This window comes from Elephas maximus, chromosome 11, assembly GCF_024166365.1.
Source record: "Elephas maximus indicus isolate mEleMax1 chromosome 11, mEleMax1 primary haplotype, whole genome shotgun sequence".
NCBI classification, from domain to species: Eukaryota; Metazoa; Chordata; class Mammalia; order Proboscidea; family Elephantidae; genus Elephas; species Elephas maximus.
In genome coordinates, this window is record NC_064829.1 from 87,825,357 (window position 1) to 87,945,593 (window position 120,237).

The window sequence follows — 120,237 nt, forward strand, 5'->3', positions numbered from 1 at the left end:
GTTTCTTTCCCTTCCATATGAAGTTGGTGATTTGTTTCTCTATCCCCTTAAAATATGACATTGGAATTCGGATCGGAAGTGCATTGTATGTATAGATGGCTTTTGGTAGAATAGACATTTTTACTATGTTAAGTCTTCCTATCCATGAGCAAGGTAGGTTTTTCCACTTAAGCATGTCCTTTTGAATTTCTTGTAGTAGAGCTTTGTAGTTTTCTTTGTATAGGTCTTTTACATCCTTGGTAAGATTTATTCCTAAGTATTTTATCTTCTTGGGGGCTACTGTGAATGGTATTGATTTGGTTATTTCCTCTTCGATGTTCTTTTTGTTGATGTAGAGGAATCCAACTGATTTTTGTATGTTTATCTTATAACCTGAGACTCTGCCAAACTCTTCTATTAGTTTCAGTAGTTTTCTGGTGGATTCGTTGGGGTTTTCTGTGTATAAGATCACGTCATCTGCAAATAGAGATAATTTTACTTCCTCTTTGCCAATCTGGATGCCCTTTATTTCTTTCTCTAGCCTAATTGCACTGGCTAGGACTTCTAGCACAATGTTGAATAAGAGTGGTGATAAAGGGCATCCTTGTCTGGTTCCCGTTCTCAAGGGAAATGCTTTCAGGTTCTCTCCATTTAGAGTGATGTTGGCTGTTGGCTTTGCATAGATGCCCTTTATTATGTTGAGGAATTTTCCTTCAATTCCTATTTTGGTGAGAGTTTTTATCATAAATGGGTGTTGGACTTTGTCAAGTGCCTTTTCGGCATCAATTGATAGAATCATGTGGTTTTTGTCTTTTGTTTTATTTATGTGGTGGATTACATTAATGATTTTTCTAATATTAAACCAGCCTTGCATAAAAAAATTTTTTTTTTTTTTATCCTTGCATAAAAAATCCCACTTGGTCGTGGTGAATTATTTTTTTGATATGTTGTTGAATTCTATTGGCTAGAATTTTGTTGAGGATTTTTGCATCTATGTTCATGAGGGATATAGGTCTGTAATTTTCTTTTTTTGTAATGTCTTTACCTGGTTTTGGTATCAGGGAGATGGTGGCTTCATAGCATGAGTTGGGTGGTATTCCGTCATTTTCTATGCTTTGAAATACCTTTAGTAGTAGTGGTGTTAATCTTCTCTGAAAGTTTGGTAGAACTCTGCAGTGAAGCCGTCCGGGTCAGGGCTTTTTTTTGTTGGGAGTTTTTTGATTACCGTTTCAATCTCTTCTTTTGTTATGGGTCTATTTAGTTGTTCTACTTCTGAATGTGTTAGTTTAGGTAGGTAGTGTGTTTCTAGGAATTCATCCATTTCTTCTAGGTTTGCAAATTTGTTAGAGTACAATTTTTCATAATAATCTGATATGATTCTTTTAATTTCAGTTGGGTCTGTTGTGATGTGGCCCATGTGGTTTCTTATTCGGGTTATTTGTTTCCTTTCCTGTATTTCTTTAGTCAGTGTAGCCAATGGTTTATCAATTTTGTTAATTTTTTCAAAGAACCAGCTTTTGGTCTTGTTAATTCTTTCAATTGTTTTTCTGTTCTCTAATTCATTTAGTTGAGCTCTAATTTTTATTATTTGTTTTCTTCTGCTGCCTGATGGATTCTTTTGTTGCTCACTTTCTATTTGTTCAAGTTGTAGGGACAGTTCTCTGATTTTGGCTCTTTCTTCTTTTTGTATGTGTGCATTTATCAATATAAATTGGCCTCTGAGCTCTGCTTTTGCTGTGTCCCAGAGGTTTTGATAGGAAGTATTTTCATTCTCGTTGCATTCTATGAATTTCCTTATTCCCTCCTTGATGTCTTCTATAACCCAGTCTTTTTTCAGGAGGGTATTGTTCATTTTCCAAGTATTTGATTTCTTTTCCCTAGTTTTTCTGTTATTGATTTCTAGTTTTATTGCCTTGTGGTCTGAGAAGATGCTTTGTAATGTTTCGATGTTCTGGATTCTGCAAAGGTTTGTTTTATGACCTAATATGTGGTCTATTCTAGAGAACGTTCCATGTGCGCTAGAAAAAAAGTATACTTTGCAGCACTTGGGTGGAGAGTTCTGTATAAGTCAATGAGGTCAAGTTGGTTGATTGTTGTAATTAGGTCTTCCGTGTCTCTACTGAGCTTCTTACTGGATGTCCTGTCCTTCTCCAAAAGTGGTGTGTTGAAGTCTCCTACTATAATTGTGGAGGTGTCTATCTCACTTTTCAGTTCTGTTAAAATTTGATTTATGTATCTTGCAGCCCTGTCATTGGGTGCATAAATATTTAATATGGTTATATCTTCCTGATCAATTGTCCCTTTTATCATTATGTAGTGTCCTTCTTTATCCTTTGTGGTGGATTTAAGTCTAAAGTCTATTTTGTCAGAAATTAATATTGCTACTCCTCTTCTTTTTTGCTTATTGTTTGCTTGATATATTTTTTTCCATCCTTTGAGTTTTAGTTTGTTTGTGTCTCTAAGTCTAAGGTGTGTCTCTTGTAGGCAGCATACAGACGGATCGTGTTTCTTTATCCAGTCCGAGACTCTCTGTCTCTTTATTGGTGCATTAGTCCATTTACATTCAGCATAATTATAGATAAATAAGTGTTTAGTGTTGTCATTTTGATGCCTTTTTATGTGTGTTGTTGACAATTTCATTTTTCCACTTACTTTTTTGTGCTGAGACGTTTTTCTTAGTAAATTGTGAGATCCTCATTTTCATAGTGTTTGACTTTATGTTTGTTGAGTTGTTATGTTTTTCTTGGCTTTTATCTTGAGTTATGCAGTTGTTATACCTCTTTGTGGTTACCTTAATATTTACCCCTATTTTTCTAAGTAAAAACCTAACTTGTATTGTCCTATATCGCCTTGTATCACTCTCCATATGGCAGTTCTATGCCACCTGTATTTAGTCCCTCTTTTTGATTATTGTGATCTTTTATGTATTGACTTCAATGATTCCCTGTTATGAGCATTTTCTTTTAATTAATCTTAATTTGTTTTTGTGATTTCCCTATTTGAGTTGATATCAGGATGTTCTGTTTTGTGACCTTGTGTTGTGCTGGTATCTGATATTATTGGTTTTCTGACCAAACAATTTCCTTTAGTATTTTTTGTAGCTTTGGTTTGGTTTTTCCAAATTCTCTAAACTTGTGTTTATCTGTAAATATCTTAATTTCACCTTCATATTTCAGAGAGAGTTTTGCTGGATATATGATCCTTGGCTGGCAGTTTTTCTCCTTCAGTGCTCTGTATATGTCATCCCATTGCCTTCTTGCCTGCATGGTTTCTGCTGAGTAGTCTGAACTTATTCTTATTGATTCTCCCTTGAAGGAGACCTTTCTTTTCTCCCTGGCTGCTTTTAAAATTTTCTCTTTATCTTTGGTTTTGGCAAGTTTGATGATAATATGTCTTGGTGTTTTTCTTTTTGGATCAATCTTAAATGGGGTTCGATGAGCATCTTGGATAGATATCCTTTCGTCTTTCATGATGTCAGGGAAGGTTTCTGTCAGCAGATCTTCAACTATTTTCTCTGTGTTTTCTGTCCTCCCTCCCTGTTCTGGGACTCCAATCACACGCAAGTTATCTTTCTTGACAGAGTCCCACATGATTCTTAGGGTTTCTTCATTTTTTTAAATTCTTTTATCTGATTTTTTTTCAGCTATGTTGGTGTTAATTCCCTGGTCCTCCAGATTTCCCAGTCTGCATTCTAATTGCTCGAGTCATGCAGCTGTTTTTGAAAACATCTGGCAGTTCGTCAAAAGGTAAAACATAGAGTTACCATGTGACCTGGCAATTTCACTCCTAGGCACATACCCAAGAGAAAAGAAAGCCCACGTTCAAAAAAACCTTGCACATGAATGTCCATGGTAGCATTGTTCATAATAGCCCAAACTTGGAATGTGTCAATCAGGCTATGAATGTATACATAGAACACAGTGTATCCATACAATGAAATATTATTTGTTGGTAAAAAGAAATGAAGTACTGACACATGTTGCCACATGGAGGAAACTTGAACACACTAGGCCAAGTGAAGGATGCCAGACACTAAAGGCCCTGTATTACTGCATTGGTATAAAATGTTCAAAATAGGCAAATCTGTATAGACCGAAAGTAGATTAGTAGTTTGCTGGGAGTTGGGAGGGTCAGGAAGACTGGGGCATGACAGCTAATGGGCACAGAGTTCCTTTTTGGAGTGAGGAAAACATGGAATTAGATTGTACTGGAAGTTCTGAATTAGATTGTAGTGATGGTTGCATAGCTCTGTGAATATACCAAAAACCGTTGTGCTCTATACTTCCACAGGGTGAATTGTTTGGCCTGTGAACTATATCTCAATAAAGCTCTCAAAAACATAGGAATGCAAGGAGAAAGGGTAGCACTTGGAGAGACAACCATCATGGGAATGGCCCCAAAGATCTGAACTTTGGGAAACACTTCAGGGTACAGTGAGGCTGGTTGACCTTGAGCCTGGCTGCCTGGGTTGAAATCCTGGCTCCAGCCCCTCCTGGCTGGGTGAGCTTGAACCCACCATTCATTTTCTCTAAACATGTTTCTTTATCAGAACAATGGAAATTGTGGTTTCCTCATGACAAGGCATGGCAAGGAGTGAGAATATTGTCAGGCATGCAAAGTATTACCAGGGAACCTGGCCCTGTGGAATCAGGGTCTCAATATCACCATCACTGGTGGCATTACCATCATTATTGTTAGTGAGGGAAAAAGGCTTTGGCAAAGGAGACTCACCTGGGGGAATTTGTGGAGCCCCAGCAACCTGGCCAAGGGGATGGACACGGCAGACCGTGTGTCTCTGACCAGGGCAACTCGGGGAGGGCTGGCCTGACACGTGTAGTTGGGGATGGGTTCCTCCTGGCCCGTGAAGAAGGCCATGGCCTCGTGGAGGGCTCCAGACACCAAGTCCCCGGAGTTCCAGATGGAGAAGCCCAGTGTGAGGTTGGGCAGCAGGTGGGAGTCTCTGTTGATCTCCTCAGTGGCAAAGACCAAGCCCTGGGACACCAGGTAGCCCCATATGTTAAGGCTGAGGGAAAGAGAAGTTGATGTTCAGCTTTTGCTACTAGTGCAGGAGGTGATAAATGTGAAATCTTTTCTTCCTTTTTCAGATTCGCTGGTCTTATGGATTGAATTGTGTCCCCCCAAAATGTGTGTCGACTTGGTTAGGCCATGATTCCCAGTACTGTGTGATTATCTATCATTTTGTCATCTGTTGTGATTTTCCTATGTGTTGTAAACCCTGCCTCTATGATGATGTTAATGACGCAGGATCAGAGGCAGTTATGTTAATGAGACAGGACTCAATCTACAAGATTAGGTTGTATCTTTTGTCAATCTCTTGAGATATAAAAGACAGAAGTGAACAGAAAGACAGGGACCTCATACCACCAAAAAAGTAGTGCCAGGAGCAGAGTGTATCCTTTGGACCCAGGGTCCCTGCACTGAGAAGCTCCTAGACCAGGACATGGATCTTCCTCCACAGTCAACAGAGAGAGAGAAAGCCTTCCCCTGGGGCTGGCATCCGGAATTCAGACTTCTAACCTACCAGACTGTGAGAGAATAAACTTCTGCTTGGTAAAGCCATCCACTGGTGGTATTTCTGTTATAGCAGCACGAGATAACTAAGACAACAGGAAACACGGCTTGGGCAAAGGAGCCCTGACTGCCCAATGGTTAAGCACTCGACTGCTAATCAAAACATTGACAGTTGGAACCCACCCTGTGCCTCCACAGGAGAAAGGCCTGGTGATCTGCTCCAGTGAAGTTCAAAGCCTAGGAAACCCTATGGGGCAGTTTTATTCTGTCATATGGAATTGCTATGAGTTGGAATCGACTGGATGGCACATAACAACAAGGGCTTAGACGTATTCACAAAGACGCCGCACAGACAATAACCCTGTCTCTTCTGCCCTTCATCACATATACAAAACATTTTTACTGACACTTATCTTTAATCTGTGCAGGTGCTCCAATTTTCTAAGTTGACTCTCCTTCTGATAAATTTAAGTTTTAACTGCTGTGTATATTTTGCCTCTGCCTGACTTGATAGAATCATAAAATGAATGACCAGCTTCAACTTCAAAGTAAAACGGGAAAAAGAATAAAAATGATTTGTTCTGTTTCATTTCTCCTTATTTTCTGTTATGAAAAAATCCTAGCCTGTCTTTTGGGGGAGAAATTTTCCTAGTTACAGGAAAGTTGCTGCCCATTCGTAGATCCGTAAACCAAATGAAATTTCAAATTATAACATAGCACAGATTTTCTTTTTTTTGACGGAAGAGAACAGAATGTTGTCAGTGATTCCTAGGTATATATCTAGGGGAATGGAGAAAAATGTCCACATAGAAACTTTTATGTGAATGTTCATACCAGTGTTATTTATAATCATCAGAAAGGACTGCAAAGACTATCAGGAAACCCATACAGAAAAGGGTGCCATGGACAGAAGGGAATCCTGGGGCTGACTAGTTCTTGAAGAGATTTGTTCACTCAGCAAACATTTTTTGGAGACTACCATGTGCCTGGTACTGTTATAGGCACTGAGGGTCTGGCACTGAACAAGAGGGAAGAGCATTCTGGGTCTACAGTGTGGGGACAACACTGTTGACAATTAATTAGCCCATGTTTAAACAGAGATAAATACGAGCAAGAAAACACAGAATAGGAGATGAGGTAAGGTAGGGACCAAGGGATGGACAGATGAGCAATCTGACAAACAGGATAAACCCTGACCATCCAGTTGGGATTCTGAGAATCAGCAAGTGTCTGAGGTTTTAGAGAAAGACCTCTGAAGGTGCCCCCAGTCTTCAGAGACTCCCAACCCACTACCCTAGCAGCCAGTTACTTTGAGGATGCCAAGGCAGCTGGTGGAGAAGTAAACTTGAGCAGGGAGACTTCATCAAAGTAGAAGATGGCGAAGGTGCCTCCAACCACCACATCCCCAGGCTTTTCAAAGCAGAGCCTCTTCCCTGCTGATCCCCAGCTTGTTGGCTTAGAAAGTGACACCCCAGAGAAGGACTCCATGATGGCAAGGAGCAGGGAGTACAGCCACATGCCTGAGAAGGTGGCTGAGTAGCACCTGCAGGTGGCACCTGCATTCGCCATATTTGCCATGCCTCAAGAAGACTGGGCTTTTATCTGGGAGTTCACCCTTCACTCCTGAGCCTGGGGCCATGGACACATCTGGACTCTACCCAGTCTCAGAGGAAACCCAGGCAACCAGAGTTTGGGAGGAACAGGGGTGGTGGGGCCGGGACTGAGCAGCCACTACATCCCAGGGCCATTAAAGGTTTCATCTCTTGCCATTTGACCCCTTTTCCTGCCCCTAGGCCATAGCTAACAGCTCTGAGGCCTCATCTGTTGTCTTCAAGGAGGGGTTGGATTGGTCCTCAGAGGCTCCTCAAGCCTAGAAGCAGCTGTGCTCAAACCTCCTGGTCAAGGTGTTTAGAGAGAGGCCCTGTGTGGGGATAATGGTAAGGAGTTTCCTGACCCACTCCTGCCACGACTAACAGTGTATAGAGATGGAGAATATCCCTAGAGCTGCAGGTGTCCATGAGCAGGCACCTCCCATGTTAGGGACACCGTTTTCACTGAATGGAAAGCCCCAAGCAGAGACAATGCATTTTCAACTCCAGAAGGTGGCTCGAGGATTGGCACAGTTATTTGTCAGGAAGGCTAGTTCCAGGTATGAGAAAGGGCTGGGCTGTGCAGTTTCACAGAGGAAGCAATGTTGGGGTTCACAACCCAAGACATGTGACTGTCACAAGCTGTGTAAGAAGTAAACATGCTCAACATCATTAGCCATCCCGAAAATGTAAATGAAAGCCACAATGGGGGACCACTTCATACCCACTAGGATGGCTATAAGAAAGTCAGGTATTAACAAATGTTGGCCAGTAAGTGGAGAATCATGAACCCCCGTAAACTGCTGGTGGGAATGTAAAATGGTGCAACCGCTGTGCAAAACAACTTGATGGTTACTCTAAAGTTAAACATCGAGTTACTACATGCCTCAGGAGTTCCAGTCCTAGGTATACACCCAAGGGAAATGAAAATGTATGTTTACACAAAAAAGTATATATGAACACTCATAGCAGCATTATTCATAATAGCCAAAAAGTGGAAACAACTCAAATGCCTATCAATGAATGAATGGGTAAATAAATTGTGGTATAGTCAAATGAATATTATTTAGCTATAAACGAATGAGGTACTAATACATGCTGCAACATGCATGAACCTTGAAAACATTGTGTTAAATGAAGTCAGTCACAAAAAGCCATTATGGCTTTTTGTGACTGACTTCATTTAGCACAATAAGGATTCTATTTTGGGCAAAATAAACAAATCCATAGAAACAGAAAGTAATTATTGCCAGTGTCTGTGGGAGAGGAGAATGGATACGAGGTTTGTTTTTGGGGGTGGTGAAAATGTTCTAGATGTAAACCACGATTGTGTTTGCATAAATCTCTGAGTATACTAAGAATTGTATACTTTTAGAGAGCAAATTTTATAGTATGTGAAGCCTATCTCAATAACACTGTTATGAAAGGAAAAATAAGAAGTAAAGACAAAGCAAATTGAATTAAAGATGAACATTCTAGAGCTTACCATGTTGGAGGAGACATCTGCACTGGAGGAATGATCTCCAGTAGGACTAGCCACCAAGGAGGCACCCATGAGGCTTGCTAATTGTCTGCTTGCCTATTTCTGCTGCCTCTGTTAGTATCTGGGGACAACACGTCTGTCCACCCCAGAGGAAGCAATGGGGTCCAGGGAGATGATTAGTTTGTATGCAGAAGGCATTAGTTACAATTCAGAAATTTTACACTACATTAAGGTTACTCAACCTCAGCACTATGGTCATTTTGAAACGGATAAGTCTTTGTCATGAGGAACTATAGAATGTCTTATATGCCAGTTAAAATCATCATCGCCACCACCACCATCATCATTATTACCATGAGAATCAGAATCATGACCACCACTATCACCATCACCATCATCACCACCGTCATCGTTGTCATTACCACCCTGATCATAATCATAATCACCACTGTCATCATCACCACCACCACTACTGTCATTCACACCATCATCATCATATTATTGCCATAATTGGTCCAACAGTGCTCTCATTTCTAATTTTCCAATGTTGTAACGTTGCAAAAAACACCTTCACACTTAACACACATACTTTCTGTATGTTTTTTCCATGAACCATTCTAGAAAAGGTCTTAGGAGAGTCACAAATGGCCTAATTAACAACTCAGAGGGAAAAGCAACACAGGAACCAACAGAACTGCTTTACAAGTAAAACTCGATACTTATGTCATAGTGATTTTTTTTTTCTTCACCATTAGCCCTAAATTAACAAAGGGTATAGCTTTAGAAGATAATTCAAAAATGGTTGTAGAAGTACACCGATAGGGAACTGCCAGAAACTCAAGTCAGATTCAGAAGAGGTCATGAGACAAGGGATATCATCGCTGATGTCATATGGATCTTGGCTGAAAGCAGAGAATACCAGAAAGATGTTTACCTGTGTTTTATTGACCATGCAAAAGCATTCGACTGTGTGGATCATAACAAATTACGAATAACATTGTGAAGAATGGGAGTTCTGGAACACTTACTTGTGCTCTTGAGGAACCTGTACATAGACCAATAGACAACTGTTTGAACAGACAAGAGGATACTGCATGGTTTAAAGTCAGGAAAGGTGTGTGTTAGGGTTGTATCCTTTCACCATATTTATTCGATCTGTATGCTGAGCAAATAATCTGAGAAAACGGACTATGTGAAGAAGAACAGGACATCAAGGTTTGGAGGAAGGCTCATTTACAACCTGCAATATGCAGGTGACAAAACCTTGCTCGCTAAAAGTGAAGAGGACATGAAGCACTTACTGATGAAGATCAAAGACCACAGCCTTCAGTATGGATTACATCTCAACACAAAGAAAACAAAAATCCTTAGAACTGGATCAATAAGTAATATCATGATAAAGGGTGAAAATACTGAAGTTGGTCAAGGATTTCATTTTCCTTGGATCCATGATCAATGTCCATGGAAGCAGCAGTTGAGTAATCAAACGACATGCTGCATTGGGCAAACACACTTCAAATGAACTCTTTACAGTGTTGAACAGCAATGATGTCACTTGGAGGACTGAGGTGTGCCCAACTCAAGCCACGGTGTTTTCAATTGCCTTATATACTTGCAAAGCTGGACAGTGAATAAGGAAGAGAGAAAAAGAATTGATGGCTTTGAATTATGGTGAAGAATATTGAATACACCATGGTCTCCCAGAAGAACGAACAAATCTGTCTTGGAAGATGTATAACCACCATGCTCCTTAGAAGCAAGGATAGTGAGACCTTGTCTCAAGTACTTTGGGCATATTATCAGGAGGGATCAGTCCTTGGAGAAGGACATCATGCTTGGTTAAGTAGAGGGTCAGTGAAAAAGAGGAAGAATATCAACTAGACAGATTGACACAGTGGCACAACAATGGGCTGAAACATAGTGATAATTGATTGTGAGGATGGCACAGGACCAAACAGTGTTTTGTTCTGTTGTAGATACAAGGTAGCTAGTAGTCAGAACCTCCTTGATGGCACCTAACAACAGTACCATTGTCAACAACAACAATAACAAGAACATACCTTTAGAGATATTAACTTTTGATGGGGAGGGACGGTGGGCTGAACCCAGGCGCTGAAGGCAGCAGTCAGGTCAAGGAGTTCACCAGGATAAACTCTGATGCCTTCTAGACAGTTATCGCACCAAAGGGCTCTCCAAGAAGAAATGTCGTCACCAGGAAGACCCAGGTCTCCAAGGTTCCAGGATGGTTCATAAATCATCCTGTAGTAAGGAGTGGTATCAGCCAGAGAAACTCAGAGATGTAATTTCCAGAAAGATTTTGGTTTCTCATATTGTTCTTAGACCACTCTGGTATTGGGCTTTTCTGTCCTAACAGAGAATCAGGCTAAAAAAAAAAAAAGCTTCTTCACTTTAAGAAGATGCTTGGTTCAGAGCAGTGTGAAAGCTGCCAGGCCTAGGCCTGGGAATTGGGAGGCAAAGGACATGGTGGGGACAATCCACTTAGGCGCGACTATGACTCACTCCCAGCCCACGTCTGTGTGAGCAAGTTCAAGCTCACCAGTGCTGAATGTTCTGAGCTGGGGGACAAGTCAGATATCCAAATTCTCTAATTCAGGTTCTTAACTGAAGACAGTTTTACTCCCCAAAGGACACATGGCCATGTCTGGAGACATCTTTGATTATCAAAACTGGGGCAGTGGTGGGCCAGGAATGCTGCTAAACATTCTAGAGCTGCTTGTGTCAAGGACTTATCTAGTCCAAAATGTCAATAGTGCTAAAGTTGAGAAACGCTGATCTAATGTTAAATTTCCCAGTTTGTAAGTAATGCCTTCTATAAGTAATGCCCAAACCAATTATTTCCGTGGGCCTCTTTTGTTACATCTGAGGTGGAGGGACACGTGGTCTCCAGATACTAACAGGGGCATCAGGGCAGGTGAGCAGGCAATTAACCAGCCTCATGTGTGCCCCCTTGGCAGCCCCCTCATTCTTCAACTGCAAATGTTTTCTCCAACATGATAAGTTCTGGAATGTTCTGCTTTAATTCAATTGTCTTCTCTTTACTTCTTATGGAAACCCTGGTGGCACAGTGGTTCACTGCTAGGGCTGCTAAGCAAAAGGTCAGCAATTCGAATCCACCAGGCACTCCTTGAAAACGCCAGGGGGCAGCTTTACTGTGTCCTGTACGGTTGCTATGAGTCGGAATTGATTCGACGGCAACAGGTTTTTTGGTTTTGTTTTTACGTCTTCTTTTTTCAATGACAGTTTTACTGAGATATATTTAATACACATAAAATTCACCCTTTTACACCAGACTTAATGGTCTGACTGAGACTGCAAGGACCCTGGTGGTCATGGCCCCCAGATCTTCTGTTGGCCCAGGACAGGAACCATTCCCAAAGCCAGCTCGTCAGACATGGAATGGACTGGACAGTGGGTTGGAGAGGGATACTGGTGAGGAATGAGCTACTTGGATCAGGTGGACACTTGAGACTATGTTGGCATCTCCTGCCTGGAGGGGAGATGGTAGGGTAAAGGGAGTTAGAAGCTGGCAAAATAGACACGAAAAGAGAGAGTAGAAGGAGGGACTGGGCTGTTTCATTGGGCAGAGAGTAATTGGGAGTATGTAGCAAAGTGTATTTTCGTTTTTATGTGAGAGACTGACTTGATTTGTAAACTTTCACTTAAAGCACAATAAAAACTATATAAAAAAATTCACCCTTTTAAAGTGCAAAATTCTTAGTATATTCATAGGGCTGTGCAACTATCGTTAGTAGGCAGTTACAGAAAGAAACCCTATACCCATTAGCAGTCACATGGATGGTCACTGACTCTTTTTATATATTGCTGAAAAATTTCACAGTTAAAAAAGTTTGAAAAAGACTTATCAAGGCTTAGTGAAGACAAAAACAACAGATAATAAGTTTCGGTGATGACCTGTAAAAGTGGTAACCCTCATCCAGGGCTGGTGGAATGTAAAACGGTGCAACAACTTTGAAAACAGTCTGGCAGTTTCTCAAAAGTTAAATCTAGAGTTAGGAGTCACAATCAAATCATCAGCAATGGGTTTTGTTTGTTTGTTTTTATTTAGAGTTACCATATGGGCCAGCAATTTCACTTTTAGGTATATATAAAAAAAAAAAAAAATAAGAGAAATGGAAACCTATGTCCACACAATACCTTATACACATATTGCCCCATATGATTTTCTAGGCTGAAATCTTTAATTGGAGCAGATCGCCAGGTCTTTTGTCCTGCAGAGCGGCTGGCTATACAGAAACAAAAACTTATTTGTGATTACCAGGTGTGGGAGAGAGGGGGAATGAGGGCGTTTTGGCTTAGGAGGCATTGAGTGTATGTTAATGGTGGTGGAGTGGTTTGGAAGAAGTTAGTGAGAATGGTTGCTCAACTTGAAGAATGCGGTCAGTGTCACTGAATTATAGATGTAGAACTTACTGAATTGGTGGATGTCTTGTTCTGTACGCTTTCGCCACAATAGAAAAAAAAAGTTCTAAAGTACTAGCACATTTACCATAAGTCATTTTTAGTATAAGCATGTCCCTTAGTATAAGTATGTCCCAGAATAAGATTGCCAGATTTTCAAATAAAAGTACAGACTCCCAGTTAAATTTGAATTTCAGATAAACAACAAACTTTTTTAGTATGTGTCTCATATTTAGTGTATTTTTAATGCTTTTTATGTAAACATATTTAATAAAAGTATTATTTCATATATCTCTAATATAACCAATAGTATATCTGGGACATACTTATACTTCTTATACTGCATAGTAATACTAAATAGTAGTAGTGTATTTTTGTATGCATATGTCCCAATAGCATGTTTGGGACACTCGTACTGAATACTAATACCAAACGAAGTACTATAGTATATTTTAGTATAAGTGTGTCCCAGTAGCAGATTTGGGAGATACTTGTACTAAAATATTATTTATTGTTTAACTTAAATTGAGATTGAGGTGAAATAATGTGTCAAGGAAGTGCCAGTTCCCTGGGACTGAGCTTCAGGGTGTCTTGAGCTGCCAGTGCTGAGATGGGGAGGTGGGAGGCTGTGAGAGTGTGGGGAAAGGTAAGGAAAAAGATGAGTACCCCACTTCCAGGGCCCGGGATTGAGTGCCATTCATCCACTGGACAGCTGTTTATTGAGCGCTTTTGTGTACCAGGCACTGTTCCAGGTACCGAGAGTGGGGGCTACTCCAGGAAGACTGGTGTGATTTTGACCCTCGGGAGCCCACAGTCTAGTGGGAAAATACAAGTAAACAAATCAATTGGTTCCTTACAGGAAGTATAAATGCTTTAAGAAAATAAAACTAGGTATGGAAATGGGAAGTCTCAGGAGCGGCCCAGAGGGTCTACCTTAGTTTCGTACTAGGGGTCTCATTTTCCACAGCTTACTGGTTCCTGGAGTGGCGCGTATGATCGCCCACTGTGTGAAAAGGCCACATGTGGGAAACTAAAATGAGGGTGCTAAAGCTGTGGTATTCTCCTTCTTGTAAATTGGGCACTTGTAATGATACAGGTACCCTGATACCTTGGTCTTGGTTTTAGTAGCTGAAATTGGCCTGGCCTTCTGGGGTAGCAAAGACCCATTTGTTTGTTCATAACTGTGACTCAGCCAGGGAATTGTCCTTGAGAGACTGTTCATATAGGTCATCTCTAGAGTCATCATGAAAGAGGCCGGCACAGACCACTTGAATTCTGGATACACAGGAGCCAGCCCTGCACTAGACAGAGAGCTCTAATCTTCCTGTAAGCAGTAGACATCTTTGCCCTGAGTGAAGTCTTACTCAAAACCTCAATTTTAAAAAGAAATCAGAAAAAGAAGAACTGTGCAGTTTCAAGGGGCTGGGAGGAAGAGAACAAGGAGAGTGACTGCTAATGGGTACAGGGTTTCTTTTTGGGGTGATGAAAACGTTCAGGAATTAGATATTAGTGATCAATGCACAACACTGTGAGAAACCAGGACTGTGCCAACTAATTCTGCAGTGAGATCCTTAATGACAGACAAAGTAAATTAACCTTTAAAAGGTTTTTAGAGTGACATTGGTCGCATAATCATCCCTCCATGACTGTAGGTTAATATTATCTTCATTACCAGTACCACCACCACCATCATCATTACCATCATGATCAGAATCATAATCATCACCATCATCATCAGCAGCACCACAATTATCATCACAACCATCTTATCATAATAATACCCACCACCATCTTCATCACCACCACCAGCATCGTCATGAGCATCACATCATTGCAGTAGTTGCTCCAACAGTGCACTCATTTTCAAGTTTTTGCCATTATAAACGTTGCAATAAACATCTTCAGACACAACATGCATATTTTACATTTAGTTTTTCCATGAACCCCTCTAGATAAAGGTCTTGAGAGACTTAAAAATGGCCTAATTAACAACACTGAGGAAAATAAAACAAACACAAATAAAAAAAGCCCTCAAGAATCAAAAGAACTTGTTTAAAAACTTAACCAGGGACTTTTATAGCAAGAATTTTTTTCCTTCACCGTTAACCTGAAATTAGCAATGGTATATCCTTAGAGATGTTGTCTTTTTAATTGACAGTGAAAGTGGCATAGTGGGATCCAGAATTCTCTTCTTCCTCATGGGCTGAATTAGGCACTGAAGGCAGCCGTCAGGGCAAGGAACTCACCAGGGTAAATAGCCTCTGATGCCCTCTGGACAGTTATCACCCCAAAACGGCTTTCCAGGAAGAAATAACACCACCAGGAAGACCCAGGTCTTCAAGGTTTCAGTGTTGTTCATAAATCATTCTGTAGTGAGGAGTTGGATCCTCCAGAGAAACTCGGAGAACAAATTTCCACAAAGATTTTCATTTCTTCCATTTTTATTAGACCTCTCTGTTGTTGGGCTTTTCTGTCTCAGTAGAGAATCAGGTAAAAAAAAAAAAAAAAAAAAATTATTGGCTTTAAGAAGTTGCTTGATTCAGAGCAGTTTGAGGGCTGCCAGGCCCAGGCCCCACTGTGGTACAGGAGCAGGAAGGCCATCCAGGAGCCGCAGAAGAGCAGCATGCTGAAGGTGAGGAACTTGGTCTCATTGAAAGCAACAGGATGTGGTGAGCCAAATAGCACAGTCCACTAAGGGGGAACTACGAATCAGTCCCAGACCACGTCTGTCTGAGCAGGTTCTAACCCAGTGGTGCCAAAACATACACCACTCCGACAATTTCTAAATATGTCATTCAGTGACACTGATTACATTCTTCAAGTTGTACAACCATTCTCACTAACCTTTCCCAAATTATTCCACCACCATTAACATACATTCAATACCGCCTAAAGCAGAAACTCCCTATTTCTCCTTCCCTCCCGCTCCTGTTGTTGTTAGGTGCCATGGAGTCAGTTCCAACTCATTGTGACCCTATGCACCACAGAACGAAACAGTGCCCGGTCTTGTGCTGTCCTTACAATTGTTATGCTTGAGCTCATTGTTGCAGCCACTGTGTCAATCCACCTTCTTGAGGGTCTTCCTCTTTTCCACTGACCCTGTACTCTGCCAAGCATGATGTCCTTCTCCAGGGACTGATCCCTCCTGACAACATGTCCAAGGTATGTAAGATGCAGTCTCACCATTCTTGCTTCTAAGGAGCATTCTGGTTGCACTTCTTCTAAGACGGATTTGTTTGTTCCTTTGGCAGTCCATGGTATATTCAATATTCTTCACCAACACCACAATTCAAAGGCGTCAATTCTTTTTTGGTCTTCCTTATTCATTGTACAGCTTTCACATGCATATGATCTGATTGAAAATACCATGTCTTGGGTCAGGTGCACCTTAGTCTTCAAGGTGACATCTTTGCTCTTCAACACTTTGAAGAGGTCCTTTGCAGCAGATTTACCCAATGCAATGCGTCTTTTGCTTTCTTGACTGCTGCTTCCATGGGTGTTGATTGTGGATGCAAGTAAAATGAAATCCTTGACAACTTCAGTCTTTTCTCCGTTTATCATGATGTTGCTCACTGGTCCAGTTGTGAGGATTTTTGTTTTCTTTATGTTGAGGTGCAATCCATACTGAAGGCTGTGGTCTTTGATCTTCATTAGTAAGTGCTTCCAGTCCTTTTCACATTCAGCAAGCAAGTTTGTGTCTTCTGTATAACGAAGGTTGTTTATAATTCTTCCTCCAATCCTGATGCCCCGTTCTTCATATATCCAGTTTCTTGTATTATTTGCTCAGCATACAGATTGAATAGGTATCTTAAAAGAATACAACCCTGACACACACCTTTCCTGACTTTAAGCCAATCAGTATCCCATTTTTCTGTCCAAACAACTGCCTCTTGATCTTTGTAAAGGTTCCTCATGAGCACAATTAAGTGTTCTGGAATTCCCATTCTTCGCAATGTTATCCATAAATTTGTTATGATCCATCCACACAATCGAATGCCTTTGCATAGTCAATAAAACACAGGTAAATATCCTTCTGGTATTCTATGCTTTGAGCCAGGATCCATCTGACATTAGCGATGATATCTCTGGTTCCACGTCCTCTGCTGAAACCGGCCTGAATTTGTGGCAGTTCCCTGTCGATATACTGCTGCAGCTGTTTTTGAGTGATCATCAGCAAAATTTTGCTTGCGTGTGATATTAATGATATTGTTCTATAATTTCCACATCCGGTTGGATCACCTTTCTTGGGAATAGGCATAAAAAGTCAGTTGGCCAGGAATCTGTCTTCCATATTTCTTGGCATAGACGAGTGAGTACCTCCAGCGCTGCATCTGTTTGTTGAAGCATCTCAATTGATATTCCATCAATTTCTGCAGCCTTATTTTTCACCAATGCATTCAGAGCAGCTTGGACTTCTTCCTTCAGTACCTGATCGTATGCCACCTCTTGAAATGGTTGAACATCGACTAATTCTTTTTGGTATAATGACTCTGTGTATTCCTTCCATCTTCTTTTGATGCTTCCTGTGTCATTTAATATTCTCCCCATAGAATCCTTCACTATTGCAACTCGAGGCTTGAATTTTTTTTTCAGTTCTTTCAGCTTGAGAAAAGCTGAGGGTGTTATTCCCTTTTGGTTTTCCATCTCCAGCTCTTTCCACATGTCATTATAATACTTTACTTTGTCTTCTCAAGCTACCCTTTGAAATCTTCTGTTCAGTTCTTTTATTTCATGAATTCTTCTTTTTGCTTTAGCTGCTCGACGTTCAAGAGCAAGTTTCAGTGTCTCCTCCAACATACATCTTGGTCTTTTCTTTCTTTCCTCTCTTTTCAATGACCTCTTGCTTTCTTCATGTATGATGTCCTTGATGTCATTCCAACTAGTCCAGTCTTTGGTAACCAGTGTTCAATGCATCAAATCTTTTTTTCAGATGGTCTCTAAATTCAGGTGGGATACACTCAAGGCCACATTTTGGCTCTCATGGACTTTCTCCGATTTTCTTCAGTTTCAGCTTGAACTTGCATATGAGCAATTGATGGTCTGTTCCACAGTTGACCCGTGGCCTTGTTCTGACTGACGATATTGAGCTTTTCCATCATCTCTTTCCACAGATGTAGTCAATTTGATTTCTGTGTGTTCCATCTGGCGAGGTCCATGTGTATAGTCGCCGTTTATGTTGGTGAAAGAAGGTATTTGCAATGAAAAAGTTGTTAGTCTTGCAAAATTCTATCATTCAATCTCCGGGATTGTTTCTATCACCAAGGCCTTATTTTCCAAGTACTGATCCTTCTTCTGCATTTCCAACATTTGCATTCCAATCACCAGTAATTATCAATGGATCTTGATTGCATGTTCGATCAAGTTCAGACTGCAGGAGCTGATAAAAATCTTCTATTTCTTCATCTTTGGCTCTAGTGGTTGGTGTATAAATTTGAATAATAGTCATATTAACTGGTCTTCCTTGCAGGCTTATGGATATTATCCTATCACTGACAGCGTTGTACTTCAGGATAGATCTTGAAATGTTCTTTTTGACTATGAATGCAACACCATTCCTCTTCCAGTTATCATTCGCAGCATAGTAGACTATATGACTGTCCAATTCAAAATGGTTAATGCCTTTCAGAAGTAGATTGCCGGGGCCTTCTTCCTAGTCTGTCTTAGACTGGAAGCTCAGCTGAAACCTCTCCTCCATGGGTGACCCTGCTGGTATCCGAATACTGGTGGTATAGCTCCTAGCATCACAGCAACACGCAAGCCCACACAGTATGACAAACTGACAGACATGTGGGGGCCCACTCCTGGTAACCACAAATAATTTTTGGTTTCTATATATTTGTTTGTTTCCTTTTTTTTAAATATATTTGCTTATTTGACGTAAGCGAGATAATGCAGCATTTGTCCTTTTGCTCAGTGTAATGTTTTCGATCTTCCTCTGTGTTTTACCATGTGTCATGGATTGAATTATGTCCTCCCAAAAACGTGTGTATCAACTTGGTTAGGCCATGATTCCAAGTATTGTGTGGTTGCCAGCCATTTTGTGATTGTAATTTTATGTTAAGAGGAGTAGAGTTGGATTGTAATGAGACAGGAACAGAAGGCTGGACAGCCTCAAGACCAGAATAACAGGCCCACTGATCTAGGACAGTATCTCGTGGGTAATGTTACAAGACAACCCACACAAGCAGCCTGTGACTCACAAAGTCCTACATATCTCTTTCAAGTTGTTTTTTAGGACCCCACTATGGGGTTGGGATCTTACATCTCTCTCTCAAGTTGCTTTTCAGGACCCTACTATGGGGGTGGTGTCCTGCATATCTCTCCTGTAAGTTGCTTTTCAGGACCCCACCAGAGGGGGTGGTGTTACAAGATAACCCAAATCCAGGACTCTGACACATGAAGTTCCACATATCTTCCCTACAGGCTGTTTTCCAAAGATGAACAGAATCAGCTGATGCCCAGGGCGTGTGCAGTGAGAATGGGTGGAACCTTACACTCTTGTCAAGTGGGTACCAAGACTGTGCAGTGGTGAAGTGACATTGTCCGAACTGACTCCACCTTGGATTCCAGAAGCGCAGGCACCTAATTTCTTAACCCCTGTATTTCTTAGAAAGCCCCACCTTTTTCTCCAAAAAGCAATGAATAAAACATGAGATCCTTCCTGCCGAAAAACCCTTATAAACTCCAGGAAAACTTCCATTCAGGGAGAGACTGGAGGCTAGCGTGGGCAGAACCCCCTGTCCGTCCCTCCCTCGAGAGCCTTTGCTTTTTTTTTCTGCCACAAATAAACCTTTGTTCCTGTGGAACTGAGACAGATAGGGTTAACTGTGCTGGCGGAACAAAAGAGCTGCTAAAAGATTACCATCTAGAAGTTAGGTAAACAGGAACCATGCCCTGTCAACATGAGATATGGCTGAAACAACCAGTGAATTACTATCTCCTTCTTACTGTTTTTCTAGTCCCTTCCCACTTTATAGGCTCCCAAATGTGCAGAACAAGTTGTGACCACTGTTTAACCTTCCTTAGCCTTCTGAAGATGGTGATGTAGTGCCAAAGATCAGTGCACTTGCGCTATATTCCATGATAAGTGATGCCAAGGGCTGCCGAGAGGACTCCATCTTGAATATTAGCGGGTTCCATCTTGGATTCCAGATGCATGCGCAACCTAATTAACAAGCACTGCCATTCTGAGAAGTACCCGGTCCTTGAAAGAAGCCCACTAAATATTCATTACTCTGTTGTCTCCACTGAACCCATATAAGCCCTAGTCTTGCTTCCCTTTTCCAGTCAGTCTTTTGGAGAGGCTTAGATCCCCGCTGACACCTTTTGCTTGACTCAAGCAAAATAAAGCTTGCTGAAGATAAAGTTTGTCTTTTGCGTATACTCTTACTTGGGAAAAGACAAGGACTCTTTGTGTCAGACTGGCAATTGATAACAGAACCTCTGAGCCTCTCCTGGTCATTCTTGGTCAGTAGAAGAAAAGAACTTAAACAGGACTTGGTCAAAGCTGGGAAGTGTTGCCCTGCAACATTAACACCACCCTTACTCAGGTTGCCTCCCTGATCCAAATGTAAATGGAGTTTCCCTGGGGGGTGGCCTACACCAAGTTTTATCTCTCAAGAGATAAAAGGAAAGGGAAGCAAGCAGAGAGTTGGGGACCTCATCCCACCAAGAATGCAGCACCGGGAGCAGAGAGCATCCTTTGGACCCAGGGTCCCGGCATCTGAGAAGCTCCTCGACCATGGAAAGATTGAGTACAAGAACCTTCCTCCAGAGCTGACAGAGGGAGACAGCCTTCCCCTGGAGCTGATGCCCCGAATTTGGGACTTTATCCTACTTTACTGTGAGGAAATAAACTTCTCTTTGTTAAAACCATTCACTAGTGGTATTTCTGTTATAGCAGCCCTAGATAACTAAGACACCATGTGTCAGTACTTTATTTATTTTTATGGCCAAATAGTACTTTTTGTATGGGTATACTACGTTTTGTTTACTCATTCATCAATTTATGAGTATCAGGTTCCACTTTTTGGCTATTATGAATAATGCTGGTACAAAAATGTATACAAGGTTTTGTGTGGACATAGGTCTGAATTTCTCTTTAGTAGATACCTAAAAGTGGAATACCTGGGCCATATTGTAATTCTGGAGCCCTGCTGGTGCAGTCCTTAAGCACTGGATTTCTATCTTAAAGACTGACATTTCTAACTCAGCAGGCATTCCACAGGAGAAAGATGCGGCAGTCTGCTTCCTTGAAGAGTACAGACTTGAAAACCCTATGGGGCAGCTCTACTCTGTCTTTTAGGGTTGCAATGAGTTGGAATTGATTCGATGGCACAAGGTTGTTTATGGCAATTCTAGGTTGAACTGTTTGGGAACAGCCAGACTTTTTCAAAGTGTGTGCACCATTTCACATTCCTACTAGCCCTTGATTGGGGTTCAAATTGTTACACATTTTCACCACAACTTGTTATTTTCTGGTTATTTCTTTAAATAATAGCCTCATAAGTCTTTTTCAATTGTGAAAAATTTCAACAATACATAAAACAAGCCAGTAACCATCCACGTGCCTGCCATCTTGATCTAACAGCTGTTAAGGTTTTGCTCAAAGTGCTTCATTTCTCTCTTGCTCTGTCTTTTAAGTCTTTTTCAATCCACAGGAAAACAATGAACATAGATTCTGTGGCTCGAATGTCTCCAGTCAGACTGACTATGAGGCCATGTGGTGATGGCCTGGGAGAAGCTTGCCCTGGAGCTCCTCACTCTGTCCCACTAAGTCTGGCGTCTACTCTTCAGGCGGGCTGGAGTGTTCCACTCAGGCCTCAGCAGGATGATGTAGCACTTGGGCAGGAAGATACCGCACAGAAGCCCCGCGGTGGAGGCCAGGATGGAGAAGATCTCCACAGCCACGGTGGCCTTGCCGTGGGCACTGTGGTAGAGGGGCAGGAAGGCCACCCAGACGCTGCAGAAAAGCAGCATGCTGAAGGTGAGGAACTTGGTCTCGTTGAAGGCATCAGGAAGACCTCTGGCAAAGAAGGCCACCAAGAATGTGCCCCCAGCCAGGAGGCCCAAGTAGCCCAGCACATAGGAGAAGGCGGCTCTGGAGCCCTCATGGCACTGGACAGTGACTTGGCTGGGCTCAGAAGCCATTTCCCTGTACGGGAATGGTGGGGAGGTACCCAGCCAGACTCCACAGAGAATCACTTGGACCAAGGAGGCTGTGAGGATGACAGAGGTGGAGGCACCAGGTCCCAGGCACACCTGCACCCTGCCCCCTGGCCTGGTGACCCTGAAGGCCATGACCACTGTGAGGGTTTTGGCCAGGACAGAAGAGACAGCCACGGTGAACACGACTGCAAAAGTGGTCTGGCGGAGGAGGCAGGTGGCAATGGTGGGACGACCAAGGAAGAGCAAGGGGCAGATGGCACAGAGAGCGAGAGAGGCCAGGGAGCGTGTAGCTGAGAGCCCTGTTGTTGGCCCTGACCACAGGTGTGTTCCTGTATTTCAGAAACACCACCAGGACCAGCAGTGCCAGGCTGGCTAGTGTGACTGCTGCTGAGATCATCATGAGCCCCAGGGGCTCATCAAAGGCTAGGAAGTTCTCAGTCCTGGGGAGGCAGTGGTCTCTGGCACGGCTGGAGTACTGTTCCATGGGGCAAGGAAGACACTGCTTCATGTCTGTGAGAGACACAGGACCCATATTTATAATGTGTTCTTAACACCACCAGCTACTTGAAGGGATGAGTTCTATATAGCAGCACTCTTAAGAGCATTGCATGTGTATTAATTTATGCACGAATTGTTAGTACCTATTTTTTTGTACTAGTGCTGGGATGGGCCACGCTAGAGCCTGAGGCATGAGGAAATATGTGTGTCCCTATATACATGATTTTATGTTGTTATCATTTTTTAAAATTCATTCTGGTGAAAATATACATGACAAAACATGCTATCTCAACAATTTCTACATGTACAATTCAGTAACATTGATTACTTTCTTCCAGTAGTTCGACTATTCTTGCTATCTTTACCCAAATCATTTCACCATCATTAACATAAACTCAATGCCACCTAAGCAAAAACTTCACCTTGCCCCTCCCTCTCACCCCTGGAAACCACTACTAATCTTTGCTTTCTATGTATTTGCTTATTTCATACAAGTTAGGTCATACAGTATTTGTCCTTTGTGTGCTATTTATTTATTTATTTTTACTTTTGCGTGTGCTTTTTATTTTAATAGCTAATTTTCTCAAGAAGTAGTAGTAGCTATTGTTATTAGCAAATATCACCAATTCTGTCACCCTTCCTTTTTTTGAATCGCAAGAGGTACAACCAAGCCCTGCCAGAATGGCTGAAATGGAAAATCCTGACAATCTCAGGGCTCTTAAGGATGGGGACTGTAGTAGGCTGAATAGCGCCCCCAATGATGTCCATGTCCTAGTCTCTGGAACCTATGAATATGTTACATTACATGGCAAAAGCCACTTTGCAGATGGAATTAAGGTTGCTAATCAGCTGAATTTAAGATTGGAAATATTCTGGATAACCTGAGTTGGCCCAGTGTAACCACAAGAGCCCTTAAAAGTGGAATGGGTGTGTCTCATTTCTCTAGTGCTGGTATAACAGAAATACCACAAGTGGATGACTTTAATAAACAGAAGTTAATTTTCTCACAGCTTAGGAGGTTTGAAGTCCAAATTCAGAGTGCCGGCTCTAGGGAAAGGCTTTCTCTCTCTGTTGGCACTGCAAAAAGGTCCTTGTCTCTTCAGCTTCTGTTTTCTGGTTCCCTAAAGATCTCCACGTGGCTTGGCATCTATCTTTCCCCATCTCTGCTTGATCGCTTACTTGTTTAATCTCTTTTAGATCTCAAAAGAGATAGATTTGAGACACTGGACACCAATTCTGCCTTATTAACATAACAGACAACCCATTTCCAAATCGGCTTATAACCACAGCTATGGTGTGTTTTATAGAGGTTAGGATTTACAGCACATATTTTGCGGAGTCACAATTCAATCCATAATGGGCTGGAAAAAGTGGAAATGTCCATCAGTGGATGAAGGGTAAACAAAATGTGGTATGTTTACACGATGGAATACTATTCAACCATTAAGAGAAATGAAGTTCTGATGAATGCCACATGAATGAACCTTGAAAACATCATTCCAAGTGAAATAAGTCAATTGCAAAAGGACATAACTGTATAATCTCACTTTCGTGGAATAAGAAAATATATAGAAACCAAGGACTATTACAGTTTGCCAGTGGTGGAAGGCAGAGGGAAAGGGGAAGTTTTTGCTTGGAGGGCGTTGAGTTTATGTTAATGGTGGTGGAATATTTTGCAAAAGGACTGCAATAATGGTGGCACAACAAGAAAAATGTCATCAAAGTCATTAATTGCAAATGTGGAAGTGTAACCTGACTTAGGAATGCTAGTAAATTTCCATTAGTCAAAAACCAAAACCAAACTCAACCCAGTGTCGTTGAGTCGATCCTGACTCAGAGCGACCCTATAGGACAGGGTAGAACTATCCCATAGAGTTTCCAAGGAGCACCTGGCGGATTTGAACTGCCGACCCCTGTGGTTAACAGCCTTATCACTTAACCACTATGCCGCCAGGGTTTCCTTAGTCAAAAAAGACTGCCTTAAACCTAGCCCAAGCCAGATTTGGCCCACCCCACAAGAGCAGAAGGGCCAGGTGTGACCGTTAATTGACCTCAACAGCGGATACAGCAACAGGTGGAACAAATCAGAAGGAAAATCATCACCCGGACCCCATTCTGAAGCAAGAGCACCAACAAGAACCACTTTACCTCCTGTTTCCTGGCTGCCGTAATTCCTGCAATGTCTTCCTTCTAGAATTTTCCCTCCCCAGTACACCTGCCTGGTTGTGATCTTGCTGCCTAAATCATATATAAGTCCTGCTTCCAGTAGCTCTGTGTATAGAGTTGGGGTTTAGGTCGATTCACCTGGAGGTGTAGGCCTGGTTCCTGGCCTGATACCAGCTGCTTTGGGCCTTCTGGCCTTGGTGCTGGTGGCCCTTGTGCCCACTGCAGAGGTGGTGCCCACTATCCCTTTGGTGGAACCCTCCACCACCCCTCTGACAAATTGTTCACTAGTAAGTCAGAAACTCTGGGTCCTGTCCAGGGAAGAGTCTCAGAGCACACAACTGTAGTGGGGTGCTGTTTGGCCAGGGATTCACTCAAGTCTCTTCAGGGCAGTTTCCACTGAGACAAATGCCTGCTGGACTGGATCACAATGGTCAGCCTGGAGGTTTTATCTGGGTCCATACATTGTTCTCTACCTCTGACCTGTATAATTGGAGATGACCCAAAACACACAGAAGCTTTGTTCGTGTCCCCCCTTACTGGACTGTCAGTCCACTCATAAATATTCTTTTAACTTCAGAGGAATGGAAGGTGGTCTTAGAAAAGGGATGCCAAACTGTCAACAGGTTGCATAACCTCCGCTCTCAGAATGGTATTAGACTCCCGGCAGCCCAAGCTGTACCTGCCGTAGATCCACACTGGGACTCCAATAATCGACTGGGGGCAGGGCACCTAGAACATTATGAAAAACTGTTTGATAGTTAGTTTAAACCCTGAAGACCCAGAGAATGCTAGGTTAATCAATATGACTTTTGTCAGCCAGAGGACCTCTGTCATGAGGTGGAAATTCAAAAGTTAGAAGGAGGACTAGGAATGAATACTTCACAACTTGTTGAGGTTGCCTTTAAGGTCTTCAATAATCAGGACCAGGTATAAGAAAAAAAGGAAAATCAAAAAATGAAACAACTGGCTGTGCTTCTGGAAGTAGCTCTCAGAGGTAACCCACCACCCAGGCAGACCTTGAGCAGGGTAAGTCCTTGTGGACCCCAAAAGGGCTGGTGGCCAACCCAAGGCCCCTTAAGCTAGCAGAGTGGATAGCTGCCAAATTCAGGCAGGAGAGTAAGGAGGGGGGAGAACTTGCACTCGGGAAGAGGGAGAGGCAGGGGGTGGTGACATTCCTCAATAAGATGGTCCCTGGGTAGTTAAGGAAACCCTGGTGGTGTAGTGGTTAAGTGCTACGGCTGTGAACCAAAGGGTCGGCAGTTCAAATCCGCCAGGTGCTCCTTGGAAACTCTATGGGGCGGTTCTACTCTGTCCTATAGGGTCGCTATGAGCCGGAATCGACTCGACTGCACTGGGTTTGGTTTTTTTGGTTTAGGTAGTTAAACTTTAAGCCAAGGAAATGATCTCTATAGGGGTCCCTAACTTGATAAAGTCCCTAACTTGATAAGGTCCCTAACTTGGTAATAAAACCTTAAGCCAAGGAAATGGTCTCTATAGGGATCCCTGTCTTCACTGTTAAACGTTAACAGGGAGAGATAAGAGACAAGAAGAGTGTGAAACCCTAAGAAAATAACTATCGGGGTACTCAGGCTCTTTCTTTGCCTGAGTAGCCTGCTTGACGCTCTCTAGTCGAGTGTATTTTCTCTACTAAGCCTCTGCTTGCCAATAAACCTCTGCTCGCTTGGCACTATTTGTCTCAGTGTTTGAATTCTTTCCTACACTGAAGACAAGAACTGAGGCCATTCTCCAGTAACAGGAGCAGCACACAGCTTCAGGGTGTGGCGAGATAGTCACCATCCTCACCTTGCTCCAAACCCTGGCAGGCCTGTGGCAGCAAAGAGCATCTTGGGTGGTGTGACTAGAGGAAAGAAAGCCTACGAGAGATGCCTTTTTGATGGTCAACAGAGATGGTGGTTATACACTGCCCTGAGCACCAGAAAGGACAGTCTCACATAATTAAAGGATCAGGTGGCCAGACAAGCTGCTAGAATGAAACTTCGGCCATTTGCTTTGCTTTATTTCCTAATCTTCAGCTACCAGAAAACCCCCAGTATACTAAGTGCGATATAAAAAGAGTTTGTGGATGGGGCTTTGACCTTAATAGCAGAGCAGAAGATGGGTGGTTGTACAATACTGGAACATCTGATGCACCCAATAATAAAGGCAGTTCATGGCTGGGATGCTATGTGTCACTGGTTAGCCAAACTGATTAAAGGGCCTAATCTGCAAAAGGTTATCCAGAAGGTAGTGCAAACAGGCCCACCACCTCCTATACCTGGGGTATAAGCCCGTGGAACTGGGCCTGGAGAAGACTGGAAAGTGGACTTCACAGTTATGTCAACAGCTACAGGATGTTTCAAATGTTCCTCTACTAGATGGGTAGAAGTCTTCCCCTGCAGAATGGAAAAGCCATCCAAAGTAAACAAAGCTCTCCTCAATGAAATCATTCCTAGATTTGGCAACTGGAAGTGATAATGAGGAGCCTTTGTATCCAAAGTCACCCAAGAGGTTCCAGGACATTTAGGAATTCGGCGGAAGCTACATGCTCCCTGGAGACCACCGTCAACTGGGAAGATAGAGAAGCTGAACCACACCCTAGAGAAGACAATAGCTAAACTATGCCAAGAGACCAACCTGCCCTGGGTTAAGCTGCTACACATTGTCCTGTTGAGAGTCCAGGTGGCCCCTAGAAGCAGGCTCCAATTGAGCCCCTACAAAATTCTGTATGGGAGATCTTTCCTTAAGGCCACCTGGGGATGTAGTGCTTCGGATGGTCCTAAAGTAATCCAGGAACTTAGTGTTTCCAGGTATCTCAGGGCTTATTTGCAAGCCTTTAACCATTACGCTTTCAGTGGTATGTTCTTTCCCACAGATACCCCTCTTCGTCTCATAAACAAGTGGGACAACCATTGTCTTCTCAACTACCTTCAACCCAAGTTCTTGTAGTCACCCACGCCTTGGTGAATGTAGCTGAAGTCAAGCCTCGGACCACTACACCAGGGTGAAGTACCTGCCGGTTGCTCCAGATGAGCCTTTAAAGACTTCATTCACCAGCACTGGTCCCCAAGGTGCAGACTATTCATGGGATCAGAAAGACAGCCAACTCCCAGAACCTTTAAAACAGAAGTGGGAGTGCAAGCCTCTGGAAGACTCAAGACCCAAATTACAGATAAGTGACCTCTTTCTGCTAGTAGCCTGTTCCACTTTTAAGTCTTTTTTGCCTGCTACCACCAGGAAAATATACCTTGGTCCCTAAAACTCTCCCCCATGTCAGCAGAAAGTAACCAGATGGATCACCGATCCTCAAGGAATTGCTATAATTCAAGGGGGAGAGTAATCTGACCCTACAAATGCCACTAAATTTCCATTAGTCAAAAAAGACTGCTTTAAACTAGCCTAAGCCAGATTTGGCCCACTCTACATGCACAGAAGGGCCAGCTCTGACCGTTAATTGACCTCAACAGTGGATATAGCAACAGGCGGAATGAATCAGATGGAAAATCACCACCCAGATCCCATTCCAGAGCAAGAGGTCCGACAATAACCACTTCACTTCCTGTTTTCTGGCCACCCTAATTCCTGCAACATCTTCCTTCGGGAATTTTCCCTCCCCAGTATGCCTGCAAGGCCACCATCTTACTGCCCAAATCATATATAAGCCCTTCTTTTTTTTTTTTTTTTCCCTATAGCTCAGGGTGTCAGATCTGAGGAACTTCCTCCCAGCTCCTTGTTCTGCGCATTGCAATAAAGTTACTCTCTCTCTCTCAAAGACTGGTTTCCGGATCACTGGCAAATCTGAGTGTGCAGGAGGTCAAGGACCCAACTTCCTGGGTTCAGCAATAGAAGTTGTGCTGGTGAATGTTTGGTTTGATTATTTTTTCCAAAATTAAAAAAAACAAAAGAGAAATTCGCCCGAACACAATTCTAAAAATGCCCTTTTTAGGTCCATGACAGCTACCACACTCGAAGCCCTGAGACCACAGTGACTTCCAGGATCGGAATTTTGAGGTGCTGGTGGTGCCTTGATGTCCTCTGGGATTCAGCCTTCAGGAGCACTCACCTGTCTGGTTTGTAAACTGCCCCTCGGGGCAGGGTCTGCACTCAAAATAGCAGTGAGGGGCGCCCTGTTGGGGGATCTGGCTGAAGCCCGGGGTACAACTTGTGCTGCAGACAGAGCTGGGGACCTGAGGACAGAGGAATAGGTGGGTCACCAGTGGCCAGGCTGGAACATGGCCCTGTCCTGACCCAGAGAAGTGATGCCAGTATGGCTCCGTGCACAGGAAAATGAGGCCCCTTTGGGGGACAATTTCGGTAACATTAGAGAAGAAACAGTGGAAATTGATCCACAGAAGTATGTTGTTGTTGGGTGCCGTGGAGTCAATTCAAACTCATAGTGACCTTATATGACAGAATAGAATTACCTAACAGGGTTTCCCTGGCGGTATTCTTTACAGAGCTGCTGGGTGGTTTTGAACTGCCAAACTTGGGGTTAGCAGGTGAACATTTAACCATCGTGCCAGCAGGAATCCTTCCATACAAGTATAAATGAGGTAAGTCTCTGGAGGACACCGCCTGGCTCCCCTGTCTCCTTGGCTCCCCTCAGCCCCTCACTGGGTGTAGGAAAGCTTAGTAACGTGGTGTCAAAGGGTATTTGTTCTGTCTCTCTGAGGCTCCTACATTGAGACCTGTAAGAGTTGCTACTTTCATACCCCTGTTGTAAACCCTCCTGTCTTGCAGGAGTTGCAAAGGGATGTTTTTGCCTTCCTCAGCCCACCTCCCACCTCCAGGCAGTCGTGATGGAGAGGGAGCCTGGGGATGAGAATGCCTTTGAGAGAAGTGTGAGAAGCTGGACTTCCTCTACCCGCAGAGGAGAGTAGGGTGCCCTCCGTAGCTCAATCTAGTTTAAAGGGACTTCAAGAGGATCCTCTGAAAACTTGGTTTGTATGCCCTGGACTTGAGGGGTTCAGAGACAGGAGCCAGACTCTAAAGGCCAACACCATCTATAGGTGCCTCTGAGAGCACAGGACAGTGAAATTTTAGTGGAGGGGCCTGATAGCCAGGGTGGGGGTTTCTGTTGGCCAGGATGGAAACCTGGACAAACATTTCCTAAGACTGCAACTACATTTATTAATAAACAAAATGAAAACACCTGTCCTGCCCGCCCTTCTCCTGCCCCAATCAAGAGCTGTATAGGAACACTTTTGTTGAAGTGTAAGGCTGTCCCCCCAGGTAAATCCTTCACCCCCTTACTGAGCAGATCCCTGAATATGAACATGAAGAGCGCTGTAGTGGAAACTCCTGATGGAAGCTCTACTTTGACTACTGTGGCCTGATAGTCTCATTTCTGATATTGAATAAATGCATTTTCTCCCTTCAGGGAAGGGTCTGAAAGGCTCAATGGTATGGACGAGTTGCACATGGCTCAATTGAGAACTTCACCCATTTCACGATTTCAAGAGATGCTTGGACCATTGGCCTCTGAGTTACTCCCTGATTCTAATACTCTAGGACTGGGGTCACCTGTGCACCTAGGCGACTCACCTGGGGCTCTTCCTTTGTCCAGTGGATGGTCACTCTGTCCCTGGAAGAGGCTCGCTGGTCAATGGTGCCGATGTGGACAAAGTGGGATATGTCCTCAGGGGTTTTCTGCCCATGGAGAATGTCAAATTCTGTAACTATATCTCCATTGGCATAAAAAATGATCTCTCTCCCATCGGGGGTCTTGAAATGCACCTTCCTGAGGTGATGCAGAAGCTGGGAAAAGGAAGGATGATGTTGTAGATCAGCTATGGCCACCCTGGGGTCTGTCCAAAATATCCTACAGCACAGGAGGCACAAGGCCTGTGACAAGGAATATTTTCAGGGGCCCATTAAAATGCTTTTAACTTCCTTTAAAAGCAGAAGAAAAAAATGAATAAAGCAGTAATGACTATATGATAGTGAATCCAGCTGGGATTATATCTGTTTTGTAGCACAGCAGAAGTAGAATTTTCTATATTTTATTAGTGGAAGAAGGATGTCCAGTTAAATTTGAATACGAAATGAATTATTTCTATAGGTCCTGCTATGCTTGGGGTTCCATCTTGTAATCCTAATTTGGGAATCGTTTATACTAAAAATTTGTTGTTTATCTGAAATTCAAATTTGGGGCACACATTAAAAACTTATTTGCGGTTTATCTGAAATTAAAATTTAACTGGGCATCTTGTCTTTGCTAAATCAAATAACTATGTGGAAGTGACTAGTCGGCAGTCGTACAGTTAGAGTGGACTTCTCCTCCTGTGCTCTTTCTAAGAGGTCTCTCAGCCGTAAACATAAGGTATTCTCGATGAAGAGCCCTATCTGTATTCTACCTCCTTGGCTGGTACACAGACAGTGCCCACTGCTCTCTTCCCTGAATCATCCACACATTTCCCCCTCACCTGCCAGGGCTGAAAGTGTTGAGTGTCTGCACATGGCCCATCGCCATGCTCACAGGTGACCAGGTCTTGCAGAGCGTGGGCGACACTGTAGACCGCCGAGTATGCGAGGTGCAAGTAACTCACATTCTGGAAAGGGTACTCCTGGCCTGTTAGGCTCTCATTCCCTGAGCAGAACAGCACCCCTCCTGTGCTGTTTCCCTCTGGCCCTGAGCTCCTGCTGGGCCACATGCATCCAAAGGTGATTTCCCAAAACCTCTGGGTGAACATGTCTTCTGGGGTCTGGACGGGGTGCAGGCGAGCAAGGAATTCCAGGAAGCTGGGGACCTGGCGGTGGTGCAGTGGCATAAGGCTGAAGGAGCCCTGCAGGACCTGGGACACACCTGGGATTGTCAGGGCCAGCACGCTGTGCAGTGTGTCCTGGCTGACCCATACCTGGCCCAAGACCCTGCTGCCCAGCAGCCCCTGCAGAACAAGTTGGAAATTTTTATTGCTCAGGAAGACCAGAATGACCTTGGCAGTGCCGACTTTTATCCTCTGGACGATGGCATGTGTCTTCTCCAGGGACTCCTGGGAGGGGTTGTGGAGGTTGAACTCAATACAGACTCTGGCCTGAACCAGCTCCTGGGTCACCGGAGCGCTGCTCTGTTGGCCATAGTCATCATCCTGGGACAGAATGCCCACCCAGGACCATCCAAAGTGGAGCACCAGCTGGGCCACCATGTGGGAATTTGTGAGGTCAGTGGGCACGGTCCTCATGAAGGATGGGAACTGGGTCTTGTCGCTGAGGCTGGCCAGAGTCGATGCGTAGCTGACCTGATCAGGAAGGGGCCCAGGCAGTAAGGATAAGAGTGAATATGTGGATGGACACTGGAGTGGAAACTGAGTCATGGGTGATTATCAGGTTTAAATGAGAGAAGGAAAGTAGCATGAATAGAACTAGGGCAAAACTCCTCCCAGTTTGCGTGGGACTTTTCTTGTTTTAGCACCGAAAGAACTGAATCCCAAGAACACCTTCCGTCCTAGGCAACAGGGATGGTTGGTCACTATCATGGATTGAATTGTGTTCTCCAAAAATATATGTTGTAGTTCCTAACCTCTATGCCTGTGGTTATAATTCCATTTGGGAATGGTTTCTCTTTGTTATGTTAATGAGGCAGAATCAGTGTAGGGCCAATCTCTGGATACATAAAAGAGTTTAAAGAAGCATTTGAAAAGTAGAGATAGGAGACGAGAGATGCCAAGCCACATAAAGATTGCCCAGGACATTTATACAAAGCCAACATCCAACATCACCCTAAATGGAGAGACCCTGAAAGCATTCCCACTGAGATCGGGAACCAGACAAGGATGCCCTTTATCACCGCTCTTATTCAACACTGTGTTGGGGGTCCTAGCCAGAGCAATTAGGCTAGATAAAGACATAAAGAGCATCCAGATTGACAAGGAAGAAGTCAAAGTATCTCTATTTGCAGATGACATGATCTTATACACAGAAAACCCTAAGGAATCCTCCAGAAACTACAGAAACTAATAGAAGAGCTCAGCAGAGTATCGGGATATAAGATAAACATACAAAAATCAGTTGGATTCCTCTACACCAACAAAAAGAACATGGAAGAGGAAATCACCAAATCAATACCATTTACAGTAGCCCCCAAGAAGATAAAATAGGAATAAATCTTACCAGAGATGTAAGAGACTTATACAGTACACTTCTGCAAGAAACCAAAAGAGACTTACATAAGTGGAAAAACATACCTTGCTAGTGCATAGGAAGGCTTAAGGTTACAAAAATGTCTATTCTACCAAAAGCGACCTATGCATTTAGTGCAGTTCTGATCAAAATCTCAACGACATTCTTTGATGAGATGGAGAAACAAATCACCAACTTCATATGGAAGGGAAAGAGGACCCGGATAAATAAGGCATTACTGGAAAAGAAGAACAAAGTGGGAGGCCTTACTTTACCTGATTTTAGAACCTATTATACAGCCACAGTAGTCAAAACAGCCTGGTACTGATACAACAACAGATACATGGACCAATGGAACAAAATTGAGAATCCAGACATAAATCCATCCACACATGAGCAGATGATATTTGACAAAGGCCCCAAAACAGTTAAATGGGGAAGACAGTCTTTTTAACAAATAGTGCTGGCATAACTGGATATCCATCTGCAAAAAAAATGAAACAAGACCCATATCTCACTCCATGCACAAAAACTAACTCAAAATGGATCAAAGACCTAAATTTAAATCTAAAACGATAATGATCATGGAAGAAAAAATAGGGACAACGTTAGGAGTCATAATACATGGCATAAACAGTATACAAAACATTAAGAATGCAGAAGAAAAACTAGATAACTGGGAGCTCCTAAAAATGAAACACCTATGCTCATCCAAAGACTTCACCAGAAGGGTAAAAAGATTACCTATAGGCTGGGAAAAAGTTTTTAACTATGACATTTCAGATCAGTGCCTGATCTCTAAAATCTACATGATACTGCAAAAACTCAACTACAAAAAGACAAATAACCCAATTAAAAAATGGACAAAAGATATGAATAGACACTTCACTAAAGAAGACATTTAGGTAGCTAACAGATATATGAGGAAATGTTCACGATCATTAGCCATTACAGAAATGCAGATCAAAACTACAATGAGATTTCATCTAACTCCAACGAGGCTGGCATTAATCCAAAAAACACAAAATAATAAATGTTGGAGAGGCTGTGGAGAGATTGGAACACTTATACACTGCTGCTGGGAATGTAAAAAGTTACAACCACTTTGGAAATCAATTTGGTGCTTCCTTAAAAAGCTAGAAATAGAACTACTATAGGATCCAGCAATCCCACTCCTTGGAATATATCCTAGAGAAATAAGAGCCTTTACACAGACAGATATATGCACACCCATGTTTACTGCAGCGCTGTTTACAATAGCAAAAAGATGGAAGCAACCAAGGTGCCCATCAATGGAAGAATAGATAAATAAATTATGGTATATTCACACAATGGAATACTGCACACAGATAAAGAACAGCGAGGAATCTGTGAAACATTTCATAACATAGAGGAACCTGGAAGGCATTAAGCTGAGTGAAATTAATCAGTTGCAAAAGGACAAATATTGTATAAGATCACTATTATAAGAACTTGAGAAATAGTTCAAACTGAGAAGAAAACATTCTTTTGTGGCTACTGGGGTGGGGGAGGGAGGGTGGGATAGGTGCATTCACTAATTAGAGAGTAGATAGGAACTACTTTAGGTGAAGGGAAAGACAGCATGCAATACAGGGGAGGCCAGCACAATTGGACTAAACCAATAGCAAAGAAGTTTTCTGAATAAACTGAATGCTTTGAAGGCCAGCGTAACAGAGGCAGGGGTCTGGGGACCATGGTTTCAGGGAACATCTAAGTCAATTGGCATGATAAACTCTATTAAGAAAACATTCTGCATCCCACTTTGAAGAGTGGCGTCTGGGGTCTTAAATGCTAGCAGACAGCCATCTAAGATGCATCAGTTGGTCTCAACCCACCTGGATCAAAGGAGAATGAAGAACACCAAGGACACAAGGCGATTACGAGCCCAAGAGATAGAAAGGGCCACATGAACCAGAGACTACATCATCCTGAGACCAGAAGAACTAGATGGTGCCCGGGTACAACCGATGACTGCCCTGACAGGGAATGCAACAGAGCACCCCTGAGGCACCAGCAGAGCAGTGGGATGCAGACCCCAAATTCTCATAAGACCAGACTTAATGGTCTGACTAAGACTGGAAAGACCCTGGTGTTCATGGCCCCTAGACCTTCTGTTGGCCCAGGACAGGAACCATTCTTGAAGCCAACTCTTCAGACATGGATTGGACTGGACAATGGGTTGGAGAGGGATGCTGGTGAGGAGTGAGCTTCTTGGATCAGGTGGACACTTGAGACTATGTTGGCATCTCCTGCCTGGAGGGGAGATGAGAGGGTGGAGAGGGTTAGAAGCTGGGGAAATGGACATGAAAAGAGAGAGTGGAGGGAGAGAGCGGGCTGTCTTATTAAAAAAAAAAATTTTTTTTTGTCTTATTAGGGGGAGAGTAATTGGGATTGTGTAGCAAGGTGTATACGGGTTTTTGTGTGAGAGACTGACTTGGTTTGTAAACTTTCACTTAAAGCACAAGAAAAATTATTAAAAAAAGATTGCCCAGGAGTTGATCAGAAGAGACAAGTACCTTCCTCCAGAGCCAACAGAGAGAGAAAGGCTTCCCCTAGAGCCAGCACCCTGAATTTGAACTTCCAGCCTCCTAAATGGTGAGAACCCCTATGCATCTGTCAGTTTGTCATATGTGGGGGCTTGTGTGTTGCTGTGATGCTGGGAGCTATGCCACTGGTATTCAAATACCAGGAGTGTCACCCATGGTGGATAGGTTTCAGCTGAGCTTTTAGACTAAAGCTAGGAAGAAGGACCTGGTGGTCTACTTCTGAAAAGAATTAGCCAGTGAAAACCTTATGAATAGCAGTGGAACATTGATATAGTGTGGAAAGATGTGCCCCTCAGTTTGGAAGGCATTCAAAAGATGACTAGGGAAGAGCTGCCTCCTCAAAGTAGAGTCCACCTTAATGACATGGATGGAGTCAAGATTTCAGGTTCTTCATTTGCTGATGTGGCACAACTCAAAATGAGAAGAAACAGTTGCAAACATCCATTAATAATCGGAACCTGAAATGTATGAAGTATGAATCTAGAAAACTTGGAAATTGTCAAAAATGAAGTGGAATTCATAAAGATCAATATTCTAGGCATTAGTGAGCTGAAATGGACTGGTACTGGTCATTTTGAATTGTGCAATCATATGGTCTACTGTGCCAGGAACGACAACTTGAAGAGGAATGGCGTTATCTTCATTGTCAAAAAGAACATTTCAAGATTTATCCTGAAGTACAACGCTGTCAGTGATAGGATAATATCCATATGCCTACAAGGAAGACCAGTTAATGTGACTTTTATTCAAATTTAGGCACCAACCACTAAGGCCAAAGATGAAGAAACTGAAGATTTTACCAACCTTTGCAGTCTGAAATTGATCAAACATGCAATCAGGATGCAGTGATAATTACTGGTGATTGGAATTCGAAAGTTGGAAATGAAGAAGGATTGGTAGTTGAAAAATTTGGTCTTGGTGATAGACATAATACTGGAGGTCGCATGATTGAATTTTTTGAGACCAACAACTTCTTCATTGCAAATACCTTTTATCACCAACATAAACAACGACTATACACATGGACCTCGCCAGATGAAATACACAGGAATCAAATCGACTACGTCTGTGGAAAGAGACTAACTTGGGATCAGACCATCAATCACTCATATGTAAGTTCAAATTGAAACTGAAGAAAATTAGAACAAGTCCACAAGAGCCAAAGTACAACCTTGCGTATATCCCACCTGAATTTAGAGACCATCTGAAAATATATTTGATGTGTCGAACACTGATGGCTGAAAACCAGACGAGTTGTGGAAGGACATTGTACATGAAGAAAGCGAGAGGTCATTAGAAAGACAGGAGAGAAAGAAAAGACCTAGATGAATGTCAGAAGAGACTCTGAAACCTGCTCATGAATATTGAGTATCCAAAGCGAAAGGAAAAAGTGATGAAGTAAAAGAGTTGAACAGAAGATTTCATAGGGCAGCTCGAGAAGACAAAGTATTACAATGACGTGTACAAAGATGTGGAGATGGAAAACCAAAAGGGAAGAACATGTTCTGCATTTCTAAAGCCGAAAGAAGTGAAGAAAAAAATTCAAGCCTCGAGTTGCAATACTGAAGAATTCTACAGGGAAAATATTAAATGATGCAGAAGACATGAAAAGAAGATGGAAGGAACACACAGAGTCAGTATACCAAAAGAATTGGTCAATGTTCAACCATTTCAGGAGGTAACATATGATCAGGAACCTATGGCACTGAAGGATGAAGTCTAGGCTGCACTGAGGGCATTGGCCAAGAACAAGGCTCTGGGAATTGACGGAATACCAATTGAGATGTTTCAACAAACGGATGCAGCACTGGAAGTGCTCAATCATCTATCCCAAGAAATTTGGAAGACAGCTACCTGGCCACCCGACTGGAAGAGATCCATATTTATGCCCATTCCCAAGAAAGCTGATCCAACAGAGTGCAGAAATTATCAAACAATGTTATTAATATCACACGCAAGTACGAAGCTCTTTAGCTCCACCAATATATGCTCAGAGGCACCCCATTCTAACAGTAAGCCTCGGCTCAAAGGCACTCAGCTCCCTTGCTCCATGAGTTGGCAAGCCTAGCTCCACCAGTAAGTGCCTGGAGGCACCCCACTTTGCCAGGAAGCCTCCTGTTCAAATGCAATCAGCTCTCTCACTCCATGGGTCAGCACTCCTACTGTATGCACCTCACTTCATGGGCCAGGAAGCCCACTGGGCTGTCTCCTGCTGCATTTCTTTGCCACTGTTTCTCATCATCTCTTGCTGTCTCAGGTGTTACAACTCCCCTCTCTCAGTCACCTGGGTCTAGGAGGTTCTCAGTGCAGGGATCCCGGGTCCAAAGGATATGGTCCACTCCCCTTCTCCATCTCTGGGGTGGCTCATTTTAAGCCTAGGGAGATGAGAAAATTGACCAATTCCCTTGTTAGGGTTCCATACACCTTATTTGCATGGTTCCACCCCCCAAATGGTGCCATGCACCTTATTTGTAGTATTAGCAAGCCGTCCAATCCCCTTGGTGGACCACAAACAACTTATTTGCATAGTATAACCCAGTAATTTGGTGGGAGTTACAAGACCATGGTGAGAAAAGCCATATACAAGCAATCCATCACACGGAGGCCAGCCCCTAGCTTTTCCAGCCTTTGATCTTTAATACTTGGAGGATAACTTCTACCTGCCAATCACTCTACCATCCAAAACAGTCATTAACAATTAGTCCTTCAGTAGGACAAAGAATTCTCAGGGTGAGGTTACCAGCCATTCAGACCTGCTATAGGTATCCATCTGATCTGGTCAAGTTCTCCAAGGCGTCTCATCTTCACTCTTTCTGGCTTCCAATAAAATCTAATTGAGGGAAGACTATTTCTTTGTTTTGAGCCTCATGAGGTATCAGCATAACAAAACCTTGAAGGGACTTTAGGTTTGGCCACTGTACTCCAATCCAGTAGTGCCTCCCTCTTTGTCCACTCTCTCACAGCTACTGCTTCTACAATTAGAGCTTTTGCAATCACAATTAACCCTGTTAACAATCAACACTCACAACTGAACCATATAATCCTATCGCTATTTTTCCCCACTCAGTCCTCCCAGACCTATCAGGAAAAAAGGAATTCTATTCAGTGGGGATCCTTCCTTTTCCCCCTCATTTTGAGCGAAAGCATACCCACAAAACTGTGTAAGCGAGCTCCTTCATGCCTTTATCTCCCCTCACTTTAGATAGCCAGTTTCTCAGTTGCCTGTCCCTATCAAATCAGTACCATGAGGAGACAAACAACTGCCTTGATCTGAAGAGTCTTCTGTTTCAGTTGGAACTTTGAGCATCTGCATACATAAGCAAAGTCCAGTCCAGAGCAAGCCATCAAATTGCAGCAATTTACATCAGCTTGTGGTGTCAAACATCTCTTTCTCTCTTCAGTCAGTCAGGTTCTGGTCAGCTTGTCACTAGCCCCCATGTGCTAGGTCAATGGATATCATCCATAGGCTCAGGAGTCCATATAACTCCCTGCGCTTCAGACCAGCCAGCCCCTTCTCTCTCTCATCTCTAGTGCTCATGGGCTAGGTCAACAATTGCCAACGGAACATGTCCATACTTGGCCCATCTCTTATTGCTGCACTTCCACCACTTCCACTCATCTCATGGCCCCAGGTGATCACCTCAAGTGAGCGTACCAGGCTGTCTCCAAGAGGGCTCCCTTTACCTTCTAGTCCTAGAAGGCAGTTTTTCTGACAGGCACTGACTTTTCCTGCCTCCTTGCATCCAATGGCAAACAGCTTACTTGAAATTCAAAAGGAAATCAGTCATTTTTTTCCCCTGCAAGTCTTTCATGTGCAAAGTTCCTGCCCTCCCAGCAGTTCTGAGTGGGTCTAAGTGTTTTTTCCAATGCAAATTTCCTAAGTCTGAAGGTTCAGGGCAAGGCTCAGTTTTTTGACCTAAGCTGCAAATACTCTATACACAGGGGTTCTGCATTCAAACCAACAGCCTGTGTTTCTTTTGGGCAAATCCTTGTTCCCCGTGTAGCATATCCAATCAAGTATTGGCTGAAGGTGGAGTTACATGCTCTGTGTTATCTATAATAGCCAATATTCACTTTCATCATACATGTAGGTCTGTTTTACAACACTAGGTAGGTGAAACATTCAAACTGTCCCCTAGGGTTTCCAAACAGCAACTGGTGGATTCAAACTGCTGAATTTTCTGTTAGCAGCCGAGCTCTTAACCACTGTGCCACCAGGACTCCTCAATATCCATAGCACATTTAAATGAACACATAACCTTTTTAAACGTTCTCTTTTCATCTTCTCCACGCATTGACTACCTTCCCATTCATATGCACATGGCCTTGGACCTCTGGCTGGGTGGAACCAAAAGATCCTGGTCCCCTATCAATCATCTTCTTTAACTGGCCTGGCTTTTCTCCAAGCCACTGTAGGTATGGCTTTTCTCCCCTCAGCTGCAGCATAATATCTCTTACTTTCCTTGCAGACATTACAGGTAACGACAGCCAAAGTAACCATCTAAGAATCAAAAGTTTCACTTCCCACGCCTCTTCATTCTTTCTCTTACTAAGTCCCATGCTTCCATGAGTCTGGAGCCATTGCAACATATCCCACATCTGATGTCACCTGTACTAATGTTGTCATGGGGGCACCGAGCCTCCTAGTCTAACCTCACAAGGGGCAGGAGTGAGAATCAAGATCAACATCAGCCCAAGGCTAATTCCTGTGAAGAAGGGGTCAGATATACTTCCCTTCTCCAACCTTTTTACCAATTCTGACACCAGCTGTCCTTCCATGGAACTCTCTGTTTCTCTCTTGGGTTTGATAATTCATTGCAGTGGCCACCCAGAACTCACGGACAATAGTCATGATTCTGGGGCTTATTAGAGAAGTGACAGTTTACAATCCAGGAACGACTCATGATTCAGTTCTTTGACCAGGACAACCTCTTCTCAGCCATGGTTACAGGCAGGCTTGTCTCTGGCCCTTGTGCTCTCTGCCCCTCAGACTCTTGGCCTCTCAGCATGTCCTCTGTCCCGCCTGGGCAAGTGTTACAAAACTCTTTAGCTCTGCCTACACATGTCTGGAGGCACTCCACTTGGCCAGAAAACCTCCTGTCCAAAGATGCTTATTTCTCTTGCCAGTGGGTCAGCACTTGCACTGTAGCCACCTTGCTCTGTGGGATGCAAAGCCCATTGCATCATCTTCTGCCAGTCTCCTGGTTCTGCTGCCAGTGTCTGTGCCACACTTCTCACCATCTCTTGCTGCCTCCAGTGTTACAGCTCTCTGTCTCTGTTGCCTGGGTCTAGGAGTTTCTTAGTGCAGGGATCCTGGGTCCAAAGGATGCGCTCCACTGCTAGCTCTTCTTTCTTGGTGGTAGTGAGGTCCGGTCTTTTCCACCTCTGGGATGGCTCATTTTAAGCCTAGTGGAATGGCCAAACTGACCAATCCCCTCGTTAGTATTCCATACACCTTATTTGCATGGCCCCACCTCATTACTGGAGATTGAAATGTAAAAGCTGGAAACAAAAAAGAAGGATCGGTAGTTGGAAAATATGGCCTTGGTGATAGAAACGATGCTGGAGATTGCATGACAGGATTTTGCAAGACCAAGGACTTCTTCATTGCAAATACCTTTCTTCAACAACATAAACAGTGACTATACATGTGGACCTCATCAGATGAAATACACAGGAATCAAATCGACTACATCTGTGGGAAGAGACAATGGAAAAGCTCAATATCATCAGTCAGAACAAGGCCAGGGGCTGACTGTGGAACAGATCATCAATTGCTCATATGCAAGTTCAAGTTGAAGCTGAAGAAAATTAGAACAAGTTCACAAGAGTCAAAGTACTACCTTGAGTATATCCCACCTGAATTTAGAGACCATCTCAGGAATAGATTTGATGCATTGAATACTAATGACTAAAACCAAATGAGTTGTGGAGTGACATTAAGGACAGAATACATGAAGAAAGCAAATCAAACCGTTGCCATCGAGTCGATTCTGACTCATAGTGACCCTAAAGGACAGAGTAGAACTGCCCCATACAGTTTCCAAGAGCACCTGGTAGAGTCGAGCTGCTGACCTTTTCTGGTTAGCAGCCATAGCTCTTAACCACTATGCTACAAGGGTTTCCGAAGAAAGCAAAAGGTCATTAAAAAAACAGGAAAGAAAGGAAAGACCAATTTGGATGTAGGAAAAGACCCTGAAACTTGTCCTTGAACATCCAGTAGCTAAAGTGAGTGGAAGAAATGATGACATAAAACAGCTGAACAGAAGATTTCAAAGGAAGGCTCAAGAAGACAAAGTAACGTATTATAAGGACATGTGCAAAGACCTGGAGTTAGAAAACCAAAAGGAAGAACCTGCTCACCATTTTCAAGGCAAAAGAAGTGAAAAAAAATCCAAGCCTTGAGTTGCAATGCTGAAGGATTCTATGGGCAAAATATTGAACAAAGCAGGAAGCATCAAAGGAGATTGAAGGAATACACAGAGTCACTGTACCAAAAATAAGAGGTTGACATTCACCCATTTCAGGAAGAACCATATGATCAAGAACCGATGGTGCTGAAGGAGGAAGTCCAAGCTGCATATAGACATGGGGAAACACAAGGCTCCAGGAATTGATGGAATACTAATTGAGGTGTTTCAGCAAACAGAAGCAGCACTGGAGGTGCTCATTTGTGTATGCCAAGAAATTTGGAAGAGAACTACCTGGCTAACTGACTAGAAGAGATCCATATTTATGCCTGTTCCACAGAAAGGTGATCCAATGGAGTGCGGAAATTATCGAACAATATCATTAATATCACACACAAGTAAAATTTTGCTGAAGATCATTTAAAAGTGGTTGCTGCAGTATGTCGACAGGGAACTGCAAGAAATTCGAGCTGGATTCAGTTGAGGGTGTGGGACGAGGGATATCATTGCTGCTGTCAGGTGGATCCTGACTGAAAGCAGAGAATACCAGGAGGATGTTTACCTGTGTTTTATTGACTATGCAAAGGCATTCGACTGTGTGGATCATAACAAATTATGGATGACATTGCAAAGAATGAGAATTTCAGAACACTTGATTGTGCTCATGGAGAACCTGTACATAGACTAAGAGGCAGTCGTTCAAACAAAACAAGGAGACACTGTGTGGTTTGAAGTCAGGAACTGTATGTGTCAGGGTATGTCTTTCACCATATTTATTTAATCTGTATGTTGAGAAAATAATCCAAGAAGCTGGACTATATGAAGAAGAACATCAGGATTGGGGGAAGACTCATTAATAACCTGTGTTATGCAGATGACACAACCTTGCTTGCTGAAAGTGAAGAGGACTCGAAACCCTTACAGATGAAGATCAAAGACTACCGCCTTCACTATGGGTTACACCTCCATATAAAGAAAACATAAAACCTCACAATTGGACCAAAAAGCAACATCATGATAAATGGAGTAAAGATTGAAATTGTCAAGGATTTTATTTTACTTGGGTCCACAATCAATGCCCATGGAAGCAGCAGTCAAAAAATCAAGCAACACATTGCAGTGGGCAAATCTGCTGCAAAAGACCTCTTTAAAGTGTTAAAAAGCAACTTTCCCAACTAAAGTGCCCCTGATCCATGCCGTGGTGTTTTCAATCACCTCCATGCAAGAGCTGGACAATGAACAGGAAGGCTGAAGAAGAATTAAAGCCTTTGAGTTATGGTGTTGGCGGAGAATATTGAATATACCATGGACTGCCAGAACAATGTACAAATCTGTCACGGAAGAAGAACAGTCAGAATGCTGCTTAGAAGCAAGGATGGCGAGACTTTGTCTCACATACTTTGGACATGTTATCAGGAAGGACCACTCCCTGGAGATGGACATCATGCTTGGTAAAGTAGAGGGTCAGTGAAAACGAGGAAGACCCTCAACCTGTTGGATTGACACAGTGGCACCAGCTATGGGCTAAAAGAGAAAATGATTGTGAGGATGGCGTAGGACTGGGCAGTGTTTTGTTCTGTGGTACATAGGGTCAAGATGAGTCAGAACTGTCTTGAGAGCACCTAACAAATACAACAACTTCCACAAGGGTGCCATGCACCTTATTTGTATTGTTAGCAAGCTTTCCAATCTCCTTGGTGGGCTACAAGCCCCTTATTTACATAGTCCCACCCCTTCATTTGGTGGGAGTTAGAAGAGCATGACAAGGAAGGCCACAAAAAAGTGATCCATCACACTGCAAGAGCTATAGAGAAAGTCTCTATCATCTTAGGGAATACATATGGCCCAAGCAACAGAATATTGCTAGAATTGTGGCTGTTAAATGTGCTTCTGATGAGGCTTTAAAAGGAAATAATGAACATGTGATTGGACAATGGAGGAAGGACGATGCTTTTATGCATTGGCAAACAACTTGGCTGAACTATGTCCAAATATTCGGTGGAAGGTACAGCTTGTAAGTGATGAACTTGGATACCTGGCTGAGGAGATTTCTAAGCAGGTCTTAAAGGGGCTGTGATTTCACCTTGCCACTTACAGTAAAATGTGAGAAGAAAGAGATGGACTTGAAAATGAACCATGCAAAATGAAAACAGAACTTAAGGATATGGAAATTCTGTTGTACAAACTAAGGACATGTGTCCCAGAATGTTCACCAAGGATGTGGCTGCACAACTTTTTACTAAAGAGATCAAGCCTGGGATTGATGGCTCTAACCAACATTAGACTGAAGCGGGCAGAGAAAGAATGAAAGGAAAGAACGCTGTCTGCTTCTTGGAATTCTACAGGCAGGAAACAGGCCAAAGGAGCTATCGGTTTTCCTCCAAGAAAAGAAAAGGATCATCCCTGGGGCAGCTCGAAGATCAGTAGATCTGTTAGAAGGAGAGCGGTAAACAGGGCCTTCTCAGTTTCAAAGAGTTGGGCCATGGTCTCCTGGATCTCAAAGGGTGGGTCCACAGCTCCCCAGGTTTCAGAGTTGGTTCTTTATCAATTAGGTTCTAGAGTGTGGAGTGCCGGGGGATGGGCCACCTCCGAAGCCGAGGGGTTGGTGCTGTGTTGCCCAAGAGACAAAAGAACAGCACCTGCAGGGACCAAGAGCGTGAGGTCGCTACTCAGATGGTCTAGGAGAATGAGGCCACCCAAAGCTGAGGGAGAAATGGTCCTGTAAGGTTGAGCTGAAGCCCAGGGTTGTGAGATCTCCACCCAGAATCCAGAGAGCATCCCAATACCAAGAGATTGGAGGATAGGGAAGTTGGCAGATGGCCTCAGAGAACGAAGGATTATTTCCAAGCCTTGAGAGTCAATGTAAATTGTTTTGTTGAGTTTTGGATTTGCCTTGTGCCTGTTATCCCTTCTTTCCCTCTGATATTTCCCATTCATGATGGAAATGTCTATCTTGTGCCTATTCTGTCACAGTACTTTGGAAACAGATAACTTGTAGTCCAGATTTCATACATTCACAGATGAAGAATTTTGCCCCAGGATGGGATATGCCTAATGTTTCACCCATACAGCCATGTGTCACTTAACATCCATGACACTTTCTGTAAAATAGGGCTTTATGTGATTTGAGCATTTTGTAAACACCATATTATATACATGCAGTTCCTGGATTATGAAAGTCTGACTTATCAACAACTTGTACTTAAGAACAGACTGTCATGAAGTCTATTTGCATTGAAAATTTGAGTTAAATATTATTATTATTATATACTGTATTATTATGTTCAAGAAGTTTTAGTGTTTTTAGAAGTGTTTGTTAAGTGTTTTATATGCATAAAAATGTTAAATATGTACTACATACTAAGACAAACATTTGACTAACTGAAGCTAAATAAGAACCGCATGTACCTGTTCTGACTTACCTACAAATTTGACTTAGTGACAAACTTAGGAAGGGATCTTGTTTGTAACCTGTGGACTACACGTATAACCTTATGACACTAAGGATGTATATGGAGTCATACGTTGCCGAAATGGACAATATGCGGCACCTGACTGTAGTTGATTTACACAATTCAGAAGATGAGATTTTGGACTTGGAGTTGATTTAAGACTTCTAGGATGATATGATGGGGTAAAGGTGTTTTGCATGTGGGAAGGACATGAATTTTTTTTGACCAAAGTGTGGAATGTTACAGATTGAATTGTGTTCACCCAAAATAGTTGTAATTCCTAACCTTTTTATGCCTGCGGTTATAACCACTTTTGGGAATGAGTAGTCTGTTATGTTAATGAGGCAGGATCAATGTAAGGTGTGTCTTGAGTCACTCTCTTGAATTATAAAAGACATTAAACAAGCATGTGAAAAGTAGAGACAGAAGACTAGAGATACCAAGCCACATGAAGATTGCAAAGGAGCAGAAGCTCAGAAGAGGCAAAGGCATTCCTCCAGAGCCAACAGAGAAAGTCTTCCCCTACAGCCGGCACCCAGAATCTGGACTTCTAGCCTCCTAAACTGAGAGAAAATAAATTTCTGCTGTTAAAGCCACCCATTCGTGGTATTTCTCTTATAGCAGCACTAGATAACTAAGACAGTCACCCTACTTAGAGCAGAGCCTGATACATGATCATCTCTCAAGAAACATTAGCAGCTGCTGTTATATTGCCAGCTCCCTGAGTGGTGCAAGCAGTACACTTGACTACTAACCTAAAGGTTGTTGTTTGAACCCACCCAGCAGTGCCTCCAAGGAAGGCTTGGCAATCTGCTTTTGTAAAGGTTAGAGGCAAGAAAATCCTATGGAGCTGTTCTCCTCTGTCACATATTGGGTTGCCAAGAGTCGGCATTGACTTGGTAGCAACAGTGTTTTTTTTTTGTTGTTGTTATATTGCATAGTTCAAAGCGTCATTGGAATCCTGGGTGGTGCAAATGGTTAAGCACTGGACTACTAACTCAAAGTCTGGTGGTTCAAACCCACCTAGAGGCTCCTCAGAAGTGAGGCCTGGTGATTTGCGTTTGAAAGGTCACAGCCTTGGAAATCCTATGGAGCAGTTCTACTTTGCACACATGGGGTCGCCATGAGTTGAAGTCAACTGAACTGCAACAACACCAAATTGCTTCCAAAGTTAATGTGCTTATAGATTCCCTGGGACCTTTTTCAAGTGCTGATGCTGATTCTTGAGGCTAGGAGTGGCGCCTAAGAGCCTGCATTTCTAACCAGCTCCTAGATGATACTATACTGCTGGACCTTGGTCCACACTTTGATTAGCAAACTTCTAACCTACTAGAGACACAATGAAATCATTTAGGTAACGTTAAAAAATACTGGTACTTCTACATGAGAAAATGCTCCCGATCATTAGCCATTAGAGAAATGCAAATTAAAACTACAATGAGATTCCATCTCACACCAACTAGGCTGGCATTAATCCAAAAAACACAAAATAATAAATGTTGGAGAGGCTGCGGAGAGATTGGAACTCTCATACACTGCTGGTGGGAATGTAAAATGGTACAACCACTTTGGAAATCCATCTGGCATTATCTTAAACAGTTAGAAATAGAACTACCATACAACCCAGAAATCCCACTCCTCGGAATATACCCTAGAGATACAAGAGCCTTCACACAAACAGATATATGCACACCCATGTTTATTGCAGCTCTGTTTACAATAGCAAAAAGCTGGAAGCAACCAAGGTGTCCGTCAACAGATGAATGGGTAAATAAATTGTGGTATATTCACACAATGGAATACTACGCATGGGTAAAGAACAGTGACGAATCTCTGAAACATTTCATAACATGGAGGAAACTGGAAGGCATTGTGCTGAGTGAAATTAGTCAGAGGCAAAAGGACAAATATTGTATAAGACCACTATTATAAAATCTTGAGAAATAGTAAACCTGAGAAGAACACATACTTTTGTGGTTACAAAGGGGTAGGGAGGGAGGGAGGGAGAGGGTTTTTTACTGATTAATTAACAGATAAGAACTGCTTTGGGTTAAGGGAAAGACAACACTCAATACAAGGAAGATCAGCCCAATTGGACTGGACTAAAAGCAAAGAGGTTTCCGGGATAAAATGAATGCTTCAAAGGTCAGCGGAGCAAGGGCGGGGGTCTGGGGAACATGGTTTGAGGGGACTTCTAAGTCAATTGGCAAAATAATTCTATTATGAAAACATTCTGCATCCCACTTTGAAATGTGGCATCTGGGGTCTTAAATGCTAACAAGCGGCCATCTAAGATGCATCAATTGGTCTCAACCCACCGGGAGCAAAGGAAAATGAAGAACACCATGGTCACACGACAACTAAGAATCCAAGAGACAGAAAGGGCCACATGAACCAGAGACCTACATCATCCTGAGACCAGAAGAACTAGTTGGTGCCCGGCCACAATCGATGACTGCCCTGACAGGGAGCACAACAGAGAACCCCTGAGGGAGCAGGAGATCAGTGGGATGCAGACCCCAAATTCTCATAAAAAGACCATACTTAATAGTCTGACTGAGACTAGAGGAATCCCGGCGGCCATGGTCCCCAGACCTTCTGTTGGCACAGGACAGGAACCATCCCCAAAGACAACTCATCAGACATGAAAGGGACTGGACAGCGGGTGGGAGAGAGATGCTGATGAAGAGTGAGCTAATTAAATCAGGTGGACACTTGAGAGTGTGTTGGCAACTCTTGACTGGAGGGGGGATGGGAAGATAGAGAGAGAGGGAAGCTGGCAAAATTGTCACGAAATGAGAGACTGAAAGGGCTGACTCAATAGGGGGAGAGCAAGTGGGAGAAGGGAGTAAGATGTATGTAAACTTACATGTGACAGACTGATTGGATTTGTAAATGTTCACTTGAAGCTTAATAAAAGTTAATTAAAAAAAAAAATACTGGTACTTCTACTTCACCATCCTGCTGTTCCCTCACTAATGAGTTTGCTAAATCTGTGTCACGTGCGCATTTCATCTTTGTATGAGATTATATTTTTGAATTTTTGAAAATGATGCTCTAACAGTTATGGAGGCTCCATCAAGATGCCCAGGTGGTCTCTCTTGCTTTTGTGCACGTCACAGGCTGGTTAAGCCCCAACTCAAACCAACCCATGTATAAAATGGAGATAATCAAACACATGCTTTGTAGGATCCTTGTAAGAATCTGATGAGCTTAAAGCAATGCTCAGCTTGAGACAAGAGCCAAGGTATTGCCGTAGTTAAAAACCACTCAGACCTTGAAGGGGAAATTCAGAGTATTTATTCAGCATTAAAGATCCATTCAGATAGAGGAGATCAGCAGCTCAAACAAGTGAAAAGTAGTGAGTTGGCAAGACAGTCCCAAGCAGGGACAGATACAGGGCAAGAAACAAAGTGATTAAAATCTTTGATTGGCTAATCTCTAATTGAGGTCACAAAAGGCAGGGTTAAGCTAAGTGGGGAGAGGCTTCCATTGAATACAAATGCTTCCATATGCTTAGGTGGGCTACAAAGATTGACAACCATATTCACAGAATGCTTACAATGCATAATTACTAGAACAGATTATAAAAATATCTGGGTTGATGTAAAACATTTCTTGGGGCCAGAGCTGGTGATAAAAGTTAGCGCCAAGACCACTCCCTTAGCAACTGCTTGCCCAAGTGAAACTTTTCTCGTTACCTAGGGTACTTAGATAATAATTGGCTGTTCAAGGTTTCTTGCTGAGACTTTACTTCTACATCCTTATTATCAAGGCCCCTTTACAGAGTTACGTTTGTCAAGACCCCTTCCTTAGAGTGCATTCTTTCTATATCCTGGCTCGATCACAGAGAAAACATTCCCTTAGTTACTCATGGTTGCTAACCAGATAAGAAGCCTAAGGACAGGCATCTGAGAACTGCCCCACAGAGTTTCCAAGGAGCGCCTGGTGGATTTGAACTGCCGAGCCTTTGGTTAGCAGCCATAGCACTTAACCACTACGCCACCAGGGTTTCCAAAAACAGCAAAACTTAGGTTTAATTCCAGCATATTACTTTCAATCAAAGGTTTTAGAAAAATCTCTCTTTTACAGAGTGTAAGCTTTTATGGCTTTCCCTTGTGAAAAAGAACCAAGAGTTCAGATACAGAAACAAAGGACTTAGCTCCAATTTCACAGCCCAGGTCTGTGCTCATTGCACTTATTGTAAGGTTCCCTTGTATGTTTGAGGGGTGATAATCAATGGCCCATTTACCACCCATGAATAATGCCTCCTTTGAAAATATATACCTTTACGGTTAAAATGAAATTGCTTTATATTGGAACTCTCATGCACTGGAACTCTTATATACATGCTGATGAGACTGTAAATGCAGCTACTTTGAAACATCTGGGAATTCCTCAAAAGGTAAAACAGAGTTACTATATGACCAAGTAATTCCACTCCTAGGCACATACTCAAGAGAAATGAAAGCGTATGTGCAAATAAAAACCTCACACCAATGTTCACGGCAGCATTATTCGTAATAGCCAAAAACTGAAAACAACCCAAATGTCCATCAAAGCATGAATGCATACATAAAATATACTATATCCACACAATGGAATATTATTCTGCAATAAAAAGAAATGAAGTACTGAACATGCTATAAGATGGATGGAAGTTGAAAACATTATGCCAAGTGAAGGAAGCCAGACACTAAAGGCCACATATTGTATGATTCCATTGATATGAAGTGTCCATAATAGGCAAATCTATAGAGACAGAAAGTAGACGGTGGTTTGCCAGGGGCTAGGTGGGACAGAAAGACTGGGATGTGACAGCTAATGGGCACAGGGTTCCTTTCTGGGGTGGTGAAAATACTGGAATTAGATTGTACTGGAAGTTGTTCTGGAATTAGATTGCAGAGAGAGCTGCACGACTCTGTGACTATACTAAAAAACCACAGAGCTCTATAAATTTATGGGGAGAATTACATGGTCTGTGAACTACATCTCAATAAAGCCCTTGAAAACATGAGGAACAAAAGAAGAAACGGTGGCGCTTGGACAGACAAGTATCATGGGAATGGCCCCAAATGCCAGAACTGTGGGAAACGCTTCAGGGTGGAGTGAAGCTGGTTGACCTTGAGCCTAACTGCTTGGGTTCAAATCCTGGCTGTAGCCCCTTTGTTTCCTCATTGGTTCAGTAGGGATTATAGTTCCCTCACCACAAAGCACGGCAAAGAGTGAGAATATTGTCAGGCATGCAAAGTATTACCAGGGAACCTGGCCCTGTGGAAGCAAGGTCTCAATATCACCACCACTGGTGGCATTACCATCATTCTTGTTAGTGAGGGGAAAAGGCTTTGGCAAAGGAGACTCACCTGGGGGAATTTGTAGAGCCCCAGCAGCCTGGCCAGGGGGATGGATAGGGTGGAACGTGTGTCTCCAATTAGGGCAGCTTGGGGAGGGCTGGCCTGACACATGTAGATGGGGATGGGTTCCTCCTGGCCTGTGAGGAAGACCATAGCCTCATGGAGGGCTCCAGACACTGAGTCTCCAGAGTTCCAGATGGAGAAGCCCAGTGTGAGGTTGGGCAGCAGGTGGGAGTCCCTGTTGATCTCCTCGATGGCAAAGACCAAACCCTGGGCCACCCGGGAGCTCCACATATTAAGGCTGAGGGAAAGAGAAGCTGATGTTCAGAGTTTGCTACTTGTGCAGGGTGACAGAGTCACTGGAACTAGGATTTGGACAAATGAGCCCTGATGGCTCAAAGCTTAAGCATTCAGCAAAAGAAAGGTCTGGTGATCTGCTTCTGTAAAGACTACAGCCTAGGAAAACCAATGGGACAGTTTTATTCTGTCACATGGGGTCGCTATGAGTCAGAATCAACTGGATGACACCTAACAACAACAGGGGCTTGGACATATTCACAAAAGTGCCTCACACACAATTAAACCTGGGTCTTTTGCCCTTCTTGATAGACACAAAACATTTCTGTTAACACTCAGCTTTAATCTGTGTATGCTCTCCAGTGTTTTAGTTGACTCTCTTCTTCTGACCAGCGTAAGTTTTTTTTTTATTAACTTTTATTGAGCTTCAAGTGAACGTTTACAAATCAAGTCAGTCTGTCACATATAAGTTAATATACATCTTACTCCTTACTCCCACTTGTTCTCCCCCTAATGAATCAGCCCTTCCAGTCACTCCTTTCATGAAAACTTTGCCAGCCTCCAACTCTCTCTATCCTCCCATCCCCCCTCCAGACAGGAGATGCCAACACAGTCTCAAGTGTCCACCTGATATAATTAGCTCACTCTTCATCAGCATCTCTCTCCCACCTACTGTCCAGTCCCTTTCATGTCTGATGAATTGTCTTCGGGGATGGTTCCCGTCCTGTGCCAACAGAAGGTTTGGGGACCATGACCACCGGATTCCTCTAGTCTCAGTTAGACCATTAAGTATGGTCTTTTTATGCGAATTTGGGGTCTGCATCCCACTGATCTCCTGCTCCCTCAGGGGTTCTCTGTTGTGCTCCCTGTCAGGGCAGTCATCGATTGTGGCCGGGCACCAACTAGTTCTTCTGGTCTCAGGATAATGTAGGTCTCTGGTTCATGTGGCCCTTTCTGTCTCTTGGGCTCTTAGTTGTCGTGTGACCTTGGTGTTCTTCATTCTCCTTTGCTCCAGGTGGGTTGAGACCAATTGATGCATCTTAGATGGCCGCTTGTTAGCATTTAAGACCCCAGAGGCCACATTTCAAAGTGGGATGCAGAATGTTTTCATAATAGAATTATTTTGCCAATTGACTTAGAAGTCCCCTTAAACCATGATTCCCAAACCCCCGCCCATGCTCTGCTGACCTTTGAAGTATTCAGTTTATCCTGGAAACTTCTTTGCTCTTGGTCCAGTCCAGTCCAGTCCAGTTGAGCTGACCTTCCATGTATTGAGTGTTGTCCTTCCCTTCACCTAAAGCAGTTCTTATCTGTTAATTAATCAGTAAAAAACCCTTTCCCTCCCTCTCTCCCTCCCCGCCTCGTAACCACAAAAGTATGTGTTCTTCTCAGTTTATACTATTTCTCAAGATCTTATAATAGTGGTCTTATACAATATTTGTCCTTTTGCCTCTGACTAATTTCGCTCAGCATAATGACTTCCAGGTTCCTCCATGTTATGAAATGTTTCCCAGATTCGTCACTGTTCTTTATCGACCAGCATAAGTTTTAACTGCTCTGTATATCTTGCCTTTTGCCAGACTTCATAGAATGGGGATAAAAATGAATAACCAGCTTTTAGTTCAAAGTAAAAAAGAAAAGAAGGAAAAGAAAAAAGCACTTTTTTTCCCCTCCTGGTTTTTTCCCCCTATTTTCTGTTATCAGTGTAAATTCCTAACCTGTCTTTGTTGGGCGAGCACTTTTCCTAGTTAAAGGGAAGGTGCTGCTCATCCATGGATTTATAAATGAGATAAAACTTCAAATTATAACATTGCTCAGATTTTCTTTTTTTGACAGAAGAGAACAGCACGTTGTCATTGACTCCTAGGTGTATTTCAAGAGGAATGAAGACAAATATCCATGCAGAAACCTGTATGAGAATGTTCATACCAGCATTATTCATAATCTCCAGAAAGCAGTAAGTCAGTGAGCCTGTCTGCAAAGACTCTTAGGAAACCCATTAGAGAAAAGGGTGCCGTGGGCAAACAGACGATGGGTAGAAGGGAACCCAGGGGCTAATCAATTCTTGAAAAGATTTGTTCATTCAACAAAATTTATTGGCGACTACTGTGTGCCTGGTGCTTTTCTAAGGACTGAGGATCTGGCAGTGAACAAGAGCAAAGATCATCTTAGATGAGCAGGGTGGGGACAGCACTGGTGACAGTTAGTTAACCCATGTTTAGATGGAGACAAGGAGAACAAAGACCAGGAGACTTGGTGAGGTAGGGCCTGAGAGACAAGCAGATGAGCATTCAGACAAACAGAACAAACCCTGACCATCCATTTGAGATTCTGAGAATCAGCAACTGTCTGAAGTTTTAGAGAAACACCTCTGAAGGTAGCCTCAGCCTTCAGAGACTCGCAATCAACCACTCCAGCAGCCACTTACTTTGAAGATGCCAAGGCAGCTGGTGGAGAAGTAAACTTGAGCAGGGTGACTTCATCAACGTAGAAAATGGTGAAGCTGCCCCCAACCACCACGTTCCCAGGCTGCTCAAAGCAGAGCCTTTCCCTGCTGATCTCCAGCTTGTTAGCTTAGAAAGTGCAGCCCCAGAGAGGGACCCAGGAGCGCAGGAAGCAGGGAGCACAGCCACATGCCTGAGAAGGTAGCTGAGCATACAGTGGCACTGCGGCCCCCTTGTTTGGCCATGCTGCAAGAGGACAGCGCTTTTATCTGGGAGTTCACCCCTCACTCCTGAGCCTGGGGTCAGGAACACATCTGAGCCCTACCCAGCCACAGGGGAGACCCAGGCATCCAGAGCTTGAGGAGATCAGGTGAGCTTGGGTCCAGACTGGGCAGCTACTAAATCCCAGGGCCATTAAAAGTTTCACCTCCTGCCATTCTGGTCCCCTTGGCAGCCCCCAGTCCTGGCTAACAGCTCTGAGGCCCCATCCATATACTTCAAGGACAACATTGTGAGTACTCATGCGTCCTCAGAGACTCTTCAAGCCTGGAAGCAGCTGTGCTCAAGTTGTCTGGTCAAGGTGTTTAGAGAGTTCCCATGAGGGGATAAGAGGTAAGGAGTTTCCTGATCCACTGCTGCCACAACTAACAGTGTTTAGAGATGAGGAATGTCCCCAGAGCTGCAGGTGGCCCCGGGCTGCCGCCTCCCACCCTAGAGACACCATTTTCACTGAATGGAAGGCCCCAGGCAGAGACTAGGCATGTTGAGCTCCAGAAGTAAGCTTAAGGCCTGGTCCAGGTGTTCTTCCTGGAGGCCAGTTCCAAGTAGGGGAGGGACTGGGCTGTGCTGGCCCCATAGAGGAAGCGAGGTTGGGACTCACAACCCCAAGACATGTGACAGCCACACTCTGTGTAAGAATTAACATGTTTAACATCATTGGCCATCCTGGATGTGTACATCAAAGTCACAATAATTGAGCACCTCATACCCGCTAGGATTGATATAAGACAGTCACATATTAACAAATGTTGGCCATTAAGTAGAGAAACAGGAACCCTCATAGACTGCTAGTGGGAATGTAAAATGGTGCAGCCACTGTGCAAAACAGTTTGGCGGTTACTTAAAAAGTTAAACATAAAGTTATTACATGATTCTGGAGTTCCAGTCCTACGTATACACCCAAGAAAAATGAAAACATATGTTCGTACAAAAACGTGTGTATGAATGTTCTTAACAGCATTATTCATAATATCCAAAAAGGAGAAACAACCATGCGGTATGATGGATCACTTTTGCGTGGCCTTTCTAGCCACGGTCTTGTAACTCCCACCCAAGTGAATGGTGGGACTGTGTAATAGTATAATTGCTGCTCACCAAAAGGATTGGTCAGTTTTACTATCCCGCTGGGCTTGGAATGATCCATCCCAGAGGCGGAAAAGAGAAGATGCCACTACCACCAAGGGAGGAGAGACCAGCAGGAGAGACCCACAGGAGATGGCACAGTGGACTTACGGGCCCACAGAGCAAGAAAGCTGAGTGCCTTTGGGCAGAGACTAAGGGCCAGGAAGAAGTGTGCTTGTAAGCACAACAGGGAAGAGGCTGTCCTGATGGAAGAACTGTATCCTGAGCATTCCTCAACCTGAATTATTACCTGCTACTTCCATAATAAACCCCATAACCGTGAGTATAGTCTGTGAGTTCTGTGTGGCTATTGCAAAGAATTATCGAACCCAGCAGAGAAGTAGAGAATGCCGTGGGAGTGATGGTTGGTGTCAAAATTGGTAAAGACGGCAGAGAGAGGAGACATGTCTGGCCCCTGCCTCATAGGAAACAGCCTTGGGCTGTTGGTCTTGATTCTCCTTTCCCCTCGTGAATTTACAGGAAGTCAAACGCTGCCGCCATGCTGTTTTTATAAACTCAAATACCTACTGAAGAGGCAGTGGATAAAGAAATTGTGTTATATCCATATGATGGAATATTATTAGGCCATAAAAATGAATGAGGCACTGATACATGCTGCAACATGGATGAAGCTTGAAAACATTGTGCTAAATGAAAGAATCCAGTCACAAAAGGCCACAGAAATATTCTGTTTAAATGAAATGTGCAAAATAAGCCAATCTGGAGAGCAAAAATTATTACTGGTTGTCAGGGGCTTTGGGTGGGGAGAATGGATATGGAGTTCCTTTTAGGGGTGATGAAAATATTCTGAAAGTAGACAGTGGTGATGTTTGCACAAATCCCTGGATATAGTAAGAATTGTACACTTTAAAAGGGCAAATTTTATGGTATGTGAAATATGTCTCAATAAAGCTGTTAGTAAAAGAAGAAGAAGAAGTAAAGAAGAGACAAATTGAATTAAAGATGAACATTCCTGACCTCATGATATTGGAGAAGAGATCTGCACTGGAGGAATGAGCTCCAGTAGAACTGGCCACCAAGGGGGCACCCATGAACCTGGTTAATTGCTCGCCTGTCCCTGCCAGTATGTGGGGACAGAGGTAGCACCCCGGAGGTAGTAAGTGGGGTCCACAGAGATGACTGATTTGTCTGCAAAGGGCATTACTTACATTTGGGAAATTATACGTTAGTCAGTGTTTCTCAACCTTGTCACTATGGACATTTTGAAATGGATAAGTCTCTGTCATGAGGAGCTGTAGAATATTTTATTTGCCAGTTAAAATCATCATCATCACCACTGCCATCATGATTACCATCACGATCAGAATCATAATCACCACCATCACAATCATCATTACCATCATCATTACCACCACAACCCTCATCACCACGATCATCACTACCACTACCACCACCACCATCATCATATTATTGTCATAATTGATTCAACGGTGCTCTCCGTTCTAATTTTTCAATGTTAAAAATAACATTGAAATATACATCTTCATACACCACACCTAATTTTTGTATGGCTTTTTCATGAACCATTCTAGAAAAAGGTCTTGAGATACTTATAAATGGCCTATTAACACAGAGGAAAAAAAAGACCCAAGATCCAACAGAACTTGTTTATAAATAAAACTGCAGAGTTTTATCATAGTGATTTTTTTTCTTCTCCATTAGTCATAAATTAACAATGCGTATATCTTTATATCTTTAAAGAAGCCCTGGTGGCACGCTGGTTCAGAGCTCAGGCTGCTCGCCAGAAAGGTTGGCAGTTCGAATCTACCAACTGCTCCTTGGAAATCCTGTGGGGCAGTTCTACTCTGTCCTATAAGTTCGATAAGAGTTGGAATCAACTCAATGGAGAAAATTAAAAAAGAGTTGCAGAAGTACACTGACAAGGAACTGCAGAAATTCAAGCCGGATTCAGAAGAGGACGTGGAATGAGGCATATCATTGCTGACGTCAGATGGATCTTGGCTGAAATCAGAGAATACCAGAAAGACGTTTGTTGTCGTTGTTGTTAGGTGCTCACGAGTCGGCTCCGACTCATAGCAACCCTATGCACAACAGAATGAAACACTGCCTGGTTCTGCGCCATCCTTACAATCGTTGTTATGGTTGATCCCATTGTTGCAGCCACTGTGTCAGTCTACCTCCTTGAGGGTCTTCCTCTTTTCAGCTGACCCTGTACTTTGCCAAGCATGACTTTTCTCCAGAGACTGATCCCTCCTGACAACACATCCAAAGTATGTAAGATGCAGTCTCGCCATCCTTGCTTCTAAGGAGCATTCTGGTTGTACTTCTTCTAAGACAGATTTATTCGTTCTTCTGGCAGTCCATGGTATATTCCACATTCTTTGCCAACACCACAATTCAAAGGCGTCAGTTCTTTGGTCTTATTCATTGTGCAGCTTTCACATGCATATGATGCGATTGAAAACACCATGCCTTGGATCAGGCGCACCTTAGTCTTCAAGGTGACATCTTTGCTCTTCAACACCTTAAAGAGGTCCTTTGCAGCAGATTTACCCAATGCAACGTGTCTTTTGAGTTCTTGACTGCTGCTTCCATGGCTGTTGATTGTGGATCCAAGTAAAATGAAATCCTTCACAACTTCAATCTTTTCTCCGTTTATCATGATGTTGCTCATTGGTCCAGTTGTGAGCATTTTTGTTTTCTTTATGTTGAGGTGCAATCCATACTGAAGGCTGTGGTATTTGACCTTCAAGTCCTCTTCACTTTCAGCAAGCAAGGTTGTGTCATCCACGTAACGCAGGTTGTTAATGAGTCTTCCTCCAATCCTGACACCCCGTTCTTCTTCCTAAAGTCCAGCTTCTCGGATTATTTTCTTAGCATACAGATTGAATAGGTATGGTGAAAAAATACAACCCTGACACACACCTTTCCTGACTTTAAACCAATCGGCATCCCCTTGTTCTGTCTGAACAACTGCTTCTTGTTCTATGTAAAGGTTCCTCATGGTCACAATTAAGTGTTCTGGAATTCCCATTCTTCACAATGTTATCCATAATTTGTTATGATCCACACAGTCGAATGCCTTTGCATAGTCAATAAAATACAGGTAAACATCCTTCTGGTATTCTCTGCTTTCAGCCAGGATCCATCTGACATCAGCAATGATATCCCTGGTTCCACATCCTCTTCTGAAACTGGTCCGAATTTCTGGCAGTTCCCTGTCAATATACTGCTGCAGCCGTTTTTGAATGATCTTCAGCAAAATTTTACTTTTGTGTGATATTAATGATATTGTTCTACAATTTCCACATTCAGTTGGATCATCTTTCTTGGGAATAGGCATAAATATGGATCTCTTCCAATCAGTTGGCCAGGAAGCTGTCTTCCATATTTCTTGGCATAGACAAGTGAGTACCTCCAGCGCTGCATCTGTTTGTTGAAACATCTCAATTGATATTCCATCAATTTCTGCAGCCCTGTTTTTTGCCAATGCCTTCAGAGCAGCTTGGACTTCTTCCTTCAGTACCATCGGTTCCTGATCATATGCCACCTCTTGAAATGATTGAACATCGACTAATTCGTTTTGGTATAATGACCCTGTGTATTCCTTCCATCTTCTTTTGATGCTTCCTAGGTCATTAAATATTTTCCCCATAGGATCCCTCACTATTGCAACTCGAGGCTTGAATTTTTACTTCAGTTCTTTCAGCTTGAGAAAAGCTGAGGGTGTTCTTCCCTTTTGGTTTTCCATCTCCAGCTCTTTCCACATGTCATTATAATACTTTACTTTGTCTTCTCAAGCTACCCTTTGAAATCTTCTGTTCAGTTCTTTTATTTCATGAATTCTTCCTTTTGCTTTAGCTGCTAGACTTTTGAGAGCAAGTTTCAGAGTCTCCTCTAACATACATGTTGGTCTTTTCTTTCTTTCCTGTCTTTTAAATGACCTATTGCTTTCTTCATGTATGATGTCCTTGATGTCATTCCACAACTTGTCCGGTCTTCGGTCACCAGTGTTCAATACATCAAATGTTTTGTTTAGATGGTCTCTAAATTCAGGTGGGATACACTCAAGGTCACATTTTGGCTCTTGTGGACTTTCTCCGATTTTCTTCAGTTTCAGCTTGAACTTGCATATGAGCAATTGATGGTCTATTCCACAGTTGGCCTGTGGTCTTGTTCTGACTAACGATATTGAGCTTTTCTATCATCTCTTTCCACAGATGTAGTCAGTTTGATTTCTGTGTTTTCCATCTGGTGAGGTCCATGTGTATAGTCACCGTTCATATTGGTGAAAGAAGGTATTTGCAATGAAGAAGTCGTTAGTCTTGCAAAATTCTATCCTTCAATCTCCCGCATTGTTTCTATCACCAAGGTCATATTTTCCAACTACTGGTCCTTCTTCTTTGTTTCCAACTTTCGCATTACATACACCAGTAATTATCAATGCATCTTGACTGCAAGTTCAATCAATTTCAGACTCCAGTAGCTGATAAAACTCTTCTATTTCTTCATCTTTGGCCCTAGTGGTTGGTGTGTAAATTTGAATAATAGTCGTATTAACTGGTCTTCCTTGTAGGGATATGGATATTATCCTATAACTGACAGTATTATACTTCAGGACAGATCTTGAAATGTTCTTTTTGATGATGAATGCAACACCATTCTTCTTCAAGATGTCATTCCCAGCATAGTAGACTATATGATTGCCCAATTCAAAATGACCAATACTAGTCCATTTCATCTCACTAATGCCTAGGATGTCGATGTTTATGCATTCCGTTTCATTTTTGTTGATTTCCAATTTTCCTAGATTCATATCTTGTACCCAGGTTCCTATCATTAATGGATGTTTGTAGCTGTTTCTTGACATTTTGAATCGTGCCACATCAGCAAATGAAGGTCCCGAAAGCTTTACTCCATCCACGTCATTAAGGTTTGACTCTACTTTGAGGAGGCAGCTCTTCCCCAGTCATCTTTTGAGTGCCTTCCAACCTGGGGGGCTCATCTTCCAGCACTATATCAGTCAATGTTCCGCTGCTATTCATAAGGTTTTCACTGGCTGATACTCTTCAGTAGACTGAAGAGTTCTTCTTCCTAGTCCGCCTTAGTCTGGAAGGTCAGCTGAAACCTGTCCTCCATGGGTGACCCTTCTGGTATCTAAATACAGGTGGCATAGCCCGTAGCATCACAGCAACACACAAGCCCCCACAGTACGACAAACTGACAGACACGTGGGGGAAAGATGTTTACCTGTGTTTTATTGACTATGCAAAGGCTTTTAATTGTGTGGATCATAACAAATTATGGATAACATTTAGAAGAATGGGAATTTCAGAACTCTTAATTATGCTCGTGTGGAACCTGTACATAGACCAATAGGTAGTCTTTTGAACAGAACAAGGGAATACTGCACAGTTTAAAATCAGAAAGTGTGTGTGTCAAGGTTGTATCTTTTCACCATACTTATTCTATTTGTATGCTAAAGCAAGTAATCTGAGAAACTGCCATATATAAAGAAGAATATTGCATCAGGACTGGAGGAAGATGCATTAACAACCTGCGATATGCAGACGACACAACCTTGCTTGCTGAAAGTGAAGAGGACTTGAAGCTCTTACTGATGAAGATCAAAGACCACAGCCTTCAGTATGGATTATACCTCAATATGATGAAAATAAAAGTCCTCACAATTGGACCAATAAACAACATCAAGACAAATGCAGAAAATATTGAAATTATCAAGGATTTCTTTTTACTTGGATCCACAACCGATGCCCATGGAAGTAACGGTCAAGAAATCAAAGCACGTATTGCATTGGGCAAATTGCTCCAAAAGACTTTATTAAAATGTTAAAAAACAAAGCTGTTAATCTGAGGACTAAGGTATGCTTGACCCAAGCTATGTAGTTTTCAATTGCCTCGTTTGCATGAATAAGGAAAACGAAAGAATAATCGATGTCTTCGAATTATGGTATTGGTGATGAATATTGAATATACCACGGTTTGCCGGATGAATGAACAAATCTTTCTTGGAAGATGTAAAGCAAGAATGCACCTTAGAAGCGAAGATGGTGAGTCATTTTCTCACATAGTTTGGACATTTTATCAGGAGGGACCAGTCCCTGAAGAAGGACATCATGCCTGAGAAAACAGAGGGTCAGTGAAAAAGAGACCTTCAAGGAGATGGACTGACATAGTGGCTGCTACAAATGGCTCAGACATAGCAACTATAGTGAGGACTTGACAGTGCTTTCTCTTGTTGTACATAGGGTCACTATGAGTTGGAACTGACTTGATGGCACACAACAACAACAACTAATCTTTAGAGACGTTAACTTTTGATTGTGAGTGAAGGTGGACTGAACCAATGTGCTGTAGGCAGCAGTCAGGTCAAAAAATTCACCAGGATAACCTCTGATGCCTTCTGGACAGTTATCGTGCCATAAGGGCTTTCCAGAAAAAAATGACACCACCAAGAAGACCCAGGTCTCCAAGGTTCCAGGATGGTTCATAAATCATCCTGTGGTAAGGAATGGTATCAGCTGTAGAAACTCAGAGGATGAATTTCCACAAAGGTTTTTGTTTCTCATATTGTTCTTACACTACTCTGCTGTTGGGTTTTTCTGTACTAATAGAGAATCATGTAAAAAAAAAGTTTCCTTACTTTAAGAGTAGTGTGAAAGCTGCGAGGCCCGGGGCTGGGGATTGGAAGGCAACAGGGTGTGGTGGGGACTGTGGTGAGCCAAACAGCACATTGCACTCAGTGGCAACTACAACTCACTCCTAGCCCATGTCTTTCTGAGCAAGCTCAAGCCCAGAAGGGCCAAATCTTCTCAGCTGGGGGAGAAGCCAGATAAGTGAATTTTCTAATGCAGGTTCTCAGCTGAAGATAATTTTACTCCCCAAGGGACATTTGACCGTGTCTGGAGACATCACTGGTTGTCACAATTGGGGGAATGGTGTGCTGCTGGCATCCAGTGGGTAGAGGACAGAAATGTTGCTAAACATTCTACAGCTCCTCATGACAGTATTTATCCAGTCCAAAAATATCAATAGTGCTGACGTTGAGAAACCCTGATCCAGTGTTAAATTTCCCATTTGTAAGTAATGCCCTCTGCAAGTAATGCTCAAACCAATCATTTCTGTGGGCCCCATTTACTCCCTCTGAGGTGAAGAGATATGTTGTCTCCAGATACTAACAGGGGCATCAGGACAGGTGAGCAGAGAATTAGCAAGCCTTATGGACGCCCTGTTGGTGGGCAGTCTTACTGGAGCTCATTCCTCAAGGGTAGATGTTTTCTCCTACATGATAAGCTCTGGAGTTTTTCACTCTAATTCTATTTATCTTCTCTTACTTCTTCTTTTTTTAATAGTAGCTTTGTTGATATATATTTAACATACCATAAAATTCACCCTTTTAAAAGTGTGCAAATCTTAGTGTAATCATAGAGTTGTACAACCACCATTGCTAGGTATTTCCAGAAAGAAGCCCTATACCCACTAGCAGTCATTTGGATGGTCAAGGACTCTTTTTAGATATTGTTGACAATTTTCACAATTAAAGCTTGAAAAAGACCTATCAGGCTAGAAAACAAAACCAGAACCATATAGTAACAAGCCTTTAGTGACAGTGTGTAAAAATTGTAACCCACATCTAGGGCCGGTGAAATGTGAAATGGTGCAGCCACTTTGGAAAACAAGCTGACAGTTTCTCGAAAATGAAACCTAGAGTCACCATATGGCCCAGAAATTGAACTTTTAGGTATATACTGAAGAGAAATTCTAACCTATGCCCACATGAAAACTTGTACATATGTTCGTAGTATTATAGTTCAAGACATTAAAAAAATGGAAAGTGATGTTCATTCACTGATGAATGAGTAAACAAAATATAGTATAGCCATTTGTTGTTGTTGTTAGATGCCGTCCAGTTGGTTCCGACTCATAGCGACCCTACACGCAGCAGAACAAAACACTGCCCGGTCCTGAGCCATCCTTACAATCGTTGTTATGCTTGAGCTCATTGTTGCAGCCACTGTGTCAGTCCACTTCATTGAGGGCCTTCCTCTTTTCCACTGACCCTGTACTCTGCCAAGCATAATGTCCTTCTCCAGGGACTGATCCTCCCTGACAACATGTCCAAAGTATGTAAGATGCAGTCTTGCCATCCTTGCTTCTAAGGAGCATTCTGGCTGTACTTCTTCTAAGACAGATTTGTTCGTTCTTTTGGCAGTCCATGATATATTCAATATTCTTTGCCAACACCACAATTCAAAGGTGTCAATTCTTCTTCAGTCTTCCTTATTCATTTTCCAGCTTTCACATGCATATGATGTGATTGAAAATACCATGGCTTGGGTTAGGCGAACCTTAGTCTTTAAGGTGACATCTTTGCTCTTCAACACTTTGAAGAGGTCCTTTGCAGCAGATTTACCCAGTTCAATGCATCTTTTGATTTCTTGACTGCTGCTTCCATGCCTGTTGATTGTGGACCCAAGTAAAATGAAATCCTTGACAACTTCAATATTTTCTTCATTTAATGAGTCTTTCTCCAGTCCTGATACCCCATTCTTCTTCATATAGTCCAGCTTCTCATATTATTTGCTCAGTATACAGATTGAATAGGTATGGTGAAAGAATGCAACCCTGACGCACACCTTCCCTGACTTTAAACCTATCCGTATTCCCTTGTTTTGTCTGAACAACTGCCTCTTGATCCATGTAAAGGTTCCTCATGAGCACAATTAAGTGTACTGGAATTCCCATTCTTCACAATGTTATTCATAATTTGTTATGATCCGCACAGTCAAATACTCAACTCAAAATGAGAAGAAACAGTTGCAAACATCCATTAATTATCAGAACCTGGAATGCATGAAGTATGAACCTAGGAAAATTGGAAATCGTCAAAAACGAAATGGAACGCATAAACATCGATATCCTAGGCATTAGTGAGCTGAAATGGACTGGTATTGGCCATTTTGAATCAGGCCATCATGTAGTCTATTATGCTGGGAATGACAACTTGAAGAGAAACGGTGTTGCATTCATCGTCAAAAAGAATGTTTCAGGATCTATCCTGAAGTACAACGCTGTCAGTCATAGGATAATATCCGTATGCCTACAAGGAAGACCGGTTAATACGACTATTATTCAAATATATGCACCAACCACTAGGGCCAAAGATGAAGAAATAGTATAGCCATAGAGTGGAATGTTATTTGGTCTTAAAAATAAATGAAGCACTGATACATACTATAATATGGTTGAACCTTGAAAACACCATGCTGAGCAAAGTAACTGGAAAAGGACAAATCCTGTATGATTTCAATTATATGAAATAAGCAAATATATGTTGTTGTGTGCTGACAAGTCCGCTTGAACTCATAGCACTCTATATGATAGAGTAGTACTGCCTCATAGGGTGTTGTAGGCTGAAATCTTTACCAAAGCAGATGTCCAGGTCTTTTGTCCTGTGGAGTGGCTATACAGAAACCAAAAATTATTTGTGATTACCAGTTGTGGGAGAGAAGGAAAAGAGGGAGTTTTTGCTTAGGAGGCATTGAGTGCATTTTAATGGTGGTAGAGTGATTTGGAAATGTTTAGTGAGAATAGTTGCACAACTTGAATAATGTAATCAGTGTCACTGAATAATAGATGTAGAAATTATTGAATTGATGTATGTTTTGTTGTATATTTTTTCACCACCTAAGAAAATCAAAAAATATATTAGTGTGTTTAGTGTAAGTAATTTTTAGTGCACACATATCTCGTAGCATAGGTATGTCCCAGAATAGGGTTGCGAGATTTACAAATAAAAGGTATAGACTCCCAGTTCAATTTTAATTTCAGATAAACAAGAAATATTTTTTAGTATGTGTATCCATATACAAACCAAAAACCAAACCCATTGCCGTCCAGTCGATCTGACTCAGAGTGACCCTATAAGACAGAGTAGAGCTGCCCCATATGGTTTCCAAAGAGCACTTGGTAGATTTGAACTGCCCACCTTTTGGTTAGCAGCCATAGCTCTGTAACCACTATACCACCAGGGTTTTCATCCAATGTATAGTATATTTTTAATTTTTTTTACATAAGCATATTTAATGTAAGTATTATTTTGTATACCTCTAAATATATTCAGTAGTATATCTGGGACATGCTTATACTGCATACTAGTACTAAATACTAATAGTATATTTTTGTATGTGTATGTGCCAATGATATGTTTGGGACATACTTATACTGAATACTAAATTAAGTACTAATAGTATATTTTAGTACAGGTCTCTCCCAATAGCATATCTGGGAGATACTTGTACTAAAATATTATTTATTTTTTACCTGAAATTCAGATTGGTATGAAATAATGGGTCACAGAAGCGCCAGAGCTCTAGGACTGAACCTCAGGATGGCTAGAGCTGCCAGTGCTGAGATGGGAAGTGGGAGGGTGTGAGTGTGTGGGGGAGGTAAGGAAGAAGATGAGTACCCAACTCCAGAGCCTGAGACTGAGTGCCATTCATTCACTGGACAGCTGTTTATTGAGCACTTACATGTACAGGCACAGTTCTAGGCACTGAGAGTAGAGGGGTACATCAGCAAGACTAATATGATTTCTACCCTTGGGAGCCCACAGTCCAGTGAGAAAATACCAGTAAACATATCAATTGGACATTTACTGGAAGTATAAATACCTTAAAGAAAATAAAACTAGGTATGGAAATAGGAAGTCTCAGGGGTGGCACAGAAGGGCTACCTTTGCTGGGTGGTTAGGGCTGTGCCTTGGATCTCATTTTCCATGGCTTACTGGTCTCCAGAGTGGCACATGCGATTGCCCACTGTGCAAAGTCCACAGGTAGGAAACTAAAATGAGGGTGCTAAAGGTATGCTATTCTCCTTCTTGTAAGCTGGACACTTATAATGATCTGAATACCCTGGTATGTTGCTCTTGGTAGCTGAAATTAGCCTGGCCTTCTGGGGTAGCAAAGGCCCATTTGTTTGTTCATAACTGTGATCCAGGCAGAGGCTCGTCCTTTAGAGAACGTTCACGTAGTTCATCTCTAGATTCATCATGAAAGAGGCTGGCACAGGCCACCTGGATTCTGGGTACACAGGAGGCAGCCTTACACTAGGCACAGGGTTCCAATCTTCCTGTAAGCAGCAGACATCTTGCCCCAGGTGAAATCTTACTCAAAACCTCAATTTTAAAAAGAAATCAGCAAAAGCAGAACTGTGTGGTTGCCAGGGGCTGGGAGGAGGAGGGAATGGAGAGTGACTGTTAATATGTACAGGGTTTCTATTTGGGGTGATGAAAATGTTCAGGAATTAGATAGTAGTGATCAGTGCATGTTGTGAGAAATCAGAACCGCCAATTAGTGCCAAGATGAGACCCTTAATGACAAAGTAAGTTAATCCTTCAAAGCTTTTAGAGTGGTGTCAGGTACATAATCATCCCTCTGTGACTGTATGTTTCAATCATCATCATCACTACCATTATTATTACATCCATCTTCACCACTACCATCATCATCACAACCATCTTACAATAATCATAACTACCACCATCATTAACACAATCATTTTATCATAATCATAACTGCTACCACAATTATCTTAGGCTACGTTCTCTAGAGAAGCAAAATTAGTGAAGCACATATATCTACATATCTTTATATATCTATATCTATATACCAATATGTAGATATAGATACAGACAGAGAGAGAGAGATTTATCTGAAGGAAATAGTTCATGTGGTTGTAGAGGCTGGCAAATTCCTAGTCTCTGGATCAGGCATCAGGCTGGAGGCTTCTCCTGACTCACATAGGTGCAGGGGCTGATGAACCCAAGAGCACAGACGACAGGCTGCTGGCTCATAGGCTGCAGACGCTGATGAATCTGAGATCGGCAGATAAGATGGCAGGCTTCTGGTTCACAAGGTGCAAAATCAGGGGACAAAATCAGCGGACAATATAGCAGGCCACTGGCTCAAGTCCTGAGAACCGGAGGTCAGATGTTAATGAGTGAGATGCAGGATCCAGAGTGAGCAAAACCCAGGGAGGTTTGGCAGAATGTCCATAAACATTGGATGCAGGCCACACCCATGAGGAAACTCCACTTATAGCTGATTGGCTGTTGATTACATTATATCACAAAATGGAGGATAACTGAATCATTACATACCTGCCAAATCACATCCTTATGTTACTGACAAACTACATCATTAAATAACTGCCAAAGCACTGAGAATCATGGCCCATCCAAGCTGACACACAACCTTTACTATGACAATCATCATTACCATCAAGATCAGAATCATAATCACCACCACGACCACCACCACTATCATCATCAACATCATCATATTATTGCCTTAATTAGTCCAACGGTGCTCTCACTTCCAGTTTTTCAATGTTATAAATAACATTGAAATAAACTCTTCACTCACAACACACGTAATTTTTTGCATGGTTTTTCCATAAACCATTCTTGCTAAAGGTCTTGGGAGACTTACAAATGGCCTAATTAACAACACAAAGGAAAAAAAAGACCCAAGATCCAAAAGAGCTTGTCTACAAATAAAACTGGAGACTTATTGTACTGATTTTTTTCTTTACCATTAGCCCTAAATTAACAATGGGTATACCTTTAGAAGATAATTCACAGGTAGTTACAGCAGTACATTGTCAGAACTGCCAGAAATTCAAGCCGGATTCAGAAGAGGACATGGAATAGGGATATCACTGCTGATATCAGATGGATTTTGGCTGAAAGCACAGAATATTAGAAAGATGTTTACCTGTGTTTTATTGGCTATGTGAAGACATTCGACTGGATCATAACAAATTATGGATAATATTGAGAAGAATGGGAATTCCAGAACACTTAACTGTGCTCATGTGGAACCTGTACATAGACCAAGACACCGTCATTTGAACGGAACAAGGGGATTCTGCATGTTTAAAACCAGGAAGGGTGTGTGTCAGTGTTGTATCCTTTCATCATACTTTTTCAATCTGTATGCTGAGCAAATAACCTGAGAAACTGGACTATATGAAAAAGAACTTGGCATCAGAATTGGGGGAAGACTCATTAGCAGTCTATGATATGCAGATGATACAACCTTGCTTGCTTAAAGCAAAGGGGACATAAAGCACTCACTGATTAAGATCAAAGACCACAGCCTTCAGTATGGATTACACCTCAACATAAAGACAACAAAACCCCTCACTACTGGACAAATAAGCAACATCATGATAAATGGAGAAGAGATTCAAGTTGTCAAGGATTTCATTTTACTTGGATCCACGATCAATGCCCATGGAAGCAGCAGTCAAGAAACCAAATGACATATTGCAATTGGCAAATGTGCTTCAAAAGACCTCTTAAGTGTTGAAAAGCAAAGATGTCACTTTGAGGACTAAGGTGTGCCTGATCCAAGCCATGGTCTTTTCGATTGCTTATATGCATGTTAGGAAGCTAAACAAGCAGTGAAGAAGACCGAAGAAGAATTGATGTATTTGAATTATGGTGTTGGCTAAGAATATTGAATATACCATGGATGGCCAGAAGAAAGAACAAATCTGTCTTGGAAGAAATACAGCCAGAATGCTCCTTAGAAGTGAAGATGGAGAGACTTTGCGTCACGTACTTGACATGATATCAACAGGGAGCTGTCCCTGGAAAAGTACATCATGCTTGGTAAAGTATAGGGTCAGCGAAAAAGAGTAAGACCCTCAAGAAGATGGATTGACACAGTGGTTGCAACAATGGGCTCAAACATAGCAATGATTGTGAGGATGGTGCAGTACTGGGCAGTGTTAATTTCTGTTGTACATATAGGGTCTCCATGAGTTGGAACTGACTCGAGGGGACCTAACAACGCAATATCTTTAGAGCTGTTGGCTTTTGATTAAGAGTGAAGGTGGGCTGAATCTAGGTGCTGAAGGCAGAAGTCAGATCAAGGAGTCCACCAGGGTAGGCTCTGATGCCCTCTGGATAGTTATCACCCAAAAGGGCTTTCCAGGAAGAAATAACACCACCTGGTAGACCCAGGTTTCCAAGGTTTCAGGATTTTCTGTCACAATAGAGAACCAGGTAAAAAAAGGAAGTCTCTTCACTTTAAGAAGATGCTTGGTTCAGAACAGTGTGAAAGCTGCCAGGACCGTGCCTGGGGGTTGAGAGGCAATGGGGTGCTTGACGGGGACTGTGGTGAATCAAGCATCACAGTCAACTAAGGTGTGGCTACAAGTCACTCCCAGCCCATGTCTTTCTGAGCAAGCTCAAGCCCAGAAAGGCCAAATCTTCTGAGCTGGGGAAGAAGCCAACTATGTGAATTCTCTAATGCAGGTTCTCAACTGAAGACAGTTTTACTCCCCCAGGGACACTTGGCCATATCTAGAGACATCTTTTGTTGTCACAATTGGGGGAGTGGTATGCTACTGGCATCCAGTGGGTAGAGGCTAGGAATGTTGCTAAAGTTCTACAGCTTCTTACGACAATGATTTATCCAGTCCAAAATGTCAGTACTTTCGAAGTTGAGAAATCCTGTTCTGATATTAAAAATCCCATTTGTAAGTAATGCCCTCTGCAAGTAACACCCAAACCAATCATTTCTGTGGGCCCCATTTACTACCACCGGACATGTTGTCTCCAGATATTAACGGGGGCATCAGGACATTTGAGCAGACAACTAGCAAGCCTCATGTGTGCCAGTCCTTGGCAGCCAGTCCTACCAGAGCTGAGTCCTCAAGTGCAGACATTTTGTCCTACATGATAAACTCTGTAACGTTCCACTTTAATTCAATTCGTCTCCTCTTGACATCTTTTTTAAATAGCAGTTCCAAGTGAAATCTTATTCAAAACCTCAGTTTTAAAAAGAAACCAGCTAAAAGCAGAACTATGTGGTTGCCAGGGTCTGGGAGGAGGAGGCAATGGAGAGTGACTGCTACTGGGTGTAGGGTTTCATTTTGGTGTGATGAAAACATTCAGGAATTAGATACTAGTCAGCTTCTGTAAAGATTACAGCCTTGGAAACCCTATAGAGAGTTCTACTCTGTCTTATAAGGTTGCTGTGCATTGGAATCAATTTGATGGCACCAGGTTTTTCAAGGTAATGCTATATTTAATTTGTGAGGAACTGCCAGGCTGTTTTCCAAAGTTGCTGCACTATTTTGCATTCCCATCGTCCATGAATTAGGGTTCCAAATTATACACATTTTCACAAAAACCTGTTAACTGGGTTTTATTTTTTTTTAATTATAGCCTAAGAAGCATTTTTCAAACTTTTTTAATTGTGAAAAATTTCAACAATACATAAAACAAGCCAATGACCATTCATGTGCCCACCATCTTGATCCAATACTCGTTATTGTTTTTGCTGAAAGTGCTTCATTTCTCTCTTGTTCTGTCCTTTTAGTTCCTTTGAATACACGGGAAAACAATCAGCCCAGACTCTATGGCCCCAATGTTTTTAGCCAAAACTAACTTTGAGGCCTTGTGGCAATGGCCTTGAAGACACCTGCCATGGAGCTCTTCACTCTACCTGTCCTGCCGAGCCTGGCATCAGTTCCTCAGGTGGGCTGGGGTGTTCCACTCAGGCCTCAGCAGGATGATGTAGCACTTGGGCAGGAAGATACCGCACAGCAGCCCGGCGGTGGAGGCCAGGATGGAGAAGATCTCCACAGCCACAGTGGCCTTGCCGTGTGGTAGAGGGGCAGGAAGGCCACCCAGATGCTGCAAAAGAGCAGCATGCTGAAGGTGAGGAACTTGGTCTTGTTGAAGGCATCAGGAAGATCCCTGGCAAAGAAGGCCACTGAGAAGGTGCCCCCAGCCAGGAGGCCCGAGTAGCCCAGCACATAGGAGAAGGCAGCTCTGGAGCCCTCGTGGCACTGGACAATGACGTGGCTGGGCTCGGAGGCCATGTCCCTGTGCGGGAACGGTGGGGAGGTACCCAGCCAGATCCCACAGAGAATTACTTGGACCAAGGAGGCTACAAGGATGACAGAGGTGGAAATGCCACCCACACCCTGCCCCCTGGCCTGGTGACCTTGAAGGCCAGGGCCACAGTGCGAGTTTTAGCCAGGACGGAAGAGACGGCCACGGTGAACACGACGGCAAAAGTGGTCTGGCGGAGGAGGCAGGTGGCAACGGTGGGACGGCCAAGGAAGAGCAAGGGGCAGACGGCACAAAGAGCAAGAGAGGCCAGGAGCGTGTAGCTGACAGCCCTGTTGTTGGCCCTGACCACAGGTGTGTCCTGGTATTTCAGGAACACCACCAGTGTTCCTGACCAACAATGCCAGGGTAGCTAGTGTGAGTGCTGCTGAGGTCAGCCAGCGTGAGCCTCAGGGGCTCATCAAAGGCCAGGAAATTCTCAGTCCTGGGGAGGCAGCCGTCTTTGGCATGGCTGGAGTACTGGTCCATAGGACAGAGAAGACACCACTTCATGTCTGTTGGAGACACAGAACCCACTTCTATAATGTGATCTTAATACCATCAGCTACGTGGAGGGAGGAGCCCTATGTGGCAGCAGTCTCATGAACATTGCATTTGTGTTATTTATGAGTTGTTAGTAGCTACCAGAGCTGGATGGGCCACACTAGAGCCTGAGGCATGAGGAAATATGTGTGTCCCTGTATACATGATTTTATGTTATTATTATTTTTTAATTTCATTTTGATGAAAATATACATAACAAGACATATGCCACCTCAGTGATTTCTACCTGTACAGTTCAGCAACATTGATTATATTCTTCAAGTAGTGCTATCTTTTTCCAAATCATCCCACCATCATTAACATAAACTCAATACCCGCTAATCAAAAACTGTACCTTTCCCGTTTGTCTTAAGCTGAGTTCTCAAGAGAAGCAAAACCAGTAATGTGTGTAAATATATACATAGAGAGAGACTTATATCAAGGAAACAGGCCATGAGGTTGTACAAGCTAGAACATCCCAAGTCTGTGGATCAGGATAGAGGCTTCTCCTAATTCATGTAGCTGCAGGAGCTAGTGAACCCAAGATCGGCAGGTTGGAGAGCAGGGCTCTTGCTCATAGGCTGTGAAGATCAATGAATCCAAAGTTCAGCAGGTAAGCTACTAGCTCAAGTCCCAAGAAGCAGAGGTCGGATGAACTGGGGCCAACTGCAAGATCCAGAGCGAGGAAAAAGCCCAGAGCGTCTGTATATATTCAGATACAGCCATATGCCCAAGGAAACTCCCTTTCAACTGATTGGCTACTCATAGCAGATCCCATCATGGCAGTGATCACGTATAAGCACCGAGATTCATGGCCCAGCCAAGCTGACACACAATCTTAACCATCACATCCTCCCTCTCACCTTTGGTAACCAACAATAATCTTTGCTTTCTATGTATTTGCTTATTTCATACAAGTGAGATCATGCAATATTTGTCCTTTGTGTGCTTTTCATTTTAATGGCTAATTTTCCCAAATAGTAGTAGTAGCTATTCTTATTAGAAAATCTCACCAATTCTGTCACCCTTCCTTTTTTGAATTACAAGAGATACCAGCACACCTCTGTCAGAAAGGACTGAAATGAAAAATCCTAACAACTTCAGGACTGGTGAAGATAGGGACTGTGCTATGCTGAATAATGGCTCCCAAAGATGTCTGTGTCCTAGCTCCTGGAACCTGTGAACATGTTATGTTACATGGCAAAAGAGATATGGCAGATAGAATTAAGGTTGCTAACGAGCAGAACTTAAAATTGGATATACCCTGGATAACCTGCGTGGCCCAGAGTAATCACATGAGCCCTTAAAAGTGGAATGGGCATGTCTTCATTCTCTAGTGCTGGTACAACAGAAATACCACAAGTGGATGGCTTTAACAAACAGAAATTTATTTTCTCAGTTCAGGAAGCTAGAAAAGCAAATTCAGAGCACTGGCTCTAGGGGAAGGTTTTCTCTCTCTGTTGGCTCTGGGAAAAGGTTCTTGTCTCTTTAGCTTCTGTTTCCTGGTTGTTTGGAGATCTCCCTGTGGCTTGGCCTGTATCTTGCCCCATCTCTGCTTGCTCACTTGCTTGTTTAACCTTTTATATCTCAAAAGGGATTGATGCAAGATGCACCCTACACTAATCCCGCCTCATTAACATAACAAAGAAAACCCATTCCCAAACGGGATTATAACTATAGGCATAGAGGTTAGGATTAATACACATATTTTTGGGAGTCACAATTCAATCCATAGATGGGTAGAAAAAAAGGAAATGTTCATTAGTGGATGAAAGGATAAACAAAATGTAGCATATTCAGGCAATGGAATACTACTCAGCCAGAAAGAGAAATGAAGTTCTGATGAATGCCACAACATGGATGAACCTTGAAAACATCATGCCGAGTGAAATAAACCAATCAAAAAAAATACTGTATAGTCTCACTTACATGACAAAAGCAAATACATAGAAACCAAGGATTATTACTGGTTGCCAGGGGTGGGAAGGAGGGGTAAAGGGGAAGCTTTTGATTGGAGGCATTGGACTGATGTCAGTGGTGGTGGAAATATTTGGAAAAGGACAGTGATAATGTGCGACAACAAGAAAAATGTAATCAATGTCATTAGATTGCAAATGTGGAAGTTGTGCCAGCAAAAGTTTTGGCTTGATTATTTTCACAAAAATTTAAAAACAAAACAGAAGTTTGTCTAAGCACAATTCTTAGAATGACTTCCTGGCCAGCCCCCTTCAGCTCTATGGCAGCTCCCACACCTGAAACCCTGAGACCACAGTGATCCCCTGGATTGGGATTTTGAGATGCTGGGGGTGCCTTTGATGGCCTCTGAGATTCAGACTCTAGGAGCCCTCACCTGTCTGGTTTGCAAATTGCCCCTCAGGGCAGGGTCTGCACTCGAAACAGCAGTTGGGGTCACCCTGTTGGGGGATCCGGCTGAAGCCTGGAGTGCAACTGGTGCTGCAGGCAGAGCTGGGGACCTGAGGACAGAGAAGCAGAGGTGTCACCAGTGACCAAGCTGGAACACAGTCCGTCCTGACCCAGAGTGGTCGTGCCAGTTTGCTTCCACACACAGGAAGAGAAGGCCTGTCTGGGAAACAATCTCAGTGGTATCAGAGAAGAAAGAATGGATATGACCAACAGAAGTATGTTGCTGTTGTTGCATGCTATTGAGTCGATTCTGACTTAGGGCAAGCGCAAGTGACAGAGTAGAACTTCCCGACAGGATTTCCTGGTTGTAATGTTTATGGAGCCCTTGGGTTGGTTCCAACAGCCAAACTTTTGGTTAGCAGTTGAGCATTTAACCATATTGCCACTAGGGCTCCTTCCGCACAAGTATAAAGGAGATAAGCCTTGGGAGGACACTGCCTGGCTCCCCTGTCTTCTTGGCTCCCCTCAGCCCCTCACTGGGTGTGGGAAAGCTTAGTCACATGGCGTCAAAGAGTACTTGTCCTGTCTCTCTGAGGCTCCTACATTGAGACCTGCAAGGGTTGCTACTTTCATACCCCTGTTGTAAACCCTCCTGTCTTGCAGGAGTTGCAAAGGGATGTTTTTGCCTTCCTCAGCCCACCTCCCACCTCTAGGCAGTCATGGAGAGGGAGCCTGGGGATGGAATGCCTTTGAGAGAAGTGTGGGAGGCTGGGTTTCCTCTACCCGCAGAGGAGAGCAGAGTGCCCTCCCCAGTTCAATCTAATTGAAAGGGACTTCAAAAGGATCCCCTGAAAGCTTGGTCTGTGTGCCCTGGATTTGAGGGGTCCAGAGACAGGAGCCAGACTCTAAAGGCCAACACCAACTATAGGTACCTCCCGGAACACAGGAAGGCACAGTTGTTGTGGAGGAGCCTGAACCTCCATTCAGGTGGCCATAGGGCCAGGGTAAGGGTTCATTTGAGCCAGAAGGGAAAGCTGGACAAAGATGTTCCAAGACTGCAACTACATTTGTTAATAAATAAAATGAAAATACCTGTCCTGCCCACCTACAAGGTGCTGTATGGGAACACATTTGGTGAAGTGTAATACTGTCCTCCCTGGTAAATCATCACCTCCTCACTGAACAGGTCCCTGAGCATGAATGTGAAGAAAAATGCTGTAGTGGAAACTCCTAATGCAGTTTCTACTTCCATTTCTGTGGCCCTGAAAGTTTCATTTCTGATAGTGAGTAAATGCCTTTTCTCCCCTCAGGGAAGGGTCTAGAGGCTCAATAGAATGGCTGAGGTACGAGTGGCCCAATTCAGAGCCCCACGCTTTTCATCAGTTCAAGAGAGGCTTGGACCATTGGCCTCTGAGTTCCTCTCTGATTCTAATACCCCAGGACTGGGGTCACCCATGCACCCAGGTGACTCACCTGCGGCTCTTCCTTTGTCCAGTGGATGGTCACTCTGTCCCCTGAAGAGGATCTATGGTCAGTGGTGCCGATGTGGACAAAGTGGAATAAGTCCTCAGGGGTTTTCTGCCCTTGGAGAATGTCAAATTCGGTAACTATATCTCCATTGGCATCAAAAACGATATCTTTCCCATCAGGGGTCTTGAAATGCACCTTCCTGAGGTGATGCAGAATCTGGAGGAAGGAAAGATGATGTCATTGATGGGCTGAGGCCGCCCCTGGGGTCTGTCCAAAATGGCTTAAGGCACAGGAGGCTCAGGGCCCATGAATATGAAGAGTTTCAGGGGCCCATGAAAATTTTTTTTTTAACTTCTTTTATAACCAGAAGAAAAAATGAATAAAGTAATATATATGAATGTATGTTAATGAATCTAGCTGGGATTATATCTGTTTTGTACCAAGACAGTGGTAAAGTAGAACGTTTTATATTTTTTAATGGAAAAAGTGATGCCCAATTAAATTTGAATGTCAAATAAATTAATTTTTTTTTTAGGTGTACGTATAGCCTATGCAATGCTTTGGATATTCTTATAGTAAAAAGTTATTTGTAGTTTATTTGAAATTAAAATTTTGGACACATATTCAAAAAAAGTGTTCACTATTTATCTGATCAGTAGTTGGAAAATATGGCCTTGGTGAAAGAAATGACCCCAGAGATTGAATGATAGAATTTTGCCAGACCAACAACTTCATCATTGGAAATACCTTTTTTCAACAGCATAAATGGCAACTACACACATGGACCTTGCCAAATGGAATACACAGGAATTAAATCACATACATCTGTGGAAAAGAGACAACAGAAAATCTCAATATCATCAGTCAGAACACGGGAAGGCGAAAACTGCAGAAGAGATCATCAATTGCTCAAATGCAAGTCCAAGTTGAAGCTGAAGAAAATCAAAATGAGTCCATGAGAGCAAAAAGACGACACTGAGTATATCCCACCTGAATTCAGAGACCATCTGAAGAGTAAATTTCATGCATTGAACACTAATGACCGAAGACCAGATGAGTTGTGGAATGACATCAAGGAGATCATTAATGAAGAAAGCAAGAGACCGTTAAAAAGACAGGAAAGAAAGAAAAGACCAAAATGGATGTCAGAAAAGACTCTGAAACTTGCTCCTTAACATGGAGTAGCTAAAGTGAATGGAAGAAATGATGAAGTAAAAGAGCTGAACAGAAGATTTCAAAGTTCAGCTAGAGAAGGCAACGTATTATAAGGAAATGTGCGATTTCAAGCTGAAAGGACTGAAGAAAAAATTCAAGCCTTGAGTTGCAATATTGAAGAATTCTATGGGGAAATTATTAAATGACCCAGGAAGCATCAAAAGAAGATGGACGGGATACACAGAGCCACTGTACCAAAAAGAATTGGTCAACTTTCAACCATTTCAGGAGGCAGCATGTGATCAAGAACCAATGGTACTGAAGGAAGAAATCCAGGCTGCACTGAAAGCACTGGTGAAAAACAAGGCTCCAGGAATTGATGGAATACCAACTGAGACGTCTCAACAAACGGATGAAACGCTGGAGGTGTTACTCATCTATTGTCTATGCTGAAAATTTGAAAGACAGCTACCTGGCAAACTGACTGGAAGAGATCCATATTTGTGCCCATTCCTAAGAAAGGTGATCCAACAGAATGTGGAAATTATCAAACAATATCATTAATATCACACATTAGTAAACTTTTCCTGAAGATCATTCAAAAGTGGTTGCAGCAGTACATCGACAAAGAATTGCCAGAAAGTCAACCTGGATTCAGAAGAGAACGTGGAAGGAAGAATATCATTGCTGATGTCAGATGGATCCTGGTTGAAAGAAGAGAATACCAGAAAAACGTTTACCTATATTTTACTGACTATGCAAAGGGATTCTACTGTGGGGATCATAACAAATTAAGGATAACATTGTGAAGAGCGGGAATTTCAGAATACTTAATTATGCTCATGTGAAACTTGTTCACAGACGAAGAGGTGTCATTCGAACAGACCAAGGAAAGATGTGCATCAGAATTGAATCCTTTCACGATACTTATTTGATCTGTGTGCTGAGCAAAGCAAATAAACTGAGAAACAGGAGTATATGAAGAAGAATTGGGCATCAGGATCAGAGGAAGACTCATTAATAATCTGTGATATGTAGATGACACAATGTTGCTTGCTGAAAGTGAAGAGGAATTGAAGCACTTACTGATGAGGATTAAAGACTACAGCCTTCAGTATGGATTGCACCTCAACATAAAGAAAACGAAATTCCTCTCAACTGGACCAATAAGCAACATCATGATAAATGGAGAAGAGATTCAAGTTGTCAAGGATTTTATTTTACTTGGATCCAGAATCAGTGGCCATGGAAACAGCAGTCAAAAAATCAAACTACGCATTGGCATTGGACAGGGCAAATCTACTGCAAAAGATCTGTTTAAAGTGTTAAAAAGCAAAGATGTCACTTTAAGGACTAAGGTGTGCCTGACTCAAGCTATGGCATTTTCCATGGCCTCCTATGCATGTGAAAGCTGGACAGTGAATAAGGAAGTCCAAAGAAGAACTGAGGCCTTTGAAGGATGGTGTTGGTGAAGAATATTGAATATACCGTGGACTGCCAGAAGAAGGAAGAATTCTGTCTTGGACGAAGTACAGCCAAAATGCTCCTTAGAAGCAGGGATGGCGAGACTTTATCTCACATACTTTGGACATGTTCAGGAGGGACTAGTACCTGCAAAAGGACATTATGCCCTAGTGGTGTAGTGGTTAAGAGCTTTGCTGCCCACCAGAAGGTTAGCAGTTCAAATCCACCAGTTGCTTCTTGGAAACCTTTTGGGGCAGTTCTACTCTGTTCTATGGGGTTGCTGTGAGTCAGAACTGACTCAACCGCACCTAAAACCAACGAAGTAGAGGGTCTGTGAAAAAGAGGAAGAACCTGAACAAGATGGATTGACACAATGCCTGCAACAATGGGCTCAAGCATGACAAAGATTACGAGGATGATGCAGGGCTGGGCAGTATTTTGTTCTGCTGTACACAGGGTTTCTATGAGTGAGAAGTGACTCGATGACACGTAACAACCACAACAACATTTATTTGAAATTCAAATTTGGAATGGCTTTATACCCAAAATTTAGGAAGTTCTGGTGGTGCAGTGGTTAAAGAGATTGACTGGTAACCAAAAGTCAGTGGTTCGAAACCACCAGTGGCTTCATGAGAGAAAGATGTGGCAGTTGGCTTCCATAGAGATTTATAGCTTAGGAAACCTTGTGACTTTATGATGAGTCAGAATTGACTTGATGGCAGTGGGTTACACTAGAAAATTATTCACCGTTTATCTGAAATTCAAATTTGTGGCAGACATATCAAAAATTATTTGCTATTTATCTGAAATTCAGGTTTAACTGAGCACCCTGTCCTTGCTAAATAAAATAACTGTAAGTAGAAGTGACTTGTCTGAGGTCATACAGTTAGAGTGGCCTCCTCCTCCTGTGCTCTTTCTAATATAAGTCTCAGCCGTAAACATAATGCATTTCGATGAAGAGCCCTATCTGTGTTCTACCTCTGTGTCTGGTACAGAGGGAGCACCCACTCCCTTGTTCTTTCCTGAATCATCCACACATTTCCCTCTCACCTGCCAGGGCTGAAAGCGTCGAGTGTCTGCACATCGTCCATCACCATGCTCACAGGTGATCAGGTCCTGCAGAGCGTGGGCAACACAGTAGACTGCTGGGTATGTGAGGTGCAAGTTACTCACATTCTGGAAAGGGTACTCGTGGCCTGTTAGACTCTCATTCCCCGAGCAGAATCGGACCCCTCCTGTGCCCGTGCTGTTCTCTGCTGGCCCTGGGCTCCTGTAGGGCCATGTGCATCCAAAGGTGACCTCCCAGAACCTCTGGGTGAATATGTTTTCTGGGGTCCGGGCAGGGTGCAGGTGAGTGAGGAACTCCAGGAAGCCAGGGACCTGGCAGTGGTGCAGCAGCTTAAGGCCGAAGGAGCTCTGTAGGACCTGGGAGATGCCTGGGATTGCCAGGGCCAGCACGCTGTGCAGTGTGTCCTGGCTGACCCATATCCGGCCCACAACCCCACTTCCCAACAGCTCCTGCAGAACAAGTTGGAAATTTTTATTACTCAGGAAGACCAGAATGACCTTTGCGGTGCAGACTTTCATTCTGTGGATGATGGCATGGGTCTTCTCCAAGGACTCTTGCGAGGGGACGTGAAGGTTGAACTCAATACATACACAGGCCTGAACCAGCTCCTGGATCACTAGAGCACTGCCCTGCTGGCCATAGTCATCATCCTGGGCCAGAATGCCCACCCAGGACCATCCGAAGTGGAGCACCAGCTGGGCCACCATGTGGGAGCTCGTGAGGTCACTGGCCACTGTCCGCATGAAGGACGGGAACTGGGTCTTGTCGCTGAGGCCGGCCAGAGTGGAAGAGTAGCTGACCTGGGTAGGAAGGGGCCCAGGCAATAAGGATAAGAGGTGAGTATGAGGATGGACCCTGGAGTGGAAGCTGAATCATGGGTTGATTGTCCAGTTTAAATGAGAGAAGGAAGGTAGCAAGAATAGAGCTAGGGGACAACTCATCCCACTTTGCCTGGGACTTTCCTTGCTTTAGCACTGAGAGTACTGAATCCCAGTAACACCCTCAGTCCTGGGCAATGGGGATGACTGATCACTGTTATGGATTGAATTGTGTTCCCCAGAATATGTATTGACATTCCTACCCTCTATGCCTGTGGCGGAGCCCCGGTGGTGCAGTGGTTAAGAGTTTGCCTGCTAACCAAAGGTTGGCAGTTTGAATCCACCAGCCACTCCTTGGAAACCCTATAGGGCAGTTCTACTCTCAGGTGGAATCGACTTGACAGCAATGAGTTTGGTTTTGATTTTCTATGCCTGTGGTTATAACCTTATTTGAGAATGGGTAATGTTATGTTAATAAGGCAGGATTAGAGTAGTGTGTATCTTGAGTCGATCTCTTGGGATATAAAAGAGATTACACAAGCATGTAAAAAGTAGTGATGGAGAAGACAGATGCCAAGCCACATGCAGACTGCCCAGGAACAGAAGCTCAGAAGAGACAAAGATCTTCCTCAGGGGCTGACAGTGAGGGAAAGCCTTCCCCTAGAGCCAGCACCCTGAATTCGGACTTCTAGCCTTCTATACTGTGAGAAAATTAATTTCTGTTTGTTAAAGCCACCGATTTGTGGTATTTCTGTTATAGCAGCACTAGATGACTAAGACAGTCACCCTATTGGAGCAGAGCCTGATACATGATCATCTCTCAAGAAACATTAGCAGTTGCTGTTATATTGCCAGCTCCCTGAGTAGTGCGAACAGCTGTGCTTGGCTACTAACCTAAAGGTTGGCAGTTCAAACCCACCCAGCAGTGCCTCAGAAGGAAGGTCTGGTGATCTGGTTTTGTAAAGATTATAGCCAAGAAAACCCTATGGAGAAGTTCTATTCTTTTACATATTGGGCCACCATGAATTGGAATTAACTAGACAGCAACAGGTTTGGTTTGATTATTTTTTCTTTATATTGCATAGTCCAAAGAGCCTTTGCAGGCCGTGGGTGGTACAAATGGTGGAGCCCTGAATTACTAATCCAAAAGTTGGTGGTTCAAACCCATCTACAGGCTCCTCAGAAGGAAGGCCTGGAGATCTGCTTTCAAAAGGTGACAGCATTGAAAACACTATGGAGCAGTTCTACTCTGCACACATGGGGTCACCATGAGTTGGAGTCAATACTGAACCACAACTACCACCACCACCAAATTGCTTTCAAAGTTAATGTGGTCATAGATCCCCTGAGACCTTTTTAAAGTGCTGATGCTGATTCATGAGGTGGCTGGTGTGGCCCCGGAGTCTTGGTTTCCAACCTTCTCCCAGGTGACACCTGTACTTCTGGACCTTGGTCTGCACTTTGATTAGCGAGGTCCCACTCCACTAGAGACACAAGGGAATCATGTAGGTAACGTTAAAAAATACTGATGTTTTAACCTACTTCACCATCCTATTGTTCCCTCACTAATGAGATTGAGAAACTTTTGGCATGTGTGCATTCTCTCCTTGCATGAGATTATATTTTCAAATTTTTGAAATTGATGCTCTGACATTTATGGAGCCTCCACCAAGATGCCCAAGTGGCCTAACTTGCTCTTGCGTGTGTCATGGGCTGGTTAAGCCCCAAAACAACCCATCAGTAAAATGGAAATGATCGCACACCTACTTTATAGGATCCTTGTAAGAATGTGATGAGCTAATGGATGTACCGTGCTTAGAGTAATGCTCAGCTTGCAGAAAAGAGCCAAGGGGTGTAAGCTCTTACGCTTTCCCTTGTGAAGAAGAGCCAAGAGTTCAGACCCAGAAAAAAAGGATATAGCTCCAATTTCACAGCCCAGCTTTGTGCTCATTGCACTTATTCTAAGGTTTTCTTGTATGTGTGGTGAGTGATAATCAATGGCCCATTAACCACTTAGACACAATGATTCCTTTGTAAAAATATAACTTAAGGTTTTAAAAAAAATGGATTTAAATAGAAACTCTCATGCACTGGTACTCTTATATACTTGCTGGTGGGAATGTAAATGGTGCAGCTGTTTTTGAAAACATCTGGCAGTTCGTCAAAAGGTAAAACATAGAGTTACCATGTGACCTGGCAATTTCACTCCTAGGCACATACCCAAGAGAAAAGAAAGCCCACGTTCAAAAAAACCTTGCACATGAATGTTCATGGCAGCATTATTCATAATAGCCCAAACTTGGAATGTGTCAATCAGGCTATGAATGTATACATAAAACGTAGTATATCCATGCAATGAAATATTATTTGGCGATAAAAAGAAATGAAGTACTGACACATGTTACCACATGGAGGAACCTTGAACACATTACGCCAAGTGAAGGATGCCAGACACTAAAGGCCCTATATTGTATTACTGCATTGATATAAAATGTTCAAAATAGGCAAATCTGTATAGACCGAAAGTAGATTAGTAGTTTGCTGGGAGTTGGGAGGGACAGGAAGACTGGGGCATGACAGCTAATGGGCACAGGGTTCCTTTTTGGGGTGAGGAAAATGTGGAATTAGATTGTACTGGAAGTTCTGAATTAGATTGTAGTGATGGTTGCACAGCTCTGTGAATATACCAAAAACCGTTGTGCTCTATACTTCCACAGGGTGAATTGTTTGGCCTGTGAACTATATCTCAATAAAGCTCTCAAAAACATAGGAATGCAAGGAGAAAGGGTAGCACTTGGAGAGACAACCATCATGGGAATGGCCCCAAAGATCTGAACTTTGGGAAACACTTCAGGGTACAGTGAGGCTGGTTGACCTTGAGCCCGGCTGCCTGGGTTGAAATCCTGGCTCCAGCCCCTCCTGGCTGGGTGAGCTTGAACCCACCATTCATTTTCTCTAAACATGTTTCTTCATCGGAACAATGGGAATTGTAGTTCCCTCACCACAAGGCGTGGCAAGGAGTGAGAATATTGTCAGGCATGCAAAGTATTACCAGGGAACCTGGCCCTGTGGAATCAGGGTCTCAATATCGCCGTCACTGGTGGTATTACCATCGTTCTTGTTAGTGAGGAGAAAAAGCTTTGGCAAAGGAGACTCACCTGGGGGAATTTGTAGAGCCCCAGCAACCTGGCCAAGGGGATGGACACGGCAGACCGTGTGTCTCTGACCAGGGCAACTCGGGGAGGGCTGGCCTGACACGTGTAGTTGGGGATGGGTTCCTCCTGGCCCGTGAGGAAGGCCATGGCCTCGTGGAGGGCTCCAGATACCAAGTCCCCGGAGTTGCAGATGGAGAAGCCCAGTGTGAGGTTGGGCAGCAGGCGGGAGTCTCTGTTGATCTCCTCAGTGGCAAAGACCAAGCCCTGGGACACCAGGTAGCCCCATATGTTAAGGCTGAGGGAAAGAGAAGTTGATGTTCAGCTTTTGCTACTAGTGCAGGAGGTGATAAATGTGAAATCTTTTCTTCCTTTTTCAGATTCGCTGGTCTTATGGATTGAATTGTGTCCCCCCAAAATGTGTGTCGACTTGGTTAGGCCATGATTCCCAGTACTGTGTGATTATCTATCATTTTGTCATCTGTTGTGATTTTCCTATGTGTTGTAAACCCTGCCTCTACGATGATGTTAATGACGCAGGATCAGAGGCAGTTATGTTAATGAGACAGGACTCAATCTACAAGATTAGGTTGTATCTTTTGTCAATCTCTTGAGATATAAAAGACAGAAGTGAACAGAAAGACAGGGACCTCATACCACCAAAAAAGTAGTGCCAGGAGCAGAGTGTATCCTTTGGACCCAGGGTCCCTGCACTGAGAAGCTCCTAGACCAGGACATGAATCTTCCTCCAGAGTCAACAGAGAGAGAGAAAGCCTTCCCCTGGGGCTGGCATCCGGAATTCAGACTTCTAGCCTACCAGACTGTGAGAGAATAAACTTCTGCTTGGTAAAGCCATCCACTGGTGGTATTTCTGTTATAGCAGCACGAGATAACTAAGACAACAGGAAACACGGCTTGGGCAAAGGAGCCCTGACTGCCCAATGGTTAAGCACTCGACTGCTAATCAAAACATTGACAGTTGGAACCCACCCTGTGCCTCCACAGGAGAAAGGCCTGGTGATCTGCTCCAGTGAAGTTCAAAGCCTAGGAAGCCCTATGGGGCAGTTTTATTCTGTCATATGGAATTGCTATGAGTTGGAATCGACCGGATGGCACATAACAACAAGGGCTTAGACGTATTCACAATGACGCCTCACAGACAATAACCCTGTCTCTTCTGCCCTTGGTCACATATACAAAACATTTTTACTGACACTCAGCTTTAATCTGTGCAGGTGTTCCAGTGTTCTAAGTTGACTCTCCTTCTGATAAATTTAAGTTTTAACTGCTGTGTATATTTTGCCTCTGCCTGACTTGATAGAATCATAAAATGAATGACCAGCTTCAACTTCAAAGAAAAAGAGAAAAGGAATAAAGATGATGTGTTCTGTTTTATTTCTCCTTATTTTCTGTTATGAAAAAATCCTAGCCTGTCTTTTGGGGGAGAAATTTTCCTAGTTACAGGGAAGTTGCTGCCCATTCGTAGATCCATAAATGAAATAGAATTTCAAATTATGACATAGCACAGATTTTCTTTTTTTTTGACGGAAGAGAACAGAATGTTGTCAGTGATTCCTTGGTATATATCTAGAGGAATGAAGACAAATGTCCACATAGAAACTTTTATGTGAATGTTCAGACCAGCATTATTTATAATCATCAGAAAGGACTGCAAAGACTATCAGGAAACCCATACAGAAAAGGGTGCCGTGGGCAGAAGGGAATCCTGGGGCTGACTAGTTCTTGAAGAGATTTGTTCACTCAACAAACATTTTTTGGAGACTACCATGTGCCTGGTACTGTCACAGGCAGTGAACAAGAGGGAAGAGCATTCTGGGTCTACAGTGTGGGGACAACACTGGTGACAACTAATTAACCCATGTTTAAACAGAGACAAATACGAGCAAGAAAACAGAACAGGAGATGAGGTGAGGTAGGGACCAAGGGATGGATAGATGAGCAATCTGACAAACAGAATAAACCCTGACCATCCAGTTGGGATTCTGAGAATCAGCAAGTGTCTGAGGTTTTAGAGAAAGACCTCTGAAGGTGCCCCCAGTCTTCAGAGACTCCCAACTAACCACCCCAGCAGCCACTTACTTTAAAGATGCCAAGGCAGCTGGTGGAGAAGTAAACTTGAGCAGGGAGACTTCATCAAAGTAGAAGATGGTGAAGCTGCCACCAACCACCACATCACCGGGCTGCTGAAAGCGGAGCCTCTTCCCTGCTGATCCCCAGCTTGTTGGCTTAGAAAGTGACACCCCAGAGAAGGACTCCGTGACGGCAAGGAGCAGGGAGTACAGCCACATGTCTGAGAAGGTGGCTGAGTAGCACCTGCAGGTGGCACCTGCATTTCCCGTATTTGCCATGCCTCAAGAAGACTGGGCTTTTATCTGGGAGTTCACCCTTCACTCCTGAGCCTGGGGCCATGGACACATCTGGACTCTACCCAGCCTCAGAGGAAACCAAGGCAGCCAGAGTTTGGGAGGAACAGGGGTGGTGGGGCCAGGACTGAGCAGCCACTACATCCCAGGGCCATTAAAAGTTTCATCTCTTGCCATTTTGGCCCCTTTGCCTGCCCCTAGGCCATAGCTAACAGCTCTGAGGCCTCATCTGTTGTCTTCAGGGAGGGGTTGGATTGGTCCTCAGAGGCTCCTCAAGCCTAGAAGCAGCTGTGCTCAAGTCTCCTGGTCAAGGTGTTTAGAGAGAGGCCCTGTGTGGGGATAAGTGGTAAGGAGTTTCCTGACCCACTCCTGCCACGACTAACAGTGTATAGAGATGGAGAATATCCCTAGAGCTGCAGGTGTCCATGGACAGCCAACTCCCATGCCAGGGACACCATTTTCACTGAATGGAAGGCCCCAAGCACAGACAATGCATTTTCAACTCCAGAAGGTGGCTTAAGGGTTGGCACAGTTATTTGTCAGGAAGGCTAGTTCCAGGTCTGGGAAAGGGCTGGGCTGTGCAGTTTCACAGAGGAAGCAATGTTGGGGTTCACAACCCAAGACATGTGACTGTCACAAGCTGTGTAAGAAGTAAACATGCTCAACATCATTAGCCATCCTGAAAATGTAAATGAAAGCCGCAATGGGAGACCACTTCATACCCACTAGGATGGCTATAAGAAAGTCAGGTATTAACAAATGTTGGCCAGTAAGTGGAGAATCATGAACCCCCGTAAACTGCTGGTGGGAATTTAAAATGGTGCAACCACCGTGCAAAACAGCTTGGTGGTTACTCTAAAGTTAAACATCGAGTTACTACATGCCTCAGGAGTTCCAGTCCTAGGTATACACCCAAGGGAAATGAAAATGTATGTTTACACAAAAAAGTATATATGAACACTCATAGCAGCATTATTCATAATAGCCAAAAAGTGGAAACAACTCAAATGCCTATCAGTGGATGAATGGGTAAATAAATTGTGGTATAGTCAAATGAATATTATTTAGCTATAAACGAATGAGGTACTAATACATGCTGCAACATGCATGAACCTTGAAAACATTGTGCTAAATGAAGTCAGTCACAAAAAGCCACAAAAGGATTCTATTTTGGGCAAAATACACAAATCCATAGAGACAGAAAGTAATTATTGCCAGTGTCTGTGGGAGAGGAGAATGGATATGAGGTTTGTTTCTGGGGGTGGTGAAAATGTTCTAGATGTAGACCATGATCATGTTTGCATAAATCTCTGAATATACTAAGAATTGTATACTTTTAGAGAGCAAATTTTATAGTATGTGAAGCCTATCTCAATGACACTGTTATGAAAGGAAAAATAAGAAGTAAAGACAAAGCAAATTGAATTAAAGATGAACATTCTAGAGCTTACCATGTTGGAGGAGACATCTGCACTGGAGGAATGATCTCCAGTAGGACTAGCCACCAAGGAGGCACCCATGAGGCTTGCTAATTGTCTGCTTGCCTATTTCTGCTGCCTCTGTTAGTATCTGGGGACAACACGTCTGTCCACCCCAGAGGAAGCAATGGGGTCCAGGGAGATGATTAGTTTGTATGCAGAAGGCATTAGTTACAATTCAGAAATTTTACACTACGTTAAGGTTACTCAACCTCAGCACTATGGTCATTTTGAAATGGATAAGTCTTTGTCATGAGGAACTATAGAATGTCTTATGTGCCGGTTAAGATCATCATCGCCACCACCACCATCATCATTATTACCATGAGAATCAGAATCATAACCACCACTATCACCGTCACCATCGTCACCACCATCGTCATTGTTATTACCGCCCTGATCATAATCATAATCACCACCGTCATCATCACCACCACCCCCACTGTCATTCACACCATCATCATCATATTATTGCCATAATTGGTCCAACAGTGCTCTCCTTTCTAGTTTTCCAAGGTTGTAAAGTTCCAACAAACATCTTCACGCTAAACACACATACTTTTTGTATGTTTTTTCCATGAACCATTCTAGGTAAAGGTTTTAGGAGAGTCACAAATGGCCTAATTAACAACTCAGGGGGAAAAGCGACACAAGAACCAACAGAACTGTTTTACAAATAAAACTGGATAGTTTTGTCATAGTGATTTTTTTTTCTTCACCATTAGCCCTAAATTAACAAAGGGTGTATCTTTAGAAGATAATTCAAAAATGGTTGTAGAAGTACACCGATAGGGAACTGCCAGAAATTCAAGTCAGATTCAGAAGAGGTCGTGAGACAAGGGATATCATTGCTGATGTCAAATGGATCTTGGCTGAAAGCAGAGAATACCAGAAAGATGTTTACCTGTGTTTTATTGACCATGCAAAAGCATTCGACTGTGTGGATTATAACAAATTATGAATAACATTGTGAAGAATGGGAATTCTGGAACACTTAATTGCGCTCTTGAGGAACCTGTACATAGACCAATAGACAATTATTTGAACAGACAAGGGGATACTGCATGGTTTAAAATCCGGAAAGGTGTGTGTTAGGGTTGTATCCTTTCACCGTATTTATTCGATCTGTATGCTGAGCAAATAATCTGAGAAACTGGACTATATGAGAAGAACAGGACATCAAGGTTTGGAGGAAGACTCATTTACACCCTGCAAGATGCAGGTGACAAAACCTTGCTTGTTGAAAGTGAAGAGGACATGAAGCACTTACTGATGAAGATCAAAGACCACAGCATTCAGTATGGGTTACATCTCAACACAAAGAAAACAAAAATCCTTAGAACTGGATCAATAAGTAATATCATGATAAAGGGTGAAAATACTGAAGTTGGTCAAGGATTTCATTTTCCTTGGATCCATGATCAATGTCCATGGAAGCAGCAGTTAAGTAATCAAATGACATACCGCATTGGACAAAGATGCTGCAAATGAACTCTTTACAGTGTTAAATAGCAATGATGTCACTTGGAGGACTGAGGTGTGCCCAACTCAAGCCACGGTGTTTTCAATTGCCTTATATACATGCAAAGCTGGACAGTGAATAAGGAAGATAGAAGAAGAATTGATGGCTTTGAATTATGGTGAAGAATATTGAATACACCATGGTCTGCCAGAAGAACGAACAAATCTGTCTTGGAAGATGTATAACCACCATGCTCCTTAGAAGCAAGGAGAGTGAGACCTTGTCTCAAGTACTTTGGGCATGTTATCAGGAGGGATCAGTCCTTGGAGAAGGACATCATGCTTGGTTAAGTAGAGGGTCAGTGAAAAAGAGGAAGAATGTCAACTAGACAGATTGACACAGTGGCACAACAATGGGCTGAAACGTAGTGATGATTGTGAGGATGGCACAGGACCAAACAGTGTTTTGTTTTGTTGTAGATACAAGGTAGCTATTAGTCAGAACCTCCTTGATGGCACCTAACAACAGCACCATTGTCAACAACAATAATAACAACAACATACCTTTAGAGATATTAACTTTTGATTGAGAGAGAAAGTGGGCTGAACCCAGGCGCTGAAGGCCGCGTTCAGGTCAAGGAGTTCACCAGGATAACCTCTGATGACTTCTAGACAGTTATCACACCAAGGAGCTTTCCAGGAAGAAATGTCTTCACCAGGAAGGCCCAGGTCTCCAACATTCTAGGATGGTTCATAAATCATCCTGTAGTAAGGAGTGGTATCAGCCAGAGAAACTCAGAGATCTAAGTTCCAGAAAGATTTTTGTTTCTCATATTGTTTTTAGACCAATCTGGTATTGGGCTTTTCTGTCCTAACAGAGAATGAGGTTAAAAAAAAAATAAAGTTTCTTCACTTTAAGAAGATGCTTGGTTCAGAGCAGTGTGAAAGCTGCCAGGCCTAGGCCTGGTAATTGGGAGGCAACAGGGCATGGTGGGGACTGTGGTAAGCCAAACAGCACAGTCCACTTAGGCACGACTATGACTTACTCCCAGCCCATGTCTGTGTGAGCAAGTTCAAGCTCACCAGTGCTGAATGTTCTGAGCTGGGAGACAAGTCAGATATCCAAATTCTCTAATGCAGGTTCTCAACTGAAGACAGTTTTACTCCCCAAAGGACACATGGCCATGTCTGGAGACATCTTTGATTATCAAAACTGGGGCAGTGGTGGGCCAGGAATGCTGCTAAACATTCTAGAGCTGCTTGTGTCAAGGACTTATCTAGTCCAAAATGTCAATAGTGCTGAAGTTGAGAAATGCTGATCTAATGTTAAGTTTCCTAGTTTGTAAGTAATGCCTTCTATAAGTAATGCCCAAACCAATTATTTCCGTGGGCCTCTTTTGTTACATCTGAGGTGGAGGGACACGTGGTCTCCAGATACTAACAGGGGCATCAGGGCAGGTGAGCAGGCAATTAACCAGCCTCATGTGTGCCCCCTTGGCAGCCCCCTCATTCCTCAACTGCAAATGTTTTTTCCAACGTGATAAGTTCTGGAATGTTCTGCTTTAATTCAGTTGTCTTCTCTTTACTTCTTATGGAAACCCTGGTGGCACAGTGGTTTGGTGCTAGGGCTGCTAAGCAAAAGGTCAGCAATTCGAATCCACCAGGCACTCCTTGAAAACTGTATAGGGCAGTTTTACTCTGTCCTGTAGGTTTGCTATGAGTCGGAATTTATTTGATGGCAGCAGGATTTTTGGTTTTGTTTTAAGTCTTCTTTTTTCAAAGAAAGTTTTACTGAGATATATTTAATATACATAAAATTCACCCTTTTAGACCAGACTTAATGGTCTGACTGAGACTAGAAGGACCCTGGTGGTCATGACCCCCAGACCTTCTGTTGGCCCAGGACAGGAAACATTTCCGAAGCCAGCTCATCAGACAGGGATTGGACTGGACAGTGGGTTGAAGAGGGATGCTGGTGAGGAGTGAGCTACTTGGATCAGGTGGACACTTGAGACTATGTTGGCATCTCCTGCCTGGAGGGAAGATGGGAGGGTAGAGGGAGTTAGAAGTTGGCAAAATAGACACGAAAAGAGAGAGTGGAAGGAGGGCCTGAGCTGTTTCATTGGGCAGAGAGTAACTGGGAATATGTAGCAAAGTGTGTATTCGTTTTTATGTGAGAGACTGACCTGATTTGTAAACTTTCACTTAAAGCACAATAAAAACTATATAAAAAAATTCACCCTTTTAAAGTGCAAAATTCTTAGTATATTCATAGGGCTGTGCAACTATCATTAGTAAGCAGTTACAGAAAGAAACCCTATACCCATTAGCAGTCACATGGATGGTCACTGACTCTTTTTATATATTGTTGAAAAATTTCACAGTTAAAAAAGTTTGAAAAAGACTTATCAAGTCTTAGTGAAGACAAAAACAACAGATAATAAGTTTCGGTGATGACCTGTAAAAGTGGTAACCCTCATCCAGGGCTGGTGGAATGTAAAATGGTGCAACAACTTTGAAAACAGTCTGGCAGTTTCTCAAAAGTTAAATCTAGTGTTAGGAGTCACAATCAAATCATCAGCAATGGGTTTTGTTTGTTTGTTTTTAGAGTTACCATATGGGCCAGCAATTTCACTTTTAGGTATATTAAAAAAAAAAAAATAAGAGAAATGGAAACCTATGTCCACACAATACCTTATACACATATTGCCCCATATGATTTTCTAGGCTGAAATCTTTAATTGGAGCAGATCGCCAGGTCTTTTGTCCTGCAGAGCGGCTGGCTATACAGAAACAAAAACTTATTTGTGATTACCAGGTGTGGGAGAGAGGGGGAATGAGGGCATTTTGGCTTAGGAGGCATTGAGTGTATGTTAATGGTGGTGGAGTGGTTTGGAAGAAGTTAGTGAGAATGGTTGCTCAACTTGAAGAATGCGGTCAGTGTCACTGAATTATAGATGTAGAACTTATTGAATTGGTGGATGTTTTGTTCTATATGTTTTCACCACAATAGAAAAAAAAAGTTCTAAAGTACTAGCACATTTACCATAAGTCATTTTTAGTATAAGCATGTCCCTTAGTATAAGTATGTCCCAGAATAAGATTGCCAGATTTTCAAATAAAAGTACAGACTCCCAGTTAAATTTGAATTTCAGATAAACAACAAACTTTTTTAGTATGTGTCCCATATTTAGTGTATTTTTAATACTTTTTATATAAGCATATTTAATAAAAGATTTATTTCATATATCTCTAATATATCCAATAGTATATCTGGGACATACTTATACTACTTATACTGCATTAAAAAAAGAAAGTAATACTAAATAGTAATAGTATATTTTTGTATGCATATGTCCCAATAGCATGTTTGGGACACTCGTACTGAATACTAATACCAAACGAAGTACTATAGTATATTTTAGTATAAGTGTATCCCAGTAGCAGATTTGGGAGATACTTGTACTAAAATATTATTTATTGTTTAACTTAAATCGAGATTGAGGTGAAATAATGTGTCAAGGAAGTGCCGGTTCCCCGGGACTGAGCTTTAGGGTGTCTTGAGCTGCCAGTGCTGAGATGGGGAGGTGGGAGGGTGTGACAGTGTGGGGGAAGGTAAGCAAAAAGATGAGTACCCCACTTCCAGGGCCTGGGATTGAGTGCCATTCATCCACTGGACAGCTGTTTATTGAGCACTTTTGTGTACCAGGCACTGAGAGTGGGGGCTACACCAGCAGGACTGATGTGATTTTGACCCTTGGGAGCCCACAGTCTAGTGGGAAAATACAAGTAAGCAAATCAATTGGTTCCTTACAGGAAGTATAAATGCTTAAAGAAAATAAAACTAGGTAAGGAAATAGGAAGTCTCAGGAGTAGCACAGAGAGTCTACCTTAGTTGGTTACTGGGGCTCTGCCATGGGTCTCATTTTCCATGGCTTACTTGTTCCTGGAGTGGCACATATGAGTGCCCACTGTGTGCAAAGGCCACATGTGGGAAACTAAAATGAGGGTGCTAAAGCTGTGCTATTCTCCTTCTTGTAAATTGGGCACTTGTAATGATACAGGTACCCTGATACCTTGGTCTTGGTTTTAGTAGCTGAAATTGGCCTGGCCTTCTGGGGTAGCAAAGACCCATTTGTTTGTTCATAACTGTGACTCAGCCAGGGAATTGTCCTTGAGAGACTGTTCATATAGGTCATCTCTAGAGTCATCATGAAAGAGGCCGGCACAGACCAGTTGAATTCTGGATACACAGGAGCCAGCCCTGCACTAGACAGAGAGCTCTAATCTTCTGTAAGCAGTAGACATCTTTGCCCTGAGTGAAGTCTTACTCAAAACCTCAATTTTAAAAAGAAATCAGAAAAAGAAGAACTGTGCAGTTTCAAGGGGCTGGGAGGAAGAGAACAAGGAGAGTGACTGCTAATGGGTACAGGGTTTCTTTTTGGGGTGATGAAAACGTTCAGGAATTAGATATTAGTGATCAATGCACAACACTGTGAGAAACCAGGACTGTGCCAACTAATTCTGTAGTGAGATCCTTAATGACAGACAAAGTAAATTAACCTTTAAAAGGTTTTTAGAGTGACATTGGTCGCATAATCATCCCTCCATGACTGTAGGTTAATATTATCTTCATTACCAGTACCACCACCACCATCATCATTACCATCATGATCAGAATCATAATCATCACCATCATCATCAGCAGCACCACAATTATCATCACAACCATCTTATCATAATAATACCCACCACCATCTTCATCACCACCACCAGCATCGCCATGAGCATCACATCATTGCAGTAGTTGCTCCAACAGTGCACTCATTTTCAAGTTTTTGCCATTATAAACGTTGCAATAAACATCTTCAGACATAACACACATATTTTACATTTGTTTTTTTCCATGAGCCCCTCTAGATAAAGGTCTTGAGAGACTTAAAAATGGCCTAATTAACAACACTGAGGAAAATAAAACAAACACGAACCAAAAAAAAACCCTCAAGATTCAAAAGAACTTGTCTAAAAACTTAACCAGGGACTTTTATAGCAAGAATTTTTTTCCTTCACCTGAAATTAGCAATGGTATATCCTTAGAGATGTTGTCTTTTTAATTGACAGTGAAAGTGGCATAGTGGGATCCAGAATTCTCTTCTTCCTCATGGGCTGAATCAGGCACTGAAGGCAGCCGTCAGGGCAAGGAACTCACCAGGGTAAATAGCCTCTGATGCCCTCTGGACAGTTATCACCCCAAAACGGCTTTCCAGGAAGAAATGACACCACCAGGAAGACCCAGGTCTTCAAGTTTTCAGTGTTGTTCATAAATCATCCTGTAGTGAGGAGTTGGATCCTCCAGAGAAACTCGAAGAACAAATTTTCACAAAGATTTTCATTTCTCCCATTTTTATTAGACCTCTCTGTTGTTGGGCTTTTCTGTCTCAGTAGAGAATCAGGTAAAAAAAAAAAAAAAAAAAAATTATTGGCTTTAAGAAGTTGCTTGATTCAGAGCAGTTTGAGGGCTGCCAGGCCCAGGCCCCACTGTGGTACAGGAGCAGGAAGGCCATCCAGGAGCCGCAGAAGAGCAGCATGCTGAAGGTGAGGAACTTGGTCTCATTGAAAGCAACAGGATGTGGTGAGCCAAATAGCACAGTCCACTAAGGGGGAACTACGAATCAGTCCCAGACCACGTCTGTCTGAGCAGGTTCTAACCCAGTGGTGCCAAAACATACACCACTCCGACAATTTCTAAATATGTCATTCAGTGACACTGATTACATTCTTCAAGTTGTACAACCATTCTCACTAACCTTTCCCAAATTATTCCACCACCATTAACATACATTCAATACCGCCTAAAGCAGAAACTCCCTATTTCTCCTTCCCTCCCGCTCCTGTTGTTGTTAGGTGCCATGGAGTCAGTTCCAACTCATTGTGACCCTATGCACCACAGAACGAAACAGTGCCCGGTCTTGTGCTGTCCTTACAATTGTTGTTATGCTTGAGCTCATTGTTGCAGCCACTGTGTCAATCCACCTTGTTGAGGGTCTTCCTCTTTTCCACTGACCCTGTACTCTGCCAAGCATGATGTCCTTCTCCAGGGACTGATCCCTCCTGACAACATGTCCAAGGTATGTAAGATGCAGTCTCACCATTCTTGCTTCTAAGGAGCCTTCTGGTTGCACTTCCTCTAAGACGGATTTTTTTGTTCTTTTGGCAGTCCATGGTATATTCAACATTCTTCGCCAACACCACAATTCAAAGGCGTCAATTCTTTTTTGGTCTTCCTTATTCATTGTACAGCTTTCACATGCATATGATCTGATTGAAAATACCATGTCTTGGGTCAGGTGCACCTTAGTCTTCAAGGTGACATCTTTGCTCTTCAACACTTTGAAGAGGTCCTTTGCAGCAGATTTACCCAATGCAATGCATCTTTTGATTTCTTGACTACTGCTTCCATGGCTGTTGATTGTGGATCCAAGTAAAATGAAATCCTTGACAACTTCAGTCTTTTCTCCGTTTATTATGATGTTGCTCATTGGTCCAGTTGTGAGCATTTTTGTTTTCTTTATGTTGAGGTGCAATCCATACTGAAGGCTGTGGTCTTTGATCTTCAGTAGTGTTCCCAGTCCTCTTCACTTCCAGCAAGCAAGGTTGTGTCTTCTGTATAATGCAGATTGTTAATGAGTCTTCCTAGAATCCTGATGCCCTGTTCTTCATATAGTCCAGCTTCTTGTATTATTTGCTCAGCATACAGATTGAATAGGTATGGTAAAAGAGTACAACCCTGACACACAGCTTTCCTGATTTTAAGCCAATCAGTATCCCATTTTTCTGTCCAAACAACTGCCTCTTGATCTTTGTAAAGGTTCCTCATGAGCACAATTAAGTGTTCTGGAATTCCCATTCTTCGCAATGTTATCCATAATTTGTTATGATCCATCCACACAATCGAATGCCTTTGATAGTCAATAAAACACAGGTAAACATCCTTCTGGTATTCTCTGCTTTGACCCAGGACCCGTCTGACATCAGCAATGATATCTCTGGTTCCACGTCCTCTTCTGAAACCACCCTGAATTTCTGGCAGTTCCCTGTCAATATACTGCTGCAGCTGTTTTTGATTGATCATCAGCAAAGTTTTGCTTGCGTGTGGTATTAATGATATTGTTCTATAATTTCCACATTTGGTTGGATCACCTTTCTTGGGAATAGGCATAAATATGGATCTCTTCCAGTCATTTGGCCACGAAGCTGTATTCCATATTTCTTGGCATAGACGAGTGAGTACTTCCAGTGCTGCATCTGTTTGTTGAAACATTTCAATTGATATTCCATCAATTCCTTGAGGCTTGTTTTTCACCAATGCATTCAGAGCAGCTTGGACTTCTTCCTTCAGCACCATCGGTTCCTGATCATATGCCACCTCTTGAAATGGTTGAACATAGACCAATTCTTTTTGGTATAATGACTCTGTGTATTCCTTCCATCTTCTTTGGATGCTTCCTGGGTCATTTAAAATTTTTCCCCATAGAATCCTCCACTATTGCAACTCGAGGCTTGAATTTTTTCTTCAGTTCTTTCAGCTTGAGAAAAGCTGAGCATGTTCTTCTCTTTTGGTTTTCCATCTCCAGCTCTTTCCACATGTCATTATAATACTTTAGTCTTCTCGAGAGGCCCTTTGAAATCTTCTGTTCAGTTCTTTTACTTCATCAATTCTTCCTTTTGCTTTAGCTGCTAGATGTTCCAGAGCAAGTTTCAGAGTCTCCTCCGACATCTATCTTGGTCTTTTCTTTCTTTCCTGTCTTTTCAGTGACCTCTTGCTTTCTTCATTTATGATGTCCTTGATGTCATTCCACAACTCCTCCAGTCTTCGGTCACCAGTGTTCAATGCGTCAAATCTTTTCTTCAGATGGTCTCTAAATTCAGGTGGGATATACTCAAGGTCATATTTTGGCTTTCGTGGGCTTGCTCTGACTTTCTTCAGTTTCGTCTTGAACTTGCAATTGATGGTCTGTTCTAGAGTCGGCCCCTGGCCTTGTTCTGGCTGATGATATTGAGCTTTTCCATCATCTCTTTCCACAGATGTAGTCAATTTGATTTCTGTGTGTTCCATCTGGCGAGGTCCATGTGTATAGTCGCTGTTTATGTTGGTGAAAGAAGGTATTTGCAATGAAAAAGTTGTTAGTCTTGCAAAATTCTACCATTCAATCTCCAGGATTGTTTCTGTCACCAAGGTCATATTTTCCAACTACTGATCCTTCTTCTTTGTTTCCAACTTTCACATTCCAATCACCGGTAATTATCAACACACATTGATTGCATGTTCAATGAATTTCAGACTGCAGCAGCTGATAAAAATCTTCTATTTCTTCATCTTTGGCCCTAGTGGTTGGTGTGTAAATTTGAATAATAGTCGTATTAACTGGTCTTCGTTGTAGATGTATGGATATTATCCTATCACTGACAGCATTGTACTTCAGGACAGATCTTGAAATGTTCTTTTTGATGATGAATGCAACACCATTCCTCTTCAAGATGTCATTCCCAGCATAGTAGACTATATGATTGTCCGATTCAAAATGACCAATACCAGTGCATTTCATCTCACTAATGCCTAGGATATCGATGTTTATGCATTCCATTTCATTTTTGAGGATTTCTAATTATCCTAGATTCATACCTTGTACATTCCAGGTTCTGATCATTAATGGATGTTTGCAGCTGTTTCTTCTCATTTTGAGTCATGCCACATCAGCAAATGAAGGTCCCGAAAGCTTTACTCTACCCACATCATTAAGGTCGACTCTACTTTGAGGAGGCAGCTCTTCCCCAGTCATCTTTTGAGTGCCTTCCAACCGGGTGTTTCATCTTCCAGCACTATAACAGTCAATGTTCCGCTGCTATTCACAAGGTTTTCACTGGCTAATACTCTTCAGTAGACTGCAGGGTTCTTCTTCCTAGTCTTTCTTAGTCTGGAAGGTCAGCTGAAACCTGTCCTCCATGGGTGATGCTGCTGATATCTGAATACCAGTGGCATAGCTTGTAGCATCACAGCAACACACAAGCCCCCACAGTACGACAAACTGACAGACACGTGGGGGAGAGATGTTTACCTGTGTTTTATTGACTATGCAAAGGCTTTTAACTGTGTGGATCATAACAAATTATGGATAACATTTAGAAGAATTGGAATTTCAGAACTCTTAATTATGCTCGTGTGGAACCTGTACATAGACCAATAGGAAGTCATTCGAACAGAACAAGGGAATACTGCACAGTTTAAAATCAGAAAATGTGTGTGTCAAGATTGTATCTTTTCACCATAACTATTCTATTTGTGGGGTTATTCTATTTGTATGCTGAGCAAATAATCTGAGAAACTGCCATATATAAAGAAGAATACTGCATCAGAACTGGAGGAAGATGCATTAACAACCTGCGATATGCAGATGACACAACCTTGCTTGCTGAAAGTGAAGAGGACTTGAAGCCCTTACTGATGAAGACCAAAGACCACAGCCTTCAGTATGGATTATACCTCAGTATAATGAAAATAAAAGTCCTCACAATTGGACCAATAAGCAACATCAAGACAAATGCAGAAAATATTGAAATTATCAAAGATTTCTTTTTACTTGGATCCACAACCGATGCCCATGGAAGTGACAGTCAAGAAATCAAAGGATGTATTGCATTGGGCAAATTGCTCCAAAAGACTTTATTAAAATGTTAAAAAACAAAGCTGTCAATCTGAGGACTAAGGTATGCTTGACCCAAGCTATGTAGTTTTCAATTGCCTCGTTTGCATGAATAAGGAAAACGAAAGAATAATCGATGTCTTCGAATTATGGTATTGGTGAAGGATATTGAATATACCACGGTTTGCCGGATAAATGAACAAATCTTTCTTGGAAGATGTAAAGCAAGAATGCACCTTAGAAGCGAAGATGGTGAGTCATTTTCTCACATAGTTTGGACATTTTATCAGGAGGGACCAGTCCCTGAAGAAGGACATCATGCCTGATAAAACAGAGGGTCAGTAAAAAAGAGGAGACCTTCAAGGAGATGGACTGACATAGTGGCTGCTACAAATGGCTCAGACATAGCAACTATAGTGAGGACTTGACAGTGCTTTCTCTTGTTGTACATAGGGTCACTATGAGTTGGAACTGACTTGATGGCACACAACAACAACAACTAATCTTTAGAGATGTTAACTTTTGATTGTGAGTGAAGGTGGACTGAACCGATGTGCCGTAGGCAGCAGTCAGGTCAAAGAGTTCACCAGGATAATCTCTGATGCCTTCTGGACAGTTATCGTGCCATAAGGGCTTTCCAGGAAAAAATAACACCACCTGGAAGACCCAGGTCTCCAAGGTTCCAGGATGGTTCATAAATCATCCTGTAGCAAGGAACGGTATCAGCCGTAGAAACTCAGGTTGAATTTCCACAAAGGTTTTTGTTTCTCATATTGTTCTTACACTACTCTGCTGTTGGGTTTTTCTGTACTAATAGAGAATCATGTTAAAAAAAAAAATTCCCTTACTTTAAGAGCAGTATGAAAGCTGCGAGGCCCGGGGCTGGGGATTGGAAGGCAACAGGGTGTGGTGGGGACTGTGGTGAGCCAAACAGCACATTGCACTCAGTGGCAACTACAACTCACTCCTAGCCCATGTCTTTCTGAGCAAGCTCAAGCCCAGAAGGGCCAAATCTTCTGAGCTGGGGGAGAAGCCAGATAAGTGAATTTTCTAATGCAGGTTCTCAGCTGAAGATAATTTTACTCCCCAAGGGACACTTGACCATGTCTGGAGACATCACTGGTTGTCACAATTGGGGGAATGGTGTGCTGCTGGCATCCAGTGGGTAGAGGACAGAAATGTTGCTAAACATTCTACAGCTCCTCATGACAGTATTTATCCAGTCCAAAAATATCAATAGTGCTGATGTTGAAAAACCCTGATCCAATGTTAAACTTCCCATTTGTAAGTAATGCCCTCTGCAAGTAATGCTCAAACCAATCATTTCTGTGGGCCCCATTTACTACCTCTGGGGTGGAGAGATATGTTGTCTCCAGATACTAACAGGGGCATCAGGACAGGTGAGCAGAGAATTAGCAAGCCTTATGGATGTCCCGTTGGTGGGCAGTCTTACTGGAGCTCATTCCTCAAGGGTAGATGTTTTCTCCTACATGATAAGCTCTGGAATTTTTCATTCTAATTCGATTAGTCTTCTCTTTACTTCTTCTTTTTTTAATAGTAGCTTTGTTGAGATATATTGAACATTCCATAAAATTCACCCTTTTAAAAGTGTGCAAATCTTAGTGTAGTCATAGAGTTGTACAACCACCATTGCTAGGTATTTCCAGAAAGAAGCCCTATACCCATTAGCAGTCATTTGGATGGTCAAGGACTCTTTTTAGATATTGTTGACAATTTTCACAATTAAAGTTTGAAAAAGACCTATCAGGCTAGAAAACAAAACCAGAACCACGTAATAACAAGCTTTTGGTGACAGTGTGTAAAAATTGTAAACCACATCCAGGGCTGGTGAAATGTGAAATGGTGCAGCTACTTTGGAAGACAATATGGCATTTTTTCAAAAATGAAACCTAGAGTCACCATATGGCCCAGAAATTGAACTTTTAGGTATATACTGAAAAGAAATTCTAACCTATGCCCACATGAAAACTTGTACATATGTTCGTAGTATTATAGTTCAAGACATTAAAAAAATGGAAAGTGATGTTCATTCACTGATGAATGAGTAAACAAAATATAGTATAGCCATTTGTTGTTGTTGTTAGATGCCGTCCAGTTGGTTCTGACTCATAGTGACCTTACGCACAACAGAACGAAACACTGCCCGGTCCTGAGCCATCCTTACAACTGTTGTTATGCTTGAGCTCATTGTTGCAGCCACTGTGTCAATCCACCTCATTGAGGGTCTTCCTCTTTTCCGCTGACCCTGTACTCTGCCAAGCATGATGTCCTTCTCCAGGGACTGATCCCCTCTGATAACATGTCCAAAGTATGTAAGATGCAGTCTCTCGCCATCCTTGCTTCTAAGGAGCATTCTGGCTGTACTTCTCCCAAGACACATTTGTTCGTTCTTTTGGCAGTCCATGATATATTCAATATTCTTTGCCAACACCACAATTCAAAGGTGTCAATTCTTCTTCGGTCTTCCTTATTCATTGTCTAGCTTTCACATGCATGTGATGCAGTTGAAAATACCATGGCTTGAGTTAGGCGCACCTTAGTCTTCAAGGTGACATCTTTGCTCTTCAACACTTTGAAGAGGTCCTTTGCAGAAGATTTACCCAATGCGATGTGTCTTTTGATTTCCTGACTGCTGCTTCCATGGCTGTTGATCGTGAATCCAAGTAAAATGAAATCCTTAACAACTTCAATCTTTTCTCCGTTTATCAAGATGTGGTTCATTGGTCCAGCTGTGAGGGTTTTTGTTTTCTTTATGTTGAGGTGCAATCCATACTGAAGGCTGTGGTCTTTGATCTTCAGTAGTAAGTGCTTCAAGTCCTCTTCACTTTCAGCATGCAAGGTTGTGTCATCTGCATAACGCAGGTTGTTATGTGTCTCCTTCCAATCCTGATGCCCCGTTGTTCTTCATGTAGTCCAGCTTCTCGTATTATTTGCTCAGTATACAGATTGAATAGGTATGGTGAAAGAATGCAACCCTGACGCACACCTTTGACTTTAAACCAATCAGTAACCCCTTGTTCTGTCTGAACAACTGCCTATTGATCTCTGTAAGGGTTCCTCAGGAGCACAATTAAGTATACTGGAATTCCCATTCTTCGCAATGTTATCCATAATTCATTTTGATCCACACAGTCGAACACTCAACTCAAAATGAGAAGAAACAGCTGCAAACATTCATTAATTATCAGAACCTGGAATGTATGAAGTATGAATCTAGGAAAAGTGGAAATTGTCAAAATCGAAATGGAACGCATAAACATTGATATCCTAGGCATTAGTGAGCTGAAATGGACTGGTATTGGCCATTTTGAATAGGACCATCATATAGTCTATTATGCTGGGAATGACAACTTGAAGAGAAATGGTGTTGCATTCATCGTCAAAAAGAACATTTCAAGATCTATCCTGAAGTACCACGCTGTCAGTGATTGGGCAATATCCATATGCCTACAATGAAGACCAGTTAATACGACTATTATTCAAATTTACGCACCAACCACTAGGGCCAAAGATGAAGATATAGTATAGCCATAGAATGGAATATCATTTGATCATAAAAATAAATGAAGTACTGATACATACTATAATATGGTTGAACCTTGAAAACATCATGCTGAGCAAAGTAAGTAACTGGAAAAGGACAAATCCTGTATGATCTCACTTACATGAAATAAGCAAATATATGTTGTTGTTATTGTGTGCTGGCAAGTCCACTTGAACTCATAGCACCCTATATGATAGAGTAGTACTGCCTCATAGGGTGTTGTAGGCTGAAATCTTTACCAAAGCAGATTTCCAGGTCTTTTGTCCTGTGGAGTGGCTATTCAGAAACCAAAAATTATTTGTGATTACCAGTTGTGGGAGAGCAGGAAAAGAGGGAGTTTTTGCTTAGGAGGCATTGAGTGCATTTTAATGGTGGTAGAGTGTTTTGAAAAAGTTTAGTGAGAATGGTTGCACAACTTGAATAGTGTAATCAGTGTCACTGAATTATAGATGTAGAAATTATTGAAATGATGTATGTTTTGCTGTATATATTTTCACCACCATAAGAAAATTAAAAAAATATATTAGTATGTTTACTATAAGCAATTTTTAGTGCAAAACGTGGAAGTTGTGCTGGTAAATGTTTGGTTTGATTATTTTTTCCAAAATTAAAGAAACAAAATTAATTTGCCTAAACACAATTCTAAAAACGATTTCCTTGCCAGCCCTCTACTGCACTGTGGAAGCTCCCACTCTGGAACCCCTGAGGCCACAGTGACTCCTTGTATTGGAATTTGGAGGTGTTGGGAGTGCCTTGATAGCCTCTGGAATTCAGCCTCCAAGAAGAACTCATCTGTTTGTTTTGTGAACTGCCCCTTCGGGGAGGGGGGGCCCTGTTGGGGGATCTGCTTGAAGCCTGAAATACAACTCTTGCTGCAGACTGATCTGGGAACCTGAGGACCAAAACAAAGGGATCACCACTGACTGACTAGAACCGAGCCCTGTCCCAATCCAGAGCAGTGGTGCCAGGGTGCTTCCACACACAGGAAGACCAGGCCCTTTTGGGGGACAATCTCAGTAATATCAGAGAAGGAAGAATGGAGGTTGATCCACAAAAATATGTTGCTGTTGTGTTTGTGTGTCCTCAAGTCAATTCCAACTCACAGGGACCTTACGTGACAGAATAGAACTGCCCGACAGTGTTTCCTTGGCTGTAATCTTTACGGAGCTGCTGGGTGGATTTGAACTGCAAAACTTGTGGATAGCAGTCGAGCATTTAACCATTGCACCAGCAGGGCTACTTCCACAGGAGTATAAATGAGATAAGCCTGGTTCCCGTCTCCTTGGCTTCCCTCAGCCCCTCATTGGGTGTGGGAAAGCTTAGTAACACAGTGGCAAATGGCACTTGCCCTGTTTCTCTGAGGTTCCTACATTAAGACCTGCTGGAGTTTCTACTTTCACAGTCCCATTGTAAACCCTCCCAACTCTGCAGGACTTGCAAAGGGATCTTTCTGCCTCCCTCATTCCACCTTCCACCTCCAGGCAGTAGTGATGGGGAGGGAGCCTGTCAACAAGAATGCCTTTGGGAGAAGTGTGGGAGGATGGGCTTCCCATACCCACAGAGGAGAGCAGGGTGCCCTCCCCAGTGAAAGCTATTTGAAGGGGACTTTAAGAGACTTCTCTGAAAGTTTGGTCTGTGTGCCCTGGATTTGAGGGATTCAGAGACAGGAGTTGGACTCTAAAAGCCAACACGAACTACAGGTGCCTCTGAGAACACAGGACAGTGAAGTTGCTGTGGAGGGGCCTGAGGGCCAGGGAGGGGGTTCCTGTGGGCCAGGATGGAAACCTGGACAAACATTTTCCAAGACTGCAACTACATTTGCTAAGAAACAAAATGAAAACACTTGTCCTGCCCCTCAATCAAGTACTGTGTGGGAACATGTTTGGGAACTGGACCACTCCTTCAGCCGTGATGTTCTCTGCTGGCCCTGGAATCCTGCTGGGCCATGTGCATCCAAACATGACCTCCCAGAACCTCTCGGTGAACACATCTTCTGGGTTCCAGGCAGGGTGCAGGCAAGCAAGGAATTCTAGGAATCCAGGAACCTGGCTGTGGTGCGGCGGCATAAGGCTGGAGGAGCCTTACAGGACTGGGGGACGCCTGGGATAGCCAGGGCCAATAGCCAGGGCCAGCACACTGTGCAGTGTGTTCTGGCTGACCCACACCTGCCCTAAGACCCTGCTACCTAGTAGCCCTTTACAGAACAAGGTGGAAATTTGAGTTGCTCAGGAAGACCAGAATGACCTTCACAGTGCAGACTTCCAACCTGTGAACCATGGCACGGGTCTTCCCCAGGGACTCCTGGGAGGGGACTTGGAGGTTGAGTTCAATACATACATGGGCCTGAACCAGCTCCTGGGTCACTAGAGCACTGCCCTGCTGGCCATAGTCATCATCCTGGGCCAGAATGCCCACCCAGGACCGTCCAAAGTGGAGCAACAGCTGGGCCACCATGTGGGAATGTGTGAGGTCACTGGACATCGTCCACATGAAGGATGGGAACTGAGTCTTGTTGCTGAGGCTGGCCAGAGTCAAAGTGTAGCTGACCTGGGCAGGAAGGGGCCCAGGCAATGAGGGTAAGAGGTGAGTATGAGGATGGACCCTGGAGTGGAAGCGGAGTCATGGGGTGATTGTTAGGTTTAATGAGAATAGGAAGATAGCAGGAATAGAGCTAGTGCACAACTCATCCTACTTTGGGACTTCCCTTGCTTTAGCACTGAAAGTACTGAATCCTAAGAACACCCTCAGTCCTGGGCAACAGGGATGATTGGTCACTGTTATGGATTGAATTGTGTTCCCCAAAAATACATGTTGAAATTCTTAACCTCTATGCCAGTGGTGGAACCCTGGTGGTGCAAAAGGTCAGCAGTTCGAATCTACCAGCCACTCCTTAGAAACCCTACGGACGGGGCTGTTCTACTCGGTCCTATATAGTCACTATGAGTCGGAATCTACTTGACACCAACGGGTTTACTAACCCAAAGTTTGGTGGTTCAGAGTGACCTAGAGGCTCCTCAGAAGTAAAGGTCTCATGATCTGCTTTAGAAAGATTACCATCTTGAAAACCCTATGGAGCAGTTCTACTCCACACACATGGGGTTACCATGAGTTGGAGTCAACTGAGCTGCAACTAACACCACCACCACCACCAAATTTTTCCAATGTTCATGTGCGCATGGAACCCCTGGGGCTTTTTAAAATTGTTGATACTGATTCGTGAGGCTGTGCTGGAGTCTCAGAGTCTGCATTTCTAATACACTCCCAGATGACACCGATGCTGCTGGCCTTTGGTTCACACTTTGATTAGCGAGACACAATGGAATCATCTTGGTAACATTAAAAAATACCTATGCTTCTACTGGCTTCACCATCTTGCTGTTTCCTCACTAATGAGTTTGATAAATCTTTGTCACTTGTGCATTCCATCTTTATGTAAGATTATATTTTTGAATTTTTGAAAATGACGCTCTGACTGTTATGGAACTTACATCAAGATGACCAGGTGGCCTCACTTGGTCTTGTGGATGTCACAGGCTGGTGAATCCCCAAACCAACCCATCTCCCAAAATAGAGAGGATCAAACACCTACTTTGTAGGATTCTTGTAAGAATCTGATGAGCTAATTTTAGATAATCAGTGGCCCATTTTCTACCCAGACACAATTCTTACTTTGTAAAAATACACCTTTAAGTTTAAAAAGTGACGAATTTAAACTGAAACTCTCATGCATTCCAAACCCATTGCTGAGGAGTGGATTCCGACTCATAGCGACCCTGTAGAATGGAGTCCAACTGCCCCATAGGGTTTCTAAGGAAGTAAATCTTTACAGAAGCAGACTGCCACATTTTTCTCCTGCTGGGTGGCTGGTGGATTTGAACCCCTGATCTTTTGGTTAGTAGATGAGCACTTTAACCACTGCATCACCAGGGCTCATTCTCATGCACTGGGACTCATATATATGTGCTGGTGGGAATGTAAATTGGTGCAGTTGCTTTGAAACTTCTGGCAGTTCCTCGAAAGGTAAAACAGAGTTACTATGTGACCCAACAATTCTACTCCTAGGGACATAACCAAGATAAGTGAGAGCATGTATGCAAACAAAAACTTGCATGTGAATGTTCATGGCAGCATTATTCATAATAATACAAACATGGAATCAACCCAATTGTCCATCAGGGCATGAATGCATACATAAAATGCAGTATATCCATACAATTGAATATTATTTGGCAATAAAAAGGAATGACATACTGATACATGCTATAACATGGATGAAGCTTAAAAATATTATGCCAAGAGAAAGGAGCCAGACACTAAAGCCACTTATTGTATGATTCCATTGACATGAAATGTTCAAAATAAGCAAATCTGTAGAAACTGAAAGTAGATTAGTGGTTTGCCAGGGGTTAGGTGGGAGAGGAAGACTGGGACATGAGAGCGAATAAGCACAGAGTTCTTTTAGGGATCATGAAAATACTGGAATTAGATTGTACTGGAAGCTCTGAATTAAATTGTAGTGCTAGTTGCACAACTTCGTGAATACACTAAAAACCACTGAGCTCTATAGTTTCACAGGGTGAATTATATGGCAAGTGATCTATAGCTCATCAATAAAGCTCTTAAAAACACGAGGAACACAAAAAGAAAAGGTAGTACTTGGACAGACAACCATCATGGCAACTACTCCAAAGGCCTGAACTTCAGGAAACATCAGCGGAATGGAGTAAGGCTAGTTGTCCTTGAGCCTGACTGCCTGGGTTGAAATGCTGGCTCCAGTCCCTCCTGGCTAGGTGAACTTGAACCCACCATTCATTTTATCTAAACTTATTTCCTCACTGGCACAATGGAAATTGTAGTTCCCTCACCACAAGGCATGGCAAGGAGTGAGAATATTGTCAGGCATGCAAAGTATTACCAGGGAACCTGGCCCTGTGGAATCAGGGTCTCAATATCACCATCACTGGTGGCATTACCATCATTCTCGTTAGTGAGGGGAAAAAGCTTTGGCAAAGGAGACTCACCTGGGGGAATTCGTAGAGCCTCAGCAACTTAGCCGGGGGATGGACAGGGCAGACCATGTGTCTCCAACTAGGGCAGCTTGGGGAGGGCTGACCTGACACATATAGTTGACAATGGGTTCCTCCTGGCCTGTGAGGAATCCCATGGCCTCATGGAGACCTTCTGACACCCAGTCCCCAGAGTCCCAGATGGAGAAGCCCAGCAGGAGTTTGGGCTGCAGGTGGGAGCTCCTGTTGATCTCCTTGATGGCAAAAACCAAACCCTGGGCCACCTGGTAACTCCAGACGTTAAGCCTGAGGGAAAGAGAAGTCCTTGTTCAGCATTTACTACTGGTTCAGAGGGTGACAGAGTCACTGGAACTAGGACTTGGAAAAATGATCCCTGGTAGTCCAATGGTTAAGCACTTGACTGCTAATCAAAAGGTTGACAAAATCCACGATGACACTCAGCAGGAGAAAAGCCTGGTATCTGCTCCGTAAAGATTAATGCCTAGAAAACCCAATGGAGCAGTTTTATTCTGTCCCATTGGGTCGACATGAGTCGGAATCGACAGGATGGCACCGAACAACAACAAGGGCTTGGACATATTCACAAAGGAGCCTCATACACGGTAACCCTGTCTCTTCTACCCTTCTTGATAGACGCAGAACATTTCTCCTGACACACAGCGCGATCTGTGTCTGTGCTCCAACGTCCTAAATTGGATCTCTTCTTCTGGTAAACTTAAGTTTTTTTTTTTATTATTATTGTGCTTTAGGTGAAAGTTTACAAATCAAGTCAGTCTCTCATATAAAAAGCCATACCCACCCCACCATGCACTCCTAGCTGCTCTCCTCTTAGTGAGACAGCACATTCCTCCTCTCCACCCTGTATTCCCTGTGTCCATTCAACCAGCTCCTGTCCCCCTCTTCCTCCTCATCTCGCCACCAGGCAGGAGTTGCCCACATAGTCTCATGTGTCTACTTGAGCCACGAAGTTCACTCCTGACCAGCATCATTGTCTATCTTATAGTCCAGGCCAATCCCTGTCTGTAGAGTTGGTTTCGGGAATGGTCCCAATCTTAGGTTATCAAAGGGGCTCAGGACTATGACCGTCAGGGTCCCTCTGGTCTCAGTCAGACAATTAAGCCTGGTCTTTTTACGAGAATTTGAGATCTGCATCCCACTGTTCCTCTGCTCCATCAGGGATTCTCTGTTGTGTTCTCTGTCAAGGCAGTGATAGGTGGCAGCCGGGCACCATCTAGTTCTTCTGGGCTCAGGCTGATGTAGTCTCTGGTTTATGTGGCCCTTTCTGCCTCTTGGGCTCATATTTACCTTGTATCTTTGGTGTTTTTCATTCTCCTTTGCTCCAAGTGATGCATCTTAGATGGTCGCTTGCTAGCATTTAAAACCATAGACGCCTCTCACCAAAGTGGAATGCAGAGCTTTTTAAAATACATTTTGTTATGCCAGTTGACCTAGATGTCCCCTGAAACCATGGTCTTTAGACCCCGTCCGTGCCACTCTGGCCTTTGAAGATTTTGGTTGTATTCAGGAAACTGCTTTTGGTTTAGTCCAGTTGTACTGACTATTCCTGTGTTATGTGTTACCCTTCCCTTCACCTAAAAAAAAATTTGTCTACTATCTAGTTAGTGAATATCCCTCTCCCTCGCTCACCACCGTCGTAACCATCAAAGATTATTTTCATCTGCTTTTAAACTTTATCTAGATTTCTTATAATAGTGGCTCATACAATATTTGTCCTTTTGCAACTGACTAATTTCACTCAGCATAATGCCTTCCAGATTTTTCCATGTTATGAAATTAAATTTTAACTGCTTTGTATATCCTGCCTTTTGCCTGACTCTATAGAATGAGAACTTCAAAGTATAAAAGAAAAAAAAAAGCTTTGTTCTCATTTTTTGTTTTGTTTTGTTTTTCCTTTTCCCATTTTCTATTATCTTTGTTGGGGCAATGCTTTTCCTAGTGACAGAGAAGCTGTTGCCCATCCATGGATGTATGAATGAAATAAAAATTCAAATTATAACATTGCCCAGATTTTCTTTTTTTTGACAGAAGAGAACAGCATGTTGTCAGTAACTCCTAGGTATATCCCAAAAGGAATGAAGACATACGTCCACACAGAAACTTACATATGAATGTTCATACCAGCATTATTCATAATCTCCAGAAAAGACAGTGTCAGTGCCCCTGTCTGCAAAGACTATCAGGAAAGCCAGTAGAGAAAAGGGTAGCTGAGAGCAAACAGGTGATGGGCAGAAGGGAAGCCAGGGCCTAATCAGTTCATGAAAAGATTTGTTTTCTCAACAAATATTTATTGGAGACTACTGTATGCCTGATGCTGTTCTAGGCACTGAGGGTCTGGCAGTGAATAAAAGAGATAAGCATTCTGGATCTACAGGGTGGGAACAGCACTGGTGACAGTTAATTAACCAATATTTAGACAGAGAAAAGTACAAGCAAGAAAATAAAGATCAGGAGACACGGTAATGTAGATAGAGATGGACAAATGAGCATTCAGACAAACAGAACAAACCCTGACCACTGGGATTCTGAGAATCAGCAACTGTGTGAGGTTTTAGGGAAACACCTCTGAAAATGCTCGTAGCCTTTGGAGACTCCCAACCAACTACCCCAGCAGCCATTTACTTTAAAGATGTCAAGGCAGCTGGTGGAGAAGTAAACTTGAACAGGGTGACTTCATCAAAGTAGAAGATGGCGAAGCTGCCCCCAGCGACCACCTCCCCAGGGTGTTCAAAACGGGGTCTTTTCCCTGCCGACCACCAGCTTATTTGCCCAGAAAGGGTGGCTCCAGAGAGGGACCCCATGACGACAGGAAGCAGGTAGCACAGCCACATGCCTGAGAAGGTAGCTGAGCAGCTGGTGGCAACTGTAGCCCCCCATGTTCCTCCACGCCACAAGAGAACAGGGTTTTTATCTGGAAATTCACCCTTCACTCCTGAGCCTGGGTCCAAGCACACATCTGGACACTACTCAGCCTCAGAGGAGTCCCAGGCATCCAGAGCTTGGGGAGAACAGGGGAGCTGGGGCCAGGACTGGGCAGCCACTAAATCCCAGGGCCATTAAAAGTTTCATCTCCTGCCATTTTGGTCCCTTTGCTTGGTGCCTGGCCTGGCTAACAGCTCTGAGGCCTTATCTGTAGCCTTCAGGGAGGAGGTAAGTGTGTCCTCTGGCTGTCCTCAGAGACTCTTCAAGCCTAGAAGCAGCTGTGCTCAAGTCACCTGGTCAAGGTGTTTAGAGAGGGGCCCCACGAGGGGATAAGAGGTAAGGAGTTTCCTGACCCACTGCTGCCACGACTAACAGTGTTTAAGGGTGAGAAATGTTCCGGTGGCCCTGGGCCGCAGTCTCCCACCCCAGGGACACTGTTTTCACTGAGTGGAAGGCTTCAGGCAGAGACAAGGCATGTTCAGCTCCAGAAGGAGGCTTGAGGCCTGGTCCAGGCATTTGTCAGGGAGGGCAGTTCCAGGCACCGCAAGGGGTTGTGCTGTGCTGGCCAGATAGAGGCAGCAAGATTGGGGCTCACAACCCCAAGAGATGTGACTGCCATGCTCAACATCATTAGACATCATGGAAGTGTAAGCGAAAGCCACAAAGACAGACCATCTTGTACCCACTAGGTTGGCTATAAGAAAGTCAGATATTAACGAATATTGGCCAAAAACACTCATAAACTGCTGGTGGGAATGTAAAATGATGCAGCCACTGTGCAAAACAGTTTGGTGGCTACTCAAAAGCTTAAACATAGAGTTTACTACATGACTCAGCATTTCTACTCCTAGGCATACACCCAAGAGAAATGAAAGCGTATGTTAACATAAAAACATGTACATGAATGTTCATAACAGCATTATTCATAACAACCAAAAAGTGGAAACAACTCAAATGCCTATCAATGGATGAATGGGTAAACAAATTGTGGTATAGTCATAAGATGGAATATTATTCAGCTGTAAAAGGAATGAGATACTGATACATGCTGTAACATAGATGAAGCTTGGAAGCATTGTGCTAAGTGAAAGAAGTCAGTCACAAAAGGCCACACAAGGATTCCATTTATATGAAATGGGCAGAATAAGTAAATCCATAGAGACAGAAAGTATTAGTTGTTGACAGGGTCTGCTGGAGGGGAGAATGGATATGGGGTTTCTTTTGGGGGGTGATGAAAATATTCTGGAAGTAGATAACCATAATGTTTACATGAATCTCTGGATATACTAAGAATTGTACACTTTAAAAGGGCAGATTTTATGGTATGTGAAGTATATCTCAATAAAGCTGTTATTAACAGAAGAATAAGATGTAAAGTGGTGGCAATTCAAACCAGAGATGAACATTTCAGAGGTTGTCATCTGCACTGGAGGAATGAACTCCAGTAGGGTTAGCCACCAAGGGAGCACTCATGATACTTGCTAATTGTCAGCTCCCCTGTCCCTGCTGCCCCTGTTTTTATCTGGGGACAACATGTCTGTCCACCCCAAAGGTAGCAAATGGGGTCCTTGGAGATGACTGGGTTGGCTGCAAAGGGCATTACTTACAATTGGAAGTTTTACATTAGATCAGGGTTTCTCAACCTTGGCACTACTGACATTTTGAAATGGATAAACCTTTGTCATGAGGAGCTGTAGAATGTTTTAATTGCCAGTTAAAATCATCATCATAATCACCACCATCATCATCATCACCATCATCACTACCACCACAACCCTCATCATCACCATCATCGCCATTATGACCATAACCATAATCACCATTATCATCATCACCACCACCACCATCATATTATTGCCATAAATTGGTCTAACAGTGCTCTCCTTTCTAGTTTTTCCAATGTTACAAATAACATTGCAATAAACATCTTCACACATCACACACATAATTTTTTTTTATTGTGCTTCAGATGACGGTTTACAGAACAAACTAGGTTCTCACTAAATAGTTAGTATACATATTGTTTTATGACATTGGTTAACAGCCCACAACAGGTCAACACTTTCCGTTCTTGACCTTGGGTTCCCTATTACCAGCTTTCCTGTCCCCTCCTGCCTTCTAGACCTTGCCCCTGGGCTGTTGTGCCCCTTTAGTCTCATTTTATTTATGCGCTGGTCTAGTATTTCGCTCAAGGATGAACCTCGGGAGTGACTTCTTTACTGAGCTAAAAGTATGGGCCATACTCTCAGGGTTTCTCCAGTCTCTGTAAGGCTAGTAAGTCTGGTCTTTTTCTTTTGAGTTAGAATTTTGTTCTACATTTTTCTCCACCTCTGTCCAGGACCCTCTATTGTGATCCCTGTCAGAGCAGTCAGTGGTGGCAGCCGGGCACCATCTAGTTGCACTGGGCTATGTCTGGTGCGAGCCATGGTAGATGTGGTCCGTTAGTCCTTTGGACTAATCTTTCCCTTGTATCTTTAGTTTTCTTCATTCTCCCGTGCTCCCAAAGGGGTGAGGCCAACCACCCACATAATTTTTGTATGGTTTTTCTATGAACCATTCTAGATAAAGTTTTGGGAGACTTACAAATGGCCTAATTAATAACACAGAGGGAAAGAAGACTTAAGATCCAACAGAACTTGTTTACAAAACTGGATATTTTTATTTTAGATTCTTTTTTCCTTCACCATTAGCACTAAATTAGCAATGAGTATATCTTTAAAAGATAATTCAAAAAGTTTCAGCAGTACATAGACAGGGAGCTGCCAGAAATTCAAGCTGGATTCAGAAGAGGATGCAGAACAAGGAATATCAAATGGATTAGGTCCATTTGATCCATCTGATGTCAAATGGATTATGGCTGAAAGCAGAGATACCAGAAAGATGTTTACCTGTGTTTTATTTACTCTGCAAAGGCATTAGACTGTGTGGATCATAACAAATTATGGATAGCTTTGAGAAGAATGGGAATTCCAGAAAGTGTAACTGTGCCCATGTGTAACTTGAGGCAGTAGTTCCACGGTCTAAACTGTGCGGTTTAAAACCAGGAAAATGTGTGGGCCAGGGTTGTATCTTTTCACTATACTTATTCAATCTGTATGCTGAGCAAATGATCTGAGAAACTGGACTATATGAAGATATGAAAAACCACACTATATGAAATATACTTCACATCCTATAAGAAGAACGTGGCCTCAGGATTGGAGGAAAATTCATGAACAACCTGTGATACACAGATAATACAACCTTGATTGCTGAAAGTGAAGAGGACTTGAAGTACTTACTGATGAAGATCAAAGACCACAGCCTTCAGTATGGATTACACCTCAACATAAAGAAAACAAAAACCCTCACAACTGATCCAATAAGCAACATCATGATAAATGGTGAAAATATTGAAGTTGTTAAGGATTTCATTTTACTTGGACCCGCAATCAACACCCACGGAAGCAACAGTCAAGGAATCAAATTATGTATTGCATTGGGCAAATGTGCTGCAAAAGATCTCTTTAAAGCATCTAAAGTCTGAAAAGATATCACTTTGAGGACTAAGGTGCACCTGATCTCAGTCATAGTCTTTTCAGTCACTTCATATGCATGAGAAAGCTGGGCAATGAAAAAGGAAGACAGAAGATGAGCTGATGTCTTTGAATTACGGTGTTGGTGAAGAATATTGAATATACCATGGTCTGCCAGAAGAATGAACGAATCTGTCTTGGAAGAAGTACAGCAAGAATATGCCTTAGAAGAGAGGATGACGAGACTTCCCCTCAAGTACTTTGGACATATTATCAGGAGGGACCTGTCCCTGGAGAGGGACAGTGTGTTTGGTAAGTAGAGGGTGAGTGAAAAAGAGGAAGACCCTCAAGGATATGGACTGATACAGTGGCTGCAACAATGGGCTCAAACATAGCTATGAATGTGAGAATGGCACAGGACTGGGCAGTGTTTTGTTCTGTTGTACATAGGGTCGCTGAGTCAGAACTGACTTGATGGCACCTAACAACAACAGTATATCTTTAGAGCTGTTAGCTTTCTTTTTTAAAAAAAAAGTTTTGTTTTTTAGATGAAAGTTTACACAGTGAATTAGGTTTTCATTTAACAATTTTTATACAATTTGTTCTGTGGCATTGGTTACAGTTTTCACGATGTGTCAGCATTCTCATTATTTCCATTCTGTTTGTTCTGTTTCCACTGACCTAGCTTCCCTTCCCCTCCTTGTCTTCTCATCTTTGCTTTTGGGTAAATGCTGACTGGTCTCATATAGTTAATTGTCTAAGGAACACATTTCTTATGGATGATATTGTTTATTTAATAAGTCATTGTATTGTTTGACTGAAAGGTGGCGTCTGGGAGTGGTTTCGGTTCCAGGTTAAAAGGCTATCTTAGGTTGATAATCCTAAGGTTCCTCTGGTCTTTATCAGTCCAGTAAGTTTTTTTTTTTTTTAATTAATTTGAGTTTTATTCTACATTTTTTTTCCCATTCTAACCTGGACCTTCTATTGTGTTCCTGGCAGAATGGTAGGTAGTGGTAGCCAGGCACCATTCAGTTCTTCTGGTCTCAGGTAAGAAGCAGCAGTGGTTTGTGGAGGCTATTAGTCCTGTAGTTTCTTCTTTGAGCCTTTATTCTCTTTTACTCCAGACGAGTAGGGACCAATTGTTGTAACTTGGATGGCTGCTCGGAAACTTTTAAGATCGCAGGCACTACTCACCAAACTAGAGTAGAAACATTAACTTTATGAACTATGTTATGCCGATTTACTAAATTAACACTAGACTATGGTCCTCAGCTTTTTAACCCAGTAAATCAATTCCACAAGTTGTTTGGATATGTCTAGGAAGTCTACCTAACTGTGCCCCCATGTGCTCTCTCTCTATATATACTCATACATTTTTTTTGATCAAGAGTAAAGGTGGTACAGTGTGATAGATCATTTTTGTGTGTGGCTTTTCTAGGCATGATCTTGTAACTCCCACCCAGTGATTGGATGGGACTGTGTGATAGGGTAATTGTGGCCCATCAAAGGGACTGGTCAGTTTTGCCATCCCACTGGGTTAGAAATGAGCCATCCCAGAGGCAGGAAAGAGAAGATTCCACCATCAAAAAAATAATTAAAATTCTATTTTACTACTTCCTTTGTATAAAATGAATATAATCCAGGCTGGATTCATTATTGTATATTCATTATCACTTTATTCTTTTTTTCTTCTGATTTTAAAAGAAGTTAAAAACTTTTTCATGAGCTACTGAAAGTATTCATTTGCTTTGGCCCTGTGCCTCCTGAGCCATAGGCTATTTTGGTCAGACTCCAGGGTTGGCCATAGTTGATCTATGACATCACCCTTTCCTCTCCCAGCTTCTGCATCACCTCACGAAGGTGCATTTCAATAACCCACGATGGAAGAGAGAGAGTTTTTGATGCCAATGGTGATATAGTTATAAAATTTGACATTTTGCAGGGACAGAAAAACCCCGAGGACTTATTCTGCTTTGTCCACATTGGCACCATTGACCAGCGAGCCTCTTCAGTGGACAGAGTGGCCATCCACTGGATGAAGGAGTAGCCCCAGGTCAGTAGCCTGGGTACATGATGATCCCAGTCCTGGGATATCAATTGGAGGGGAACTCATAGGTCAGTGGTCTAAGTCTGTATTGAACTCATGAAACGGATTAGGTTCTGAATCGAGCCAATCTTAACTCAGCCATACTGTTGAGCATCTAGACCCTTCCCTCATGAGGGAAAAATCATTTACTCACTATGAGAATTGAAGCTATCAGAGCCACAGAAATTGAAGTAGAGTCTGCACTGGGAGATTCCCTTAGAGCATTCCTCTTCATGTTCATATTCAATGACCTGCTCAATGAAGAGGTGAACGACTTACCTGGGAAGACAGCAATACATTTCACCCAATGTGTTCCCATAGAGCACCTGGTTGGGGGGCAGGATAAGCATTTTCATTTCATTTATTAACAAATGTAGTTGCACTCTTGGGACGTGGTTGTCATCCTGGCCCACAGGAACCCCCATCCGGGCCCTCTGAGGACCACTGGTGGAGGTCCAGGCCTCTACACTACACCCTTGCTGTCCTGTGTTCTCTGAGCTTCCTCCAGCCAGTGCTGGCCTTTAAAGTCAGGCTCCTGTCTCTGGACTTTTCAAATACAGGGAACACAGGCCAACCTGTCAGAGAATTCTCTTCAAATCCCTTTCAATTGGCTTGAGCTAGGAGGGTAGTATATTTCCATGTAAGGAATCATCTAAATTCTTTTTTTTTTTTTTAACTTTTATTGTGCTTTAAGTGAAAGTTTACAAATCAAGTCAATCTCTCACACAAAAATTTATATACACCCTGCTATATACTCCTAGTTGCTCTTCCCCCAACGAGACAGCACACTCCTTCTCTCCACCCTCTATTTTCATGTCCATTCAGCCAGCTTCTGACCCCCTCTGCTTTCCCATCTCCCCTCTAGATGTGAGCTGCCCACACAATCTCATGTGTCTATTTGAGCCAAGAAGCCCACTCCTCACCAGTATCATTTCCTATCCCATGGTCCAGTCCAATCCCTGTCTGAAGAGTTGGCTTTGGGAATGGTTCCAGTCTTGGGCTAAGAGAAGGTCTGGGGACCATGACCTCCGAGGTCCTTCTAGTCTCAGTCAGACCATTAAGCCTGGCCTTTTAATGAGAATTTGAAGTCTGCAGCCCACTGTTCTCCTGATCCCTCAGGGGTTCTCTGTTATGTTCCCTGTCACGGCAGTCATAGGTTACAGCCGGGCACCATCTAGTTCTTCTGGTCTCAGAATGATGTAGTCTCTGATTTATGTGGCCCTTTCTGTCTCTTGGGCTCTTAATTACCTTGTGTCTTTGGTGTTCTTCATTCTCTTTTGCTCCAGGTGAGTTGAGACCAACTGAGGAATCATCTAAATTCTTGACAGATAAGAATCAAGATTAACATAAAGCTGGTTCCTACGAGGTGGAGGCAGACATAAGTCCACTGTCCATATTCTTTACCATTTCTGACACCATCCCCCTCAAGGCACTCTTACTCTCTGTTGGGTTCAACAATTCATTACAATGGCCACACAGAACTCACAGACCATAGTAACAGTTATGTTATTTATTAGGGGAGTAATAGGCTACAACTTGGAATCAGGGTCAACTTGGAAGTAGCAGAAACAACTCAAAATCAGGATCAGGAAGCACGTAGGCAATATCTGTAGGCCTCCCCCAAACTGGAAAGTACATTCCTCCCTTCTTCAGTGCAGCACAGTACTTGACCAAGACAGGTCTCTCAGCTGTTCTCTGCCACTTGCAGGACTCTCCTCTGCTAGCATGCCCCCTCTCAGCTGTGCTAGCAGGTCCTTCTTGGCTGTGGTAGCAGACCCCCTTTTGGCCATGCAAGAAGCTCCCCTCTTAACCATACGTATGGCCTCTCAGCTGTGCAGGCTTCTCTACCTTCAGCCTCCCTGCCATCCGCCTCTCTGCTGCTAACTGGCCCAGCTTACAGCCAGCATAGCAACTTGCTCAGCTTTCTGCCGTCACCACCAGTGCTTCCAATGGGCCCCTTTCTGGATCTCTTGTCACCAGTTTTCTGCTGCCGGGCCCCTTCTGGGCTCCTTGCCATCTTCAGAGTTATAGCCCTTTACCTGTATTACAACTCTTTTTAGAAAGTTCCCCTCTCAGGAACCACTCTGCTCCAGGCTTTTCACAGTCTTGAGTTCCCTCCTTGCTTCTTCTATTCTCTAAAAACCTCTGCTGGGTTTATATAAGCAAACACCTTGTCAATTACAAGGTATGGCACTTCCAGCAGGACCACAAAATGACCAATCCCTTCAGTGGACCACAAGTCACTCAATCCTGTTGGGTGGATTTTCAAGTCTTTATTTGTACAGTAAATCAGCCAATCACTTGCAAGACTGTGGCCCAGCAAATCATTTTGGGAGAGTCAGAAGTCTATGAGACATCAATCAACTCAAGTTTTATACAAGAGTAACATTTTCTGGTAGCAGACATCCACTTCTTCTTCTTTTTTTTCAATTTTTATTGTGCTTTAAGTGAAAGTTTTCAAATCAAGTCAGTCTCTCTTACAAAAATCTGTATACACCTAATTGCTCTCCCCTTAATGAGACAGCACACTTCTTCCCTCCACTCTCTCTTTTGGTGTCCATTCAGTCAGCTTCTGACCCCCTCTGCCCTCTCATCTACCCTCCAGACAGGAGAGGCCAACATAGTCTCATGTGTCAACTTGATCCAAGAAGCTCATTCTTCACTGGTGTCATTTTCTATCCCATTGTCCAGTCCAATCCCTGTCTGAAGAGTTGGCTTTGGGAATGGTTCCTGTCTTGGGCTAACAGAAGATCTGGGGACCATGACCACTGGGGTCCCTCTAGTCTCAGTCAGACCATTAAGTCTGGCCTTTTTACGAGAATTTGGGGTCTGCATCCCACTGCTCTCCTGCTCCCTCAGGGGGTTCTCTGTTGTGTTCCCTGTCAGGGCAGTCATCGGTTGTAGCCGGGCACCATCTAGTTCTTCTGCTCTCAGGCTGATGTAGTCTCTGGTTTTGGTGGCCCTTTCTGTCTCCTGGGCTCATAATTACCTTGTGTCTTTAGCGTTCTTCATTCTCCTTTGCTCCAGGTGAGTTGAGACCGATTGATGCATCTTAGATGGCTGCTTGCTAGTATTTAAGACCCCAGACGCTACTCTCCAAAGTGGGATGCAGAATGTTTTTTTTAATAGATTTTATTATGCCAATTGACTTAGATGTCCCCTGAGACTGTGATCCCCAAACCCCCACCCTAGCTACACTGGCCTTAGAACTGTTAAGTTTACTCAGGAAACTTCTTTGCTTTTGGTTTAGTCCAGTTGTGCTGACCTCGCCTGTATTGTGTGTTGTCTTTCCCATCGCCTTATCTTTTTTTTTTTATTAACTTTTATTAAGCTTCAAGTGAACATTTACAAATCCAATCAGTCTGTCACAAATATGTTTACATACATCTCACTCCCTACTCCCACTTGCTCTCCCCTTCTTGAGTCAGCCCTTTCAGTCTCTCCTTTCGTGACAATTTTGCCGGCTTCTCTCTCTTTCTATCCTCCCATCCCCCCTCCAGACAAGAGTTGCCAATACAATCTCAAATGTCCACCTGATATAATTAGCTCACTCTTCATCAGCATCTGTCTCCCACCCGCTGACCAGTCCCTTTCATGTCTGATGAGTTGTCTTCGGGGATGGTTCCTGTCCTCTGCCAACAGAAGGTCTGGGGACCATGGCTTCCGGGATTCCTTTAGTCTCAGTCAGACCATTAAGTTTGGTCTTTTTATGAGAATTTGGGGTCTGTATCCCACTGATCTCCTGCTCCCTCAGGGGTCCTCTGCTGTGCTCCCTCTCAGGGCAGTCATCGATTGTGGCCAGGCACCAACTAGTTCTTCTGGTCTCAGAATGATGTAGGTCTCTGGTTCATGTGGTCCTTTCTGTCTCTTGGGCTCTTAGTTGTTGTGTGGCCTTGGTGTTCTTCATTTTCCTTTGCTCCAGGTGGGTTGAGACCAATTGATGCATCTTAGATGGCCGCTTGTTAGCATTTAAGACCCCAGACGCCACATTTCAAAGTGGGATGCAGAATGATTTCATAATAGAATTATTTTGCCAATTGACTTAGAAGTCCCCGCAAACCATGTTCCCCAGACCCCCGCCCTTGCTCCGCTGACCTTTGAAGCATTCATTTTATCCCGGAAACTTCTTTGCTTTTGGTCCAGTCCAATTGAGCTGACCTTCCATGTATTGAGTGTTGTCTGTCCCTTCACCTAAAGCATTTCTTATCTACTGATTAATCAATAAAAAACCCTCTCCCACCCTCCCTCCCTCCCCGCCTCGTAACCACAAAAGTATGTGTTCTTCTCAGGTTTACTATTACTCAAGATCTTATAATAGTGGTCTTATACAATATTTGTCCTTTTGCCTCTGACTCATTTTGCTCAGCGTAATGCCTTCCAGGTTCCTCCATGTTATGAAATGTTTCACAGATTCGTCACTGTTCTTTATCGATGCGTAGTATTCCATTGTGTGAATATACCACATTTTATTTACCCATTCATCCGTTGATGGACACCTTGGTTGCTTCCAACTTTTTGCTATTGTAAACAGAGCTGCAATAAACATGGGTGTGCATATATCTGTTTGTGTGAAGCCTCTTGTATCTCTAGGGTATATTCCTAGGAGTGGGATTTCTGGGTTGTATGGTAGTTCTATTTCTAGCTGTTTAAGATAATGCCAGATAGATTTCCAAAGTGGTTGTACCATTTTACATTCCCACCAGCAGTGTATAAGAGTTCCAATCTCTCCGCAGCCTCTCCAACATGTATTATTTTGTGTTTTTTTGGATTAATGCCAGCCTTGCTGGTGTGAGATGGAATCTCATTGTAGTTTTAATTTGTATTTCTCTAATGGCTAATGATCAAGAGCATTTTCTCATGTATCTGTTGGCTGCCTGAATATCTTCTTTAGTGAAGTGTGTGTTCATATCCTTTGCCCACTTCTTGATTGGGTTGTTTGTCTTTTTGTGGTTGAGTTTTGACAGAATCATGTAGATTTTAGAGATCAGGCGCTGGTCGGAGATGTCATAGCTGAAAATTCTTTCCCAGTCTGTAGGTGGTCTTTCTACTCTTTTGGTGAAGTCTTTAGATGAGCATGTTTGATTTTTAGGAGCTCCCAGTTATCGGGTTTCTCTTCATCATTTTTGGTAATGTTTTGTATTCTGTTTATGCCTTGTATTAGGGCTCCTAGGGTTTTCCCAATTTTTTCTTCCATGATCTTTATCATTTTAGTGTTTATGTTTAGGTCTTTGATCCAC

General features: G+C 42.9%; 3 protein-coding genes across 3 annotated transcripts in view; all 3 read right to left on the reverse strand.

The window, feature by feature from the left end:
• The window catches only part of LOC126086150 (extracellular calcium-sensing receptor-like), a 20,814-nt gene extending 13,734 nt beyond the window's left edge, over positions 1-7,080 (reverse strand). The window contains 2 exon segments of the mRNA XM_049902340.1: positions 4,711-5,002; positions 6,821-7,080. Coding sequence (XP_049758297.1) covers positions 4,711-5,002; positions 6,821-7,080 — 552 coding nt within the window.
• A 14,715-nt stretch (positions 7,081-21,795) lies between these two features.
• Positions 21,796-51,047, reverse strand: LOC126086151 (extracellular calcium-sensing receptor-like). Its single transcript, XM_049902341.1, is given in 6 exon segments — positions 21,796-22,470; positions 22,472-22,701; positions 28,916-29,039; positions 30,397-30,609; positions 31,278-32,090; positions 50,763-51,047. Coding segments are annotated over 6 exon segments (2,340 nt in total).
• A 19,392-nt stretch (positions 51,048-70,439) lies between these two features.
• On the reverse strand, positions 70,440-85,212 carry LOC126086152 (extracellular calcium-sensing receptor-like). The gene is given in 10 exon segments (XM_049902342.1): positions 70,440-70,579; positions 70,582-70,899; positions 70,902-71,154; positions 71,156-71,200; positions 71,202-71,323; positions 73,702-73,825; positions 75,189-75,401; positions 78,855-79,673; positions 82,850-83,141; positions 84,944-85,212. Coding segments are annotated over 10 exon segments (2,595 nt in total).
• Between the last annotated feature and the right edge of the window lie 35,025 nt (positions 85,213-120,237).